At 35.5% G+C, this 124,972-nt stretch overlaps 4 protein-coding genes and 1 long non-coding RNA gene across 11 annotated transcripts in view; 2 read left to right on the forward strand and 3 right to left on the reverse strand.

The window, feature by feature from the left end:
- The window catches only part of sgk1 (serum/glucocorticoid regulated kinase 1), a 91,539-nt gene extending 74,619 nt beyond the window's left edge, over positions 1–16,920 (reverse strand). For 2 of the 4 annotated variants that reach the window (XM_087305230.1, XM_087305227.1), the window contains exons 1-3: positions 16,849–16,920; positions 4,130–4,404; positions 2,356–2,585 (exon numbers count right to left, since the gene is read on the reverse strand). The gene's annotated coding sequence lies outside the window, so the exon portion shown is untranslated. Of the gene's footprint in view, positions 1–2,355; positions 2,586–4,129; positions 4,405–4,916; positions 4,993–5,068; positions 5,111–7,849; positions 7,979–16,848 lie in introns of all 4 variants that reach the window. The other 2 variants (XM_087305229.1, XM_087305228.1) reach the window with 2 other exon arrangements.
- Positions 16,921–30,566: 13,646 nt separating this feature from the next.
- Positions 30,567–33,698, forward strand: LOC147838250 (uncharacterized). Its single transcript, XR_015523764.1, has 2 exons — positions 30,567–32,247; positions 32,305–33,698. It is a non-coding gene; the product is annotated as an uncharacterized LOC147838250 (long non-coding RNA).
- Positions 33,699–37,423: 3,725 nt separating this feature from the next.
- On the reverse strand, positions 37,424–47,833 carry aldh8a1 (aldehyde dehydrogenase 8 family, member A1). The gene is given in 8 exon segments (NM_001004540.1): positions 37,424–37,578; positions 37,581–37,976; positions 40,386–40,547; positions 42,591–42,847; positions 43,963–44,112; positions 44,213–44,368; positions 46,862–47,009; positions 47,620–47,833. Coding segments are annotated over 8 exon segments (1,461 nt in total). The 5' UTR covers positions 47,758–47,833; the 3' UTR covers positions 37,424–37,524.
- A 7,520-nt stretch (positions 47,834–55,353) lies between these two features.
- On the reverse strand, positions 55,354–98,371 carry hbs1l (HBS1-like translational GTPase). 3 transcript variants are annotated; one of them, NM_001308548.1, is given in 18 exon segments: positions 55,354–56,721; positions 56,813–56,957; positions 59,081–59,181; positions 59,307–59,415; positions 59,591–59,681; positions 62,190–62,294; positions 62,458–62,526; positions 64,479–64,596; positions 66,138–66,212; positions 66,350–66,496; positions 70,978–71,095; positions 71,193–71,358; positions 73,102–73,328; positions 75,213–75,321; positions 92,229–92,435; positions 97,138–97,278; positions 97,639–97,704; positions 98,206–98,371. In NM_001308548.1, coding segments are annotated over 18 exon segments (2,049 nt in total). In that variant the 5' UTR covers positions 98,249–98,371; the 3' UTR covers positions 55,354–56,709.
- A 5,188-nt stretch (positions 98,372–103,559) lies between these two features.
- myb (MYB proto-oncogene, transcription factor) lies at positions 103,560–118,181 on the forward strand. 2 transcript variants are annotated; one of them, NM_001309822.1, is given in 16 exon segments: positions 103,560–103,752; positions 105,607–105,724; positions 106,919–106,990; positions 107,639–107,731; positions 108,130–108,350; positions 108,726–108,942; positions 109,027–109,095; positions 109,810–109,914; positions 110,186–110,377; positions 110,751–110,903; positions 111,596–111,720; positions 112,032–112,143; positions 113,265–113,387; positions 113,616–113,699; positions 113,783–113,887; positions 116,848–118,181. In NM_001309822.1, coding segments are annotated over 16 exon segments (1,926 nt in total). In that variant the 5' UTR covers positions 103,560–103,729; the 3' UTR covers positions 116,962–118,181.
- The last annotated feature ends 6,791 nt before the right edge of the window (positions 118,182–124,972 follow it).

Raw genomic sequence — 124,972 nt, forward strand, 5'->3', positions numbered from 1 at the left:
ATGGTCATGTGACCTACCTGTGTCAGTATCGTCGCCTCACTTCTATTCATGAATTCTCTCACGGGGCATTATGGGATAGCGCAGCGAGCATGGGAAGCGCACTTCAGAATCTCGCCGGAAGTAGTAAGTCATCGGGGTACTACTGATTTTCGAATTCGATGAATTCGGACATAATGTACTACTCGGCTCGCATACTGATTTCTGCATACTATATAGTATGGAAGTATGCGGTTTCGGACACAGCCAGAATGTACCTAAGCTCAATTTAGAGCTTCACTGCAAAGGCTGTGAATACTTATGTGCATGTGATTTTTCAGATTTTTTATTTTTAATAAATTTGCAACTTTTTTTCACACTGTCATTAAAGGTTATTGTGTGTAAAATTTTGAGGAAATAAATTAATTGAATCCATTTTGTAATAAGGCTGTTACATAAAAAATGAATGCTTTCCGGATGCACTGTAGGTATATGATAAAGAATTATGATTCTGGATAAAATAGGAATTTGTTTTTGCACAATATAGAGTTCAGGATTCAAAGCCACTGGAAGAGCATGTACTGCAGAATTAGGAATACAAAATTTTTAGGATTCATTCATGCTTTTTCCATTGGCTTAGTCCCTTATTTATCAGGGGTCGCCACAGTGGATTGAACCGCCAACTATTCCGGCATATGTTTCAGCCACAACTCAGAACTGGAAAACTTCCATACTCTCTTGCATTCAGACACACACTCATACACTACGGCCAATTCAGTTCATCCAATTCACTTATAGTGTCTTTAGACTTTTGGGGAAACTGGAGCACCTGGAGGAAACCCACACGAACACGGGATGATTATGCAAACTAAATACAGAAATGCCAACTGGCTCAGCCAGGACTCAAATCATTGACCTTCTTGCTGTGAGGCAACAGTGCTAACCACTGAGCCACTGTGCCACCATTATTAGTGTTGAATTTTTATTTTTCAAATATTTATATAATGTAAAATACAATATGTAGCCAGGAAAAATTCACACAAATTCAGTTTTACCAGGATTTTTTCCGCGTAGATAATAATGAAATTGCCACCTCTATCAAATTTTGTTTCCGTCTCCAACTTTTGAGAAAAACCATGCAAGCAGACAGAGCTACTGATAGACCCAATGTGATTCTCAAAGTCATGTATTTAATTACATTTGATATCATTTAATGTCAAAATAAGATAATGTTGTACTTGATAACATTAGAAGAATAATGCAAAATGTATTTGTTTCAAGAAGCAAATATTTAGTAATCGGAATACCACCTCCCCCTCATTTTGAGCCAGAAAAAAACACAGATTTTCCTATAAGATATTTTATTTGTAGAAGATTATTATTTTTGTTTGGAGGCTTTTTTTTATTTTATTTTTTTAAAGTCGATATTATTAGCCCCTTTTATAAAAGATTTGTTTTGGCTACAGAACAAACGACTGCTGCCCAATGACTTGCCTAATTAACATACCCAGTTAACCTTACTAATTAATTAATTAATTAATTAATTAATAAAGCCTTTCAGTTGTAAATACTAGTACTTTTCAAAACAACTAGTAAAATATTATGTTTTGTCATCATGGCAAAGACAAAAGCAATAAGTAAATATAAATTAGTTATTAAAACTATTATGTTTAAAAATAGCAGAGCATATTTGATGCATAAGAAGTTAAATGCACACCTGTAAATCCATTACTTCTTTCCTAAAAGGAAACTTGCCTTTAACCTACTGTTTACTGCAATAATTATATTACAAGAAGTTATATTGTTAAATATTCAAATAAAAAAATGTTTTTTATGTTTTATTTATGTAATTTTCCAGCCAGGTTTTAGTGAACTTGCAATATTGTTAAAAACACAGAAGCTCTTTCAGTTTTTATATGTAAAAGTGCTTAAATACATGCAAGACCATTCAAATATTTTGCTCATCTCAAACTAACACAAACACCTGTGATCAGTTCATGATATCGGCCAGATCAGCGAGGACTGATCGAGTCATTAAATGTTATTATCGGCCGATATCGATCTACAGCTGATCGATCAGAGCATCTCTACCACCAACACAATATGAAAAACACTATATGCTTCAATAAAAATGCACAAGTCTGTACAGTATAGCATTAAAGAACACATTACACTAGTTTAAGACAGCAAGAAAAAGCTCTATTTTAGACACTGTTAAATATAAATCACCAAAATTTGATTCTGACATTGCATAATGCACCGCTGCGCAAAGGAATCTATGATAGTGTTTTGTTACTGGTTATGGTTATTGTGTTGAACTAATTACAATTACTTAGAAGCTTTTTTGCTGTTGTTGAATAATTTACATTGTGTACGTACCTCACAACAATAGTTTTGTCGCTCTTTTCATCAGACATGGATGTCAGCTGCGGTAGAGGTCCAGCAGGATGACTCATCGATTCCCTTCAGCATCAGTGAACATCCAGTACAGTTGACTTTTTATCCCATCCGGAGTTCCAGCTTCAGGCCGCACAGAGCTTCACCGGGACAGGATTTACAAAGCTATATAGGCCTAAGGTCCTTCTACTGCAAACCAGAAAAGACTTATTCTGCAGTAAGAAAACAGAGAAAATACAAAAGTAGTTGAAGTATTGAATTACAAGACAGGAACGTATATAATCAGATCATCCAAAATATACCATAACAATTACAATATTCTAGCTCATTATAATAGCTAAGCTATACCCCTCACTAGCCACTTTATTAGGCACACCTGTCCAACTGCCTGTTAACTCAAATTTCTAAGCCCATTACATGGCAGCAACTCAATGCATTTAGGCATGTAGACATGGTTAGGACGATCTGCTTCAGTTCAAACCAAGCATCAGAATGGGGACGAAAGGTGATTTAAGTGACTTTGAATGTGGCATGAAAATGGTCCCAAAAAAAATCCAGTGAGTGGTTGTTCTGTGGGCACAAATGCATTGTTGATGCCAGAGGAGAATGACCAGACTGGTTTGAGCTGATGGAAAGGCAACAGTACAAGCACAACACGTCTAACCTTGAGGCGGATGGGCTTCAGCAATAGAAAACCACACCGGGTGCCTCTCCTGTCAGCTAAAAACAGGAAACTGAGGCTACATTTAACATAGGCTCACCTAAATTGGAAAATAGAAGATTGGAAAAATGTTGCCTGGTCTGATGAGTCTCCATTTCTGCTACCACATTCGGATGGTCGGGTCAGAATTTGTAGTCAACAACAAAAGCATGAATCCATCCTGCCTTGTATCCGAAGTTTAGGCTGGTGGTGGTGTAATGGTGTGGGGGATATTTTCTTGGCACACTTTGGGCCCATTAGTACCAATTGAGGATCTTGTCAATGTCACAGCCTACCTGAGTATTGTTGCTGTCCATCCTTTTATGATCACAGTGCACCCATCTTCTGATGGCTACTTCCAGAAGGACAATGCGTCATGTCATAAAGTGCAAATCATCTCAGACTAGTTTCTTGAACATGACAATGAGTTCACTGTACTCAAATGGCCTCCACATTCCCCAGATCTCAACCCCATAGAACACCTTTGGGATGTGATTGAACTGGAGATTCGCATCATGGATGTGCAGCCAACAAATCTGCAGCAACTGTGTGATGCTATCATGTCAATATGGACCAAAATCTGAGGAGTGTTTCCAGTACTTTGTTGAATCTATGCCATAAAGGATTAAGGCTGTTCTGAAGACAAAACAGGGTCCAAGCTGGTACCAGTAAGGTGTACCTAATAAAGTGACCGGTGAGTGTAGATAGATAATGCCTCAGGAAATAATGATCTGACTGTTGTCAGCCAAGCTTTGTGTATGATTTGGAGGATCGTAAGTGTGTGTTTTAGAAGATGGAAAACTGTTTGTTGTCAATGGATGACTCAAGTGTGTTACTTGAATGGTTATTCATGTGCTAATGAAGAGTTTAGTCAAATTTCTCTCTCACTCACAAACACATGTATGAATGAAAGCTAATTAGTTAATTTCATCCTCTTGTTACAGCTATAAAAGGAAACATTTTTAATTCAGTGCTGTATCTATTTGTGTGTTGGCTGTTCAGTATTCAGAATGTTTTCACATTGAAGTCATTTGTATGCTCACTGTGTGTTTTTACCTCTTATGCAAGCGCTCCTCTGCTCATCCTGTGTGCTGATTGGCCAAAACTTTACGTCACGCTATATTGTAGAGCTCTCATCTGAGCACAGAAAGATACAGGCCACACGTGGAAACAATGGTATCCAGGCAACAATATCCCAGCAACAGCATCCACTTCTCATTGGGCAGAGTGAAACAGTCAAGTTTTCTGAAGTGGAGAAGTTTCCACACTCACAATCTATGTGGTGATTGTTTTGAGGTATTTAAGGAATAATTCAGGCAAAATTTAAAATTCTGAAATAAAGAAAAGTGATTATTCAATCAACCTGTTGTATTTAATCAAGGGAATACAAAAAAACATACTAAATTTTAATAATCTTTTTTTTTATATCATGTCTATTCAATAAAGCCACAATTAGCTTAATGTAATACATAAATTGCATCAAACATTACTGATTCATTACTTGCATCACTCGAGCTATACAAGCTGCAGAGGAGGTGAAAACATCAAAGAACAATGACTTAATTTCTCTCATGTAAAACTATTTTGTGGCTTTTAGCGGCTTGGAAAATAATGGCAGAGATTTATGGATCACTTTTATAGTGTAGTTTTGGAGCCTGACAGCTCACTACTCTTGTCTAGAACAACATTAGGTTTAATAAATAATGACATAACACTCTTTACATCCCATTTTCATTTCTTTCTGCATGTTTGATAAAGAAACAATAGATTAAAATGACATATTGGCAACCAGTAAGGCCAAAAAGAATATTACTATGGAAATCTCCCTGTACTATAAACTTACTCGATTTATAGGTCTGGTTTTCAACAGCAACTGCATAAATATGTGTTTAAGGTCTCTTGGTTCTTTGGATCGTTTTCTCATTGTCATCATTTTTTTGCAGGTTTGATAAAGAAACAGTGGGAAAATTACATTCTGGCAATCAGCATTGAGGCAAAAAGCTGATTTTCAACAGCAACTCTATAGGTCTCTTGGTACTTGGACAAAGAACAAATATGAATAAATTTTGATCTGATGTGAAACAACACCTATCTGCATAATATATTTTAACAAAGCAGCAAAAAATAGATCATATAAACTGATTTAGGGTCAGACAGATTTCAGAGTGACTTCAGACAAGTCATTCTGGCAAAAAGAAAATCTGAAAAACAAGATCAGAGGCAAGAATAAAATAAAGTTTTGCTTGTTTATTACATTTTAAGATGCAGTCATTGCTGGATGCAGCATCAACCCAATAGCATCAAACTCAATTTCTGGAAGGCCACAGCTCTGCAAAGTCTAGCTCCAACTAGCTCCAACTCACACCTGCTTAATAGTCTCTAGTAGTCTTAATCACCTTGATTAGTTGGATCAGCTGTGAAGCAAAACTGTACTGAGCTGCGGCCCTCCAGGAATCCAGTTTGAGACCTGTGATGTAAAGGGTCTCGAATCCCCCCTTTCAGTTCAAGTCAGCCTCAGGCCCTTTTTACACTAGTACGTTTTAGCTTTAAAATGGCAGTTTAGAACGTAAACAATCCACATCCACATTGGCATTTTACATAGCGTTTTTGAAAAGATCTCCATCAACACTACACCACTGAAAAGACACATCACGTGACCAAACACACACTCTGGCATGTGCTGCAGCGTATGTGCACATCAGAGCCCAGGCAGTCAGCAAGTGCCTTGAGCACAGCTCCCCAGGTGAGAACAACGCACGTCGGACTGTTCATGAAGGATTTACCGCTGGATGTCATCTCACTAAAGTTGAATTGAATTGAATATTTAATTCATCTTGTCTCTATCTAACAATGTCTCTATTTGGTCTTTGGCTGAGTGCAAAGATAAGTTAGGCTAATATATTAATTTATGTAACCTTTAAGCTTTGCCTATATTTCCTATATTGCATAAATTTATTGTATTATTGATTATTAAAATTGATATTCAGCAAAGGAGACAGGATATCTTTCATGTTTTTCATTGAAAATGAAAAGTGGCAGTTTTGCTATAGGCTCCACTTTGTTATAAATATGCATACAGTGAAGATGACGGTCATATAAATATGTAGCTACATGATGCCTTAACATTTTTGATGTCTGTTAACTTGTTAATATTAAAATGAAATAGGCAGTTCTTTATATCACGTTTTCTTTTTATTGTTAAGACAATGTAGCCAGGGAGATGTAAATGACTTTAGAAACTCCTTCTCGGGAGTTTGTTTTCTACATCAAACATACAAAGTCTTAACTTACAAGAAAAGGATGCAAGACTGAACTTTGTGTACTTAATATTGAGACAAAGCCCTAATCAGATCAGGTGAATGTTGGCAGCCAGGCCTGTTTTTAGTCTCTGTTTTCACCCATCCACACTAGCACGAAGCAACAGCGTTTTAAAATGAGAACGGCCTCTTCAGTGTTTTTACAACGCTCCGTTTCCGGGGTTCAAAAACTCCAGGGTAGTGTGGATGGAGGCAGGGTCGGAGTGGGACTCCTTTTCAGCCCTGGAGTTTAAAGCCTTAGACCGGCCCACCTCAGTTCACTACTGACTATATTAAAATAAGGTTATTTCCAATTCAGTTTTTAATGACTATCACTGCTTTTTTAAGGAAACAGTTGCTTTAGAACTTCAAATGTTTTGCAAAAATATGAGAAGATTAAAGGTTAGCCAAGTCTCCAACACAATTCTTTAAAACATTTTAATGTCCTTTCCTATATCTGAATATATACTGTGTGCAAAATTCTTTATGGATATCCAGTCATTTGTAACGGTGATCACAAAAAAAAAATTATATTTACACCTACATAAGTAACCCAAACAGTTTTATACACCTTAACACACACAAAAAATAAAAAATAAAAAAATAAAAAAATTATACAAGTAAGGTCAAACACGGGTCGGCGGCGTCGTAACGCAACATGCTGACCACTGGATTACAATGGCACCATTATGATGGTGCGTCTGGAATATTAATGATTTTATTAATGAAGTGAATCATCTAGTTTTCATTGAGCAAGTGTAATATTCATTAATATTAATAATTCAAATTCTTATTTTCACCAAGGCACGGCTGTTTGGGGTCGAATGACCTGCAGGCTGTATTTTGCTCATGGGGCAGCGAGAAAATGAAAAGAGCGGAGCTGTGGCAATATAATGAAGCTATGGTCAAATAAATAAATAAATAAATAAAGTGCAACTGCTGAAAGTGCAAGCAGCTAGGGACAACAGCCCTCGCGGCCAAAAAAACGGACCGACCCAACGGGAGTTCTCCCGGTTCTCTCGATTAGTCAATCTGGGCCTGGATGGAAGGCAAACCTGTAGCAAGAGTTATGTGTTTTAAAACTAAATCATATTAGTGTAAACGACGCCTTAGAATCTATTTTTTAAAATGTTATGGGCATGGAGTGCTGTGAGATATAGAGGACTGGGCATGGCCGGCAGAGCAGCTTAAATGTCTGTCTATATGGGCCTGTGATCGAAAAGCACATGATATCATGAATAATTAAGAAGCAGGCTCTTCTCATAGGATAAGAAAAGTCAGTCTATGAATAATAATTAGGAACCGATGCATCATCACTGGACAAGCAAACCTGGAGGATAAAATTAGCTGACTAAAGCTTAAAATTAAAATTGTTTTCCCCACAATTGATGCTCAACACACTTAAATCTGTTAAAATCTTTATACATTTTCAATTATCTCTTATCTTCATTGTTTAAAATTCAAAAAACAGACAAATTACCAACAAAAATCCCCAACAGATACATGCGTCTACTGCAAGAGATTTAGTTGTTACACCATCTTTTATTCCTCTCCTGTTTGTCTCTCTTTTATGGTTGCCTTCTTTTATTTTTAATCTGCAGAGTATCATCTGTAGGAACAAAAGTAAGCTAGTGAAATAAATAAAAATGACGGTAAGACATTTAAATTCCAATATCGCGTCCAGTACCAGACATTCAGGGCTTAATGCTGATCTGATCCTTAAAACACAGACAAATTACTGCCGTGAATCACTGCTGGTGGAGATCCTCATGTAACCTGTGTTTGGGGGGGAGGGATGCTGTGTTTGTTAAGGGGGCTGAAGAGACGGTAAGTCAGCCGGTTCCCTCAGCCTGAGGCCCAAGAGGCAGGAGGAAACAGGCTGTCCTCTCGCTCTCTATCAGCTAGGCTTACGTAAGACTGACAATCAGCATTTACTTTATCTCCTACTGGTGAGCGAATATCTTAATTCCGTCTTCTGCTGTAATTCCTTAAATTAGTCTATCAATTATTACTTTGCTTAACATTGAAATTCACTTTTTTAAAACTAATGGAGTCCATGATTTCTCTTCTTTACTTTCTATGGTGCAGTTTGCGGTGGATTCCTGTGGTGTATTTGATTACAGTGTCTGGTTTGGTCCACTTTGATGGTCACTGGCCTCTCAGACTGCATGTACACAAATCAAACCACTAGCAACGGGATCCTCACTCCGCAAGCACATTACACAACAGCAAGGTCAAAATATATGTGCATGTCAAGTCAACACTGGATTAGACAGCACTGGACATGATGAAACATCTTGTGCAACATCGTAACGATGTGTCTATTGTCCATGTGCATTTAATTTAGGGTTACAGTTACTTATTTGTATATATATTTTGCTATGTTTCTGCTTATCTTATTTTTTCTGGGGTTTTTCTTCGCCATACACTATTGTGGTCCTCTAGCTGGCTCAATTTAGGTTTGTAGGGCATCATTATATTGTAAAACTGCACTGGAGATATGTGTATAGTGACATACTCTGTACTCCATACTTAAAATGATTGACTTCTCTTGGACATTCAAGCTTTTCTTCCATTATAATATTGGTACCAACATGAACATTTATTATAAAGATATTAAAGAGGATGTTGCATGTTTCAACCCTTTAAAAAAAGTTCACAAAAACGCCACTAATGAAAATTTTAATAATCTAAGGAATCGTGCACTATAAACAAGCTTTTTTTTAAATGAAAAATTTTTAATGTCTTTCATTGACGTATTTAAGTTTCCATCCACCTATTTGGATAAGCACATAAGAATGGTTGATGGAAACGGCAAGATGCGCATAAATTGTGAAAATTCGCATAACTGAGTAGGATAAAATTTTTATTCTATAAGAAAAAATGAGCATAAACTACGATGGAAACACTTTTACCGAACAAATTTCAGTATGCGCATTAAAAAAGTCATAGGATTTTGTTATAAGAGATCAAATGGAGATAAAAATGTGTGTGAAAGGACAAACCAGCAGGCTAAGCACATCGTAAAACATCTGAAAGGCTGTTTTGGTCATTATAAAACACCGAAACTATTTCAGTATTAGTGTTGTTTGGAATTACTTCCAGAGCTGTCTCACGCCTTCAAATGCCACCTCGAGCTAATTATGTTTCAGCACAATAAATTAATAAATGTGCAAGTCATTTATTTAATAAAGAAAAAATTCATGCAGCTTCTCTTACCTATTCTGTTTTTATTTTTGATATTTGACACCGGTTAATCAGGAAATTACCCCTTTTCCGTTCTCTTTGACTCATTGGATAGAAACGCTGCTTTATTTGCATGTCTTTTATGTGATATCCCAGTTTTGCTTCTTTGGATGGAAACATGGCTAATGCCAATAAAGAATCATCCCAGCTGGCACAGGACGTAAACATGATGTCAGAATGATGTACTCTAATGTTTTGGGACATTGCATTTTATTTGGAAATGAAAATCAGGTTGACGCCAGAAATTAATGTAAGGCCGACACCAATGTCCAACGTCAGGTAGAGTTTACATTTTGGTTACGTTCCAAGGCAACAGAAAACCATAAAAATATCAATGATATATCAAAATAATAATGTTACAGCTTGAAGTTGTGTAGACGTTATCTATACGATGTCTATCAGACGTTGGATTTTAGTTTTAAAGCTGATGAATAAATATCAGTATTTTACATTAATATGATGTTGATTTAAGATGTTGATTTAACATTGGATTTTGGTCACTTTCCAACACAACCTAAAATCAACCAAATATCAACATCATTTCATGTCGTTAATGAACGTCAAAATAATATTGTTCTTAAATGCTGGCGACCTAAATCTAACCTAACATTAATGTCTTATGAGGTTGTGTGTCTGCTGGAATTATTTTTAAGAGGTTTCTGGAACAAATTAACTTTATGCCAATCAGACCTAAGAGTCTTATTCTATTGTTTATAAAGCAGTAACAAACCTCCTGAAAAGTTCATCCTGTACAGAAATATCTACTAAATACCTTCCACTTCCTTAACATTTCATTGTGAAATCACCAGTGTGTATTGTGACACTGTCGTTTATCACATCATTTCTACATTCTGTACATTCCTTCCTGACTCATGCACAGTGTGTTTGTTCTGCATCTGTGCAAAAGAATGACGGTGCTGATTTAAGCCATGGATTTCTTCATAACCTTAGTAAAAAAACACATTAGACTTGACTAAACTTTCAGAAAAAGGAGAAAACCTTTGAACAAGTCAATCTGAGTTAGAATGCTCACCTTAAAGTCTCTACATAGAGTTACTGAGCATGTTCACCATTATCGCCTGGGAAAAAGATAAAGTTATATGGACACAAACTGATCTTTTGTGACAATATTTGGGCATGTTATCATCACCAGCCATTTTACAGTTTATTATGAACACAGATACATTTAAAATTATATACAGATAAATTAATCTATTAAATCAACAAAGGTGAAGATCACAAACCACTGCTTTGACCAAGAAAAAGTTACTAATCAATTCAATATAAATAATACTTCAACCTAGAAACCTTGGAAACTGTTTGGACCGAATTGTGTACAGGTATAATGTGTCCACAGTCATATTGGGGTAATAAACACAATAAGTCTCTTTTTTAAAAAAGAGGTGAGCAGGACGTGAGAAAAGTAACTGAAATTAAAAGATCTGTTCAGCACTCTGTGATCATCAATCCTTATCAAATGTGATTAAGATTGAGTTTTACAAACATTTTTTTAAAACGGTGCATGTTTGTAATGAATTACAGACATTTTACCACCTCTACTTTATCATCACAGGTGCATGTCAGTACAATTTTAAAAGAAGATGCTTCAATCCCTGTTTGTGGACGTTAAATCAGGTTTATTTTGTACATTAACATAACGGATATCCACACAGCAGTGAATATTAACGTGTATACTGTCACATTTGCCATGCAAAAACAGTGCAAAGTTAAACGTGCATGCAATGTGTGTCTGTGTGTGCGTAAACATTGTAACGACATTGTGTGAGATTCATTGTTGCAGAAAAGCTTGGATTAAATAAATAAATATATTAAATACTCATTGGTTCAATAAGTTTTTACTGTAGTATTTCCACAAACATTACGTGAGATCTGCTTCCTTCATGTCTGTCACTGCTAATTATCTGACAAAGCTGAGGTGGAGATTGAATAAAAAATCTGATGGGTGTTTTGAGCTGAAACTTTACAGACACATTCTGGAGTCACAAAAGACTTATCTTAAATCTAGGTGCCCTTTAAATACTTTTATTTTAATCCTACTACAACAAAGTTATTATTTGTAAACTTTAAGGTACAACTGTACATTTTTACATGTGGTTATTTCAGATCTTGATAAATCATATCAACATATCACAAAAATAATCTTTGAATTAAGCAGTTACTTTCTTATTAGAGGAGAATCGAGGCCGTACAGTGAGATCATCGGTCTCATCATCTCCTGATTTCCTCAATCATTACAGCCATGAAGCTGATAGAATCCTTCCTCACACACACACACACATACAGTACACACACAGTCAGCAGTCAGTATGTCTCTACTCTTGGCTTCTTTCAAGCCATTCCAGGCCTACGGTGGCTTTAAAATAGCTCCACTCTATGGACAGGAAAAGGGGTGTGTTTGGACAGGAAGTAGCAGAGAAGAGCTGGAGACGGCCGTCTGCACAGCACAGCTAGAGGGTCAAGAGTCACACACAACTCACAATGCACAGCTCTGCAGGAAAAGGACATACAGTGCAGTCTAAAAGTCTGAGATGACCAGTGGTAATGCTGTGGTTCTTACTTTTTTTTCTTTCTTTGATTTCACATAAAACAGCACAATATCATAACTAGTAAAAATGCTTTAGGGTGGCACGGTGGCTCAGTGGAAGCACTGTCAACTCACAGCAAGGTCGCTGGTTCAAGCCCCAGCTGGGCCAGTTGGCATTTTTGTGTAGAGTTTACATGTTCTCCTAGTGTTCGCGTAAATTTCCCCTACAGTCCAAAGACATGCGATACAGGTGAATTGAATAAGTTAAATTGGACTTGGTGTATGTGTGTTTATGCTAGAGTATATGGGTGTTTCCCAGTGCTGAGTTGCAGCTGTAAAGGCATCCGCTGCATGAAATATATGCTGGATAAGTTGGCAGTTCGTTCTGCTGTGGTGACCCCTGATAAATAAAAATACTAAGTTGAATAAAAATATTATTGCGTTTAATAACATTGTTATTAGGTTTACATATACTAATATAAGCTTACAAGCTCTAAATAATGTTGTGATCGCTTTTAAAAATATATTTTACAAGTACAGGGTCAGAATAAGAATGTAGTGTCATTTTTATAGAAAATCTGTTTATATAATGGAACATTATCTATAATCGGACAATTAAATTTTTTTGAATTTTAAACAATAAAGCTGTCAATTCACTTGCACTTAATATTATTTCTATGTGTATTACCCCTTTTGGTAAAAAATTATAATAACTCCACACTATGAACCATTTATTAATCATTAGCAATTAGTAAATTCATTATTTGATAAGCATTAACACTACATTAACAAATGTTAGTAAGCAGTTTATAACTGCATACAAACGCTCTATTCTTGACTTATGAGCACACAGTTGGTCACAATTATTAGCCCCCCTGAATTATTTGCTCCTCTGTTAATTTTTCCCCCCAATTCCTGTTTAACAAAGAGAAGATTTTTTTCAACACATTTTTAATCATAATAGTTTTAATAACTTATTTCTAATAACTGAATTATTTTATCTTTGCCATGATGACAATAAATAAATATTGACTAGACATTTATTTTAAAGGCTTAACTAGGTTAATAAGGTTGACTAGGCAGGATGATAAGGTAATTAGGCAAGTTATTGTATAACGATGGTTTGTTCTGTAGACTACGGAAAAAATGTATAGCCTAAAGGGGCTAATCATTTTGTCCTTAAAATGACTTTAAAAAAAACAACTGCTTTTATCCTAGCTGAAATAAAACCAATAAGACTTTCTCCAGAAGAAAAAATATTATCTGACATACTGTGAAAATTTCCTTGCTCTGTTAAATATCACTCATTCATTCATTTTCTTTTCAGCTCAGTCCCTTTATTAATTAGGGGTCGCCACAGCGGAATGAACCGCCAACTTATCCAGCATATGTTTTACACACATTGGGTGCTCTTCCAGCTGCAACCCATTACTGGGAAACACCCATACATTCTCATTCACACGCAAATACTACAGACATTTTAGCTTACCCAATTCACCTGTATCACATGTCTTTGGACTTGTGGGGGGATCTAGAGCACCCGGAGCTGTTAAACATCATTTGGGAAATATTCAAAACAGAAAAAAAAATTCAATGGGTGCTAATAATTCTGACTTCAACTGAATATAATGTGCTTGATTTTATTTTTATACTTTTTAAATTATTGTTTGAATTAATAAATTAACTATTTCATCATTTACAAACCAGTTATTTGAGAGCAGTTGGTGGTTATTAAGGATTATTCAGAATGCAAAAGTAAATGATTAATAAACTATTCAAATGAACATTTATATATCTTATTATTCAAGCATATAGTATGTTAATAAATGCTTTATTAACTCAACTTCTCCCAATTGTGTGAACTAATCTAATAAGGACTGTTTATGCTTTATAAATCCCTTATAAATGACAATTGAAGGCTTAGTTATATTCTAAAAAGGAAAAAAATAAGCTACTTTATTAATTAATAAATTAAAAAATAAATCTTTGCAATCTTAACTGAAATAAAATTACTGTGCAGTTTAAACTTCGCTAAATAACATTGAAATGTTGTATAATAATATATCATTAAATTATTATATTGTTGTTGTTTTATCCAATTTTATGTTATATTTTGACACTCCTGTTATTCTGCAATATTCAAACTTTATTATTAATATTAAATTAACTTTAATATTAAATTATTTTTAGATAAGATTGCAAAGATGTATTGTTCATTTGATACTGAGCCTTAAATTGTCATTTATTAGGGGTTTATGAAGCATAAATAGCCCTCACTTTAGATTAGGTCACAAAACTGCATGAAGTTGAGTTAGTAAAGCATTTATTAACAGAAACAATTAATTATTAGTATATGCCTGAATAACAATATATTAATGTTTATTTGAATAATTTGTAAATCATTTACTTACTCAATCTGAATGTTCTTAAAACCCCCAACTACACTTAAATACAAAGGATTTGTAAAAAGTGAAATACGTAGTCATGAAAAAATAATCGGTTTAATCACAAAGTAAGAAAGTACAATTATTAAGCACATTTTAAATATGCCCATAAGAGCATTTTCATCTGCAGTTATAAAAAGCCTACTAACATCTAATAATGTAGAGTTTATGCTTATGTATTCACTACTTGCTAATGCTTACTAGATGATTCATAGTGTGTACTTATAAAGTGTTACAATCTTTGAAATTAACTAAATTAATTGGAGCATTCATCATACAGTATACACAAGCGTATACACATAATTTGTGTAAATGACAAAACACAACAACTCCAGCCTTAAGCAGTATCAACATCAGACTCTCACAAATGTGTCATCACTCTTTCCTGTCTTTTTCATTGGCAGATTGTTGTTATTTTTGGTGCCTCTTTAATGTTGGACAAAGGGAAAGTTTGACAGTGCAATCCTGGTGTCTTTTTTAGTTAAGAATACGCTGGGAATTATCCAGGAAACCGACTTCTGACAGCTGAATGTCTGTTGGCAGATTTATGAGGGCTCTAATGACCCCATATATGTGTAAGATCAGGCTTCTGTGCACGATGAGTCAAAGGCCATCGTGAGTCATTTAGCGGTGGGGTGATTTTTACAAAGAAATGTCCTGAAAGGTCATGGGTCACCCCTAAATCAAAAAGGACATATTGCGCATGAGGAAAATTACAACTATTTTAGGGTAGATTTTCTAGGCATTACTGTCATACCATTGTAGCACATTTACATGTAATTACTTTGCTTGCATGGGAAAATTTTTTATGTAGTTACGTGAACAACCCAGGTTCATTCTGAAAACGTACCTCTATATACAATTCTAGAGACTGCAAAATATGTTCTGGTGGGGGGTGGGGGGGGGGTGGTAAGGTTTTTTTTGTTTTTGTTTTTGCGAATCCACGAGAGGCTGCTGTGAACACTCTTTGAGATGTCAAATTTCTCTCGCGAGTGCCATTCAAGCCTGCTCTTCTCGCATAAATCCACCAGAGGCCGCTGTTGGCAGACTGTTTTACTGACAGATAGACTGACCCACCCTCCTCCTTCCCTAAACCCAACCAATTTTATTGATTGACCTGCCCACCCACTTCCCTAAACCCAACCAACAATTTTCATAAGCATCCCAGAAAAAGAAAAGCCCTTATCTGACTTTTACCACGTTTTACCACATTCCTGTCCTGTTATTTAATTGTTTATTTTCTTTTTTGGATTCTGTATTGGTCTTTTCCATACATACATCTGGCTACATAATTTGCAGTCTCCAGAAATGTATACAGGGCTACGATTTCAGAAAGAGCCTATGTTGTATTTCGACTAATGAGCAGTATTTCAGCTTCATCCGAGTCTGTCTCTGTGCTGTTTATCTGACGTATCGCATGATGAGTATCAGAAACGCTCATGGGAACGGTGGGCGGGGAGAAGCAGCTCATTTGCATTTAAAGCCACAGGCTACAAAAACAGCTACAATGTTCTCAGTCTACAAAATAGGCGGATTATGGAGACTATAATAAATTATCTGATAGGTATTTTGAGCTGACAATTTACACACATTCTGGGGACACCATAGGCTTATTTTACATCTTGTAAAAGGGGTAAATAGGTGTACTTTAAGCGGGATCATGTGATTGCATACGCGGTAGGAAAAGTAATCAGAAAAAATTGACCTGGAAAAATTATATCGATTATAGGTTCTGAATTAATCACCCAGCACTAAACAAGACAAAATACAGACACACAAAAAAACGATAATAATATAAATACTACAATAATGTGTAAACAATTTATTTAAATTATTTAAGCTTTTTTCAAAAATATTCAAATATTCAATGTAATGTCAATTATGTAACAAAGCTGGTGTCACAATGAAAAACCAATCCCAAAAATAGGTAGTTTTGTGCTTTTGTTTGTTGTAATGTGTTTTTCTACATAGAGGTGTTGTCACAATAAAAAACTAACCATAAAAATAGGTAGTTTTGCGCTTTTTCATGTTGAAATGTGTTTTTCTAGCAGAGCAATGACCTCATTAGCAAATAAAGCAACTGGCAGAATCTCGTTTTAAAACAACAAACCACACGTTTCTCTCCCTGCTCATTAAATGTGACTGGTCACCTATATTTGTAACCTCAATTGACCCTCAAAACATTTCACAAACATGTACTATCCATCAATAAAATGTGTAGGACAGGCACGTATTTTTACTCACGTGCTGGCATACCCAACAAAAACACAGCCTGGAAGGAGCCTGTCCTGTGTATATGGTCCGGTGACGTACGACAATACACGCACTGAAAATCAAGCAAACATAAGAAGGGAATTAATGATTAGTAGAGGATCAATGAAGAATTTGGGAAGTGATAAGGAGGTTACTTTCAAAACAACAGTAAAAAAAAACACTGCGTCATGCTGAGAGCAAGATAGATAGCATCACATAAAGCTATGTATACACTGACTGTGAGGAAAACTCTATCTAGGCTGGTGAGATAAACATTAGATGGTTGTATTGGGTGGCACTTGAGAGCTTTTGGGAGCTTGTGCCAGTCTAGATTGACGTTTGGCTGTAGGAGGCCCTCTGAGATGCCCACTTATGCCTGTGGGTCAGCTGACTAGGGTGGAACAAAGTGTCTTTTGTTCACTGGCATCTTTTGTACTAGAACCACCTCCGTTTACAGAGGAAACGAACGACAAAAGCAAACCCGTTTTATTATGTGGCACGCACAACACACACTTTTTTTTGGCTATGACCAGCAGTGATTGGTGATGGGCACACTTTGTACCCTGAGTAGTTTCCTGAGAGAAATCCTTTCCGGGGGCAATCTTTCTTTCTGTTTGTCTCCACTGCAAAATTTAATTGCTTGGCCTTCCTTATAAGCATGCAAAATAACTGCCTTAGAAAGTAAACATAATCATTTGGCTCATTTAAAATCGGACAAGAAAGCTCAATGAAAGCACTTCTACTCGACTAAGTTTACACATCTCAAAAAAAAAAAACTTGCTATGAAATGGCAAAGTTTAAGTTTACGACAATGATAGAATATGCACAGCTAGAGTTTTTCAGCCAATCAACTTCTGGTAAAAGCTTTGTGTGATTATTTTCATTTTCATAAGGTTCCTTTCACAGCATCGATGTTGTAATGTAATTCAAATATAATCAGTTAAGCATCTGTTTAGCTGTTAGAGCATAAAAATAGAATAAAGACGGTTTAAACGCAGGCGCCATTAGCAGCAGGCTAGTGCAAAAACTCCATTGAAACTACTGGAGTAAAATTGATTTCTATTAAAGACATGATGCGGAGAAATATAATTTAATGCAGTGCTTCTTGTTTGGTCTGATATCCCACTTTATATCGAATCTCAGCCAGGCAGTGCAGATCACTGTTTTTTTTTTAAGAAATCAGATCCTAAACGCATCGACTTTGTATAAGATGACAATTCACCGGAAGGCCTGGGGCTGGCTGACTGAAATTAAAAATCTGTGTGCATATAGCCCATTGACATCGACGATTGAAACATAATAGTTAACTAAAATAAACAGAAATAGACATAGACATTAAAAATTATATAGATATACATACATAAAAACATTGTAAGAGTCATAAAGGTTAAATGCAGATAGGGTCACTTACTAAATAAACTTAATTCTCACTAGTAGCTCTATAGGCAACTTTTTTTTTTTTTTTTTCTCTATAGGCAACTTTGTAGGGAAGTTAGTAAGCCATGTGACGTCAGTATTTAGAAGAGGTCATGGCCCATCGCTTGGTGTTTTTACCTGTCAAGCAGAAGAGAAGTAAATCCAACATCTGTTTTTTCGTATATTTATGCTTTTTTCCTTCTTTTATTGTCTTTCTTTCTGTTTCCAAACGGACGTTTAATTATTTAAGGAACTGCTGATATTTTCAACGCTAACTGGCTTGAATCCGCCTCAGCTACCGGTTGACCTTATATGGAGTTCCTGTTATGAACGACCTAAATGACTGACAGGCAAAATTTGTAAACAAAACAAATAGTTGCAAAACTTAGTCAAAGAGCACAGAATCATCATTCATCATTCTAAGCTCTTTGACTTAAAACGTGATCGCATTAAAAGCATGGTCGAATTATTAAAACTTATTTATTTATTTATTTATTATTATTATATAATCGTAATTCGATTAATTTTAAGTTGTTTTAAAAATTTAAATCACAGCTTTTTATTAAGCTGTTTTCTTTAATGAATCAAAGTGTAAATTAATCTTTCCATTTGTCTTTTTTAATCCTATTAAATAAACAGAAATTTGACACATTTTAAACAAATTTTTGACCATTTTGACTCATTTAAAAAGCCTAATTGAACTAAAAAGCCTAATTAAATAAATTGCAAATGTAAGGAGAATATTCTCAAAAATCATAATAATATTCTCTTTAAAACCTGATTTATGGTGCAATTAATGTGATTCAAACTAGAATAATTTCTAAAGTTTATTTAAAAATAGAAATTGTTTTCTTTCTTGGGGTGAAGTAAATTATGGAACAAATGTATCCTTCAGTTTGTCTTTTTTCATGAAACTTCATGAAGAATGCTAAAAACAAATCTAACCATTTTTATATAAAATACATGATTTGTATGTAAAATTAATGAAAAAATTCTCAATAATATTTTAATAATATTCTCTTTAAATCATGATTTACAGTTTAAATCAGAGATGTCCAAACTAGGGCCCACAGGCTAAAGTTGGCCGATGGTAACCTTTGATTTGGGGATGGTTTAGAGATTGTGAATTCAAGTTTAAAGTAACCCTTTGTTTGTTTGTTTGTTTGTTTGTTTGTTTGTTTGTTTGTTTGTTTTATTGTTAAAAGCTTACTGAAATTAAATGTTTCAATTAAATGGTATAAATGAATCAAATTTTGTTTAAATGTACATACTGTCACCTGACAGTCCAGAGACTTTGGTCAATCAAGTCAAAGGCAGATTCTGCTGGACTGTATTCAGCATTGAACTCCACTGTGTTATAAATGTGATTGTTTTTGTTTTTTGCAATAAGTTATCGTTTAAAACTTATACTGCATTAGTTAATACCATTTAAATTAATGTTTCCTTTTTTTCTGAAATATGAAACAGATTAGGAAATTACTCTGGCAACTTTAATGTATTATAGTTTGGTATATTTACCTTCAGCCCACGGCTCTCGATGATATTTGGTATTTGACCCTTCAAACGAAAAAGTTTTGGCACCCCTAGATTAAATAAATGTGATCCAACAGATTAATATTAAGTGAAAAAATTTGTGTTCAAATTAAAATCACATACTTCCAGCAATATTCTTCCTTGAGGTGAAGTAAATCAGGACACAAATTTATCCTTAATTTGCTTTTGTTTTTTCTCAATTTTTAAAATAAATACAAAATTGATGTTTTAACAAAAGTATACTTTAATAGTAGATTTTTTCCCCCCATTTTTGTCTGTGGCATTTGAAGACGCCTTTGATATCTTCCCTGCAGTGTATTGTGTCTGTGAGTGGGTGTGTTTGAGGGGACAATGCAGGCCGTGAAGAATCTAAGGAAATGCTGCCTTCTCTACACGCTTTGTTCAGGTCAGGAAATCAGCTGTTGCATGTTCACTGAATGCAATAATAATATAGACCCACATGGACTCTCATACACACACTCCTCATGCAGTCCCTCACAGAGACTGCCTGTCTGAGGCGGAAGGAGTATAATAGACTAAAAGAGACAGTAACACAAAGCATCCACACACACACACAGGGGAAACACAGCTGTAGTCTTCAGCGTCAAGACGTCTCCCTCGTGCCTTACGAACGACACACACCTAAACACACCCTTCCAGCAATGGAGTCAAGATGTCTGTCTTTACATCAAACACATCTGCAACACTAACATGCCTTCAGTCAATCAGTCAGAGTAAAACAATTTTTACATCAAGTAAAGGTATACAGACATCCTGGAGACTGAATTTCCAACCTTTGTGTTTGCATGTCAAATCACACACACATCTAGATGCAGAATGATGGATATTTCTGTGGATTTGTGTGTCATTCTGTCCCGGGGCAATACTAAGCTTCTCTGTGCAGATTAAATAATGGTAAGGTTCATGTGACGCTAAAGCAAGCATTATGCTTTGAAGAGATTTTGAATATCATCATGCACAAATATTTCTATAATGCATACATATTTTGGTTACTACTATAAACTTATATTTAAAAAAAAAAAGTTTAATGAAACAGAAATGTTTGAGAAAGTCTTTTAGAAAGAGAAAATACTGGTTAAACTTTATGATATGTTTTCAGATGTAAGGAATACAATGTCTAGGCTTTTGTTCTCGCAGAATAAATCCTGATGGACCTGGAGGACTTTATTCTGCAAAAACAACCACCTAGATGTGAATGTTATTCCACTTGTCACACAGCTACTACTTGCCACAAAAGTAAACAATAGGGTATATGCAGAAGGAGCCACAGCCATATCACCCTGCAGCCTAAGACCGGTTAATCACTGAAGCAAAGCAGGGCTGAGCCTGGTCTGTACCTAGATGAAAGACCACATGGGAAAACTAGATTACTGTAGGAAGTGGTGTTAGTGAGGCCAGCAGAGGGCGTCAACCTGTGGTCTGTGTGAGTGATAATGCCCCAATAAAAGTGAAGGGGACACTGCACTGTCAGTTGGTGCTGTCTTTTGGATGAGACATTAATCCGAGTTTTTGACTCTCTGTGGTCATTAAAAATCCCATGGCACTTCTCGTAAAGAGTAAGGGTATAACCCCGGTGTCCTTGCCAAAGTCCCTCAATCAGCCCTTATGATGATGGCCTCCCAATCATCCCCATGCATCCACCGAATTGGCTCTATCACTGTCTCTCCACTCCACCAATAGCTGGTGTGTGTTGAGCGCAATGGCGCAGTTGTCCTGTGGCTGCCGTCGCATCATCCAAGTGGATGCTGCACACTAGTGATGGTGTGGAAAGTGGAAAGAAGTGACAGGAAAGCATGTAAATATCTATATGAATGTTCTAGCTGACAGTCACGATGAATCTTAAATAAGAGCCTGTGTCATTAGTTTTTAGGTGTTGTCATCTGGGAATAACCTTGAAATGCTGTGTTTGACCAATCAGAATAAAGCACTCCAGAGAACCATCTAGAGGGCATCCACTGCGTAAAACATATGCTGGAATAGTTGGCAGTTCATTCTGCTGTGGTGAGCCCTGATAAATAAGGGCCTAAGCCGAATGAAAATGAATGAATGAATGAATGAACGAACGAACGAACGAACGAACGAATGAATGAATGAACGAACAATATATAGCCATCTAATAACCATATGCTATAATCCGATCATCTGTAAATGACAGTAATCATTAATAGCAGTGTTTACTAAACTGGAGATAATAAAATGTTCATAGTAATTAATATAATCCTAAATATGTAAAATTAAATCCATCTATCCATCCATCCGTCCGTCCGTATCTATCTATCTATCTATCTATCTATCTATCTATCTATCTATCTATCTATCTATCTATCTATCTATCTATCTATCTATCTATCTATCTATCTATCTATCTATCTATCTATCTATCTATCTATCTATCTATCTATCTATCTATCTATCTATCTATCCATCCATCCATCCATCCATCCATCCATCCATCCATCCACTTAAATCTCGTTTTTAAATCAGGATTTACATTTACTACAGATTTAACATTCTATTTACATTTCTATTTATATATAAATAAATGTATAAATTCATATATTTTATAAAAAATATAGATAAATATGCATTTAAAATATTTTTACTTGTTTTAAAATATTTTAATAAATACATTACTTAATTTTTATGTTTTTAAACAAATTAAAAGTTTACTCTTAAATGTTGTAAAAAATGAAAGTATTGTGATGAATAACAGAGGCAAATGAATTCAATTAAAACACACTGAAGAATGTAAAAAATTGCATTAACTTTCGTGTGTGTAACATTTTTAGTTTCTTCATTCAAATATCACAATGTTTTAAAGATCAAAGTGCACAACAATTAAAGTTATTGTCTCCAAAAAGACAGACTGGATTATGAACTGCCTGAAATGCAATTCCTGAACAAACCTACACATTTTCACAATGTCAGCATAATATGATCTTCATTGCCTGCCTGTAAACTGTGTCTACTTTGACCCTCAAACACTTTGTTTTCTGAGGCCAGAAGGATTTTGGTTAATACTTAAGAAATATTACGTTTTTTCTGTGCTGCAAATCAACTTTCATGCACTGTCAAACTGATTCCAGCTACTGTTTGTATCACTGCTTACAAGTGCTAAAGAAACCTCTGGAGCTAAAGAAACCTCTGGAGCTAAAACTAACATAAACTGGAAAAAAAAGCTTGATTGCTTGTTCAAACTACTTATTTAAAATGAGTCGAAACAACACAAATCTTTTTTTTTTTTTTGTGGGGACCGCTTAATTGTTTTATGTTCAATCTACTTAAATTTGTAAAAATTGTACTTTAATGATTTGATTAAATGATAATGATAATGTGATAATGTTTGTACAGTATTTATGACATACGACATTAAAAGTCCCCTGAAATTAAAATAACATTTTTTAGATATTAGTATTGTCAGTTTTTATAAACTAACATGACAAAATTCACGTTTAGAAGATAAAAAATGTATATAAGCATATAAAGCTTCTAGTTCACACGTCCGCCTAAATGGATTAACATTTATTTTTCACCTCATACTTCAATTTGTCATCAAATTTTGACCAATCAGATGCTTTCTAGTATCTAAAATGCCCCGCCCCCTCAAGACATTTTAATGAGCTTGAGCTCAAACACTCTCTCTAGTCTAGAGTGATCATAAAGCAAAACGCTATTGGTTGTTTTATAAAAAGGGGAGGAGATACACTGTCTCATTCTAACTTTGTGTTTCGGTTGAGATGACATCAAATATTAAATAAAAATGCACATTTCAAAGCACTTTGCAGGACCTTTAAGTGTCTGATCAATCACATCAGACTGGACCATGTGACAAATTAAACAAACCATTTTAGGCACTGTAGCTAATACTGCAATGATGTAAACCTACTGTAAAGTAAACCTTAAAAAACAGATCATATTAAAAATGTGCTAAAAAAAAAAAAAAAAAAAAAGCTCATATTGACTGACGATCCTTTTAAATATTGGGTTTGCCTCTATGGTCAATTTGGCCCAGATGAGAATGTAAATAAAAGTAATGACGCATTCAGTATCTAGGACAAGGTCAGCCAGTCACCTTTCTGCTAGCAGTGGGTGTGGGTGTGTGTGTGTGTGAGGGGAATGTTAAGAGAGGTGTGTCGCTGTCCACCAATTCAGAGAGAGGTCTTGCTGTCTGCCCGTATTCATCAAAGAAACCTAATGAAGTCTCCTTTTATTCAACGGTCAATCATCAATTCTGTGAATAGTCTTTGAAGGATCACAAATTCCCTAAATTGTCACGATAACTTCCCCCCATTAACAATGGGAATTACGCATGAGCCGTTATCATTTCATCATAATTGCCTGTATTGTTTACACTGCCAGACAAATGTCCATTCATCTGAAGTGTGTAAGTGAGTTTTGGAGTCACTCGAGTGCATTCAGGTGCTGACTAATTTTCTTTTCAGAGGGTTGTGCTGGTTCACTGTGATGCAGAACTTTCATAGATGGATTCTGATGTCATGTTGCATATGTTAAAACTGCATCTTTGTGTCATATGACTAAATGTGTGGGAGAATCTTGTGTGTGGGACACCTCTGGCTGATATATTTAATGATGAATGGAATGAAGCTTTAATCTAAATGATGAAGTTATGTGTTTTGGGGTTAGAGTTCAGTAAAATGCTATGAAATATTATTCGAGAAAAAGAATAGAAAATAAAAGTTAGGGTTAGGGTTAATAATTAAATTATTGCATATTATTTATTATTGCATGCTTATTGTACATTATTTTAAATCATCTTGAGGAAGTTTACGGCACCTCCATTTAATGATGCCTTTCCAGCTGCAACCCATCACTGGGAAACTATAGGTGAATTGAACAAGCTAAATTGGCTGGGAGTATGGGTGTTTCCCAGTGTTGGGTTTTGACTGGAAGGGCATCCTCTGTGTAAAATATATGATAAGTTGGCGGTTCATTCCGCTGTGGCAACCCCAGATTAATAAAGGGACTATTAAGCCAAAAAGAAAATGAATGCATGAAAGATCCAAATGAATACTTCGTCCCAAAATATTTGTACCACATTAAAATGGAAAAAACAAGTGTTCAATTGTTTCAATATCTAAATTACAAAACTGGCACACATTTGAGTCACCAATATTAAATTTTAACCTTAGAAATTCTTCATTCATTCATTCATTTTCTTGTCGGCTTAGTCCCTTTATTAATCTGGGGTCGCCACACCGGAATGAACCGCCAACTTATCCAGCAAGTTTTTACGCAGCGGATGTCCTTCCAGCCGCAACCCATTTCTGGGAAACATCCACACACGCATTCACACACACACTCGTACACTGCAGACAATTTAGTCTACACAATTCACCTGTACCGCATGTCTTTGGACTATGGGGGAAACCGGAGCACCTGGAGGAAACCCACGCGAAGGCAGGGAGAACATGCAAACTCCACACAGAAACGCCAACTGAGCAGAGGTTCGAACCAGCGACCTTCTTGCTGTGAGGCGACAGCACTACCTACTGCGCCACTGCCTCGCCCCCTTAGAAAATCTTTTGCCAGATAAATGTGATTCATAATTTTAAAGTGCACTTCTTTACATTTAGGATTAACAGGATATGAAATAAATCTTTTTCTAATATCATACACATTTTTCTTATAATAATAAGACAAAATATAAGCTCTCCTAACAAGTCCTGGAAGTTATTAGGGGTTATTACACTAATTCATTTGATTTACAAGAATCTTTTTTAAGGAAAGTGGTTCCAGACCATTTATACGGGCTGAATTTTAACAAACAAATAAAATTTAGTAATGTTCAACCTAATTTGTTCGTTTAAATTCAGCCTGTATAAATTGTTTGCAACCACTTTCCTAAAAAAACTAGTAAATCAAGACTTTTAAACTTTAAAGACTTATATATATACTGTTTATAGTAATCAATGTCAATAATAAAGTATATATATATATATGATATATATATATATATATATATATATATATATATATATATATATATATATATACCATATATATATATATATATATATACCATATAAAGAGTTAAGTCTCCCAAACTATAAATCTTTGAAAAAAAAAAAAAATCCTCTGCACTGAGACCAAGCAAAACACTTCTTAGGTATTTCTCTTAGCTTCCTTTGCTTCCATATCTCACTTCCTTATATCCACACATTCAGTACATATCTCTCAAACCTTATCAGATGCACGCAGAAGAAAGATTAGCATGATTTCATCCAATGAGTCTCTCTGTGTGTGTGTGTAGTGTGTGTAGTTTACATGGAGTGAGACCATCTGGTTAAATGGTAAAACACTAGTCAGCAGAAAGTGATCCAGCACTTGGATTCATTCGAGCATTGACACTGCAGTCCATGTCGCAAGACCCGCAGTCATGTAGAGGAGGACTGGGAACTATACGACTAAGGAGGATGAGTTCACTCTTATATAAACACATGCATAGAGGGCTTTGACACAGTATGGGGGAAAATCTCATTATTAAAGGTCATGTTTGCCCAGGATAAATCTACATGCATTCACAAACACATGCTTAAATACACCGCCATCAATGTTTGCCTTACTTGACCTAAATCTATCCATTTTAGGCCAGTTCCAATTGTGTCACTGACCTGAATTAGACATAATTTCTGTGTTAGTGGATGGGGTATGAGGTGGGGGTTGGAAAGTGAAGAGGTGGGGGGTGGGGGCTTGGGGGAGATTGGGGGCCCCAAATACTAACTTTAGGAACCCCAAAATGGTGTGGGCCCTTGGAATACAAATCACAGACTACCATGAATTCAGCTCAAAATCTTTGTTAGCATTCTATTGAAGAAGAAAAAAGTCAACAACATCTTGAACAGCCAAAGGATGAGTAAATTAATTATATATTTTCATGTTTTGCTACCGGGGAAAATCCAGTCAGTGTGCTTTTAAAGCATTTTCACAGAGAGAGAGTTTATTTGGCTAGCATGCTTTAAGCCAGGGGTGTCTAAACTCGATCCTGGAGGACCAGTGTCCTGCAAAGTTTACTTCCAACCCCAGTCAGACACACCTGAACCAGATAATCTCAGGTATACTAGACACTTCCAGGCAGGTGTGTTGAAGAAAGTCCACTGGCTCTCCAGGACTGAGTTTGGACACCTCTGCTTTAAACTTCTAATTCTGTGATGTGTACAATTTAGAGTGAAAAAATAGTATAAAATTTGTTTAAAAACAACAAAAAACACGTTTTTATAAGTAAAAAAAAGAAGAAGCTGTTTTTGTATGTTCGCATTTAATTAATGACCAGAGTGTTTACAATACAAAAGCAATCAAACTAAATTTTTTCGACTATCTCTGGAGGTGAAAGAAAGTGGACAACGCACAAATTTCTAACTAAAACTGAAAAAATTCAGATTAATTTACATCTATATTTAACGTCATCCACTTGCAATCGGATTAACAAAAGAAGATTTTATTTCATGTACAGTTGAAGTCAGCCCTGTTTATTTTTCCCCAATTTCTGTTTAACGGAGAGCTTTTGTTTTTCAACACATTTCTAAATATAATAGTTTTAATAACTCATTTCTATAAACTGATTTATTTTATCTTTTCCATGACAACAGTAAATAATATTTGACTAGATATTTTTCAAGACACTTTTATACAGCTTAGTGATATTAAAAGGCTTAACTAGGTTAATTAGGTTAACTAGGCTGGTTAGGGTAATTAGGCAAGTTATTGTATAATGATGGTTTATTCTGTAGACTACAGAAAAAATATATAGCTTAAAGGGGCTAATAATATTGACCTTAAAATTAAAAACTGCTTTTATACTAGTCTAAATAAAACAAATAAGACTTTCTCCAGAAGACAAAAATATTATTAGACATACTGTGAAAATTTCCTTGCTCTGTTAAACGTCATTTGGGAAATAATAAAAAAATAAAATAAATTCAAAGGGGAATAATAATTCTGACTTAAACTGTAAGGCCACATATGGTGAGAAATAACAATGGCATAAATTCAAATACGGTAATATGCAAAATTGTGCACTGTCACTGGCTACTTTGATCAACTGGGGGGATTTAGAGGTTTATGAATGGAACTGCGGAATTGTGTGGGACATTCCGTACAGACCTCATGACGAGCTTTGGAACAGTCAGTCCAGATGATTCCAGAGAGCTGGACAGTGAGAGTCTATATCCGTCAATGACTAAACGGCCAGTGTTTTTTGCTTGAAGAGGATCTCCTATGGAAACAGACAGGCTTCAAAAGCACCATGACATCATATCAAATCATCTACAAACAATTCAGCATTCTTTACAGGGAAGCATGAATATTTATTAACTAGACTGTAAAAAAAAAAAAAAAAAAAAAAACAGGTTTCACACTATTCCTTTATGTTGACCAAACACAAATCCATTAAGTTAACTTCATTTTTACAAATTTAAATGGATTGAACATAAAATAAATAATTTGTTGCCAAAAAACCTCAAGAATTGTGTTGAATTAAATTGGCAGCAACAGTCATGTTCGAGTTTAGAGTTATGACACTGTTTGGAAGTCCATTTCTGCCTGAGAATAAACAATACTTTAAAGGGTCGTGTTTATCATTGTGAATTGTCTGGCACATCCTTTTTAGTAGAATTTTATACAGAAGCCAAAGAGTTTCCAAATTTATCACAACAGTTTCAATTTGTTGGTTTAAATTGGACATGTTGTTTGGTTTGAAGGTTTTTTTTTTTTTTTTTTTGGAGACGGACAATGACCCTATGTCTATGTATTTTACAAGCAAAAATTATTTTACAAGTATATTTTTAAATAAATAGCAAAAAATAGTTGCAAATGTTAGGATATAAATAAATGGTGACAGTCAGGTTATTACAGTCACAGTTTTGAAATACAGGCAGTTGTAAGACACAAATTCGCATTCTTAGATAATTACAATTATGAGAAATAAAGTCAAGGCAATATTTTTAAACACTGCACGGATACATAAAAAGTAAAAATCATAAAAGAAAGATAAATTAATGGGAAATAAAGTAGCAAACCTTAAGAAAATTTAAATAGATTGAGCATAAAACAATTGTGTTGTTTGTACTCATATTAAACAATGAGCAGCAAAAGTCATGTTTGAGTGTACAGCTATGACACTGTTTGAAAGTCCATTTCTGCCTGAGAATAAACAATACTTTTAAAGGGTCGTGTTTATTATTGTGAACAGTCTGGCACATCCTCTTTAGTAGAATTTTATACAGAAGCCAAAGAGTTTCTAAATTTATCACAACAGATTTAAAATGTTGGTCCAAATTTGACATCTTGTTTTGTTTTTGAGACAGACAATGACCCCTCTGTCTATGTAATCCACAGACTAAGATAATTTTACAAGTCTATTTTTAAATGAATAGCAAAAATAGTCACAAATGTTGAGATATAAACAAATGGTGTCAGTCACATTATTACAGTCACAGTTTTGAAATACAGGCCTTATATGTAAAATAGAGGCCTATGCAATTGTAAGACAATCATAATCACAATTATAAGAAATAAAGTCAGTACAATATTTTAAAACACTGCACAGTTACATATAAAGTAAAAACCATGAAAGGAAGCCAAAATAATGGGAAATAAAGTAGCAAACCTTGAGATAAGGACAGAAATTCCTTATTCCTGTATCCTGCACTTGCTTATTCCTGTATCCTGCACTTGCTTATTCCTGTATCCTGCACTTGCTGCTATTGCACTGCTGGTTAGACCTAAACTGCATTTCGTTGCATTGTACTTGTACATGTGTAATGACAATAAAGTTGAATCTAATCTAAAAAAAAATGTGGGTTAAATATTCAGTGTAAGACATACAGGCATACAATATTATCAGATATAAATACACATTTAAAACTGAGTTACACAGAGATATATTTAAGTTAAAATAGACATTCTCAAAATCACATTGTGATATGAAATATGTTGTGATATGTCAAAAGTGTAAACACAGATAGGGTCAAAATTATGGGAGATGGAGTAGCAAATTTGAGTTGATGCAGGTGGACAATTATAGTCGCCCTGTTGTTGAAAGATGTTTTTAAAAGATTAAGATGCAAGATAATTTGAAAATAAAATAAAAGAAAACAGAAAACAAAACAAAGGCAAGCTCAAAAATAGGTGGAATAACAAACTCTGATGATATATAGTTGAAACTATTTGTTTACATACACTGTATAAAAAGGCACACAACCATTTTTAAAAAGTCAGATGTTATTGTAACTAAACTTTTTCTCTTTAAGCTAAGTTAGGATTATCAAATTGGCTTCTGTTATGCTTAATAGCAGAATAATGAGTGAGATGTTTTTTGAGAAACTGTTATAACTTTTTTTGAAAGTCAAGTTTACATACAATAAGACTATCATGCATCTAAAAAAGCTCAGATGATTTGTCAAGGTTTTGTAAGCTTCATATTGGCTAATTGACAACATTTGAGTAAAGTGCAGGCACAACTGTAGAATAGTATTGAAGGAAAACCTCAAACACACCGCTTCCTTGTGTGACAACATGGTGAAATTAACAACCCAGAATCAATAAAAAAGCCAGATTACATTTTTATAAATTACCCTGGGAAAATGACAAATTTTTGGAGACTGTGGTCTGATGGAACTAAGATTGAACTGTTTGGCCATAATGACCAGTGTTACATTTGGAGGACAAAAGGGAAAGCTTACAAGCCTAGGATCACCATCCCAACTGTGAAGTATGGGGGCGGCAGCATCATGTTGCGGAGCTGTTTAGCTGCAGGAGGGACTGGTCCACTTTACAGCATAGATGGCATCATGAAGAAAGAACATTACTGTATGTAGAAATACTGAAGCAACATCTCAAGACATCAGCCAGGAAATTAAAACTTGGCCACAAATGGCTCTTCTAAACAGACCATGACCCTAAGCATACTACCAATTTAGTTAAAATGTGGTTTAAGGACAACATAGTGAATGTTTTGGAGTGGCCGCCACAAAGCCCTGAGCTCAATCCTATAGAAAATTTGTGGGCCTAGTTGAAAATGCTTGACAAGACAACAAATCTGACTCAGTTACACCAATTCTGTCAGGAGGAATAGGCCAAAATTCCTTCAAACTATTGTGAGAAGTTTGTGGAAGGATACCCGAAACATTTGACCAAAGTTAAACAGTTTAAAAGCAAAGCTAAAAAAAATACCAAGAAAATGTATGTAAACTTTTAACTGTCAAGAGAATAAAAAAAAAAAATTCTCTCATTATTTTGGCATTTAGCAAATGTAAATCATTTAGGTAATCCTAACGGACCTAAAATAGTAAACGTTTAGTATGATTTACTATTAGACATTTTTTTAAAACGGTTATGTTCCTTTTTTAGTGCATGTAAACTTCTGGTTTCAACTGTAGATGAGTTACAGTGTATTCATAGTTTTGAAAAACAGTCACCATGTTAGACAAAGTAGCTATTGTCAGATATGAAGACACATTGTGACAACTACTGAACCTACACACACACAAGTAAGCATCTCTTTCGCTCTCTTCTGTTGGCATGAAGTGTGGACTGGGTGGTGCCACAGACACACACACACATATTACACACTTTTATTCTTTAGCAGGAAGTTTAACAAGCTACGTGATCTTCCTCTGTTTTCTTCCTGGGTCACGCACAAAAGAGACTAACTACGAAATGGGGAGAAAACGACAGAGCTTTTTACATTTCTCATCATGTTTCCTCCAGTTTATTTAACCTGATTACACTTGAGATTTTTCTCACAGCTCAGCAATATTCATTGGATCATTAGGTGGCCTCCACCCACCGACAGCCTCAGCGGAAAAAAAAAGCCCAGATGTGACCTACTGTTCTGTTCACTGCACATTTTTACACACGCTCATCTGGACATCATATACAGTATGAGACCCTGGACCACAAAACCAGTCGCACTGCAATATTTTTGGCAAAAGCATGGGGCAAATTGGTTGACTTTTTGTTTCTGCCAAAAATCACTCACTCACTTTCCATTGGTGTGATCCCTAATTTAACAGGGATCGCCACAGCAGAATGAACCACCGATTATTTCATATGCAAAAATAAATAAAAAATCACTAGAATATTAAGTAAAGATCATATTTAATATATTTAGTAAAATCCCTACTGTAAATATATCAACATGCATTGCTAAGCTTTTCATTTAGACAATGTTAGGGCAATGGTTTCAGTATTTAGATTTTTTTTTTTTTGAACCCTCAGATTCCAGATTTTCACATAGGGCAGTATTTGACCAAGACACAGCTATCATAACAAACCACACATCAATTCAAAGCATATTCTTTCAGCTTTTGTGAGATGCTTAAATCTCAGTTTTCCTGGTTTGTGGTCCTGGTTTACAACATTTCATGTTAAATAGACTTACGATATTACCTTTAACATTAAGTTTAGATATTTTGTCAGATTTAGAACAAATAAAATATTATTAAAACATATATATAGTATGGTTAGACATTCATTTATTCTCTTACACTGTCTGTTATTATTGGGACTTATATATTATCCTATAAATTCTTATGAACATAATATCTCTAAAGTTTATTTCCATATACTTACGTTTTTTTTAAGCACACCAGGTCAAACTGGCCATCTATTGCTTCCTATTATACAGGTGTAAATATGAGCAACATGAAGGCTAAATTCCCTTATTTAACTATTACAATGACCAAACCAAAACCCAAAAATATCTTTTAGATGTGCAAGAGGAGAGTGTTGAGTTCCACAAAACAGCAAGTTATAAGCAAATGGAGGTGTTATGAATCTACCTGGAAGAGGATGCATGTCTATATCATCTGCATCCATGATGTGTGTGTGTAGTTTGGTTACAAGGTACAGAACAGACAACATTTTTGGTGGCCTAAGAGTCTTGGACAGAACTACTTGTGTATTAGTGGTGTAGTCCTAAAAAAAAAAAAGACTATTACCAACCCTACCCAAATTTTAAAAGTTGGCAAATCATCAGCTATATGTGTATATATAAGTTACCAGTTATCATCAGTTACCTGTAACTATTGACTTCCACAGAAGAAAAACAAATACTATGCAAGCCAATGGTTACAGGTTTCCAGATTTTTTTTTAATTTTTTTTTTTTGTGTTCAACAGAAGAAAAAAAAAAGACAAACCGATTTAATTCAAAAAATGATGGCAATTTTCAGTTATCGGTAAACTATCTATTTAAAATGGAAACATATTTAAACAAATATGTTAATTTTAAAGCAAGAAGCTAATAGTCTAATCCTATTCAATGATTTATGCTTGGCTAATAGTGCCCCAGAATACTCGGAAATTGTCTGAGTATATTAAGCTGTGGTAAAACACAACTGTTTAACTCTAGGGGATTTGTAAAATAAAATAAAATTAAATAAAACAAACATTTGGTATACAGTTAAAGGGAATGTAAATAAATATAAATAAGTAAAGTTTAATCACCAAAACAAATGAGTATACTGAGGGTAAATGCAATTATTGATCCTCAGAAATCCTAATAACCAAACAGCTCGTGGAAAACAATATGTGCGTATAGCCCCGACTACACCACTGATGTGTATGTATGTATGTATGTATGTACATATGTTTTGTTTTTTTTACAGTTTTTATTTATTTATATATAAATATTTAGGTTTCTACGTGCATCTAGAGGCTTAAAAAAAGAAAAGAAAAGGAGAACAAACTCATTTCTTCAAGCAAAAGCCAGTCTTTAATGTGGACTCTCTTTGCACCAAGCACAACTTGAATGGTTTTGGGGAGACTGTCATGGAGTGTTCTAAAATAAAAAATGCTATATAATGCCAGACCTCTTTCAGCACTCCCCAGAGGTCACCTTTAGATTTGGTAATTTTTTTTTTAGGTGATCCTATATATCCTTTTTAATATTCAGATCTGGATTCTGGGGGCGCCATTTCACAACTACATGTGTTTTATTAGCATTTGTTTCGTCCAAGTATGATTTCACTGCATTAGATTTTGGATGATTATCATGCTAAAAATAAAACAATTAACAAAGAGATACTTTCAAAAAGTTATGGCATAACCTAAAAATGAAAACTCTGTCATTTACACAACCTGCAAATATTACTAACCCATTTGAGATTCTTTCCTCTGTTCAACATAAAAGAAGACATCTTAAAGTATGTTGGAAACTGCTACAATTGAACTTATTTTTCCTACTATGGATGCCAATGGTTATCGATGTCAGACATTCCTCAAAATATCTTTTTTTTTGTAAAGGTTTTTGTGTGTGCGTGAAATAACATGAGAGAGTAAACAGTGAGTCATTATGGTAAACACCAATGGCATTATATCCATTGTATGTTGCATCTTTTATATTAATAGCTAGTATCTTACTGTTAATAGTTAACTATTAATAATAGTTATTAATAATATTATATAAATTATTCTAATTTTATATAGAAAAACACTTAAGAAATAACACAATAGTTATGTTTATAATGCACATAATGTAATATTTAGAGTAAGAGCATATAAGGGTTTACAGTTATTATGGTGAGCACCCTAATGGTTTACGTGTTCGCGTGTGTGTGTGTGTGTGTAGGGTGGTACAGGGCACTGCCGGTGGTCAAGTCAAAATAAAAGCTGGCAGTGTGGGCTCTGCCCTTTGAGCACGATCACACAGAGACGTGACTGAACACATTCACAAGTTTCCTTCAGTTTTCACACACCCCTCATTAACAGAAAAACCTTTCAATACAGATGCAAGATCATATCACTGTTCAAGCGTTACACTCACTCCTGCTGTGCTTTCCGACCAACGTACACGTACAACGAAACCTTTTGAGTCTTTTCCAGACAACACATATCTGAAGTCAATCTATAACCAATTAAATACTTCAGAACAGAGCAAAAAAATTAATCCGAATGACCTAAAAAATCGCATTTGTACAGTTTATAGGTATGGTGAAAATTGACTAACCATTTACTAATCCTCAAAGTGTTTCTTATATTGAACACAAATAAAAATATTTTTTAAGAAAGTTGTAAACTGGCAGCCATTGTAATCAATAGTAGAAAAAATATGGAAATACAAAAACAATGGCGACAGATTTCTAACATGTCTTAAAAAATGCATTAGTGTTCAACAGGAGCAGGTTTGGAAGAAGTGAAGGATCAGTAATGGTGGCAATGTTGAGATTTTTTGCTGAACTATTTCTTTATGGCATGAGAGATGATGCCTTGTGTCCATCACTTCAGCTGCTGTTCTGAAGAACTGAAGATGTTTGGCTGAAATCAAACATGTATGCGAGTGTGTGTTGTGTTAGCGTGTCAGATCGCTTCCCACTCTCGGGAAAACTCACACTCGGATCATTCTCGAAAGCGGCACAGTAATACATGCCCACAGCTGTGTGGAGGTAACACACAACAGTCTGCCCAATAAATCTCCATCTCTGCACACATATGGTGCTCTAACAGAAGATAAATCACACAAATACTCTTTAAATAGTCAAATCTTTCCCCATGTGCTTAAAGGCACAGTTCACCCAAACATAAAAACTCTGTGATCATTTACAAAAACTTTGAGTTTGTTCTGTTGAACGCAAAAGAAGACAAGCCGGTAATCATTGGCATCCAGAGTAAGAAGAAACAAATACTATGGAAGTCAGTGGTTACTAGAGGTTGAAGTGACTAGTCAACTGGTCGACTTTAATGCTCTGCTGTGACACTTTTTGATTGACCTCGACTAGTCCCACTACACAGAACACATGGTTTGACCTGAACTACATGGCAGCTTAAAGGTGGTTCACTGCAACTTCCCCTTGGATAATTTAAAGTAATTTTTAGTGTTATATTACTTATGTTAGCAGCTGAGAATCACATGAACTTTAAATCGTCAAACAGATGCCAGTTGGGTGGCACCATGCAAATACCCCAGTGCAGATGATAGCAATCCAATTTACGCAACCCTGAAAAAGTAATGTGATTGGCTGTTGTCCTTTGCGAAGCTTAGATGCTGACATATTTTGTGAATGAACCACAGAGTCACCACAAAGTGCGCAGCAGTAGGAGGTATGACAAACTTCATAGCATGTGTACATATCATCCCAGAAGAATGTGTTGACAGTGCATTTGTTTTGCACAAACATAAGTAAGTGGTAACAGTGCATTGTTTATTTAATGAGCTGTCAAACAGCATGTGTATAGATTTCCTGCAAATAAATAGCAAATTGTGGCATGTTGCAAAACATTTGCATCTTGTGTTTTATTGATGACATCACTGGCGACTAGTCAAAGTCGACTCGACTTTGATAACATAAAAGCCGACCTCCAAAAATCTAAAGTCGTTCAACCCCTAGTGGTTACCAGTATCCAACATTCGTCAATTTTATTTTATTTTTTTATGAAACTCAAGGGTGCGAAATTGACAGAATTTTCTTGGGTGGGTAAACTATCCCTGGCTCAGTCCATGGTTCAAATTTAATTTCATGGAGAAACATTTGAGATGTTAAAGTGATGTGTGTGATTTGTGTGATTTATTTTATGTTAGAATATACTGATACAACTTGAGAGTACATAAATGGCAAGTAATTTTGTAGTTTTGGGTGAACTATCCTTTCAAGTTCTTTGTCAGAGATTAAGCTCATGATAAAAAGTTATAAAAACCATATAAAGAGATAAAAACCAAACAAAAAAGTTTTGTCACAATTCTTCACCAGAAAGCAAAGCTTAACTTGCATTAAAAAGTATTGAACTTCTGATTTATTTGATAATTCTGTGACTCTTTTCTGCACCAGACTCTATTTATGTGTAATAAATAATTACCTTAATAAAAAATATATTTCTGGCGACACGGTGGCTCAATGGTTAGCACTGTCGCCTCACAGTAAGAGGGTCCGCTGTGGCAACCCCTGATGAATTAAGAGACTAAGCCAAAGGAAAATGAATGAAGGAAAATTAATTAAATAAAATGTAAATATTTTACACATCTATAATTGTTAAACACTGATTTGTCAGTTTACTTGAATTTATTTGTGTTTTAAAAGTAATTAGTTTGTCGGTGCCAATGGCGTGCAACAACACATGCACTCTGGTGCTCACGGCGACCCGAGTACAATTCCCGCCTCAAACTCCTATGCCGATCCTCTCTCTGCTCTCCACACATTCCTGCTAATTCTCTCTACTGTCCTATACGATAAACGTAAAATCCTTGAAAAAAATATTAAAATAATCAGTTTTTTTCAATTTTAAAATTAGAATACATAGATTAAGTGAAACTCCAAAATAATAAAAAAAAATTGGAAATATCCAAGTCAGCAACCAATTTACAGATTTAACAAGAAAAAAAACCTTCCGAAAATCAAATTATCTGCTCTTTGCTTTTTAGATTCAATTCAATACAGTGCTATATTCTGATTGAAAATGCCCATTTGCATCTTTTTATTGCTCCTAAGGAAGTTTAATAAAACAACAAAAATTTAATTCTCAATCCTGTCTCTAAGCTACCCAAACTCAAAGAAAGCTAAATCCTTTAGTGTCCTAAAATGCACCACAGACCACGCAATTCATCAGCATTGAAATGACTCACCAAAAACACAATGAAGCACTTTCCTGATTTCCTCATAAACTTTATTCGCAATCATAACAACCCTGATTGCTTCCTCTATATAATTTCGAGTGACACATGACTCACTATCACCGCTTCATCCATGTCAGTGTTTGACGGTTACAGATTTAACCTCAGTGAAGAAGTGGTAGGAGTCTTTCCCCCCTCTCGACCAATCCCAGAGTGCTTCATGCCACCAAACGGCAGGTTTAAATCTCTGACCAGCCAGCAATTGGTCCACACTAACCCAGCCTGCAGTTTCCTAGCAACCCTGTGCACGCGCCCGACATCTCGGGACCAGACTGTGGCGGACAAACCATAGCGGACATTGTTTGCTCGTGATATCACTTCCTCTTCTTCATCGAAGGGCGTCACGCAGGTTACGGGACCGAAAATCTCTTCCTGCATCAGTGCGGAGGAATCTTTGACTCCGGAGATGATGGTGGGCAACATGAAGTAACCACCGATGTTTTGCTGTGGAAGGGCAAGTTTGTCCACACCTTCTCCACAATGCACCTGTGCACCCTCCGCAAGGGCCAACGTAATGTAACCTTTGACCTATAGGAGTAGACAAACACTTTAGATGCTTTAGAGATGCTTTTTTAAAACGGAAAATCTTGAAATCTTGTTGATTGGTTTCTTCATATACAGTTGAATTCAGAATTATTAGCCCCCCTGAATTATTAGCATCCCTGTTTATTTTTCTCAATTTTCTGTATAACAGAGAGTAGATTTTTTAAACACATTTCTAAATATAATAGTTTTAATAACTCATTTCTAATAACTGATTTATTTTATCTTTGTCATGATGACAGTAAACAATATTTAACTAGATATTTTTCAGGACTATTGTATACAACTTGAAGGGACATTTAAAGGCTTAACTAGGTTAATTAGGTTAACTAGGAAGGTTAGGGTAAATAGGCAAGTTATTGTATAACGATGGTTTGTTCTGTAGACTATCGAAAAAAAATAGAATAAAGGGGCTAATAATATTGACCTTAAAATGGTGTTTAAAAAATTAAAAAATTCTTTTATTCTAGTCAAAATAAAACAAATAATTTCTCCACAAGTAAAAAATATTATCAGACAAACTGAAAATTACTTTGCGGTTCAACATTGTTTGGGAAATATAAAAAAAAAAAGAGAGAGAGAGAAAAAAATTTCAAAGGGGGCTAATAATTCTGACTTCAACAGTACATCAGTCAAGAGTTTGGGATCTAGAAAATTTAATTGTTTAAAAAGGAATCCTATTCTGCTAACCATGGCTGAATTTATCTTATTTATTTATTATTTATTTGATAAAATAAAGTGGTATTATGAAATATTGTAATGTTTACTGATATATTGCATTTATTATGTATGGCTATGCACCCAAAGCACTTCACAATCATGAGGCGCGGTGGGTCTCTCCACACTTCCACCAGTGTACAGCATCCATGGGATGATGCGGTGGCAGCCACAGGACAACGGTGCCATGGGATGTTTTATGACCACAGCGAGTCAGGACCTCAGTTTAGTGTCTCATCCAAAAGACGGCATTCACTGACAGTGTATTGTCCCCTTCACTATACTGGGGCATTAGAAATCACACAGACCGCAGGTTGAGCGCCCCCTGCTGTCCTCATTAATACCACTTCCGGCAGCAGCCTAGTTTTTCCATGTGGGCTCCCATCTAGGTACTGAGCAGGCTCAGCCCTGCTTAGCTTCAGTGAGCAAACGGTCTTGGGTTGCAGGGTGATATGGCTGTGCAAATTGCCACAATTTAGAAAAAAAAATTTAGATTCAACTTTATTCTAGGTGCACTTAACTAATATGTACCTACACCTAAATTAATCATTTGGTACAATGTATTTGTTGTGTAAACACATTTTTACTTATGACTGATTAAATACATGCCTGTAATCTGTAATTAATTTCTTGCGATTACTTTTGTACTCAATCAATAATGGTTTTGTTGCTTGTTCAAACTATTTAATTAAAATGAAACAACATAATTCTTAATTGTTTTATGTTTAATCCAACTAAATTTTTTAAACCAATTAAGTTAACTTAATCGATTTGTTTTGGGACAACATGAAGGAATTGTGTGGACTCAGCATTTTTAAACCATCCCTTAAACCAACTCATACCACCAAAGCTGGCCCTAACCCTGATTGTATCCCACTTCAAGAGCACTAGAAGTGTTAAGCAATAGATTACGAACACAGTAAGTATGTTGTATTTATTTTTGTATGCACGTACATATTAGTAATGGCCAATTAATATAAAGTGGGACCTAATGTTCTCACAGAATGTAGTTTAAAATGTTATTTATTCCTGTATTTCAAGGCTGAATTTACTTTAGTGTCACAAGATCTTTCAGAAAACATCATCTACAGTTGTGTCATCCAATATGATCAATTATTATTCTAACTCCATCGTTAAAAATTTGTTTATAATTCTCAATGCTGAAAACAATTTTCCCTGCATCATAATTTCCTGAAAACTGTGATATATATTACTTTTTAGAATTATTTTATGAAAAGACCAACACTATTTATTTCCTTATATGTCTTACAATTTCCTATATTCTTCTATTTCCTAATTAAAAAAAGATTCTATAATATATTAAGCAACACAACAGAAATGTTTATGAAATAATAACAAAAGAGCAAGAGTTTCCTAAAGAGCAAAGCATCTTATTGGGATGATTTATGATTTATTATCATGTGACACTCAAGACTGGAGTAATGATAGACCTACTGAAAAATCAACTCAATTTAAACCAGAGGAATAATTCACATTTTAAACTACTTTCTATATGAAAACAGTTATTTTAAATTACAATAATATTACATATTTTATAATAATGTTCATATATATTATTTTTACTTATCCCAAACTTTTAACTGGTTGTGTAGATATCATATCATATACAGAAAGCATGTAGTATCAATAGGATTGCGTGTGTGATTATTACCGTACCTTCTGCAGATGTTCTTTGCTAATGAGTGCTCCATTGTCATTTGAGGGGTCTGAAGGAACCCCGGTTTTCCACCGACGAGTCGCCTCCACAAAACGAGTGAGGAATTCTGAGTAAATGCTCCGCTCCACAAAGATGCGGCTGGTACACAGGCAGATCTCACCCTGAGAGAGTGGAGAAGAACATGCAAATGAGATGTTGAGTAAATCTCACAACTATTATTGAGCTGTGTGAATTATGAGGATACAGTTTAAATATTAGCACAGTGATGATGATGTGTCTGTGTGAGTAATGTGAATGTAGGCCTGAGAGAGAAAGAGAGAGAGAGTTTTGGGAACATAGTGTACGTAGCTGGATTAACAAAATATGTATTTTGAGCACCACAGAGTGGCGAGAAAGGGAATTACATAAAGTCATCTCAATTAGTTTGAGACAAATAAAATGTGAAAAACTTATGACATAAACAGTAATGATCTTATCAACAATAAATTTCAGAATTGTATTGTTAACTTTATTTTACTCTTATTTAAATGTCCTTCTTGTGTTGATATGTACAGTATGTACACTGTAAAACCCAAAAAGTTAAGGTAACTCAAACCATTTGAGGAAACCGATTGCAACAAACCATTTAAGTTCAAAAATTAATCTTAATGAGTACTGTGAACTTACTCAATTTGAGTAAACGAAGCAACTTGAGCACAGTAAAACCCAATAAATGTAGAAACTCAAACCAACTGAGTACTGTAAAACCCAATAAGTTAAGGCAACTCAAACCACTTGAGGAAACCGATCATTACAAACCATTTGAGTTAAAAACTAATCTATATGAGTACTGTGAACTTCATTTAAGTTAAAGTAATAAGGCATTTAATTACTCATTAGCTTCAACACTGAGTTCAAAACTCTTTTCAAATGAGTAGAATTAACTTTTAGTCAATTTTCAAATAATTTTTAAAATAGGTATTAGTTTAATTCATGATAATAACATTAAACAGTCATAAGGCAAGATGAGAATTGTATTTTGAACTAGTGATGTAAATTAAAATAAAAAAAGAAATAAAGTTTGTATTTCACTCTTATAACTTTTTTACTTCTACGAAAATCTACCTTCTTTTATTACTTATGGGAGGTATTTAAAACTAAAATGTAAATAAATCAAAAGGACTACCATGTATTTTAGAAAATAAGTGACCTAATTATTTCATTTAATAGAAAAAAAAACAATAATTAAAAGAAGTATTCAACACTATTAAGGACATATTACCAGAATGTACATTATCTGTACCTGAAATAAAAACATAAATACAGTGAATAAAAATATTTAATCCCAAAAATGTCTAAAATTTGTTGTTTTTTAAAGGAATATATCACTCTTTTGGTTCTCAGATTTTGTTTCTTCATTAAAAAACACTTGTTATTGTCCTTGTCCTCAGCCCAACTAAACCAACAGCTTTAATAGTTTTGTTATATATATTAAAACTGTTTTTTAGAAAATACTTCAGAAATAGCAAGTTAAAGTTGTTATCATTCACATCAATTGATTTAAAACATGAAATTATAAATATGTTTTACAAATAAAAACTACAAATATATAATACAAATCAATTTACAATTGTCCTCATGTTTTAGTCAGTCCTGTCACTTTTGCATTAAATTTAACATCAAATGTGTGCAATACACGCTTAAGGCTATGACTCTGAAGTGAAATAATTTGATGGAGGAGAAGCTGACAGTGTTTACGGATGTGTTCTATCATTGAATTGTATGATGACAAGCTTAAGTCAGGCCCTGTCACATTTTTCATAAGTGAAAATGTACATTTCTGGTAGAATGTCATAAAAAATATACAAATAATGCTGGTCATACATTATACATCAGTGTCTATTGTATTTTAAAATATGGTAACACTTTACAATAAGGTTGTATTATATTAACACGCATAAATATGGATTTTAATAAATGTTAAAATAAGATCAATAAATAATGAATTAGTAAATGTTAAACTATGATTAATAAATACAGTACAAGTAATGTTCATTACTATTAAATGCTTTGACTTGCATTTACTAATAAAATCTTTTTCTCTAAAATCTCTTTGTAGAGTGTGACCTAAAATATACACACACAGAAAAAGGCAGTGCAAGTTGCATGATTGTGATTACCTAATGAAATCCTAACGTGATTGGTCAATCTGTGCATGAGCTCACCTGATTGGAGAAGCTGGAGCGTACAGTAGTGCTGATGCATTGCTCCATGTCTGCATCAGCAAATATAATTGCCGGGTTTTTCCCACCAAGTTCCAGTGAAAGCTTCTTACAGTGCGGTGCGCTGCGTTCAGTGATCAGTCTCGCTGTAGCCGTGCTACCCGTAAATGAGATCAAGGGTACATCAGGGTGAGAAACCAAAGCATCACCTGCACGAGGACCTGTCCCAAAGACGATGTTGACCACTCCAGGTGGAAAGCCTAGAAGGTGCCAACACATGTATTACATAGAGTAGAAACTCACGTAAAATGCATGCAGTAAAAGAAAGACAAATATGGTAATGTACACCAAGAAAGGATGACATACAATCCCTTTAACTAATATAAGCAGCCTTGGTAAACATGATCAGAGAAAGTTATGAAAAAAATATAATTTTGTTCAACCAATTGAACTTTCTCTCAAAATATTAACAAAAAAAAAAAAACTGACTCATAGTAACATGGGTGATGTGTGTTTTGGAGTAGTTTTGGAGAATCTCTGATACAGTACTCAACTAATAGCTGTGATTTTTGGAAACAAGAACACATGTCCTCTTCCAGGTTAATTAGCACCAGTTCACTAGAATTTCTTCATTATTACTCTTATGGTAAAAATGGGAATTGTCAGTGTTTTTGCTCTAATTATGTCAAATTTCATTTGACATCTGAAAATAAACAACCCGTTACCTCAAAATCACAGCTCTGTTCTTTGGTTTAACTTATTGTGGTGAATGACTGAGTAAATCTAAAATATAAATGTGAATATACTTATTTGAATACAGAGGTGCTAAATGCAATGATATTTGATTTTATAAAACTTCTGTGTTTGTAATTGTTTTAAAAGTTAAAGAGAACTAAATCATCACTGATAAACTGGTGCCAAATATTCAGTGGAGGTAATATTACTGAACCACTTTGATGACTGACTTGCTAGGGGATTTTAGAAGGACCAAAACAGCAATTCAGGTGCTGTGCAATGTGGTCGTCTGCTGGTTTGTCCATTCAAATCATACCTTGTGCCACCAGTTCAGAGTCATAAAGGTTTTTTTTTTAAATCATCTGATGTGTTAAAACAAAATAACATGAATTATTTGATGCACATGCTGGAATTTATTTAGTAAATTTAATCCAACTCAGTTTTTTGTTTTTATGTGCATCTTAGCATTTTCATTAGGTATTTATTTATGCATTTGGTCAAACTGCACTTGTAAATAGGTGTATTTGTAAGAGACGCAAAAGAATAAATAGTTGAACAATGTCAAATTTTTGCTGATTTTACCTACAAGATTTTACCTACAAGTATGCCGATATTAGCACACGATATTAGCATCACTCACCAGCTTCCTCTAACAGCTGACACATCATCCAGGCGGTAACTGAAGTCATTTCACTGGGTTTTGCCACAACAGTATTACCCGTAGCAACAGCCGGGGCGATTTTCCAGGTAAGGAGGTACAGTGGCAGATTCCATGGACTTATCAGACCAGCTATAGACAAGGAAACAATAACTTAACGTATATGAAGCATATGAAAATGGGTGATTTATAGTACAGAGTAATAATAGTGTATTAATAGACTGACACATACCCACTCCTACAGGACAGCGGATTGTATAATTGAGACAGCCCATGTGATCCATCTGACTGCAGTCATTAGTGTGATGCAGGACGGACGAGGCAAAAAAACGGAAGTTGTATGCTGATCGGGGAATGTCCACATTTCGGGCAAAAGTGATAGTCTTCCCTAAAAGAAAAAAAAAAGATAAAATTTCTTGCTTTAAGAGCCATAGAGGCACACATAATCAACCAATCACATGACGGCAATTCAATGCATTTATGCACGTACTTGTGTTCCAGATCAGTGTTTCTCAACCACCTTTCTGGTGGATCATCAATACTGCATGTTTTGATGTCTACTTTGTCCGTCATACCAATTACAGGTCTATCAGTCTGAGCTGATGATATGAATCAGGTGTGTTTAGTTAAGGAGACATGGAAAATATGTAGAGCTGCGATTCTCTAGGAATTTGGTTGAAAACCATTGACTAGACAACTGTGTAAGTTGAACATCGGAATGGGAAAGAAAGGTGATTTAAAGGATTAGTTCATAACTTTGTTTGCTTATGTCTCTGGCATTAGGTCATGGTGGCCATTTACTATATGAAATAACCTACGCTTGGACGTTGTGCTGCTAAATCTAATGGCGATATATCATAATGCCCGTAGCGAACTTGAGGAAGAGAAAACAGTAGTTTTATTCAAAAAAGTAGTTTTATTCATTTTTTTGGAACACAAATGTTTTCTTGGCACTTCATGTGATTCAAGTTAAACCAATAAAGTCACATTAAATATTTTGACAATGGTTTTGACAATGTTCTTTTCTGGACTTTAAATTTCTCGAGACCATTGTTGTCTAAAGAGGTGTCAGAGAGGTCTCTGGTTGCATCAAAAATATCTTAGTTTGTGTTCTGAAGACAAACAAAAGCGACTCAACCTACATGAGGGTAAGTAATTAATAACAAATATACATTTTTGTATGAACTAATTCTTTGCGAATTTGGATGTGGTGAGGTTGGTTTTGCCACAGGCTGCTCTGAGCATTTCAAAAACTTTCATGAATGACCATCTTTAGGGTTTATAAAAACGGTATGAGAAAGAAAATATTCAGCAAGTGACAGTTCTGTCACCAATTTTGGACAACAGAAGACTGGAAAATGGTCATTGATTTCTGCTGGGACATTTGGATGATAGGGTCAATAAAATTGACAAAAAAATAAACAGCATTACAGCAGGGATCAGTCCTGTCTTTTCGCAACAGTCCCACAGTAGTGGACAAAGTGATTAAAACAGCTGACAGATCTGGAAATGTTGACCTTTCTTCCCTTCAAAACAGGATTTTATTTCCTCATTTTCATGAAACATGCAGATGGCTGCTGCGATAAATATTAACTGATGTTTTTATCCACTTTTAACTTTAATACTTGGCATTGTATGTCCATCTTTTGCAGCAGTTACAGCAGCACATCTCTCTGGCATAGTGTCAATATATTTACTGAGAACTTTAACACTAATGTTATCCCATGCCTTCTGCAATTGAAGCCTTTTCTTTCCTGTACAGGAACATAGTTTGTTTCACATTATCAGTGAAATAAGTCTAGCTTGTTTTTAGAATGAAAATAACTGAAACCTCATAAATAATATGGCCAGTTTTCTAATAATTTTGGCAACCATTATAATCCATATACAGTAAAGTCTAATATTATTCATACCCCTGGTTAATTCTGACTTAAAGTTACTTTTATACAACCAGAAAGTAGCTTTTTGACCAAAATGACAAAGGCTTATGCCAAAAGGTTTTAAGACGATGTAAAGGAGGCATTTATCAGCTTTTATTTACATTTGAACAAAAAAAATCAGAATTTGCCAGGGGTATGAATAATTTCAGGCTTGACTGTATATACACACGGAAACATACAGTTGAAGTCAGAATTATTAGCCCCCTTCAATTTTTTTTCTTCTTTTTTTTTTATATTTTCCGAATGGTGTTTAACAGAGCAAGGAAATTTTCACAGTATTTCTGATAATATTTTTTCTTCTGGAAAAAGTTGTGTTTGTTTTATTTCAGTTAGAATAAAAGCAGTTTTAATTTTTTTAAACACTATTTTAGGGACAGAATTATTAGTCTCTTTAAGCTATATTTTTTCTCGATAGTCTACAGAACAACCCATGGTTATACAATAACTTGCCTAATTACCCTAACTTGCCTAGTTACCTTAATTAACCTAAGTAAGCCTTTAAATGTCACTTTAAGCTGTATAGAAGTGTCTTGAAAAATATCTAGTCAAATATTATTTACTGTCATCATGGTAAGGAGAAAATAAATCCATTATTAGAGATAAGTTATTAAAACTATTATGTTAAGAAATGTGTTTAAAAATCTTCTCTCTGTTAAACAGAATTTGAGGAAAAAATAAACAAGCGGTCTAATAATTCAGGGGGGGCTAATAATTCTGACTTTAACTGTACATACATGCATAAAATTAATTATATAAAATAAACATCAGACATCTGCTCTCAGTATATCCTACTGAAAAAAGCATTTAAAAAGTGAAGACTACATTGCTGAATCGCTTAAATTCTGTCTACCTTTGGTCTATTGTGCAGCCGTGAGTCCTTATATAGTATGACTCATTTAGTGTACCCTGTACAATAGTACCGCATTACAGTGCATTTTTACCCTGGTCTTTAGACTCGGCCTGAACAAACTCCTCCAGTCGAGCCTCTATCAGGTCTGCCAGTTTATTCAGCACTTTGGATCTATCAGCTGGGCTTTTAGCCGACCAATCCGGAAAGGCCTCTTTAGCTGCCCTCACTGCAGCATTCACCTATGAGCATTGAGAAAATATTTAACTCACTTATAAAGTTCAACAAATAAGAGATGATGCATTAGTTTGTAGAGGAAATTATTTATCTTAGAGTGTGAAATGTTAGTAAATTCCGTCATTGTGAGCATTATTAAATATATTAAAGATGAAAGGAAAACAATTAAAAATAGGAAACACAATACAGCCCAAATAAGTGGATTTCAAACACACTCTCTATTCTGCTCCACTGACCCAGACAAGTTCTTTTGGCATGAGCTTTAGCTTGTTTAATAATTAAACTCTGGACCTTGAGCATCTGCCCACCTGATTGTTTCCCTTTTTTATGACCAACGTGTTTACAGGGAGAAATATACGAGACCAAAGGTACTTCATCAAGTGTCTTTACTCCGAACATACCTGGAATTTGTGTCTTAAGCCAAACAATGGCGTGACTGGTTACATATTCATTAAATGGGAGACTGCAATGATTCTCTACACTAGAAACAGGTGAAAATGTTCAACTAATTTCAATAGAATCTCTATGGTGAAAGCGAGAGTACTTGATCATGCACAACTGACATCATTGAGGATCAACTTAAACATAAAAGAGAATAATACAAAATAAACTCACCTCTTCAGCTCCACTGTCTGGAACTTTGCAATAAACTTCTCCTGTTGACGGGTCGAAAGAGTCGATCAGCTTGGAACATGGCACAAACTTCCCACCGATGTAGTTTTCCAGCACTAGATATTTCATGTCTTTTGACATCGCGAAAAATATTAGATAAAAAAAATCAAGTTTGGCAAACAAAAGGAGGATCTGAAAGTTTTGCGCTGCACTCAGCACGGTGTTGCATATGAGCTTTCGCCAGACTCTTTTGCAATATGTTTACTCAACTAAATGATAGGTTGTAAAAGAAAACTAAACGGCTTCTCCAGCAGATACGCCACTCATTAATTAGAGCATGAGTTGGATATTAAAAGACCTTAACTTGCTGATGGTGGTGAGATAATATTCACAATTCTGTGAAAACAGAATGTTAGCCTCGAGTTAAATATTTAATCCTGACAATGACGACTGTTTAATGCTTTTAAAATGAACTCTACAAAATAATAACTTGACTGTTGGATACATTTTAATAAAATGGCAAAAAATAAAATAAACTACCAGCCAAACGTTTAAAACATTATATTTCTAAAGATTTGAAGTAAGTTTATTCTGTTCACGAACATACACTGCAAAGAAATCGTGGTTGCCTTAAAATTTTAAGCTGAATTAAATTAAGCTTATGAGTTTATTGAACTTATTTTATGTTAAACTAACTTAAAACAGCTTGAGCAACGTGAAAAATTAAGTTAGAACGTGATTAACTTTAATAAGCTACAATGACCTAAAAACATATGCTGTCAGGACCAATTGATCATATCATTTTTACAGCGTAGTTTTAATTTGATCAAACATACAGTAAAGAGTACACACACACACACACACACACACACACTTTACTGCTTATTCAAACTACTACTAAAATAATTTGAAACTAGAACCTAAAGTTTATTGATAAACTTTGATGTTGGCTTGAGAAAGCCAAAGTGATTGCGCTAGGACTAGGAATGGCAGTTGGCAGGAAGCACGGTGGCGGTTGCTAAGTGGTTGCTAAGCAGTTGCTAAAACAATTATGGCATTGTTAGCTGGTTGCTAAGCAGTTGCTAAATGGCAATGCTCGTGTACATTTTTGATCAAATGCTAATACTTAGTAGGCATTTCTAGCATATGTTATTGCATTTAGATAATCATTCATAGCATGTAGCTAATCATTATTAGCACTTGGCTTCCATTATCATTGTTACCATGCATAGTACACAGGAAGTCCCATTTGCTAGCATGAGTCAAACAAGCCAATGCCCAGGTCCCTACGATGTTCTGATGCAGAGATATTGTTTTTTTTTAAATGGTTGCTAGGTTATACTGTTTTATTGCTATGGGGACATTTGACAGGTTAGTGATGATACATCAAAGCTTCTGGGCAATATGAGTGATCTTAATCAACCACGATGTTTCTATGACAGTCTTTATGAGTGTCAAAAACTGGACTTGAACATTATGGATTCCTGGTGTTGGGTTGCGGCTGGAAGGGCATTCGCTGTGTAAAACAAATGCTGGATAAGTTGGCGGTTCATTTCGTTGTGGCGAACCCTGATCATTAAGAGACTAAGGGAATAAATATTATGTAAAAATGGCTTGCCGTATTTTTTTGAAAATACAATGCTTAATAAGTGTGAAAGTGATACATGCAAAAATGGCTTGCCATATCAGTAAAAAATATGGAGTTTAAGTCAAAAATGGCTTGCCATATTATAAGGAAAATAATGCTTAAAAATTATTTATTGGAAAACTGTAAGTCTGATAAACCTTAAATATAGCAACAAAATCTAACGCATCTAAATACAGCTTTTGGCCAAAATTGGGGCTTGTATAATTTTTTTATATGCCCGGATTATAAAAAATTAATATTTCACATTTTTTATTGAAAAAACAATAAGTCTTATAGGCATGAGGAGATATAGCAACAATCTTGAATGTAGAAAGCACATTTTGACCACATTTGGACCTTGTGGCATGAACGGCCTAGGAGGAGATACGTTTGTTTTCAAGGACAGATTAGCATAACAGTATGTTGGCTTTCTCAAGCCAACAAAATGAGGCATTTCTGGAGATTTTTTTCGGAAAACTTACTTGTTTTAAAGCTACATTAAGGTAATGGATTTGTGTTTGGACAACCTGAAATAATTGAAATAAATATATAAAATGATAAATTAAAAAAACCTGCATTTTTTTTTACAGTGCAATGTTATTGACGTGAAATTGCTTTAAAATATAGGAAGGTTTTGATTATATCTAAAGGAATTTAGTTACATGTATTTATTCATTCATTCATTCATTTATTCATTCATTCATTTTCTTTTCGGCTTAGTCCCTTTATTAATCAGGGGTCACCACAGCAGAATGAACCGCCAACTTATCCAGCATATGTTTTACGCAGCAGATGCCCTTCCAGCTGCAACCCATCCCTGGGAAACACCAACACATTCTCATTCACACTCATACACTCCGAACAATTTAGCCTACCCAATTCACCTGTACCCCATGTCTTTGGACTTGTGGGGGAAATCGGAGCACCTGAAAAAAACCCATGCCTACGCAGAGAAAACATGCAAACTCCACACAGAAATGCCATGTGACACAGCTGAGGCTCGAACCAGCTACCTTCTTGCTTATCATAAATACCCACATGTATTTATGATAAGCTGAAATGTATATTTGGAGAGCTGGAGTGGGAGTTTTTATTCTCTGGTGTAACCAGAAAAACACCCATTGCTTGTAATTTATATTGGGGAACACGTTTATGAGGAAGAACGTTTTGGAAAGATGTCAGTGAGGAGAGAGAGCAGTGTCTCCGTTCTAACAGGAATACAAACAACCTCGAATGCGGAGGATGAGGCAGAAACAGTCAGGCAGCCAACAAGCCAAACAGGGTACAGAAATGTGTCAAGAGAGGAAAGTTGCAGAAATATACACACACAGCAGCGCATATCTACAAGTCAGAAACGTGACTGCTATGAATGTCTTTTTATACATTTGAATCTTTAAAGTATCTGGTTAACAGGTCAAAGAAGTTTGTGAATACTGCAGTGTTGGGACTAATTCAAACTGGCAACAATTAACCAGTAAACAGCTCTGCTGCTTAAAAAAAAAGAAAAGAAATGAAATCGTATATCAAACTACAATTTTGTCCACTTGAAAATCGTCATTTCGAGCAGCATTGAAACTATAATGATCATTGACGTTGCTTACTTCAAGTAATGTTGATCCAACATCCACATGCCCTTCAAAACTAAGATAAAACCAAAGCAATGGTTTACTTACCCAAAGTTGACCATTGACCATCTAAATGAGGTTATAGAATCTACACATTTTCAACATGAATTTAATCTATTAGGTTTGCAGTTTCTAATGCCAGGTTAAGACTACCTTGTATTTTTTGCCTGTTATGACAGTGTCAGTTATTTTAGTGTTATTTTGACTAATAAATTTGTCTGATGTTACAGATAAAAAAAAAAAAACAGGTCAGATTACTTGCTGTTTTCCCTGAATTAAAAAAATAATAATAATTTTAAATATGCACAACAAGGATTGTATGGTCTATCAATTCTTCAAAGACAGGTAAAACTTAATGTTTGAAAGTTTTGTACGAAAGAAGTTGTAAACAATGGACTGAAAAAAAAATTAGATGCTAATATTTCTATCTGGACACTGTGAAAGTTTCCAGAGCCAGCATCAGTTGTCATCCACTGACACAAAATATAAAAAAAAATTATAAATTTTTGCATCGTTAGTGACTATTCTCATTTACGAATATCTCTGACATTCTTTTACGAAGCAAAATCAGTGTTGCTACTTAAAAATGATACATACATATAGATACATATCCATAAAGTTGAAGTAAGAATTATTAGCCTCCCTGAATTATTAGCCCCGTTTATTTATTTCCACAATTTCTGTTTAAATTTACATTTACATTTAGTCATTTAGCAGACACTTTTATCCAAAGCGACTTACAAATGAGGACAAGGAAGCAATTTACACAACTATAAGAGCAACAATGAATAAGTGCTGTAGGCAAGTTTCAGGTATGTTAAGTCTAAGAAGGAAAGTATTAGTAATTTTTTTTTTTTTTTTTTAATTTTTAGTACAGTTAGTGGTATATCCAGAGAGGCAATTGCAGATTAGGAAGTGAAGTGGAGAGTAAATAGTTGAGTTTTTAGTCGTTTCTTGAAAACAGCGAGTGACTCTGCCATTCTGATGCAGTTAGGGAGTTCATTCCACCAACTGGGCAGATTGAACGCGAGCGTTCGGGAAAGTGATTTCTCCCCTCTTTGGGATGGAACCACGAGGCGACGTTCATTCACAGAACGAAAGTTTCTGGAGGGCACATAGATCTGCAAAAGTGAGAGCAGGTAAGAAGGGGCACAGCCTGAAATCGCTTTGTAAGCAAACATCAGAGCTTTGAATTTGATGCGAGCAGCAACTGGCAGCCAGTGCAAACGGATGAGTAGCGGAGTGACATGTGCTCTTTTAGGTTCATTAAAGACCACTCGTGCTGCTGCACTCTGGAGCAGCTGAAGAGGCTTGATAGAGTTAGCTGGAAGCCCCACTAGCAAAGAGTTGCAGTAGTCCAATTTGGAGAGAACAAGAGCTTGAACAAGGAGTTGAGCTGCATGTTCAGATAAGAAGGGTCGGATCTTTCTAATGTTATAGAGTAACAGAGTTTAACAGATAGAAAAACTTTTTCAACACATTTCTAAACATAATAGTTTTAATAACTCATTTCTAGAAACTGATTTATTTTATCTTTTCCATGATGACAGTAAATAATATTTTACTAGATATTTTTCAAGACACTTCTATACAGCTTAAAGTGACACTTAAAGGCTTAACTAGTTAATTAGGTTAACTAGGCAGGTGAGGGTAATTAGGCAAACTATTGTATAAAGATAGTTTGTTCTGTAGAGTATTAAAATATTTATATAGCTTAAAGGGGCTATTAAAAAAAAAAATAAGAACTGGTTTTATTCTAGCTGTAATAAAATGAATAATACTTTCTCCAGAAGAAAAAATATTATCAGACATACTGTGAAAATATCCTTGCTCTGTTAAACATCATTTGGGAAATAATTAAAAAAGAAAAAAAAATTAAAGGGAGGCTAATAATTCTGACTTCAACTGTGTGTGTGTGTGTGTGTGTGTGTGTGTGTGTCTATATATGTATGTATTTTGGTGATATTTAAAATATTTCCATATGCAGTAAACAAGAACAGCAGACATTATGTTGCCTTGGTTAAAATTATGAGTTTACAATTTAAGAATTTTTTTTGGTCACTTATAATAGTGACGAGGTCTCCAACAGAGTCTAAGAACTTGTGAGAAACGCAAACAAAATCAAAAAGACTAAATAACACCAATATGGCTGGTGGGAGTCTGCCATCTTGCTTTACAGAAGATGGCACTACTGGCATGAAATCCAATCACACCTAATTTCACACTCACTTTATCTCATATGCAACACTGCTGGCCTCTGTTTTCATTTCTTGAAATAAACCTTCTTTATTGAGCGAGACCAATAAAATAGTCTCTTTGAATATTTGAAGTAATAAATGAGATATTTTACCGAGCCAGAACAGGGATCTTCAAAAATAATGCAGAGAATAATACAAATTTGAAGTACAAGGACAAAAGACTTAACAGAAGAGCAAAATGCATCCCAGAGTAGCTTAATTACAAAGTGATTTTCTAATTTGATATTGCTTCAATTTTTCATGAATGAATCATCAAAGTTTTATGAGGAGGAGCAGAAAGACTCCAGACTTTGTTCATTTCAAATCAAAAGACCAACCCATGGAGGAAAGTGGGTGGATGGTGAAAATCTAATTTCTCATAAAAAAAAAAGAAAAAATATGCAAACCACCGCATGTAGAGAAAAATACCATCCATGAGGACAATTATCAAGCAGGAAAAAGACAACTCATACTGTGAAAATACCATTGTAGGCAGCGATGCAGAAAATGACAGGAAGAAAAAGATCCTAGACAATCTCTTTGGATGATTTAAACAAAAGATCAGAGACAGCAGTGAGCTGAAAGAAGAACAAAGGCAGCATTAAAGAGTTGTAATTGTCAGAAATGTTCTTTGCGGGTAATTCAGAAAGCTCTCTGAAGCTTTTTAACCCTTGAGACTGATTACCACAGTGCACTAGTAATAGGTCTAACTCTGCAGCACAAATACTTTATTTGCCATGCTCAATTGAGAACAAGTATTTTATCTTGATTGAACCTAGGCCTGTTGCAATAATCAATATATCGACTTATCGTTTTATCCTTGAAGATAACCTCAATATTTTTTGCCGTAGCATTATATATTTACAAATTCACAAACAACGTTAAAGCCATTTCACTATGACATTGTGTCTCTAAGTGTATGATTGCACATTACTTAATAGGACATTTAATAGTGTATATTATAGAACATTTACCTTTTACAGCAAATTAAAGAATCTAAATAATCTGAAGAATAATAAGTATTTTAGAGTGTTGGCTATTTTTAAGTGTATGGCTATTTGTATTATTATGATGTGATATAATCATTATATAATCAGTGGCATAAATTGATCTCAAAATGACATTAATATCACTTATCGCAACAAATTCTGTGACAACATGTGGCACAACAAAAATGCTGTATCGTGACAGGCCTAATTAAACCACTTCAATAACCAAAGAGCTATAAAATGTCACATTACCATATCATGCATGAGGTTGAAGTTAAATATTTACCATCAATTTACTTTTCTTCTACTGAAAACATGCTATTGTTTTTCAGTGCATTCCTCTACTAGCAAGAGGGTGAACTGATTAAAGCAAGCTTGGCCAAATCAATGTGTCATCATCTTCCTTTGTGAGTCTTTATCTGTTCTGAACAAGCTGCATTTATGAAATCTTTTGATTATCAGGCTGTGAAGAGGAAAATTACAGAGCTGCATTTTCACAAACGAAACATATTGGAGGCATTTCAGCACATATAATTAGGGGTTGTAATATGATTTCTAAAACAAGTGGAAAATTACTTGGTTTCCCCCAGTCGCATATTACACTGAATAGCTCGAGTTTGAATAGTTTTCATAAAACATCAGTGGAATGGATGGTATTCAGCATCAGGACAAAAGGAAATTGCATTTTTTTTATCTGACAGAGTTAACAATTTACTTTAAATTCTGAATTTATTTTTAGAAAAACTGTTGTCCTAAAATTATTAAGCAAATGAACTATGTGCTTAACTATAAAAAATAAGGTCAAGTTAACCTAACTGTTTCAGATTACAACAGGTTTAATCACTTTTTTAAAGTTAACTTGTTGATTTTAAGGCAATTGGTTTACACTTGAAAAAAAAAAGAAAAAGTAAAATAATTAGATTTTTGGGTGTGTTCCCTTTCTTTGTTTTAAGTGATATTTGTGTACAATATCAGGGCTTGACAATAAGTTCACCTTGAACACCCAGGGCCAGCGTGCAAGGCACTTAGAAGAGTAAACTGGATTGTTAGTGCTGCCTTGTCACTAAAGTTTAATTTGGCTGCAACTGTTTGTCCATTGCATGCAAATAGGGTGAAAAAAAAACATTTAAGTTAAAAAACTAATCTATACGAGTACTGTGAACTTACTACATTCAAGTAATGAGGTATTTAATTAACTCATTACCTTCAACACTGAGTTCAAAACTCTTTTCAAATGAGTAGAATTAACTTACAGTTAATTTTGAGTTAACTGCACTCATTTTATTTCATTTGATAAAGTTGAATGTTGAGTTTAACAGTGCATAGAAAATGCTTTTGTTAGAGTCTAACAATAAACACTCTCCGAAAAGGCAAAATAAATATAAAAAAAAATCAATAAATAATAGGTATTTGTTTATTGGCCCAACAACACACAGAATGATGTTTTCCACAGTGATCAATATTTATTTGTTATTTTTCGCATGATGTAGCGTTCCCCGGATCAGACATCTTCAGCTTCGACACACCCAAACAAAACTCTTAAATTAAAACCCCTTAATAATCAAGTCAAAACAGATGAGTCGTGTCCATCAGGTCCTTAAAGTGACTACTGTTTGACTACAGACACACAGATGAGTTTCTCCCGCATACACGGCATATCCAATTGTTCCCTGGTTTTCAATCCTCCTGTTTTCCCCTGACGCATTAATGATCAAGAAAACACAAAGTAGCAGCAAACTGAAGGGAAGGTTTCATTCACACTGTCCTGTTCCATTTCTGCTAATTAACCTTGAAACCTCTTATTTGGAGGAAGAATAAATATAAATGGCAATTATGTGCTGCTATATTATAGCCAAAAATCCAAATAAAATATCAAGTAATAAAATTAAAAGAGTTCCATTTCTGATGCAAATCAACAAAAGGAAGCAACCTAATGTAAATTAAAGGTAAACATTGTGGTTTTATATGTTGTTAAATGGGTTTGAATGTAAATAATTCCGAATTTTGGGATTAATTACTATAGTTGTTATTGCAAAGATGAGGAGGAAGACAAAGAGCATTCTCTCCCTTACACTTATCAAAAGATATTTTCTTTTTCATTTTTTTTAGTCTTGTTTGCCAGTACAAACATCTAAACATACTTAAATCAAGATATATTTATTGAGAGTAATGTTTATTTTTTTAAAACGTAACAAAATAAAATTACTTTAAGCTTCAAAAACAAAGGAAATATTAACGTGGGGTTGATCAGAAAAATCCCTTGTTTATTATTTAGATTTTAGTGGCAGATGTTTTTAACAAACAAAATTGTGACAGATCTTTCAGAACTTTAATAATTTGCCTCTCAAACAACTGCATAATGATTTAAGAATGCTTTTTTTATTTGTACTGAAAACAAGACAAAAATGACTACAAGAAAACAAACACCAACATTCACTCTCCCCTCCCGAGGCCTGTGAAATGTAACGTGAGCTGAGGCTAGATTCACTGTTAGCTTGCCTGCTGGGCATCTTTGTGTATTCACTTCATGTTTGTGTACGTTCTGAGGGAGAAATTGCACTTCAGTCTGATGGTTTCTGTCAGTACAATCTGAAGGATCCAGTTCCAACAGGCTCTTACTCTTTGATCTAGAACAATACAAACATTGGCATTAACAAGCATCACATCTTACGATGTACAATCAAGTATGCTTTTAACAATTTGGTGTTTTAGTTTTACCTCTGTGACCACTCCTGCAGCGATGGTGGAGCCCACGTATCTCAGCATGAACCGCCCCAGTTCTTTATAGTCCTTATAAAGCTCCATAGCCACAGGTCTCTGTGTCTGAATCTCCACCACTGCATTCTGTCCTTTACTCAAACACCTGCACGACAGTTAAAGGGTTAGTTCATTCATTCATTTTCTTTTCAGCTTAGTCCCTTTATTAATCAAGGTGTGCCACAGCGGAATGATCAACCAACTCATCCAGCATATGTTTTACACAGCGGATGCCCTTCCAGCTGCAACCCATCACTGGGAAACACCCGTACACTTTCATTCACACACATACACTAGGGACAGCTTCCCCAATTCACCTATAGTGCATGTCTTTGGACTGTGGGGAAAACCCACGCAAACATGGGGCTCGAAGCAGCAACCTTCTTGCTGTGAGGCCACCCACTGCACCACCGTGATGCCAGTTAAAGGGTTAGTTCATTCAAAAATGTTAATTATTCCATAATTTTTTTTGGTGCATTAGTGCCACCAGCAGGACAATACTGTATATAGTCTGACTCTCTTCAAGGTGCTTCAGCATTCATTTTAACTGTGCATACATTTCACACTCAAGAGACAGAAAAGTGCAGTCCTGATGTTGCTAATGAACCAAAAACTGCACCTCAAAAGATAAAGGTTACACAAGATGAACCTATCTGCTTTCAACTGATAACAGGAAGGTTCATAGAAAGTAAACTAGAAACATGCATTTTGTTTGAAGAAATTAAATCATGGTAGGGCTGTAACGAATTAAGGTTGACACAAAGTTCGAAACATACGTGACCTGAGCATTAACATTTTTTATTTTTTTTTGTAGGTTGTTCCAACATTTATAACTATGGCAGAGCGATCGCCCCCAGCGTCATTCAAATTACGTGTATGAAAACAATGGCATCCCTGTAAAATATAATGATGACTGAAAAAGTTGTGGTGGGACCTACCTAAATGCTTTCTTAGGTTATTAATTAAAGGTGTTTTCTGTCACTTCTTTAGCCTGCATAAATGCATTCAGTTTAAGCTGCACTATTAAATTTAAAAGATCGTGATCTCAAGTCAAATCCAACGTGAATGATAAATGATCTAATGCGAACAGTGAGATTTGTGATCCATTACACCACTAAATCATGGGATACATTTTAAAAAGATAAGCCGTAAATAATATAACTGTAATTTGTAATTAGGGAACCTTTTTCACAAGACTGTTATGACACATTTAACCGTCATTAGCATCTAAAATCCTCTAAAGTTTTAATATTTAATTAAAAAGAAAAGTATGTAGATTTATATGTATTATATCATCTTTGAATCAAATTACAGAAAACAAATTACCACTTGTGTGAGGCGTTTGTTATGCAAAGTGAATGGGGCAGGAGAGTAAATTTGACATTATAGGTCTCACCGATTTTATTTCCATTTTCTGAAAGTCTTGATAACACCATTGTTGAGTTTTTATTTTGTTATTTCAGCAAATAGGATTGTAAAAAAATATATGTTTGCTGTACTCTCCCATTCAATGCACCTTAAGTTTACCCAACTATGACAAATTCTGCTACTGAGAAACCCGGAAATGTGAAAAGGGTCCATTGTTAAACTTCCTTACTATACCCATGCAGAATAATTGCATTGTGAATATGATGTATGAGCAGCTTGCACAAGTGCTCTGAAGTTGCTGCACTACCTGATTTGTCCAAAATTTGTCTGATGTGTTTTTTTGTTTTTGTTTTGAAACGTTTTACATTTTCATTGTTATGTAACGTGGAAGTGTAAATGCGATTTTAAAGGTACTGCAGAAAAAAGGTATTTCAACAAACAATGGCTTAAATGTATGTGGTTATCACACGAAAGCCCCCTTTGATAGAAAGCTTGTTGATTGTGAAGACTGAAGGTGCTGGGAGTAAATACCCAGCAATCTCACCACCCTCAATCCCATGGTTGAGGTGATTCCCTTGAGCAAAGCACAGAATCCTCAACTACTTCCCAGGCGTGTGTGTTCAAATTCTGAGTATAGTTAACCATTCTTGGCCACAAGTCACAACTTTCTGCTGCAAAAGGCATGCATGGAAAAACCAAGCGGCATGATACAAAAAAAATACATATGTAGCGTTGGCTTCTCCACAATATGATATACATATGCACAATATCATTTTTCTGCACTGTTAAAAACCCTTTAAAAAGAAACTGTTCCTTAAAATCATGTAACATTTTAGATTCTAGAATCATCCGTCCACTTACTTTGGTTTTTTCTTGAGAACTTCTCCACTGCTCTTGTGTAATACACTGACTAACTTCCTAATGGTGGCCGGTTCACTTACAGTCTGATAATGCAACAGGACCTGCCAATCAGACACACACACACCAAATACACAAAATATTAGCAAACACACTTGCACAAGAACCCACAAGTAACATGCAACGATATTTATATCTAAAAAGCCTGAGAGATGAAATGTTTTCTCACGGGGAAGCCCTGAGTGATGGGAAGTTCAATATTAAAGAGGAGGATTCTTGCTCTGAATCGCGTGCAGGCTCTAATGGGCTCTTTGGGATCACAGAATACACATCCAACACTAGAGAAAGAAGCAAGAAAACATACATGATTACACAGAATCAACCGTGTCCGTAGAAAGTTTTTAATCATGTATTACGCAACATTACATAATCAAAACATTATATAACCAAACTGCTATAATATACGTTAAGGAAGGGATTGCTTTCGACGCTAGTGTTTCTACACACACTCACTTTATTTTGATGATGTCCATGCCTGTTACAGTCAGACTGACATGATCACCAGCCGCTGCCCAGTCTAATGCTTCATCATGAAGACTGATCCCTAGATAGAATTACAATCCATTAAGATTGCATTAATAAAAAAATAACCAAAAATGAGTGTAGCACCACTCTAGCCTTTAGCGTTACAAAATCCATCATAAATCATATTTATATTTTTTTTATCTGGTGCTCAATAAACACTTATTTAAATTTTGCATTAAGGTTTCATTAACTAATGTGAAGTATTTACTAACATGAACTAACACTGAACAACACAGAGCATTTATTAATCAACAATGCATTATTAATTCCAAATGCACACTTCTTAACATGAGTTCTAACAAACAGCTTAACAAAAACAGCTTTATTTTCATTAACTAACATCAACAAAGATGAATGTAAGAATTGTAATGTATTGCATATTGTTTGTTTAATTGCACAAACAAAAACACCTTAATAAGCTTATTATAAAGTGTTACCAGTTTGTTATTCTGGTTTTAGGATTACAAGAGAATCTAGTTGAAATTAATATGTTAAATTCTGAAATTTAATACGTATCGGTTTAAGTATTTTTTTTAAAGTATTGATTATTCATGATTAACTACACAGTATATTTCCTCAATTTCCAGAACAACAAAACTAAGCAATATAAAAACTACTGCGATGACTTTTTATTTAGTCCTAAAGTTTATAAAGACTGTGTCATAACGTTAGTTTTGCAATCTTAGTAGGAGAGAAATAAAAAGAAAAAAGCGAGTAACAAAATTTGTTAAAAGATTCAGTCATTATTGCGAATCTGTCTCAACTAGATTTCAGTAACTAATAACTCTTTTTTACAATAATTTTTTTATGATGATATTTGATTGATATTTTTTCCCCCAATTTCTGTTTAATGGAGAGATTTTTTTCAACACATTTCTAAACATAATAGTTTTAATAAATCATTTCTAATAACTGATTAATTTTATCTTTGCCATGATGACAGTAAATAATATTTTACTAGATATTTTTCAAGAAACTTCTATACAGCTTAAAGTGACATTTAAAGGCTTAACAAAGTTAATCAGGTTAACTAGGCAGGTTAGGGTAATTAGGCAAGTTATTGAATAATGGTGGTTTGTTCTGTAGACTATTGAGAAAAAAAATATAGCCTAAAGGGGCTAATAATTTTGTTCCAAAAATGTTTTAAAAAAATAAAAAACAGCTTTTATTCTAGCAAAAACAAAACTAATAAGACTTTCTCCAGAAGAAAAAATATTATCAGACATACTGTAAAAATTTCCGTGCTTTAAGCATCATTTGGGAAATATTTAAAAAAGAAAAAAAAATTTAAAGAGGGGCTAATAATTCTGACTTCAACTGTATAATGTGTGTGAGTTTAACTATTACACCATTACAAATATTAATATAAAAAGCATTCATTTAATTCACGTTAAATTATAAAAATAAAATTGTAAAATATATATAAATATTTTAATACAAATCTTATTTTTGAATATTTATTTTATAGCACATATTTTACTAACATATATTAATTAACATATATATTAATTATTACAATCAGTTACCCATGTGCCATGTGTTACTATATTGTTCCACAGAGATGTTTAATAATATGTATCTGTTTTCAATTAGCAAAAATCAGTGTGCTAAATTAAAAAAAAATTATTTTTATTAAGTTATTCAGTGCATTAAACAGATAAACATGTACACTGGCCATATACACTCACCGGCCACTTCCAACTGCTCGTTAATGCAAATTTTTAATCAGTCAATCACATGGCAGCAAATGATTTTGAATGTAGCATGATTGTTGTTGCCAGACGGGCTGGTCTGAGTTTTTCAGAAACTGCTGATCTACTGGGATTTTCAAGCACAACCATCTCTAGGGTTTACAGAAAATCATCTAAAAAAGAGAAAATATTCAATAAGCTGCAGTTCTGTGGGAGCAAATGCCTTGTTGATGCCAGAGGTCAGAGAAGAATGGCCAGACTGGTTCCAGCTGATAGACAGCCAACAGTAACTCAAATAACCACTTTGAGTCAACGCCATAGCCAGTGAATATTGTTGCTGACCATGTCCATCCCTTTATGACCACAGTATGTACCCATCTTACCATCATCTCAGACTGGTTTCTTGAACATGACAAGGAGTTTACTGTACTCAAATGGCCTCCTCAATCACCAGATAGTAATCCAATAGAGCACCTTAGGGACATGGTGGAATGGGAAATTCACCGCATGAATGTGCAGCCGACAAATCTGCACGAACTGTGTGATGCTATCATGCCAATATGGACCAAAATCTCTACGGAATAATTTCAGAAACCTTGTTGAATCTATGCCACAAAGGATAAAGGCAGTTCTGAGGGTAAAAAGGAATCCAACCCAGTTCCAGTAAGGTGCACCTAATAAAGTGGCCGGTGAGTGTATATTTTGCATGCTCTATGATTAACATCCATTTCTTCTTTCACACGACTGGTCTTTCACGAAAGCACCAGAGGAGGGCGCTGCTGCCTAACACCCTAAAGCAATGCATGTTTCTAGAAAGTGGAAGCTTCTGTGTTTACCTTTAACAGTGCAGGTCTCATTAGGCGGCATGACAAGCACTTTATCTCCAGTCTGAATGTAGCCAGCCTCAATCTTTCCAGTCACACAGAACCCAGAGCCCTGATCTGAAAACAGTGAGATTCTTCAGCTCATCGCCATCAAAAAAACTGACTACAATGAATGAATAAAGGCAGAGTTTTGTTTAATTTTTGGCTTACATTAAAAAAAGCAATATATGGATAAAGCACAACTTCACTTGTGGGTGTTTTTGTTAGTTTCCATGCTGACCTTTAAAGACGTCTGACACACAGAGCCTGAAGGGCTTCTCCACTGACCGCTGGGGAGGTTTAAAAGCATCTAAAAGCAGAAAGAGAGAACAGATAAGGAAAGACACAGGTTCTCTGTTTCCTCAACGAGTTCTTGATGAGTCAGAGTAAAACTGCTTACGATTCTCACAGCTCAGTCACCATTTACATATAGATCATAGCATCATGACACAAGAGCTTCTGTGAAAATCATAACCGCTACACTCTTGCAAACTTACTTAACATCATTACAGACGCATTCAAGCTTATCAATGCACCACATCAAATTTTTAATGCAACGTCCAAAAAAAAGCGTCTTAAATAAAGATCATTTATTTGCAAGCCTGGTGATGGAGAAACACACTAGGGCAGAAATAACTCATTCACATCTATATCTGTTCAAAATCGAAAGAACCGCACCTTCTGCAGACCATATGATCATTATCAACTCTGTCACACTCTGTTTTCCTCGCTACAACAAATGAATTTTTATCTATCAGTTTAATTAATTAATACGGTTTATTTCAGACTTTATTATATATTTTATTTCCAATAAATTTTAAAACAAAAAATTCACAATATTTAATTTTTTATATTGTTTTTAAATAGTTTTATTTTAATTCAGTTTTCACAGTGTCCTTAATACACCTGCTCCATGTACTGGCTGCACCTTACAGTACATGTACTAAACGTTTACTTGCTAAGCTTTAAAAAGTGATGACATCGGTTAAGCTTAGGTTTAGGGACAGTACCTTGCTATAACCTCATCTTCGTAATCACTGTCATAAGTACAAAATATGTACATGAGAAATACGGCAGGAAATAAACACCATATAGTGAGTAATTGAAGAGTTTAGATGCAAAAACCTCTAAATGCCGTCTGAAATTTCCTCTAAAATGAGTATTTTTATCAGTCTCCTGTGTGTATGTTCAGTAATATAATTTTTACAGCAAAGAATAATTCCTTTTCCTGGTCTTTAAAGTAAAATATCTCAACATAAACAAAGGAGGCTGAGAAAAACGTTCATAGTCGATGGAAATTTCAGACGGCACTTAGAGGTTTTTGCATCTGAACTCTTCAATTGTAGTTTAGTAACATTCCTCAGTACGTAAACATATAGTTGTTTTAACATTTTACATAATGGAGCTGTTGAATGCTTGATTCTAATTCGCTGATGAGAAATTTCTAAGATGTGCAATTACTTTCAGATAAATGCACAGCTGAGGTAGTTCCAGGCATATCTTGGCTCACAGTTTCATATCAATATAATGAACATTTTCAGTTACTTTACAGTCTACAACAGTCAAAAAAATAAAAATGAAACAAAAATGGGGGGGTTAAGTGTAACGGAGGCCAGCTAATGAAGTGCTGTGCAGATAAACGCTAGCGGTCATGGTCTTCAGCTTCCTTGTTAGAGCATCCGACTCCCATACAAAAGAGCCAACGATTCGATCCCATCTCGGAGCGGGTTGGGTAATGTAGAAATGACAGGGGTTACACAAGTCTAGTATTACACACAGGAGATGTTTGAGAGACTAAAATAACGAATGTCTGAATATACAAAATTTAAACAACGTCTTTAGGTGAGGTAACTCTAGGATAAGCAGAATAACTGACTACAGCCATTTGTTTATTTAAAAAAATAAATGCACATCCGAGGCATCACCATTTCAGGTGTGCATTTCACATTATTTTTGAATAATTCAAATAGCTTAGTTGTTCCTTACTACATTATGCTTTTGAATATACTCTACAGCAGTATTTCTCAACCACGTTCCTGAAGGACCACAAACAGTGCATGTTTTTGTTGCCTCCATTGTCTGTTACACCTATTACAGGTCTTTTAGTTTCTGCTAATGAGCTGATGATCTGAATCAGGTGTTTTTGATTAAGGAGACAAGGAAAATGTGCAGAGCTGGTGGTTGTCCAGGAACGTGGTTGAGAAACACTGCTCTAAAGCTCACACATAGCATTATATTAAATACAGAAATGTTCACACACACCTATTTGTTCCACCAGGCATGGTCCAGTGTACCAGGCTGTAAGGTCTGCTACTTTACTCTTAGTGGTTAGATTCTCTCCTGATAGGCCGCTAGTTGGGACGTAAAACACATCAGAATCCTGCAAAGACAAGCACATTTGTATCACATGACCAGCAATGATCATTTTTCTACCAGCATGTATTGTTGACTAATCAAATCAAATCAAACAGCCGTGAAATGTTACTTCCCATTCCCAAACCACTTACAAGCAATGTTTTTACTGGTCACTAAATGGAAATAGAGGCGTCATGGTGGCGCAGTGGGTAGCATGATAGCCTCACAGCAAGAAGGTCACTGGTCTAAGTCCCAGTTGGCATTTCTGAGTGGAGTTTGCATGTTCTCCCCGTGTCCGTGTGGGTTAGCTACGGGTGCTAACCAAAGACATGCGCTGTAGGTGAATTAAATAGGCTGAATAGGCCATAGTGTATGTGTTTGAATGCGAGAGTGTATGGGTGTTTGCTGCGCAAAACGTATGCTGGATAGTTTGGCGGTTCATTCCGCTGTGGCGACCCCTAATTAATAAAGGGACTAAGCCAAAAAGAAAACGAATGAATAAAAGAATGATTAGAAATTCTGGATACATCCGATTAAACCTCTTGCTGGTGCATGAGATGTGACATTAAAAACACGCCAATCATAAAACCAAGGACAAAAACCAAGCCAAAACATTTAATGCAGAGCCATGAAATGTAACAAAGCCACAGTGTTAGCTGAAATATTAGACAAGGCAAATTTGCACGAGATTTTCCAATGTTGTCATAGTAGAGCTACATTTACATTTAAATTGTTATAACAATTCCTTATGTGGGCAAGAAACAGCACTCATGATATTTCTGAAACCAGACATTCTAGAAACTAGTTGAGCAAAGGTGAAACTAGTCAAAAATTGGAGGCCAAATGTCAGTTTCTCTTCCGCAGCTCAGCTTTAATTGCAATGTAGGAGTCTTCTTTTTGGTGCCTTTAATAGTTAAGAGTAGTTGTACAGCAACAGAAATTAAGATGTTTTGCAAAAGATTCAAATAGCTTTTTTGTACTTGGACACTGAAATGTGACAATAGGATTTTGAACTTATGTCTAATGATGTGAATAAATCTTCTGAAACCATATGTCAGTGTTGTGTGATGAACAAATCATTTTTATATTTTTAACCATTACTTGCTGAAAAAGTATTGGCAAAAGCTCTTAAATATCTTTAGTTGTTGATTTGACACAAATGTCAAAATATGAGGGAAAAACAACTGCAAAGTATGTTAATGTGCTCCAACGACATGAGGCTTAAAAAATAATCACATTTAAAGAGAAAAATATCAATTTCAATGTGCAATTGCATTAGAAAGATTTAGAAAACCTGAACAAAAATCGGCTCATAAAGCCAGTATTGTGCTAGATTCAAGCATGCAAAACCTTTTTTTTAGGCTTGAATTGCAAAAACTGAATCCAGAACTGTTTCTGGATGCGTCAAAGATCAGATAAACCATCACGCTATCCAGAATCAACACCAGTCAGACAACAACAGACTACATGTACACTAAGCTCTTAAAGGGAAAATTCCCCAAAGAACAAAACATACTGTGAAAAAAAAAAACATGCAAAGTCATCTTTGTGCACAGACTGCATTACCTTAAAACCAGCCTGCTTCAGAAAGTGGCCGAGCTTGGAGATGATTTCCTGGAACCTCTCTTGCTGCCAGTTCACCTGCAAACACACATGAAATAAAGTGATGAGAGCAAGTGCTGGGAGAGGAATTGAAGCAGAGTTCTCAGACGTAAATAAAATCATGATTGACACTGGTGTGGTTACAGTACGCTGTTGTGGCCATGAGGCTTTCCCACCTGGTCCATCTTGTTGACAGCAACAGCAAGCTGAGTGACTCCGAGGGATCGAACCAGCAGAGCGTGTTCGCGGGTCTGCCCTCCTGCCTCAAACCCGGCCTCAAACTCCCCACGGCTGGCATCTACCACCAACACTGCCACATCTGCCTGCAAAAGAAACACACGACCTCAAATAACCTGCGACCAGCATCAGCCATTAATGAGGCCTGATAAAGACAGAAACACAAAGCATTTTACTTTTGAATAATAATGTATGAACAAACAGAATGTATATTTTTAACTTAAATTAAGCTTTGTATTAATTATATACAGAGGTCACTTTATTAGGTACACCTTACTAGTACCGTATTGGACCCCCTTTTGCATTCAGAACTGCCTTAATCATTCGTGACATTGATTCAACAAGGTACTGGAAATATTCCTCTGAGATTTTGGTCCATATTGACATGATGGCATCACGCAGTTTCTGCAGATTTGTTGGCTGCACATCCATGTTCGAGAAACCAGTCTGATGATGATTTGCGCTTTATGACATGCCACATTATCCTGCTGGAAGCAGCCATCAAAAGATGGGTACACTGTGGTCATAAAGGGATGGACATGGTCAGCAACAATACTCAGGTAGGCTGTGGCATAGACACGATGCTCAATTGTTACTAACGGGCCCAAAGTGTGCCAAGAAAATATCCCCCACACCATTACACCACCATTACCAGCCTGAACTGTTGATACAAAGCAGGATGGATTCATGCTTTCATGTTGTTGATGCCAAATTCTGACCCTACCATTCGAATGTTGCAGCAGAAATCTTAACCCATCCGTCCAGGCAACCTTTCTCCAATCTTTAATTGTCCAATTTTGGTGAGCCTGTGCGAATTGTAGCCTCAGTTTCCTGTCCTAGCTGACAGGAGTGGCACTCTGTGTGGTCTTCTGCTGCTGTAGCCCATCTCTGCCTCAAGGTTGAATGTGTGGTGTGTTCAGAGATGCTCTTCTGCTTTCCTCAGTTTTAACAAGTGTTTATTTGAGTTACTGTTGCCTTTCTGTCAGCTTGAACCATTCTCCTTTGAACTGTGGCATCAACACGGCATTTGCGCCCAAAGAACTGCGGCTCACTGGATATTTTCTCTTTTTCGGACCGTTCTCTGTAAACCTTAGAGATGGTTGTGCGTGAAAATCTCAGTAGATCAGCAGTTTCAAAAATACTCAGATCAGCCTGTCTGGCAGCAACAACCATGCCATGTTCAAAATCACTTAAATTGTCTTTCTTCCCCATTCTGATGCTCAGTTTGAACTGCAGCACATCGTCTTGACCATGTCCACATGCCTAAATGCATTGTAGTTGCTGTCATGTGATTGGCTGATTAGAAACTTTCGTTAACAAGCAGTTGGACAAGTGTGCCTAATAAAGTAGCCAGTGAGTGTATGTACAGTAAACAGATGCATTTCCATGTAAAGAACACTAGAAAAATGTAGGGTTCCACACAATCAATTTGTGTTGGGACAACATGCAAGAATTTAGTAAACAAGTTTAAAAATTTTAATGGATTAAGCATAAAACAATTAAGTTGTCCCCTAAAAAAGCATTTGGATTGTTCACAATGTTCGTAACCCAACTAAAGCTGCACTAAATGGTCTGTAAATATAGCCAAACACCATTTTAGATGCAACTTCTGGAAAAAAATAAAAGCTTGACTGCTGTACCCTTAAAACGAGTGGAATTGTAATGTTGTTATAATGTAATGTCGTTATAATAGAAGTCAATGGGGCAATGCCATGGAAATAATGAACGTTGTAAATTTGCCCAGTATCCATGCATCAAAATATTTAATTCCAATTATATATATATAAATTATGCATTTGTATTTTCAGATAAATTATTGTCACTTTAATAATAATAAGTATACATATATAGAGAGATGTTTCCTTTCAGTGAGATCACAAAACTGATTCCTTATTCTGTATTGTTTCGTCATATTAATTCCAACTTCCGACATCATACAGTAATTGTCTAGACCCTATAGACACCCACCTGCAATACACACACACACCCACTTACTTGCCCCCAAAAGGGGACAAGTAGACTTTCTCAGTAGACTGACGGAGGAAGTGAGTAAATCTGGACTGCTCAATGTGACTAATTTCATTCACTGAATTTGTAAGTATCAGCTAAATCCAAACATACATACTCATACACAGAGTACTAGTGGTGGTGGCACCCAAATCCACAAACAACAAGTTTCATTGAGAGTTTACTGCGCACAAATTATGCTCAGTCATCGACTATCCTCTCGTCAACTTGCATGCACATTAAAAAAAACTAATAGGTAAATGAGAAACGACTTGAAAGAGAACTTTCATTTGTTAGCTTTCCGATCACTCTAAACCTGTATGATATGTTTAAATATATATATATGGAGAAATTCCAATCAAAGACCCTAGATTTTTATATAATTACAACAAATGGAAACCAAAGATGTTTTTATGTTTCACAAAAACACACCAAAGCATCATACAAGTGATTCATAGACTTGTGCGCAGTATTACAATTCTACCGAAGTCATATGAGAACTTCGTGTTAAAAAACTTTCATCATTACTTGACGGTAATTCTCCCCTACTGTGGGCTGTTAACCACTATAGTAACAGCATTGAAAACTGGATCAGTCCAATTTGTGAATGATTAATTCAGACCATTTTCTAATTCAGATCCTCAGCTTCATTAAAAGACTCAACGCAGAATGATTAATTCATGAATCAGACAGTGCTACCCTCTCATGAACATGGCAAGAAGTGCAAGGACAAATGTGAAGGATTTTATTAAACTACATTTTTTTGTTGGAAAGTCTGTCTGATCCACACAATAAGCAAGAGAAACCGTTAGAGAGAAGTTATTTCACTTTTATAGGCCTTATGACAATGTTTACACCAGGTATTAACCCTTGTGCATAGTTCAAATTTACTACCCTTTCATTATGTTCAAGGCTGTTTTTGTCCCATTGACTTCCATTATAGCCACATTTTTTTAATGCAAAGCCATGGCACCAAATAATCATGCATCATTGATTGTTGGTATTTCCCCTGTTGGAAAGAGGTAAGATTCTACTGTTGTAATGTCATTATAATGCAATATCAATAAAATGGAATTAATCGGGTAAAAACAGCAACGAGCATAATAAATAGGGAGTAAAATTGCCCAGACTGGATTGTTGAGTTTAAAACTTTCAAAGCATTTTTTTTTTTAAATGAGTCAAAATCAAGAAGCAACCTTACGATCTCCCTCGTAAAGCCAATTTGGAAGTAACTGAAACTGCAATTCATCGACTTTCCTTCGGGGACTGGCTCCAGGAAGTCCAGATATTCACTGACTGCTATGCTAAATTGGCAAATTTTACAGCTGATAAAAACATGTTTACAGTCTGGTAAAAAAAAGATGGTTTTGGTGCATATAGCTAATATAACCCTTCATGACAACTGTGAGGGAAGTGATTTTTTTTTTAGAACTCATCTGTTTTGGTTTTATAAGTTATATTAAGACTGCATAATTAAGGGCGTGGCCACTTGAGTGACAGCTAGGTCTCGCTGGTCGCCATCCAACACCTCAGCTGATTCCGACTGATTAGCCGCTGAACTTGGCATATATATCATATTTTTTTGTTTTGTTTTATGTGGCTTTACACAGTCAATTGCCTTTTAGAGTTATTTTCAACAATTATCAGATAATACGGCATGCTGTGTGCACTTAATTGTGCCCACAAACCATTCAAGTGGCCTCCCTTACCCAGGTGAGTGAAATTATAATATACTTAAATACTAACAATTATATCCTTTTACATTTATAAATATTATATATACATATCATCCGTTTTATTTAAGATCATTTATCATTTATAATTTTTTTAGAGCTGTAAAGCACTCCAGAATCTGACAGATTGATTAGCTGTAGGATATAGAACAGTCATCTGAAACACTGTCGTACAGTGTTATGCCTGGATTTCATAAATAGCCTTGCATTTACAAACACAGACTATATTTGAAGTATTTGGGAAAATACTCCTATGGAAAAACGTAATAAAAACAATGCTTAGTGGCTCAATATATTACAACAGTGTGTTTAATTCACTTTATTGATATAGTATACAACCAAGTACACGTGGTCAGAACACAAACGAGTCGCAGGTAATTAAGTATTAAGCGTTTCTCCTAAAGTAGAACCTGTCTAAGCAAAATGCTAGCAGGCTTCTGGAGCTCCATTGATGCTCCGCCTCTTTGCCCTTTTTTGACAGTTGGCCACACCTACTTATAGCTTCATTTGCTCTTTTCAGAAACCTATGAGTGACGTCACGGATACAACATCATATCTTTTACAGTCTATGGTCAAAATTAGATTTTTCACCAAAAATCTTTCCATTTGCTAAAACAGAGAAAGTTGTGGCCAAACTAAGCCTTAAAATGACCCCAGAGTGGATGAAAACATCCAAACAGCACACAAGAGATAAGATGCGTTTTTGCCAATCCAATCACAAGTCAATTATGCTAAATATTAGTCCAAGAATGCATTTTAAATGGTAATGACCAGGAAAAAATAAGACTTGAGATAACCTGAAGGTGAGAAACTTTACGTGAAAGTACCTGTGCTGCCCCCGTGATCATGTTCGGGATGAAGTCTTTGTGTCCTGGTGCGTCCATCAGAGTAACAACCTTTGAGTCAGTCTCAAACTTAGTCATGCCCACATCCATGGTCACTCCTCTGTAAAAGATAACCAATGATGTTCAGTAACGCATGCTATTATAGATTGCTTTTACGCACATTTATTGGCATCTGAATGTGTTTGTAATCGACCAACCTGTCCCTTTCCTCTCCTGTCTCATCCAGTACCCATGCATAGGCGAATGAGGCTTTGCCAGCTTTTTTGGCCTCCTGTTCATACTTATGCATGGTTCTCTTGTTAACGTTCCCCAGCAGATATAACAGATGACCCATGAGAGTGCTCTTGCCAGCATCTACATGTCCTACAAACACACAAAGCCCACATTTTCATTCATTGTATATACAGTTTTGTTAACCAATGAAGTGACATTCAAACATACTTCAAGGGTGCATTGAATCAAAATGTTTAACTGTTCTCTGAAAGCTACATAGTAGGTATGTGGCTTGGGTAAATTAACAAAATTCTCTAGAAACAGTTGTATATAATCCTTTATAACTATGGGAATTACAACTAGAATGAAAAGCTCAGTTTTGACCATATTTGGAATGATCATTAATATTAATTACTGTAGCTCTGTTCCGACACCGTTTATTTCTGTCTCTTGCTCACACACACAAAAACACACATTGGGATGTACTCTGAAAAATAACATATAAAATAATAATACTTGATTTGTTATCACATAATTTTAATTGAGTAGATGGCTTTTAAAATAGTTTAAATAGTAGTAGTAGATAGGTCACTCACTCCTTCTAGCTAAAATAAACCTATATATTTGCCACTAGAGAAACCTAATAGAGTTGTGTATGAAATATTGGCTACAATTATATATATATAATTATATATATAACTACAATTATGTATATAACTTACAATTATATCTGACTAAAAGGCCTGACAGAGATGTAATTGGTTACATTTTGAAGCCTTAATGTATATGAAAACACAGATAAGATTTATTATTAACCACTCCATAAACCAGGCATGTACAAACTCGGCCCTGGAGGGCCGGTGTCCTGCAGTTTAGTTCCAACCCCAATCAGACACACCTGAGCTAGCTAATCAAGCACTTACTAGGCTTTCTAGAGACATCCTTGCAGGTGTGTTGAGGCAAGTTGGAGCTAAAATCTGCAGGATATCGGCCTTCCAGGACCGAGTTTGGACACCTCTGGCATAAACAGATGACGTTTAATAAAGTGTACTGATGTCCTTTCACTCAAGAAAACACACAGTAAGAATTGAGTGGCATAACACAATGCATAAGCATGCATTCAACACTAACATTTAGCAGTTTGCATGTGTTTGTCGCTTCATTACAAACATAAGCAGCAAATTTCACAACATACAGGTTAATCTGACAAATGCCATAGTTAAACAGACCTTTTGTCTCTTCGGGGTGGTACTGAATACGTTTAAAATCTATATATCCTGCATTTTGCATTCTGACATGCTGTGAACAGATCCGATGCTCTATGGTCAAGCTTGTCTGCTTGCTTTCAAGAATGGCTCCTTTACTGTCTTAATAAATGGCTTAACGACTGGTCCGTTTTCAAAATAAGAGTCATAAGATACATTGTCAGTAGCCAATCAAACACAGTTTAAGGCGCACATTTTAATGATGCTGTATTTTGTTTTGATAAGCCTGTTTTCAATGGATTTTTTCCAAAGATGTACATGAAACGAAAAAACAATGATGTTTGAGGTTGACAGAATGACATTTCCATGTACTGAACTCTTTCTATTCAGCTATGCCTATCCAGATTTTCATTATATGGCACCTTTAAGTATAGCTTAAGGCTAACAAAGCAGTAAAGAAACATCATTTGATTGCAGATATATAAATGTTTGCACAAGCTCTGCAACACTCCAGTCAGGTCAACTTTATTTAAATAGCACTTTTCAATAGACTGTGTAAAAGCAAACAGCTTTATGGTACTAGAAGTGTCACTGTGTCTAGAAATGTCAATGTGTTTAGCAATTACAAACATGCAAAATGAGTACACCAAATGAGTGAATAAAAAAAAATGCTGATATGATAGCATACCTATGACCACCAGGTTGAGTAATGGTTTTCCTCCTTGTCTCTTCTCCAGTTCAGCACGGATGTTGAGCTGCTGTTTGCTTTTTCCGGATGGTCGAGTTGGGGTCGGAGCAGCAGAATCTTCAGTCACAGTCGACTGTTTGGATGGAGTTTCTGGGGTTGGTACAGCAGTGGCCTCTGGACTCGGCCCTCTGCGAAGCGAAGGAGCCACTCCGCCATTTTCCTCTGCACTATAAAAACGGACAAAAGCATATTATAATTTCTAACACAGCCTTATTCTTTTTCTTAAAGCAAATTAAAAACATGCCACAGTAAATCCAAGAAGGCTATAATAGATCATTAATTTAATATATCATACCGTGTTATGGAAAAGGGTTAAACCTTCCCAATCTATGTTGTTGTAAATAGGTAACCTACAGTTCAAATGGGTTGATAAGATTAAACGCACAAATAAAATTAAACTATAGAAGTAATTTATGCTAACCAAAAGCATATAATATAAATATAAATTAATAAATAGATAAATAAATAATCCATGTGTGACAATATAAACATCTTCATTGCAGCTTTTGGTCAAATTAATGAATCACATATCAATATACGTACAAGCTTCTTCCAAACTACACAACAAAAATCTTCCTGACCTCAAATATAAGTCATTTTGTAGATTGAACAATTTCAGCGATTTTTTTTCAGCGAACAATTTTTAGGGCATTAAAATTATTATTTTAAAACAAAAAATGCCACCTTTTACCTTCTAATTTCATTTGATTGTGTGTAAACTTATTGTTGTGAGTCCTCTGATAGTTTAACCTATTAAATGGAAGTACAGTGGCTGCTCCACCTGCAGAAGCCCCTACACCCTTCTTTCTGAGTTCATCGGGTGTGGTCTGTGTCTGGAGGAGTGGGAGTGATAGGCTGTGGCTTTGTGTTTGCGAGTTTGAGATTAATCTACATGCACCAGCCATCTCTGTGGTTTACTGCTGTCCCAGAATGCAATGCAGGTAGATAAGAGTTGGACTGGATTGAATTCAGCACCATTAATGATTGTAACTGAAAGAGCTATAAATTAAAGGAAGAGTTCGCCCAAAATGAAAACAGCATCATCTTTTGCTCACCCTCCACTTTGTACATATATGAGTGGCAAGCAAGTAGTTGATGGTAACTATGGAAGCTGATGAATATAAAGAACTGTTTGATCACCAACATTTTACGAAGAAAAACAACCACACTGGTTTAGGTGAGTAAATAAAAATTGAGTCAATTTTTGAGTGAACGGTCACTTTAAACAGTTCAGACAGAATATTTTGGTCTGCAAATACTTCAAAAAAGCATGTTAACAAATGAAACTAATCTCAATTGTACTACAAGAAACAATGAAACCATGTAATTAACTTATTTGTCAACTTATCCAATTTCTAATATAAATTAAATCTAAAATATACACTCACTGGCTACTTTATAAGGTACCCATCTTCTGATGGCTACTTTCAGCAGGATAACGCGCCATGTCAAAGGGTGAATCATCTCAGAATGTTTTTTTAAACATGACAATGTATTCATTGTACTCAAATGCCCTACCCAGTCACCAGATCTCAATCCAAAAGAGCACCCTTAGGATGTTGTGGAACAGAAAATCGCATCATGGATGTGCAGCTGACAAATCTGCAGCAGCTGCGTGATGCTATCATGTCAATATAGACCAAAATCTTTATGGAATATTTACAGTACCGTGTATTCCACGAAGGATTAAGGCAGTTCTGACGGCTAAGGGGGGTCCAACTAGATACTAGTAAGGTGTACCTAATAAAGTGGCCGGTTAGTGTATGTTATGATGTTCCAGAACATCACCTATTATAAAATGTCACCAGCATTCAGCCTGAGCTGGAATGACAAATCACAAATAACGTGACTTATCGCATCTGATTAGGACAGTGAGTTACAGTGCACTCATTAAAAGGGACAGTCCCTGCAGAGCGAGCTGTGGTTAAATGCTTTGTGTAAGGCTGAAAGGTCACAGTTCACTGAGCGCCCCTTATAAGGTTTGAACCTAGGATGTTTGGGTTACGTGTACCAAGATTTAAACCACTTCCATGTTACCTCAATTGACTTACCTTCGGACATCAAAGCCCATTGTCTGCTTTTTACCCGACACAGTCATTCGGGCAACCTTTGGGACGACCTCCGATTCAACGCGACTCTCTGGAGCCTCCCGTACTTTAGCTGGACCAAAAAAACAACAACAACATGCATACACAAAATTTGCAATTTAGATTATATTTACCGATGCTTAGCTCAGCTTTCATGTTAAAAGACACCCACGAAACCATTTATTTCATACTAAACAGGCCTTTAGGCATGGAAAACACATTACAGTGTACATTTTTTGAAAGTCTAGTTTCCTGTTTGGTACAGTAAAAAGGGTTACTCATTTTCAGATGTGCAGATGTGTGTGTCAGCTAGCGCGGAGCCCTGTTTTCTCGCTATCTTAGTAAAAAAATAGCATGAGTCAACTCCTCCGTGCTGCACCAAAACAGGCAATCGATAGCCAGAGAGGGGGAAGGGAGGAATGAAAATGAGGATGAGAGAAAGCATTTTTCTGTCCCTGTAAGGTAAATGGCTGCAGCATGAGCACCGTGTCTCGTCATAGCAGAAGAGCCGTTTCAGTGTTAACGGCCACAGCCAGTCATCTCGTTCTGATCTGCGAATGCTCAAGCCAGGAAAGGGTTAACTCCGGCACGTCATTCTCACTCCCACACTGACTGTGCACTTCCAGCACACAAAGGGTTAACGAGTTAAAATAATGCAGCACCAAAAAGATGAGTCGATAGAGGGAGATCTGCGTTGAACAATTTTAGGGGAAACATGCATGGGGACACAAAAACATTGAGATTTGCAAGACATCTGACTCACGAAAATGTTTTTGTTTTTACAATATCGTAAACATAAGAATGCATTGTTATAAAAAACCACCACTGATTATTCTATAAAAATAAACACAACACAAGTGCCTAGATGTATAAGAGTTGGAATGGCCTTATTGCAAAGACCCTTTAAGAACACAGAGCTCAAGATGACAATAAAACACACACACACAGAGACACCTGTTAAAGGGACAGGAAGTGCTGGGGAATGTAGATAGTGATTCACCTGCTCGCGCACACACACTTTGAGCCACACCCACAAAATATCTACCATCTGAACACACACACAGTAACACTTCACACACAAACCACACCCACACAACATATCTTTACAGACTCAGACGGCAGAATGATCTGTGCTGCCAAACTTACAATAGCACAAATAAAGTTGATTTCAAAAGAAAAACAACCAGAGAAACACAACAACATTGAGTAAAAGTGGCTAACAGACATTTCATATGTATAAAGTTACGTAAGAGCCCACTTCAGTGACATTTATGATAGTTGTATGTTTGAGCAAAAATCTAATTTTTGTTTTATTCTGTAAACTAAAGATGATTTTTAGCAAATTTAAAACATAAGTATTGTTATTTAGGAGTCCATTGTGAAAGTGCATAAAAAACACTGTCAGCACCTCACTATCAAAAAATTAAGGAAAAAAAAAAATGTTTTTTTTTTTTTTTTTTTTTAGACATTTGGGTCAATACATTTGCCCTTATGGGGAACAAAAAATGCCACATTTTCAGACATATTTATATTCATTTTTAGACAACACAATACACATGTTTTAAACTTAGAATTAAAAAAATAAAAATAAATTCGCTATTTAGTGAAATTTTCAATCACAAAATTTACAAAAAAAAAACAAAACAAATGAAAGTGTATCATTCTGACCAAATGTCATTTTTAAAAAGTGTTTAGATTAAAATGTTTCAATTTGAAACTACAAATATATACACTGTTATAGTACCTAGTACCTAATTTTATAGTAGATACAAAAGATATATATATATTTTTTTTATTTTGACTAAAAGCAGGGATTAATATGCTGATATACACTCACCAGACACTTTATTAGGTACACCTTACTAGTACCGGGTTGGACCCCCTCTTTCCTAAAGAACAGCCCTAATCCTTTGTGGCATAGATTTAACAAGGTACTGTAAATACTCCTTAGAGATTTTGGTCCATATTGACATGATAGCATCACACAGTTGCTGTAGATTTGTCAGCTGCACATCCATGATGTGAATCTCCTGTTCTACCACATCCCAAAGGTGCTTTATTGGATTGAGAGATCTGGTGACTGTGGAGGCCATTTGAGTACAGTGAACTCATTGTCATGTTCAAAAAACCAGTCAGATGATGATTCAGGATTTATGACATGTCGCGTTATCCTGCTGAAAGTAGCCATCAGAAGATGGGTACACTGTGGTCATAAAGGGATGGACACGATCACAACAATACTCAGGTAGGCTGTGGCGATGACGCAATGCCCAATTGGAACTATGGGGCCCAAAGCATGCCAAGAAAATATCCCCCACACCATTACACCACCACCACCAGCCTGAACAACTGATACAAGGCAGGATGGAACCATGCTTTTATGATGTTGACGCCAAACTCCTATCCGACCATCTGAATGTGGCAGCAGAAATGGAGACTCATCCAACCAGGCAACCTTTCTCCAATATTCTATTGTCCAATTTTGGTGAGCCTGTGTGAATTTTAGCCTCAGTTTCCTGTTCTTAGCTGACAGGAGTGGCACCCGGTGTGGTCTTCTACTGCTGTAGCCCATCTGCCTCAAGGTATGCCATGTTGTGTATTCAGAGATGCTCTTCTGCATACCTCGGTTGTAACGAGTGGTTATTTGAGTTACTGTTGCCTTTCGATCAGCTCAAACTAGTCTGACCATTCTCCGGAGCAGTCTGAGCATTTGCGCCCACAGAACTGCCGCTCACTGGATATTTTCTCTTTTTTTGGCCCATTCTCTGTTAACCCCTGGAGATGGCTGTGTGTGAAAATCTCAGTAGATCAGAAGTTTCTGAAATACTCAGACCAGCCCGTCTGGCACCAACAACCATGCCACATTCAAAATCACTTAAATCACCTTTCTTCCCCATTCTGATGCTCAGTTTGAACTGTAGCAGATTGTCTTGACCATGTCTACATGCATAAATGCATTGTAGTTGCTGCCATGTGATTGGCTGATTAGAAATGTGCGCTAAAAAAACTGTTGGACAGGTGTACCTAATGAAAAGGCCGATGAGTGTGGATCAATAAAATATCTAAACTTTTTTAACATTTAGCATACAAAAATCTACCATTTAAATGTAACCCTGCTGTATTCCCCTTCACAGAGTGGTTTATTCTCTATGTGTATATTTGTGCATTCACCATCTTTTTTGTATATTTCAATATTATATTAGCTTTAATTTCTATGTTAGTTTTGTGCTTGGCGGAATGACTAACGTTAGCTATCATGTCAATAAAGCACTGTTGACTCTGACTCTGTGCCGGCTGTTGTTCAAAAGAGGATTACTCAACTATGATGACAATAAAAACAGGTAGAAAAATACTGTGCAGGTAGCAGAAAAAAAGACAGGGACACACACACACACACACACACACCCTTCAGGATATGTAAATGCGCTCTTCCTAGAAAAACGGATCCAGGCCAATTCAAACAACAGTGAGACATGATCCTACCAGGTTATCTACCATCTCTTTTACTCACTGCCAGTGACTGTAGACACTCCCCTCACTCTGTCTGTCTCTCTACCCCTCGCAGGCTTTTTAAAACGCATTGCACCATAAAAATACTGGGTTCCACACAATCGACAAGCAGAAGGAATTAAGTTAACTTACTGTATTAGTTTTTACAGTGGATGGGACATAATACAATTAAGTTGTCCCCCAAAAACTCAAGAATTTTGTTGTTTCAGCTTAATTTAAGTAGTTCAACAAACAACAAATGACCTTTTTTTAGTGTGCAAGTTCCTGGCACCAAAAAAAACCCTCAAAAAGTCAAGAGCAAACAAATAAAATGGAAATATATATATATATATATATATATATATATATATATATATATATATATATATATATATATATATATATATATATATATTTTTTTTTTTTTTAAATAATTAAATGAAATTACATAAATATATAAATTAAAAACAACAATAAAAACAATACAAGTGCTGAATATGCTTTAGCTCCAGTAGGGTGCAGTAGTGTAACAAGTCCTGTAAACGAAAGGAAAGAAAACAAAAGAGACTTGTGAAAAACCAAAGGAGGAACAGTCTTCTTTCCAAAACACTGACAACCTACATTATCTTCTCTCCAGCTTATCTTCAATCCCCTTCTTTTCCATATCAGTTAATTTTATAAAGGTTGAGTGTAGCACTGCTGTCCCATAACTACTATGGGTAATCCCCACACACTCACCTCACTACTGCTATTCAGATATCCTCAATTGACAGTGACATCGCATGCACGATTACAGGTTTTCTCACATATGGCCTTGCAAATAAAGTACACACCTGCTGGAAACAATACAGCAGCATGACAGACGCTCTCAGAAGCAACACACACTGGTTGCATTTAACCTCTTTCACAGACAGGGGAAGGGCAAAGGGCTGACAAAGAAGTTGGCATGAGTGGAACATTCTTCTCAATGCATGCATCTTACAAGTATTAATTACAAGTAGTTTTTAAAGGAACACTACACCCTTTTTAAGGAAAAAAAATGTTTATTTTACAAGTCACCTAGAGGTAAACAATTGAGTACCATTTTCTAATTCATTTAGCTGATCTTCGGGTCTGACGGAAGCACTTTTATTTTAGCTTAGAACAGATCACTAATTTGGATTAGACCAATATTAAGGGCTTATCACTATTGTAGTTACATCATATACTAAAAGCAAGAGAAAATGAAGAGTTCTTGGTCAATATGGCTAGGTAGGTACTATACTTTTATGGTGTACTCACACTGGGCATGGTTGTTTTGAACCGTGCCCAGGCACAATTGTCCCTCCTCACTCACATTGCATTTTTTGCCTTCTGAGCCCGAGCACGCTTATGTCATTGAAGATGCAACTGTTCAGTTTAACAGGAGAGAGGCGCTCTCACTCCGTACAACAGAGATTGCTTTAGGGTGCTTTCACATCTGTGGTTCGGTTCATTTGGTCCGGAACCAGGGTAAAAAAAATGATACACTGTAGCATTTTTCTGCCCTTTTGGGTCCTTATAACACCACACTGATTGCTTTGGTCGGAACCAGTTGAAAAGAACCAAAATGCAGTCATGTGACAAAATCCACATCACTCACTGGCCAGATGTTATTAAACGTGTTTACTAAATTGCTTTTAACAGGTCAGAATTAACGTGCAAGGAAAATGTCAATAAAACTCCTGCAAGTAAACAAACCGGCAGACACAAAATGTCGCTTTTTACTATGGAGGAACGACTGCACTGGCTGATTGCATCCCTGCTCATAGTATACTATAGTTTGTATTCATCACTTTGGACAAACTATACATTTCAAGTATGTAGTGTGGCTGTGGCTGGAAAACAATGTTTTATTGCATTGAAATCGGCGAAGAAGCACTTCAGGAGGAGGCGTGAATTTATTTAGCTAAACTGCGACATGGTCAGCTTCCGGAAATATCAACAACAATTCATCAGGTAATGTTTTCCATTCTATCTCTCTCACTCTGTTTAAAACTGTTGTTAAAGCACTGTCGTCAAATATTCTTCCTCCTCACCCCATAATATAGGACAATATCTGTGCGTGTCTCATCGCAGTGATTCAAGCCAATATGATCGATTAATCATGGAAAATGTATCTCCTCGTTCTCTTCATCATCTGGTATCTGACAACATTCTGCACCAAAGGGTGCTTGCGGTGATTCCGGTGGACATTATTCCTAGACAGCAGAGTACAAACTAGCATTCAAATCATCCTCCATTTTGTTAGCAACATCCATATCCCAAGGATATAAATTGGAAAGGAGGAAATCAAACATCACCTTACTTTTTTCCCTCATTTCCAGTGTTCCAAGTGTACATCACGATAGCAGAAAAAAATGACAAAATTAATTTGTTTCTTTTGACTTTAAGAAAACCTAGCAACACTTTTAGAGTGGATTGAAGTGGAGTGGACAACTGTGAAGCAAAAATAAAAATCTCTAATAATGAAAGCTCCTGACAATCAATGCAAACCCCCTCAAAATAGACAAAAAATGCACAGCAAGCCATCAGATTAAGAGCTGCGACCATCTACAGTAGCATTCCAGTCACATATTTTGAAACTGAGTATTGTCTATGACTATGATAATGTAATTTTAATGATATGCAAGCTGACAGAGCATGTCAATGACTATATTACCATGTAATTCAAAATATGAAAGAAAAAAAGACATTTTTATGGGTTTTTGTTTCTTTATAATTTATAAAATAGTGCAAAACTGCAGTTATTATGTATTGTGATATTACAATTGGCTGACTTGCGTCACTTCAGAGTTTCTGTTGACGAAAGCCCCCATTTTTGCATCTTGGGGCAAAACTGTGGTAGTTTCTTCCTGAATTAATCTTTTTTTAAACAAATAATTTGAGTCAATATTTTAATGACGCATTCATAAAGAAAGCCTTAAGGGGTGTCAGAACTCATTTCCTGGAGGGCCGCAGGCCTGCAGAGTTTAGTTCAAACCGTGCTTCAACACACTTCCCTGTGGGTTTCAAATAAGCCTGACATACTCAATTAGTTTGATCAAGTGTGCAACGGTAGAGAGTTGTTGACCACCAAAATCTGAGTTTGATACATGTGCTTTACACAAATCAGTCAATTTAAACAAATCATATGAATGATTCAATGAATCACTCATTTACAGGCGGTGCATCACAAAGTAGTTACGATATTTGAACTTACATGAATCTATTTAGTATTCTATATAACATTAATAAGGAATTGTACCACATCTACCGTAGCATACCATCATCAGTTATGTTGCTTTACATTTATTCATAAAACTTCTCCAACAGCCTAATTCCACATGCACGTCAGTATAAAGGACAAATCCGTAGGCTACTCGGGTACTTTTTATCAACTGTTTTTCAAATACTATGAATTCATACTACTATAATGTTTTACACAGTATGTTGCAAGTAAATGTTATTTCAAATGCAACAAATGTAGACCCAAACAGAACCAGCACATGCAGAAACCTGCAGATTTCTAAGCCAATCGTTCAATCTATTTATTTACGGTGTTAATGACTTTTGTATATTATACAGTATTTAACTGTAATATAAACTGTATTTTAGTGTAGGAAAGTATGTTACTGTGTTTTTAAGTTGCATTGTAAAAAACACAGTATACTGCTATGCAATACTGTAAATACACATACAGTAAGATAAATGTTGCTGTAAATGTAAATACAGTATGTTTGCCGTAATTGGTTTACAGTAAGATACTGGTGAACTGCTGCCAGTAAGTAACTGTAGATTCTACAGGAAATTGTTAACAGTGCACTAACATGAATGCATGTAAATTTATATTTATTTGATTTTTAATATAATTTCAGTAATATTAATGAATATGCAAATGATTATGTACAATATTATGTACAATACAATTTGTAAAGTCTTCTTTTAGTGGGTGTTTTATATGAGGGAACTGCTGTAGCTTCCCGAACAAGTGATTGTTATTAAATTTTCATTGTATTTTTTTAATCTATGTTATTTTTTATGTTAGGTTTTTAGCTTCTACACTTAATTTATGTGGAAAAACATTCCACATAAAATTACAATTCGTTTTAAATCAAATTATATACAGAAATAGCAAAAAAAAAAAAAAAAAATGCAGATTCTGTCTGGCCCGGCTTGACTTGCTGCTCCCAAATGCTCTTTTTATGTTATACATTATTTATTGATCCATGACAGAGATTTTTAGCATGCTAGATGTTATTATTATTTTAATTTTAGTTATTGTAGATACGCGAGTAATCCAAAAAGTTTATAAATAAATAAATAAATAAAACTACCACCACCAAGAGTTAGTGTCATCAAAACTCAAGCTTTTGGCCTCAAATCAAGTTGTGTTACAGCAAATGGCCAAAATACAGGTACATCAGATGTGAACACTCTTTATCGATTACACAAAAAGAAATTCAAAAATGGGCCTTGCATATATCGAACTACTTAAACAGGTTTGTTCTCCATTTTCAACTAATGACTTTCTTCAAGCAGCTCATTTGATTACAAATATATTTATATGTCTTGAAATCATCTGGTAAAGTTACAATATTAAAAGAGCCACCATTCTGTATTGTCTTGAATTCTCTGCTTGTATTTCCTTTCAGTTTTATTTTCTCATACACCAACTTTGCTAAATTAAAGGAAAGCACCACTTTGTTGGGAATTCACAAGTCAATTTACAAGCCACATACATTTTACCATTTTATAATAAATTCAGCCGATCTCCAGGTCTGGCTGGAGAAATTTCCAGTTTAACTCAACACAACTCATCGAATTGGATCAGACCACTGGCATCTTGCTCAAAAAAAAAAAAAGTTTGACCATTTTCCCCATTTAAGGTTTGTCTTCTTTAGTTACATTGTGTACAAAGACCGGTGAAAAATTTAAAGTTCCTATTTTTAATAAAAATGGAATTATGGTGCAACTTTCTCTTTGCCATCTGACAACCTAAAGTCAACTATCCCCTTTCTTCTTGTTCTGCCTTATTTTTACCACCCACACAGGAAAGAGTGACTGGTTTTCAGCTGGCCCTGATACTACATACTTTCTTCTTTTTTGCACTGTGTGGCTTCTGCAGAAATGGTAGGAATTATAAAAGGAACTGTAAAAGTACAAATCAACTGTTTATAGGTGAATTGTAAAATTAATCTGCTTCTAAAAAAGATAGTGGAGTGTTCCTTTAAATAAACTGAACATCCCATTAGAGATTTTAAATATTAAACAATGAACCAAAAGACCCCAACTGGGTCCCATTAGTGCGGACCAAAACTCAGGCCCCGTTTACACTAATGCGTTTTAGTTTGAGAACGCATAAGTTTTGCTACGGTTACGCCAACCGTCCACACTACGCCGGAGTTCTCGAGCGCCGAAAACGGAGCGTTTTGAAAACGCTGGAGAGGCCGTTTTCATTCTGAAACGCTGCTGCTCCGTCTCAGCGTGGATGATGGAAAACGGAGACATCTGAAAACGGAGGCGGGGCTGCAGACATTCGCCTCTCTGATTGGGGCTTTTCCTGAATATTAAGTAGCCCACACACAGTTCAGTCCTGCATTCTCTCCGTGCAAGTTCAGACTTCGTAAGTTTGATCAAGGCTGCAGTCTCTTCTTCTCAGTTTGATATGGAAAAGCAGACTATACCGAGGACACGGGTAAATATTCAAAGGGAACAGTGTACTTTAGAACTTCATTCACATCACCCTGGCTACGTTGTTTCACTTTCTCAACAATAAAATGTAAACATGATTTAAGGAAATGCCTATTTTCATTTTAATATTAGCAACTTAGACAGAAGAAATGTTGAGGTGTCGTGCTGCATGAGCGTCATCTTCACTGTGTGGATATTTATAACAAAACGGAGCCGATAACAACTGTCTCCTTTCAATTTCAGTGTAAATACGAAACACACCCTCTCTTTTGCTGAATATCAGTTTTAATAATCGATAATGGCCATTATAAAAGTATAACATACAATAAGTTTATACATTATAGGAAATAAAGGCAAGCGATCAGTCAATATACAGAATGTAGGCTACGTGGTTACATTATTCATTAACTTATCTTTGCGCTTAGCCAAAACACGTTACCTGAGAACAAGTAATAGATTCCAATGACCAAAGTCAGGGAATATGTCGTTAGATAAAGACAATAAGATGAATGAAATATCCCGTTTAATATATATAGTGAGATTAGATCCAGCGGGAGATGCTTGATGAGTAGTCCGACTAGCACAGCTCTCATCTGGGTAGATGGGCTGCAGCGCTTGCCCGAGAGTGTCTGTGTGGTCACGTGATGTGCATTTTCAGCGTTTTGGTGTGGACGGAGAGCAGTTCAGAAACTCTGGGTAAAACACGAGTGTGGACGGTGATCATTTTCATTCTAAAACGCCGTTTTAAAACTAAAACGCACTAGTGTAAACGGGGCCTCAGTGACAGCTCTGAGGGTTGTTGCAAGAATTTTGCTTGATTTTTTGCTACGCGTTTAAAATAGAACCCATTATCTAGTAAAAATACACTTTTTTTTTTTTTTCAAAGAAAATCCAGCCATCACTTTGTGATTTTCAAAACCCTTGTCCTGACTTCGCCAGTCTATCGTACTGAATTATCTATTTTAACATCCGTAAGGTAAAGAAAACCACAAGCGTAAACATTCAGAAAAGTAACACTACACTTCTCTGCTACAAGCCACAACATTTAAAGGTAACGTTTATCTCAGTAGCACAAGTGGTTTAGGACAACGTATATGTAAATAATTTATTCTTAGGGTTAGATGCTTGTTCAATTCCATAAAATGATGCTTAACTTAGCCAACACTATTAAAAACCTAATCAGACAATCAAACTGTAATTAAAAGCACACAGACTACAGTAATGCAGTCAGTGCTTTAGTTTAAACAGGTAGAAAAATATTCGAGCACTACTGAGTATTCTGAGTGCAAAAAATGAGAAAAGGCCTGACAAAAAAAGGCTTCATATGATTTAATTGGTGCTGTTGAATAGGGTCAGTAATCTTTCTCTTTCTCGCTCTGACCAATCTATGTAGTGCTGCACGTCTCGCAGCACAGGCAAAATGACATATCACCATATCTGCAAAAGCCACAAAGTGCAAAAAAGAAGAAAACGAGTAGTATCCGGGCCAGCTGTAAACCAGTCACTCTTTCCTGTGTAGGCGGCAAAAATAAGGCAGCAAAGAGAAGAGAGGGGAAAAAAAGGGATAGATGACTCGAGGTGGTCAGATGGCAAAGAGGAAGAATTCACACCAAAAAAAACTAAGTGTGAAAGGTGCACCATGCTTTTCAAAAGCAGGACTTCACCCACGCTTGCCTCGGCAAACACAGAGTTAACAAGAACAGATGTGAGAACGACAGACACTAAGTGTGTGTACTCAAAGCATCCTAACAGTAAAACGAGACTTTTGCATTTTCTGAAGAAAACTGTGGACGTTTGCATGTGCAAAATTTTGTTGCCAAGGCATTCAAAATGTTTCCCCTGGAACTTCTGTGCTTTTTGTAAGAATAAAAATGTGTTGCCAATAAACAAGATATTCTTGTCAGTGGGTATGGCACAGGTCTTTCCTTCAATGTAAGTCCATAGTATTTTCAATTAGTTGATTTCTTCGACAATGTAAAAATACATCTTAGAAACTTTAGATGATAATATCTTTAGAAAGATTTCTGAACATGAGGGCTAAGTATGACAATTTTCATTCGAAGATGATGTTTAAAGTGATAGTTCACCCAAAGTGAAAATTCTCACTATTTGCTCACCCGCAAGTGGGTTCTTTCTTTTGTTGAGCACAAAAGAAAATATTTGAAGAAAGCTAAAAACCTGCAAGCATAACTTCCATAGTATTTGTTTTTCCTAGTAGAGAAGTCAATGGTTACAGGTTTTCAGCTCTCTTCCGAATATCCTCTATTGTGTTCAACAGAAAAAAAGAAACTCGGAATGGTTTGGAACAAGTGGAGGGTTAGGAAACGGTGACAATTTGCATTTTTCACAATTTCAACCAAAAGAAAATATACGCAATAAGACATTAATTTGCACAACAACATTTAAAACCAACTGTGAGCCAGAAAACTAGTCATTTGAGTTTCAAAGAATAAGTATTTAAAATAAATTTCCTTATCGTCTCAAGTTCAAAAGCTCAAAAATGTAATTTTGTGAAGAATGTGACATCACACACAATTACTTGACAAACATTATCAAGTAGGGGAGAGCGGGGACGAAAGTAACAAAGCCCTGACAACATTTGCTTTCCAGGCTATAGCACATTCTGCATGAAACCCGTAATGGAGCTGGCAAACATCAGCTGATTTCGGGGCCGTGTCCAGCAGTAAGGTTGGAATTTCAGTTTTTAAGAGCAGAAAGTAAATTATTGTAGAGGTTCTTTTTTCCTTATTACTAGTTGTGTTTCTCTTTTCATGCATCATACAAATGATCAATCTACAGGTTATTTAGTGCAGTAAAACATCCTTAAAGAGGCAGTAGGTGATCTTCCACAATGCTAACAGCTTAGCATAAATCTCTGAATCACAGTCCCTCCCCTGCCGGCGGTTGGCGGAGCTGCGTTCAAACGGCTGCGCAGTTGTTCAAATCTGCATTTGCAGACAGACAGATTGGGCAACTTATCGGAATAATGAGGGATGTTGGTCCGACTCTATTTAATTGGATGAACTATTTTTTGTTTTATGCCTTACCCAAAATATATAAATACATATAAATACATTTAGATAATTTACTTTAATTATTACTATTAGACTGTGACAAGACTTTCAACCAGCACAACAAAAAATGCTTCTGAAGACAACCGCCTACTGCACCTTTAAGTTTGCAATCCCTGAGGTTTTCAGTTTAAAAGTAATCATGAAATTAACCAATTTAGTGTGATACAAAAAGTTTACTATACTCCAGTTAGATTGCACTCTTTTAAAAGCGCCAACCCAGAGCTTTGTCCAAGATGAAAAGCAGATAGAGGGACTCTCCTACAAATGTTGTGGTTTGCCCTGACTAAAAAGAATATTGGAAGAGGTTTTAGAGGTTATTGCCAAAGTTATAGGTACTAATTTGCCTACAGAGCCTAGACTTCCCTCTTAGGAGATAGTACACTACTTGATTTACAAAGCATTAATCTGAGATTTGTCAGACTAGTCCTGCTCGCAGCCATAAAACGTATAACTTTGAGGTGTTAAAATTCTAAACCAACTTCTATTTCCATGTGGATTAAAGATGTGTTATCTACTATGCTTGTGATAAAAAATTTTCATTTGAAAAAGTGGCAAGATTTGTTGTCAAATACTGGGGCAGCTTCATTTCTTACTTGGCTATAACAGGGCAAAATGCTTAGAACATGACTTTATGTTTTCTTGCTTAATTTTATTTATGGTTTATTTGTGGCAGTACGGGTTGGAGGATTGGGCCATGTATAGGGCAGCATGTGTGGGGATAAACCATATTTAGATTATTCTGTACTTTGTTGTGCTTTGTGTTTGACTTGGAAAAATCTAATAAACAATGTTCAAAAATAAATAATAAATAAAAAATTGGCAAAAGTTCCTGTGGGGACGAAAGTAACACTTATTTGCTAACAGCCATAATATATTTGTCACTTCTAAATTAGAGTTAGCAGTGTTTTAATTCAGATGTTTTATAAAATTAATGCATATCGCCAATAATAATAAAACATTCAACAATTTGTAAAAAATTAACATTTTGCATTGTCAAATTGCTTTTAAAACATTAGATGGAAGTGAAATTTAAAATGAAAATGCTTTAATTTTTTTTGCAAAATTAAGAACAAAATGTCTTTGCAAAGTCACAGTCAGATATATTTAAACAAGATTAAGCCAGTAAATCTAGCAAATATTGTTGTGTTACTTTAGACCCACCTGTGTGTTAGTTTTTTATGTTTAAAAGTAAAATAAATTTTAAAGTTGTTAAACATTTGTTCAAAATTTCAGCAGATATTGACAGACCACACTTATGAGTTAGTAACCACAGCGAAAATATATTTCTGTAGAAAACATTATATTTTAAAAATAGATTTTTATGAAAAATGGTACTTTCGTCACCGCTCTCCCCTACATACCCCTTACTACCAGTTTCATTACAAAGTGACATCAACTACTGGCCTGACATGCATAATACAGCATTTTTAGTTATTTTTCTTGGATCTTGACAATGTTGTCATCTTTACACAAAATGAAAAGTTAACACATTTTAGTTTTAAGTAAATTGTTGCCTTGTAAAACTTATCCTAAAACTTATTCTAAATCTTTAATGCTCAATTAAATTTTGGTAGTAGCTTGTTAAATAGTTTGTGTGTTAATTAACTGTCATCATTGATACTTACACTAGTAATGCGATGTGCATTTAAATTAAGAGTTTGTGTGTGTGTGTGTGTGTGTGTGTGTGTGTGTGTGTGTGTGTGCGTGAAGACCATCTTCAGATCTGTGCATCCTCTCCCAAGGTGGCTGGTCTACCACAATGAAAGCAAAGCATCTGTCAAACAATCTCTTCCAATATGATCTGGGTGTGTTAACACCTTCATGTGGCCACAAAGACTCTCTGTTTTGCATATACATGCGCGCACACACAGACGCACACATAAGTGATAAACACCAAAAGCTAACACACCCTTTAAGGTGAGCAAACAACAAGTTCCCCTCCACCCCCACATACTCGCACTCCTCAACATCAGTATCAAAAATGAAACAGGGAAATCTTTATTTCAGAATATTTATACAAAACTTTAGGTCTATATATGTACATCAGTGCTATAAAACAACTTAAAACTGCACAGCAAGCGGGTATGAAATACTGATTATAATAACTAAAATGCACTTTTACAGTGTCAAAAACATAATAGAAAAAACTCCAGGTGTCCCCCCAAACCCAAAATGTCTTCCCTCTTTCTGTGTTTGCGGTAAACCAGCGCCGTACCTCATTTCAAATGGCAGCAACACAGCTGTAGAGAGAATCTGCTGTTTTTTTCCCCCCTTTTGCACTCTGCGTGCTCCTACTGTGCATTTTCTTTCCATTATGTCGACAGACTAAAACCTCATCAATAATTCATGAAAATCTACACTGTCAAGTACAAAAATATATGTTTAGTTAAATGAACTATTATTTAAAAAATCTGAAATTATTTGAGTCACAATTAAAAACATCAAAGGCATAATACAAATTGGCTGAGGGTTGAGCTGATATTTTAGACAAAAAATAAGTGTTAATACTTCCAGTGTAATGATTAGCTGTAAATAAATATAAAAAGAAGAAATACAAAAGTATAAAGAATAAATGGCTAGCTAAATAAATCGGCAGTCGAAGTGCTTTAAATAATAACACTGCTCATATGCACAAAAACCTGACCTATGATTAATGTTTATATGCCAATGTTCATAATCTATTTAACGCATTCTATAACACTATTACTGATCGTTCAGTCTGCCAGCCTCTAGATACAGCTCTGCTCTTTTTGGATTTATTATCATAAGTGACGCATGAAAAGACGTTTAAAATGTCCTGAAGAAAATAATAAAAATTCAGTCTCGAGTAAAAGCTTTTCTCTGATTGGCTTTGACGATGTCATCCGGAGAGGGTGTGTTGAAAGAAAATGGCTCGATGTGATGGAGAGGTGCACACTGCACCCGTTCTTTCACTCTCTCCATCTGCCTGCTGTATAAGAAAGCGCTGTGTGTAACTCTACCTCGCCGACTCTTACTGCATCTCACAGGCACGCACATCGCCAATGCAAAGATCGATGGTTTAGCAAACACACGCTTTTTCAGACTAGCCGTTTCTTCTGTAAAATTCAAAAGAGCTGGAGAACGACTGACGGGAGATGTTTTGGACATCAGCGTGCTAAGATCAACGCTCCGATTTAAGCTTAGTGGATGAGGTTTAGGTACAGCTGGCTTTCTTAATGCATTAATAGAGCCATTTTCATTCTTTAATGCTGGGAGTTGTGGCCCAAGTGACGCCTGATGTTGGGACATGAGGTCAGACAAAGATGGAGCCTCTGATAACCTAGGAGGAATATTCAAGGCAGGTTTCTGAGAGTGCGCATTGTTCTGTGTACCAGTTACATGGAAACTGTTTGTGCTTATATTGAGTCCTGGCAAACTGTCATAGAGTTTGGGACTGCTGTCCTGGTGCTCCTGAATCAGTTCAGCCAATGAAAGGCTTGCAGAGCTTTTTCCCTGCACTGGTACTCCCAGCGGTCCACTTCCTCGCATGACAGAGCTCAAACTTCCTATAGACACAGGAAGAGGGGCGGACCGCTGGGAATCCTGCAGTGCTAGATTACTGAGAGAGCAGGTAAGCAGACATGAGGAAGGTGTTGCACCCAGACCAGCTGGGACAGAGGATCCTAAAGAGAGAGTCGCAGCAGAGCCAACAGACAAAGGTGGGACATTGGGACCCTGAAGTGTAGAAAGTGGGCCAGACGGACCATTAAAAGAGCCAAGAGGACTGGTTGTGAGGGGAATTGTGTAATCCGTTGAGAGACCAGTGGAGGGAACTAGAGGAGGAACAGTTGAATGCTTGTGCTCATGCTGAGCTATTAGATGAGCAAGTGAACTCTGTCCAGTAGTTGACTGCCCATTGCCCAAATTGTGACTTGAAACTCCTTTTAAATGGTCTTTTGCCAAACTTCCAAAACCAGGGGGAGGATTTTGAGCTTTAGGTTTGGTCATGTTTGGCTCGGGCACTGCTAACAGATCACTGAGGTTGTATGATGGATTTTGTTTTAGGGGTTTGCATGAATGTGCACTGGATACAGTCTTATTACTGTTGTGTAAGAGAGGAAATAAGGCTCCTTACCTTGCGAGGGCCAATCGTAGTCAGAGAGTGCAACCAAGATGATGAGGAGGGCGATCAAAGTTCATTGGTTAGCAGAGACCACAGAGAGAGCAAGAAAAAAGGCAATACGTTATACACTGGAAGTTAGGGACTAGTAATTCACGCACACACACAAATATTGAAGAGAGAGAAAGGCTAGAGATTTAGTATCTCAGTTTTATTTTTTATAAAGATTTAAATTTGTGAGAAAAATTCTTCTCTGAAATCACAAATACCGCAAAACAAACTTATATATTAGTTGTAGTACCTTTATAATTGTTCATGTTTTAGTATCTATTTGTTTTTAGCTAAACTTATTCTATAACTAAAAAACCCAGTTTTGGAAAAACCCTGGAGTTTGCCATATTCCCCTGAGACGTAATGCCAACTATGTTTTTTTTTTTTTCTTTCAACGTGGTCATCTTGAAGTGGCTTTCATTTTCATTTTGGATTAAATATACGTAAGAGGGCAGATTTTTACATGGAAGTGACACAGATGTGTTTAGAACAGCTAATGGCTATTAGGGTGTGTAGGGTTTTTTCTTCTTTTTGGTGGTGTGTGCTGGTATTAAAAGGAAGGGTGTGGGTGTGTGTGTGTGTGTGTGTGTGTACCTTTCTGTGGTGCAGCTGTGGTGTTAGGCTCCAGCTGTGGGTTGGTTCTGGCAGGAGGGGCTTGTGTATTGGTGTTCTCGCTCAGAATGAAATCAAGGGCTCGGTGAGGATCACAGTCATATTTAAGAGCTGCCTGAGTCAATGTGGAGTCTGGAATTGAGTCTCCCAGTACGGTCCTCATCTGATCCAAACAGGAATACAACCGGCCTGTTGTTAAAAAATATAAATTAAAGACATCTAATCCCAGTGGATTATGTTAGGATTTCTCTTAACTGATTCAGGATTTTGGACAATTATTGAGGACTACATGAACAATGGCATTAGTGCAAATACTGCTGTCAGTATTGTTTATGCTAATTAAAAGTCTTATTGAGAAACTACACTTTAAAAAAATCTAAGGTTAGCAACACTGGAAGAAATATATCATACCTTTAAACAGAAAGCATGCATTATATTGATCAAAAGTGAAATATTCATAATGTTTTCCTTAAAAATGCAGCTTTTTTCCATCTGCGCACCAAATAATCATGTCAAAATACCAAGTAGATAAACTGAAATAATATTTAACAATACTGTTCATAATGGAACATAAATGTCTCTATCTTGGTATACTGCTGCCAAAAACACTATAGAAGGGTAATGTAGATATTCATAAAATTTTATATTTTACTACCAACAAATTACAAAACTACCAATTGATACGTTAGTCCATCAAAGCCTCTGGTTTCTCAGTAACACAACAGCACAATTACTCAATGAGCAAATGGACAAACACTTCATAAATAAATTAATTCAATAGCAAAATATTTTGCACCAAACAATAGCCGTAACTAATAACAAAAAGATACTTATAAATTGCTTAATAACAGGAAACTCAAACACATCAGAAAATATGAATGTCTTTTTAATAAAAATAAACATTACATTAACTAACTTCTAAAAATCGTAATAGTAAATCGTAAAACTGAGTCTGATGCGTATTAATTAATCCATTACCAAAAAACGCAAAACATCTCAGAGACAGTTTAAGCAGTGACACTTTGTTCTCCTCTTTTATCTGCAAAGCATAGGCTGCATATTGTGTTCATGCAATACTGCATAGAGAGGAAGGAGAGTTCAGCTCATTATCCAATAGCTGCACTGGATTTTTTTTTGTAAGCATCAGTGGTTGCCGCTTTCACTTTAATTATTCTTTGAACATTATTATTGGACCTAACATTAACAGTGTGTGCATGATCATCAGTTCCTTGTCATTTCACCAGCTTTCTTTTGCTTGCAGTTATTTTTGTTAGCATGGTTTAATAATCATTCTTTACACTAACATTATTTAATAGGAGATTGACTCTTTATTTATCTACAGTTACCTGATGATCTGGGACATTTAGAATGGACAAACTACTGTGTATATCTTTAGATAAATGAGAATTGGTCAATTGTTTTTTTAGAATATTTTTGTTGAACAAAAAGTGTATGTGTACAGCTATATTTAACTTGTTCTGACATTTTTTTTAATTAGTGACAAGGAATAAATTTGTTTAGTGTGGCCAGAGAAAAAAATGGAAATGGAGCCCTAAAAAAAGCGGGGAGGCATGTGAACATAACCCATAACATAAATCAAGTAATTTTAGCATGCCAATGTCAAATAACTGCATAAATATATTTACCCAACAACGAAAACTACTAGCCACAGTAGCTGGTGATCAAAAAGGTTAACGTCAAGCCCTGTATACAAGTATAACTTTTTCGCCAGTCACCCCTCTAAAATCATCTTATACATTGAAAAAAGCTGTTGCAAACAATTTATATGGACTGAACTTAATCAAACAAATTAAATATAGTAGTGTTCAACTTCTATTTTATTCGGGACTTATTTGGGACTTCTGTCCCGAATAAGATGTTTGCAAACATTTAAAAAAAAAGTTAGTAAATCCAATTAATCATCTTTGAATCTTTTTTTTCTCAGTGTAGGGGTAATTCAGGAAAAATTGCTGTTACTTATACGCTCGTATGTCATCCAAGACGTAGGTGACTTTTCTGCAAAGGAAGTTAAAAGATTTTTAGCTGAAAATGTGGTTAGGGATTCATATAATTCATGTCAACAGTTAACATCCTTCCGAGAGTAAGAAAAACACACAGGAAAAACAAAATTAACACCTAGTGATTTCAACAATTCTCTGTAATCTCATATAGCAAAATGAAACAACTAAATCTTACTAACAATAACATTACCTTCAAATATATATATATGGATAATGCCATACAAACGAGAAAGATTATGTTTGTGTGTGCATCAGACGACTGACTATTCACCACTATGATCTGATAGATACTTTTAGGAATGCGTAATAAATAAAAAAGATCAAAATATTGTAAATGTGCATATCGTGATGGTTTGTGATTCATTAAAAAAATTATCTTGGTGTTCCTGCCAGTAGCAAACCCTCAGAAATACTTTTCAACATATCACACAATGCAGTTACATGTCAATGCGCATCTCGGAAAAAAAAGCAGAGCGGACATGCTGGTTTTCCTGTGCAAAAATCTGTAACGGCTGTAGTATGGATGCTAAAACATGACCAAGCATTTATGCCATTTTAAGAAAACAATTAGACAGCAAGGAAGTAATTGCAATCTGTCTTAGGTGCTTTTATTTTCTTGATTGTTCTTAATTCTTTCAGTGGAGCAAATTTGTGGTGATACTTTTTGTAGGGCTGTCATGACATCCTTTTTTTTTGTATGATATAAAGCACCAAATTATATTGGGATAAACAATATTATTGTCATTTAACAGCATTTTATGCCACTCATTACAAAATGCAAGAATGACAGTATAAAGAATTTCTAGTTTTTCACGATTTGTTTTTTGATTTCTTGCGATTAAAATGATTTTGTGGTGGTAATTCCCAAAAATTTGAGGACTACATAATATTACCATATTAGGTAGCATACTATGTTAGGTGTGTAATCTGACACAATGACAAAAATAATACAAATAAAGCTTCTTTTTTTTGGTCTCTTGTCAAGACGAGATTAAAAAAGGTAGGGATTAAGCCAAAGGAAGGTTGTATAACTCTTATTTTTATCCACAAACTTCTCTCTCTCAGATTTCACTACCTGGAGCATCTGACATCATGTACTTTACACATAAGAAATGTGTTAAGGCTTCCCCTACACCTAAAACACTGATTGTCGCAAAACTCTTTAATGGCAGGGAAGAGTTTTCTCTCGTTAACTGCATGGAAAAAGTTTAACAAAATCGTTTATCGATTCGATGAACATCATACCAGCCATACATGTAAAGCACAAATAATGTCTTTTAATTCGGTCACGTCAAGCGGCCGTCACCTGTGAACCAATCTCCATCATTATAAGCTAAGCTGCTTGCTTTTTTTGTCTGTTGCATTTTTGCAGTCTGATGCGCGGCAAATGCACAAAACTCCCAAATTGCGCCACAGGATGTCTAATCGTTCCTTTGCATTGGCTTCACATATAAATTGGCTTTATCTGCTTACTGCAAAGACTGCAAAACAATACCCCACCTCCCCCTTCTATGTAATGTAATGTGATGAAGTGATTGTGAGGGTGCAGGTGAGATGTCATTTTTCAAGAGACACTTAAATACATGATGTTGCATGCGCAGCGCACGTGATGTAAAACAATTAATTGCAGACTGAAATAAATATAATGTGATTATATGGTTTGGAATATGATGTTTTATGAGATTATTTCCATTTTTTGCAACTATTTTGTGTTTAAGAATTTTGCAGAATCGCAAAAATTTGCGACCTTTTGTTGATTTTGCATTGGATATAGTGATCAGAATCACGAAAAACTAGAGGGTCTGAATATAATCACAATGCTAGTACATTCAAAGAACACATTTTATTCTTAAGAATATTTAATTTAATTATAGTCATTTTACCAATTTAGGCAATATAATCAGAGTTTGAAAACGCTTATCCCAAACAAATAGTAAATGTTAACAAAAAAGTACAAGGTAAAAAGTAACAGAGGATGCGATAGCTGCTACCATACTAATGCTGATACCTCCAATAGATATAGAGATGTTGCACAATCAGCTAAAATGTTGCTAGAATTGGTTTTAATATATATATATATATATATATATATATATATATATATATATATATATATATATATATATATATATATATATATATAAAGGACTGAGGTCATGTCCATGTGTTGTGCGCTAAATCGATATATTGATTATCCGCTGGTCAAGTCATGATGTATCAGTGACGTATGAAATACTGTTTCAAGGTCCAAGCCGCTACTTATTTGAATTGAGAAAATATTAGTTTATGACCACTTTTAGTCCTACACATCGGTCTCTGAACTTGCTTCATCAAAAATACCAATATTTTAACAATTTTTAAAAATGTATCACCTTCTGGCAAAAGGATATTAGGCATGCCATGGATAGATACATTCATATAAAGTATTTATGGAAATTTTTGAAAGTATTACAATCGCTTTGTAAACATTTATTATTACCATTTGATGAGTCTTCCCATACAGTTTGATAGCACTTGGACCCGGAAGCCACTTTGCATGCCTCACACTTAACAAGTGGATAGTGACAGGCCTACTTATTTAATCTATATTTGTTTGTTTACATTGTTACAATTTCTATTTGGTTTTATGCAACGGTAAAACATGGCTGTTCACTTTCAGAAGTTGTAGTGATGTTTTCTTTTTCTAGAAATAATACAAATACATTTTTTTATGTTTAGACTTCCATTGACACAGAATCATAGTTTACATCTTTCATAAAGTTCTATACAATTTAAATATTACCTACATCTTGGATGACCTGAGGATGAGATAATTAATGGCGAATGTTTATTTATGGGTAAACTCTCCATTTAATTTCTTCACCATGTACCTTGTTGTAGTGAATCTAGTGTGCTTGTCATGGTGGGAGAGGTTGGCATCTCCTCTTCTTCCTCTTCATACTCTGCCTCCTCCACAGTCTCCACATGCCGAGCTTGCCTCGAATCTTGACGCGAATAGATAAACTGTGCGGCTACAGAAAAATGACCCGTAAACATCTCAGTAACAGACAATGCTAACCTTAACACTTACATAGTGTAGAAATTGATAAATTAAAGAATATGAATGTAAGATTTTTAAAGTCATTACAAACGACGTATATAAATCAAATATTTTATCAATATAATATAGTATAGTATAAAGCATATAGCATATAAAATAGCATAGCTCAAAATCATACGAAAAGTATCATCTAAAGGGAATCAATATCTAATAAATCTGCAAATACTATTTCACAATTTGGCATTTATGAGTGATTTGAACGGCCAGGTATCTTCTAATAAGAAATTAGAAGTTTTTTTTTTACACAAGCAACTTATATGAAAACACAAACCAGTGGCTGGAGAGATGCAATAGTCATCTTCCACTGACTGTCCATACATGTCATCATCTTCAAAGTCTATGAAAGTGAGAGAAACAGACAAAACTCCAAATGCGTCAACCAACACAAGTGCATTGATGTGACCAGAAAAAGCTTTGCTTAGTCAGCCACACCATCTGAATCAATACAAAAGCACTTAATAACAAAAAAGTAAGTCAAAACACTCATTCTGGGCACAAATAGCATGAATCTTAACAAGAAAAACAAACCAGCTGTTACTTTACTTTCCTATTAGCTGAGCATCTGATCTGTGATAACCAAATAATACAGAAATACAAATGTAAGATGGTATTGAAACTACTGTCCATTTTTATTATCAATAAATACTATTATTCAGCGTTTAAACGCACAAAACTTGTGGCCAGGTAAACAGAGCAGCTGTTACCATCTGTAATAGTGACACGACAGCAGTCTATCATGATCTGCAGCGATGATCTATGTATAAATAAACCAGCTAACTAGCAAACACACAGGCCCATTTACAGAAAAGCGAATACATATAGCATTTGCCGTCGATACCTTCGTCGTAGTTATAACCTCGGACATTCCTGTGGCGGGACATTTTTTGTTCGACGGCTTTCTTTCACGTAAACAAAGTACGCGAGGCTGGAAATTAATTGTCAGTGTAAAGTTTAGACATGCGTCTTACTCCACAGCCGCCATGTTTGACGGCCATCACAGGAGTGACACGCATGCGCAGTAAGAAGACACTGGGACAAAAACAAAAAAACAAATGTAGAGTTCTGAAAAGATGCTAAAACAATCCAAAGTAACGTTAGATATTAATTCATATTCGTTATTAAACATTTTAGTATCTACATTTTACCAAAATGTTAGCTATTAGCTAGTATTTATACGGATGAGAAAATAGTATGTAATACTATTTAGTAATAGGAATAGTATAACAGTCTGTTTTGTGAAGAAGAAACCCAGCAAGCATTTTTGTTTTTAAAAGATGTCTAATAGGCGTCTAAACATAGTCGTCTCGGCTAAAACAAGGCTAAATTTGGGCTGTTAGTTAAAATCGGCCACTAGGCCAACACTTTCAAATAAACAGAAATGAATGACTACACATATATTCTATCTAATCTGTCTATTTGACAACTAGTCTAGTTTTGGGCTATTCTTAGATGTGTAGATTTTCACTGACAGCCCAAGTTTAGCATTGAGGTAAAGTTAGTCTTATATTCACACATTCGTTCAGTGGCAACTTGTGAAATGCTCCCTATATTGTTTAACATGGTTCTTTGAATATTAGGTCTGAAATCACATGTAAATATATTTAAAACAACATTAACACCATTTATTTGACTGTAAACAATGTTGTACTTTGATTGTCATTGGATGATATTATGATTTCACTATTAAAAATTGGCAAAGAATATTTTGTAAAAGTTTTATTAAGGAAAAAGTCAGAATTTACGAATATTAAACCAACTTTACCTCAATAACTTCAGCCTTGTTTTAGCCAAGCTGTCTACGTTTAGATGTCTATTAGACGTCTATTAAACTCAAAATTGTTTGCAGGAAAGAAAGTTTTGTAAGAAAATAATTAAAATATTGCGAATATTATTAACAAGTATGACATAAAACATATGACATAATGCAAAAAAAGTGTTAAGTACATTTATGACGAATTACAGTTGCATGACAGTTGGGGAACCACTGACAATGGGTTTTCCAAGTACAGGTAGCCTAAACACTGTACATATATTGTCATGTGTTTAATTGGTCTTTTGACCTCCATCTGCCTAAGTGGAGAAAAAGAAAATCCCCTGTAAGATTTATCTCTCCTTGGAACACAAGACTCTACAGCTGCAAAGCCTACTTCTGGAAACCACCTTCAATCTCTCACCTCCTCTCTGCTGTATCAGATTTTTAGAAGGATCTTGATCTTTCAGTTTTAATAATTCACGATGACCTAAAGTTATGGAGAAAAATGAAGTTAGTTCCCCAGTCGCATTTTCTGAATGACACTTTCAAGCTGCTGCATGAAACTTCAGAAGATATTTGGTACATGCTGCATTAGATTATCTACATGTTAGGAATGCCAAAGGTAATGAATGTAATTATTTTGTTTCACAGCATACAGATAGCTAGAATCCCCACAGTCACTAATCTGATACTGTTTGTGCTAAATTCATTCACATCTGCATGACATTTAACTTTGACATGTCTAAATTTAACTTAAAACAAACACATTCAGCACTACAGACATACAGATGCTTCATTGCTTCATGCTTACTTTGAGTGACCCAGATATATCAAGTCTACAGAGTGGGTTGTGATGACATGGGTGGGAGGGGTTCTTTCCATGTGCAGAAAAAGCAACTTTATATCTTTATTTTAAAAGATCGTGATTTTGTATCTTATTCATATGAAAACAACTTTTAGAGGGAGAAAAACTATTTAAATTGCACTTCTTTAAAAAGGCAAAATTACAAGAAGTTAGAATTACGAGAAGGCTAAAATCAGTTGTGAAACATGAAATCACATTTCTAAGATAAAATCTGAATGTTTAGATATCTTTAAGTTGTGAAAGGAAGTCAGTATTGTGAGATAAAAATTCACAAATAACCTTCATGACTTCAGAATTGTGATATATAAACCCAAATGTGAGTTAGTTCAGATTTTTTTCTCACATGCAAGTGGGATGTAAACAGATTTCATGAAATGCATGCATGAAAAAAACACCAATGTGCCAAACAACCAAATAGTTTCATACTGTGATGATAGCGCTTGAGCATTACATGGGTAGAGGATTCTTTCCATGTGCAAAAAAGCAAGTCTCATAATTTTTTATTTTTAACTACTTCACAATGTATTAGTGATTTAATTTGGACATAATGTGATTTCTATGACAATATGTTGCCTTTGGGAAACAAACAAACAATAAAAACATGATGGTTCACTACTAACCCAACCCCTGAGCCTATATAAACCAACGCATCAAGCCACTATGTTTGATGTAATTTAACATTTCTGATAGGTAATATAATTATGAGGTAGCATCCAGATATAAATAAACATTTGATTGACCCATGATTCACCTTCAGTGTGGTATGTGTGTGCGGTGGGGGATGTTTCATTCATGCCACTTTCTAAAATGTGTTACCCACAGTATGTGTCGGCGGCAGTATCATGTCAGGAAAAACAGATATAACATTTATTATTTTAATTAGGCCTTAAACAGAGGTCAGTCTCTGTCTCACACATCAATGCATGTCTCTGTGTGGTATTTGTTTCCAGACTGACTCACAAATATTTTGAGGTCACAACTATGATGCAATGGAAAACTGTGCACTTTTACATTGCTGCACACATGCATCTGCATTGAGTGATTCTCCTTGTGCAATTGATGTTTACTCAAACACTATTTGAGGCAACAGGGTTAAAACAGTTGTCATCCATCAATTATTCATCAAAATTAGTTTGAACAACTAATACTGAACAACAGTCATGTCATAGGGACTTTCCATTTGAGCAAGTCTTCAATAATTCTGTATTTCAGCTATACTTCAGTTGTAATTTGCTAATCGTCTGATTGGTCAACTGTCACATTCTTCAGTCAATTATTCATTCAATAATTTTCTTCAGCTTAGACCCTTTATTCATCATGGGTCGTCACTGCGGAATGAACCGCCAACTTATCCAGCATATGTTTTACACAGCGGGTGCCCTTCCAGCTGCAACCCAGTACTGGAAAATACCCATACACTCTCACATTCATTCACACACCCACACACACACACACACACACACTCATACACTATGGCCAATTTAGTTTAATCAATTCACCTATAGCGCATGTCTTTGGACTGTAGGGGAAACCAGAGCACCCAGGAGAAACCCACGCGAACATGAAGAGAACATGCAAACTCCACACAGAAATGGCAACTGACGCAGCCGTTGCTCGAACCAGCAACTTTCCTGCTGTGAGCAACTTTTTTATTTACTTTTTTATTATCTGTGCAATGTAATTCATATGTTAATGTGGATTTATGTTGTCATAAAACAGAAAATTGTTATAATGTGTGTTGAGATATGACTAAGTCATAAATCATTATCTGTTGCATAGACAAGTGTACTTGGGAAAGAAAATGGCGACTAAGTGTTTTCTTTTTTTAATGAAGCACCCCCAGTGATAACCCCTCCTTGTTCTGCAATGGATGGATGAGCGCGCCAGCTAGCGCGCAGACACAACAGATGCGCGTTCACGAGCTGCGAGCTCTGCTGAGCACGTGCATGAGCGTCAGTGGTCAGAAACAATGGCTCACGCTGACCGAAATGATAAGTGACGGTCACAACATGTCAGCCAAGTGAGTGCAATCGGCAGACAACCTATAAAACAAATTATATAGACCACAGCCAGCATGGGTGTGTTGTGACAGAGAAAGTTTGCTGGTTACTTTTGGTTATTCTGCAATTACGTATACTATCACATGGCAACAGGTTGGACATGTCGGAGAAGAACTTAAACAAGCTGCTCTACTTTTCCGTCCAGACCTGACCGTGAAATTCAGTAACAAAATGTGCTTTACATTCTGTATTGTGTAACACTGTTCCTCGACGCAAAGTGAAATTCATAAGCAACCAAGTGGAACATTTCTGGAAAAGGAAAAGCGAAACTGTTGCAACCCAATGAATGCGAGAATTCTGGAAAACGTAGTTTATTAAAATGATTCACAGGAAATTAACGATGACACAGGGTTTTCAGCGTAACTGTCTCTCCATAAAGGAAAACGTGCATTTAGGAATGGGGAACTTTAAAAACTGCCCCAATCGAAATAATGTTTTTGAAAAGTTTATCTGTACGGCTCAGCGGTTGTTTTGCGTTTGAATAGCTTCGCAGAAGAAAGAAAATTCTGCACAGATATTTAAGCGCAACACTACTGGATTCACATTTCGATACACGGATAGCAGTTCGAACCTCTGACAAATGACTCTTATGATCCGGTTCTTTTATGGAATCAAATACACACAGCCTTCAGCCGCGTCACTGTGTCGACCAACTCGAGCAAATGACTCTTATGAGCTGATTCTTGTTAGTGACACAGCGAATCAATTATTACCTTATGTCCTACTTAAAAAGAAACCAAAACATCCCATAATACTTTCCGTATGTCCCATTGATGTGTACAACACTTGAAGTTTGGTTCTCTTGCTTGGAAGTAGACAAAGGCCAAACATTTCTGTATTAGCTGGTTATTTCAGCGCATTAGTAGTAGCTTATTTATAAATATGATGTGTTAAAGTTGTGTAATCAGTTTTGTTATAAATAGTGGTATTTTGAAAAATATGTCTAGGCTACATCTACCACGTTGTTTTATATGTTTGAAGTTTGTAATTACTGATTTGCATTTCTTTTATTAAAAAGCCACGAAAATGTAACATTTAGATTAATTTATTACACATTTAGTTGATTATTTAAAACGAATAATAATTGTTATTAATTTTAACAAACATAATTTAAACCGTTTTAAATATTATTTTAAAATCTAACTGAATTTGTTAAAGGGAGTCGCGACTGGAACCACAAGCCAGTTTTTCTCACCATCCCTCATTAGAGTACAGCAGCTTCAGTACCGCAGAAACAGCGATAAACTCGAGAGAGGATGCCCGGACCCCCTCACGCTCTGTTTCTCCTTGTTTGCCAAACTTTCACTCCCACTCAGAGTCCACATTGTCCTCCAAGAAACGCGCTGCCACCCCTCCCTGCCTTTTTACCTCCAAAAACACAATATAATTGTTCCAAAAGCACAACAGTGGACGATTAGCGCGGACCTCTTGCTCAAAAGGCGCTCTTCTCAGTGAATAGTCGAGCGGATGGTGCGCATGCGCAAGACCCGAGGCGCCAAATTTAGCGGGAGGGAGAAAGACAGCCCAGCTTTGTCTGATGGATCTGTTTACAATATCGCACACTCCACTAGAGAGCTTAATATCAGCACTTCCTCCTCGAAGAGGAGCTGACAGCACTCCACCTTAGCACACTTGAGCCGAGCGCACTCACCATCACATCTCTACCTTCCTCTCGAACAGCGGGATGGCGAGGCGGCACAGACACAGGTGAGTTTTAAAACTTATGCATTATGATGAAAACTTTCGCGCATGTATTTCCTTATACTGTGAGAATGCGCTCCACAGCCACATGGAGGTATATATATGTACACACGTATAAACGGCTTGTCCTAAGAACATTGTATTTCAGAAAAGGCATGCTCAAAATGAGAGCTTTGTTGCATTTTTATAATCGCACGCATCTTAGTCTGCGAGGACTGGCATTTGTTGTGGCCGCGCGCGCTGAACAGGTGGATGGCATGTGCGCTCTCCGCTCGCGCCCGCGCGCGGTGGTCTCGCGCTCGCGTTCATTTACATTTTCATTCATTCACCTGCGCGTGCGAGTCCGCTGGACAGGTTAAGGTTTGATTCGGTACTTCCCCAAAAAGAAGAACACTCATTTAGATTCAGAAGCAACAGAGGAGAGCCGCAATGTCAGCGGCTGTGTAGCGTAGTTGAAAAATAGCGGGCGATTGCCAAAAACATCTCGGTGTGTTCGCGTACTATTTCTACTAACTGAGTTTTACTCTTTTTTTGGAAATGGCTCTGAATTATATCGTTTGGATTAATTTTGAGATTACACGTGAGCCGGATGGATTATAATCACTGAGTTTTCTAAATCCGCTTTACATTTGTCGGTTGTAATAACTAGCGTGGTATTATAGTCTTAAAGGGATAGTTCGACCCTACATGAAATGCTGTCATCGTTCACACACCCTCATGCTGATCTTAAACTGGTGTAACTTTAGCGTCGAACAAAATTAAATAAATGAAAATGAGGCAGAATGCGAGTGAGGGTCTGACAGTCTCGGGAGCCATTCACTTTCACTGCATCTTGTTTCTATTCAAGTAAATGGAGACTGCGGCTGTCATTCTGCCTGTTTCCTTTTGATGAAATATTACGATAAAAGATGAAACAAAACTATAAGTTCAGCAGGTTAATTTTGTCTTTTTAAGTTTACTTCAAATTTTGGAGCGTTTACAGTTAGCTAAATTCACTTTAATGTATATTAAGTTCACACAACGGGTTAAAAGTGAGAGTATTTCGTTGTATTTGTCACTTAAGCTAATAATAAACTACTCAAAAATTCCTCTGAATTAGTTTTCAGCCACAGTGAGACTATTTTGACAGGTATTTAAAGTCACAGTACAGTTACTCAGCGCACACTAAAGATGAAACCATATATTTGACTACATATTTGCTTGGACTAGGTGCGTTCTGAGTTTTACATTTCAGTGTAAACACTTGTAATCAATGCAGCGAGCTATCATCCTTATCTTTTGTTTTGAGTACTCGCATTAAGGATAAACATGAGATTTAAAAGTACATACACATACACCTGTGGCACAAAGGCAAGGGGAACATTGTTCTCCACGTCTGCTTGTGCTCAACCCTGATTGGCCCAGAGCCGGCCAGGTGAGATGGTTTTGACAGTACCTGTGCAGGTCTAAACACGCTTCTATCATGAAACAGTGCCAGTCCACGCACACGCTTGCTGTTTCTGTGGAAACCAAAAACACCAGAACAGGTTTCTGAGCGTGTCCCCCCTGCACCCTAACCTGCCGGCTGTACTGGTTCATCCACTCCAGTTTTGTGTTGACTGTGTTATCGCTTAATTTTTCTATAACGCGTGATAGATGTATGGAGGTGAAAGGGTGCTATTTGTGTATGTCACCAACACCAACACACATCTGGTTCATGAAGATTCCTCCCCACTCCTCTTATTAGTGCTGCCTCTATTATTTATTCTATATTTACCCTTTGTTTGCTGTTTTATTATCCCCCCCCCCCCCACACCACTCACCCTCTCTTTGATACCTTACTCTCTTTATCTCACAGTTGATCATTTCTCTCCCCCTCAGTGTTTACAGTAGCGACGAAGATGATGATGATGTGGAGATTTATGATCATGACTATGATGGTCCTCATGCCAAGACAGGAAAACGCCACCTCGGCAAGACACGCTGGACCCGTGAGGAGGTACAGAAAACTGCTCTTTGCCTTTGTTTAAGTGTTATTTTTGTGCTGTTGTAGTAGTTTAACACTTTGATCTATATTTAATTACAGATATATAATAGCATCTATATTATAAAGATATAGTAACAATGATCTATATTTGCTAACAGCATTTTGACCAATTGCAAATATAAGTAAATTATATATACTTACACACAATATTATTTTTGTAATATTATTAATTTTCGCAATATTATTAATAAATCTTATGATACTATACCAGCTATAGTATCATGATACCAAGTTGTATTGCAATACTGTAAACTCAGATTATAAAGAAAATTTGTCAGAAATACTGTATTTTATGTTATAATAGGCCTATTTGAATTTAATTCATAACTCCCTTATTTTTACATCTAAATGTTATATATAATACAAAAAAAAATCTGTAATCTATATTTGAATTATTAGCCCCCCTGTTTATTTTTTCCCAATTTCTGTTTCAAGGAGATTTTTCCAACACATTTCTAAACGTAATAGTTTTAATAACTCATCTCTAATAACTGATTTATATTATCTTTGCCATGATGCCAGTAAATAATATTTTACTAGATATTTTTCAAGACACTTCTATACAGCTTCAAGTGACATTTAAAGGCTTAACTAGGTTAATTAGGTTAACTAGGCAGGATAAGGTAATTAGGCAAGTTATTGTATAATGATGGTTTGTTCTGTAGACTATCGCAAAAAAAATGGCTTAAAGTGGCTAATAATAATAATTTTGACCTTAAAATAGTTTTAAAAAAAGAAAATTATAGTTAAAAAAAACAAATAAGACTTTCTCCAGAAGAAAATATTATCAGACATACTTTAAAATTTTCCTTGCTCTGTTAAACATAATTTGGTAAATATTTAAAAATATATAAATAAATTAAATATATAATACCACATGTATTAATATTCAGTTTAATAATTGTTAGTGTATTTGCTCTATTTTTGCATTGCTTTGACTTTCAAATGTTTAGGAATAGTTTTTAGGTTGTTTTTGTTTCATACTGTATCTTGTGCATTCCTTAACAAATAAATCACTCTGTTTTTACCTGTAGTTAAACTGCTAACTCCTTTGTGAGGTGTTAATTTAAAGGAACACTGACTATGTATTATTTGTTTAATAATTATGCACCCAAGTCTTGACTGTTGAATGCCTACTATTTACAGGATGAAAAGTTAAAGAGGCTGGTAGAGCATCATGGTTCTGAAGACTGGAAAGTCATCGCCAGCTTTCTACCGGTGAGTATGTGTGTTTGTGTCTATGATTTTGGGATAAAGTGTGTGTGTGTGTGTGTGTACGAATGTGGCTTGTGTATTTAGGCTTTAGGGGGTTAGATTAGGTTATGTGATTAGGTGTGGTGTTTTATAGATGAGAATTTGCATGTGAATAGCCAAAGGATCAGGTACTGCAGAAGTGTGTGCACGTTTTGGAGGATTTTGCATAATTGGGTATTCCTCATTGGTTGGCCTAGTTTGGAACAGAGTCAGATGGGGGGTTAAGGGGGGGGGGAATGGCAAGGTTTCAGAATCCACTGTGCACCTGCATACACACACGGATGTACAAAAAACACACACATACAAATGTGCACTGCAAGGTAGAAACATATGCATACAGTTTCACAGGCACAAACACAACTCGCATACACTCTAGACAGTGATCGCTGCGTGGCAATTTCAACACATGAACAAGAATCAGAAACTAAAGCTGTTTCATTTCTGATTCACTCTCTCTGTGGGGTTTCCGAAACACCTGGCATCCCATGCACAGAACATTGTACTCTTATTAAACACAACAATTTACTTTAATTCAAGTCACACGCCACATTGACAACCCAACTTTAGTTTCCATTCTCTGTTTATCTAACTGTTCTTGTGTATGTTTCACAGAATCGAACAGATGTTCAATGCCAGCATCGTTGGCAGAAAGTCCTCAACCCTGAACTCATTAAAGGACCATGGACTAAAGAAGAAGACCAACGGGTGAGAATGAAATCCAGCACAAAATAACCATACCACAACCAAAATGTTACCTCAGATAACCAAAATAAGCCACAGGATTGCATTACACAAACCAACAAATTCACATGCAACCAAAAGAAGCTGAGGGGGAAAATAAAGATCCATTGTGCGGGTGTTGTGTTGTAATGATTAACTGGGGAGACCAGGTGTTTCTCCATTTTATCGTCATTTTTACGACCCAGCAGAAGTCATTAGCAGGTGTATTTAGCAGATATTCAGCATAATACCACTATCTGTATCTGTGTGCAATCCTAAAACACTTATGCAATGTTAGTTCCCTTTCTCTCTGGGCTGGTTCTGGCCTCCTCCTCTAATTCTTTCCACTTCTAATGCATGCTTTTCTGGCCTAATGGTTTCAGGTGATTGAGTTGGTGCAGAAGTACGGCCCCAAACGTTGGTCAGTAATCGCAAAGCATTTAAAGGGGCGAATCGGAAAGCAGTGTAGAGAGCGCTGGCACAACCATCTAAACCCTGAGGTGAAGAAGACGTCCTGGACTGAGGAAGAAGATCAAATCATTTACCAGGCGCATGAGAAACTTGGAAACCGATGGGCCGAGATTGCCAAGTTACTTCCGGGAAGGTAAATGAATGCTGCTAAAAGGGATAGTTCACCCAAAAATGAACTATTTTCTCATCCTTCACTCTTTCCACACCTATTTGAGTTTCTTTATTCTGTTAGACACAAAGGAAGATACTTTGAAGAATGCTAAAACCTGTAACCATTGATTTCCATAGTAAGTTTTTTCTACTATGGAAGTCAATGGTTACAGGTTTCCAGCTCTCCTTGGAGTAACTTCTATTATGTTCAACAGAAAGTTTTAAAAGTTTGGAAGAACTTGAGGGTGAGTAAATAGTGAGTAAATAAAAAAAAATCTGTAAACGATCCCTTTAATTACTCTTATTGTATATGTTTATATGTGATGATGACAATCTCTTATCGTCCTCTCATCAACAGAACCGATAATGCCATCAAGAATCACTGGAACTCCACTATGCGGCGGAAAGTGGAGCAAGAAGGTTATTTGCAGCACGCTGCTAAAGTCAGCCCAACTCCGCTAAACAACAGCTACTCTAAACCTCACCTCCTGAACTACAATCACACACCAAGCAACACATCCATGCCTGCCTCCTCCATGAGCAATCAGTATCCATACTACACTGAATCATCACGGGTAGGTAGCCTATGTTTACCTATTAAAACAACACCATTGTTAGTCAGCTTATATGAATACTGTTTTTCTTTTTCTCATGTTCAGGTGCCATTTCCACTTGCTCTCCAGTTAAACATCTTGAACTTTCCACAACATGGCACTGCTGCTATCCAGGTAACCAATGATCAGATTTGTTTTGTAGTTTAATTTAGCAGGAATGCATTAAAGCAGTTGTTTTCAGATAAATGCTGTTTTAAGATACTTCACAAAATGTTCAAGCAACACAACTGTTTTCATTTCAGTGTTGATAAAGAAATATTTTATGATGAATTCTGAAAGATCACATGACACTGAAGCTTGGAGTCATTTCGAATTCCGTTTACCATTTTATACCTTCTTATTATCCTTTCTGATCAAATAAATGCATCTTTATTAGTACAAATAAACGTAAAACAGATTATTTAAATTCCTCTTGTATTGTCATTTTTGATCAAATAAATTCATCCTCACTGAGGATAAGATACTTCTTTCCAAAATATAAAACATTCATACAGGATATATACAACAAATCCATTATACTGATTCAGGTTATTCAGGAAACTAGCTATACCAGTCTACACTATCTGTTTTAGAGTGTGAATCCTTCAAAAATATGTTATTTTATTGTCCTTTTTGATCAAATAAAGTTTTTCTTATTAACATGAGAGTTCTGTTAAAATACATGCCATAAAAAACTCATGCAGTACATATGCAACACATTTATTAAACAGATATTTTTTATGTGAATCCCTCAAAAAATACACGCTTTCATGTCATTTTTCCCATTTATAATCACAATTTGAGCTTAATAAACAAACACTGAATTTACTTTGCTCTCATCTCACATAGAGACACTACAGCGACGAGGACCCCGAAAAAGAAAAGAGGGTGAAAGAAATCGAGATGCTGTTGATGTCAACAGAAAACGAGCTGAAGGGACAACAGGCACTACCAGTAAGTGTGTCTCTCTGTGCGTGTGTGTGTGTGTTTAATTGGAGGAAGCATCTGGGGGTCTATTTCACATGCTTCAACTGCTTGGCTAAATGATGCAATTGCACCTTATCACACCACAAGCTCTGTTTAACTCCTTGTGCAACTGAGAACCCCCTCCCAACCCTTCACATCATTCAACTCGACAAGTTCCCTTTCTCTCTGACCGCTTTTCCTGCATGCATTCCTCTCTTTCTTTCGCTTAATTTTGCTCTTTTTTTGTTCCCCCACCCAGATCTCCATGAACGGCTACGGTGGCTGGAACAGAGGCTCTTTGGCGGACAGTTCGGTTGGCATTGTTGTTTCAGTCCCGGCTCCATCCCTAGAGCAAGGATGCCTTCCTGAAGAAAGCGCACATGGCAACACAAACAGCCCAAATAACGACTCCAGCTCCACTTTACCAGAGTTTATCGATGCTATTGATTCGGTAAGTTCATCTAAAATGAACAGTGACCATGTATTCATCAGCTAGCATCTAGCGTTAAAGGGATAGTTCACTCAAAAACTAAAAATTCTGTCATCATTTACTCACCTTTCACTTGAGTTTCTTTCTCCTATTAAACAAAAGAGAAGGTATTTTGAAGAAAGTTGAAAACTTGTAACCTTTGACTTCCATAGTATTTGATTTCCAACATACTACTCAATGGTTACAGGTTTTCAGCTCATCTTCTTTAGTGTTCAGCAGAAGAAAGAAACTCCTAAGTGTTTTGAAACCACACGAAAGGCGTGTAAACACTGAGCATTTATCCATTTTTGGTGAACTATCTCTTTGGGTGAAGTATCCTCCTTCATTTTCATAGGCCCCATCAGTCTGGGCCAACAAACACCCTAAAACGGAGTGCCAAACCGGTCAGGGTTCGCCTGCAAACAACGGCAACAGAAGTGCCCCCACTTTTCTTTGCTCAACGCCCAAATATTCATCCGTCAGACACCTGCCTTTTTCTCCCACTCAGGTAGTCTGAAAACCGCATTGAGTCACCCAAATGACTCTGAATTAATCTGTTCACTCTAATACGAATCAGTGTGCATTAGTCAACATGCGTAGGATTCATCAAAAGGTTGCGTTGACATACTAAATCGCATTTATAGCCAACATGAACGCTTTTAACATATTAAATGTATCACCTCAGCTATTAGTGCTACACTTTTATGATGCTTTAACACTTTTATCTCTTTGGTATGACTGTATTGATTTTGCTCTGTTGTTTTCAGTACATCAGTCAAACACTAAAGATAGTGTTTGACTTGAATATTAGATACTAATATACTCTATATACTACTAAGATATACTATATCTTGCACGAAGGACCGCTGTGTTGCTTTCTTAAATGAAATGAATGTCTAATGAGCACTGGGTGATTGGTGTATGATTCTCAGCATGCGATTACACTTTTCATTTCCTCTTATAGCTGTTATTGTTGCACTTAGTTATAATGTTCTTCATTACATGCTGGTATGCTCTAATCATACAATAGCTTAACTTGCTTTTAACCTAGTCTAATAGTATCAAAACTGTTTACTGACACTTATGTGTGAATTTATGCTGATTCTGACCTCATTTGCAGGTCCTCCTACACCTCTGAATGTTAATTATGTGGTTTACAGTTTAATATCTGATTGTTTTCTTCCTTTCTTCTGTTTGCAGTTCTTTAATGCTTCAGTGAGTCCCGATTCAGACAGTCAAAATATACCAGTCACGCCATCGCCGGTCTGCTCCCAGAAAGCACTGCAGCAAGACCTTGCTCTTCGACCTCAGAAGGAAAATGAGCTGTAAGTGCCCTTTTTGATATCATTTATAATTAGGATCTCCTATAGAGATGGAATTACTGAGGTTATAGATCAGGGGTGTTCAAACTCAGTCCTGGGGGGCCGGTGTCTTGCATATTTTAGTTCCAACCTCATTTAAACACATCTGAACCAGCCTATCAAGTTCTTTCTAGGTATACTAGAAAATTCCAGGCAGGTGTGTTGAAGAAAGTTGGAGTTAAACTATGCAGGAAACTGGCCCTTTAGACCCCTCTGTTAAAGATGATGGTAATGAGACAGTGGTTAAGTGATAATGTATATATGGCCATTTTTAGGTTCCGAACTCCCAACCTGAGGCGTTCGATCATGGAGTGTTCTCCTCGCACACCCACTCCATTCAAATCCACACTGACAATGCAGGACAGCAAATACGGACCACTGAAGAGGGTAAGACTTTTTTTTTTTTTTTTGAGAACACAAATAAATACACAGTATATACACATAATTTTACAATAGGATAAAATAAATTTTTACATAACAATTACATAAAATATCTATATTTTAAATATAACCATTAAAATTGAATAAATTATTATTATAAATAGCATGAAATAAACTAACTTGCAAGATTATTGTCGTTACTATTATTAGTTCCGTTATTACCAGGGGTCGCCACAGCAGAATGAACCACCAACTTATCTAGCATATGCTTTACATAGCGGATGCCCTTCCAGCCGCAAACCGACACAGAGAAACACCCATACACTTTTGCATTCACACACATACACTACAGCCAGTTTAACTTATTCAATTCACCTATACCACGTCTTTGGACTGTGGGGGAAACCGAAGCACCCAGAGGAAAAATATACATAAAAAATCTAAATGAATTTACATTGTAAAGAAAACTCCATAGAAATAATGGAAAATGTCGTGGTAAAATATTACCAGTGTATTTCCATCTGAATAATTTAAAATACAGTTTAAATAACACAAATATGTAACACGAATCAAATATCCCGGGACTGTTTGCATAAAAAAACTGTCTTAAATATTATTCAAATGTTATTAAATTATTTTCAAAGAACATGATTTAAAATTATTTGATATATTATTATCATTGTCATTTAAATATAAAAAAAATAAAAATAAAAATAAAATACGTGTGTGTGTGTATATATATATATATATATATATATATATATATATATATATATATATATATATATATATATATATATATATATATATATATGATAACAAAATCTATACAAATCTATACAATAAAGGCAATGTACTTGCAGAAAACACCAACAATGACTAAACAAGCAGACATTTCAACAGGATATACAATATGAAACTGTAGAACACTATAAAATATTATTAATAACTTTGGGATTTCCAAAAGCAATCACTAGATGAGGTAATCTAAATGTTATACTAGGTGAAATGAAATATCCAATATCATACAACAAATGAACCCTCTAATAACAGAAACCATTTTGCTTATGCCACATTATGCTTAACTACATTGACATGTTTTATTCAAGTCTGTATTCTGGTTGCAGGTCCACAGTCCTTCGCTGGACTCTGGAGTGGTCGGCACGATTAAACAAGAGCCCCAGGAGTGTGAGATCAGTGTTGGAGGGGTGCATCTAGACCAGCCCCCTCTGAAAAAGATCAAACAGGAGGTGAGTTCAGCTGAATGCAGGCCCCTTCATTTGAATTTGATATTCAAATAGCACAAATGTAAAAACGCCTTGTCTGTACGTTGCGATTTGAATTTGTCAGTAATATCAGCATGCAGTCAAACTCCATCAGAGTGAGGCTGTGAATTGTGAGATTGTAAAAGTACTGTAAATTATGCCCGGTATAGTCAAAGATCTGTTGTAATAATTGTCAATCTTTTGGATTTGTAGGTGGAGTCAGTGTGTCTTCAGTGGGAGGGGCAAGATCTCCACACTCAGCTGTTCCCTTCTAATGGCCCCGCCCACGACATGCCTGTGAGTATCTTCGTTACGCTTTTATACGACGAATGCTACAGTTGTCAGCATTATTTTGATGTTTGACGGTTGTGTTTTTATAGGATCTGCTGACTAGCTCTGTGCTGATGCTTCCCAACACAGAGAAGACTGAGGACGGACACAAAGCTGCCCAGTTGCCCCGCAGACCCATAGGAAGTCCTTTGCAGGTATAATATTTACATATTCACTCCTGTGTTGCTATGTGAAAAGTTTTCAGAACTTATGTTTTAGTAAATTCATTTCAATTCAGCTTTATTTGTATAGCGCTTTTACAATGTAGATTGTGTCAAAGCAGCTTCACATAAAAGATCATAGTAAAATGAAATAGTGTAGTTCAGTTTTTAAAGATTAAGTTCAGTTCAGTTTAGCTCAGTTTATTGTGGTTTAATAAGTACATTTCGATTACCTTTCTAATACAACAAAATACAAATACAAAAAAAAAATAGGAGCTTTTTTTTTTAAATGCTTTTAAAAAGTATTTAAAAAATCAGACATCGCATAAGGATGTATTGTATTAAACATTACAGCTAATTTGGCCTTTCAAGTTAGATGGGTGCTGGATGAGGTCATCTGAATTAAAAAATAGGGGAAATTATTGTTTACAACTAAAGTTTCGATATCCAGGGTGTCCACGGGGTCTTTAAAAGTATTAAAAGTTGATAAATCAGTCATGAAAAAATTAAGGCTGTTAAAAAGTATTACAAAGTCTTAATCGAGTTTTTACGAGGTCTTAAATTTTGTTTAAGCATTGTCCAAAGTGTTTGACTCCAAAAAAGCATAAATATATTTATTTTCCTCCTAATATTAACAATAACATCCTCAATCCATGCAATTGGTTTGGGCCAAGCTCCTCCATCCGAGTGATGTCGCGTAATTTGCGACAAACGTGGGAAGGGGATGTGACGCTCTCTGCATGTAACAAAACCATAAACCGAAACAGACAGAAAAATGTGAAAATGTAAGTTTGCATTCTCCTGGTTGAAGAAAGACGAGTATAAACAGTGGCTAAAGCCTGTCGCTGAAAACAAGCTTTGTTTCTTCCGAGTTCTGTGGCATGGTTGTGATCCATTGATTTATTTAACTACAACTGTTTATTAAGAGCTGTTTATTAAGTTAAAGGTTTTATACTGATTAAAACTTGAAGTGGCGATGAGGTCTTAAAATATTATGAGTAGGTCTTTAAAAAGTCTTAAAAAGGTACTGAAATTACCTTTAGGATTCCTGCATATACTCTAATATAAAGCCTTAGCACATAACCAGTATGCTACCGATACACATTCTGATTGCCTGGTTTAAAATGTTTCATTCAGAATTATATTTTGGTTCCAAGAGTAAACACCAGTGTTAGTAAATAATGCACACACCCCTGTTACGTTTGGCTATCAGAAAGTATCGCATTGAAATTTTTAATGCAATGATTTGAGCTATATGTAGAATACTAGCGACACCGGTGGTCATTAAGTGAATTGCATCCAACAACCTGTTGCCCATGCTTACACTAGTGTACAAGCAACGTACTGACAAAAATTGGGATTACATTTGCAAAATGTACAAACTTAGAGTGATGTTTCCATGAATGTATGTTGCACTTTTAGATTAATGGATGCTGCATGCTTTTCCTCTTAACATTGAATTAAAGGCCACAAAAAAAAAAAAACTAATTTAAAAATGCAGGATCTGATCATAGCAACATGGATATGTTTCCACAAGCTCAGCCATGCACCCTTATGGATAAAAAGCTATTGCACTGTACAGATCTGGCTATGTGAAAGTAAACTTTTCTTTGCATTGACATAGCAGTACAGAATAGCTGTTTCGACATTATACTGAACATTTATTATTAGAACATTTATTATTGATTGATTTATTTTATTTGACAGTTTGAACAAAAATATACCAACAAGTCCAGTTAGACTAATTCATACATATTTTAAAAACTGTCAAGGATAAAATACACAAAAAAAGCCACAGACTTATTTCCATTGTGGTCCTCGATGATCTTAAAAACTGAACAAGCGAATTATAAATGCAAATATTAACATTATATTAACTTTAACCTTCATTTTTTTTAATTGCTCTTCTAAAAACACTCTCAAATTGAATCTCTTTTAAACTCATAGGCAATACATTAAAGAATTTCTACCGGTTTCACTCTAATCTAATCTACAAGGATAAACATGCCTGCTACTGGCTTTTGTAGAATGAAATAAACTAAAATATAATAATCAAGAAAATATTTGGGTACCATTTTCTTTATAATCCTAAACACCATCACTAATATTTACCCTTTTTAAAAAAAAAATACTTTTACTATAATGCTCATTATGTAAATGTGTCAGTGGAGGTACTTTTATAACAATTCTACACAACGTATTTTGTTTTTTGTTATTATTTTGTTCTGTTAACACTAGTGCATTTAGTTTAGTCATGATTGCGGCTAGCATCTAGACTACTCGGACATCTTCAATTTATAAAAATGGAGCATTTTAAAAACACTAAAGACCCAGTTTTAGTTTGGAAATGCTTTTTATGTTTGTTTTAGTATAGCTTGAAATAGAGATTTTCTTAAATGGAGGCATGGCTATCTACGATCACTGTCTGATTGGTCTTCTAAACTATTGCATATCCATTCGTCAAGCCACTACCATATGATTTTTACACAACCAGTAGACTTCAAGTATGAATGCGGTCAAAATATGTGTATGCCCAGAAAGTGCGAATAGTCAGATATCATACATTTTACACCGTATAATGGAGTGATGGAGTTTGTTTTGCCTAAATGAGGAGTGTTTTCATTCTAAAATACGGTTTCATAACAAAAACAGTTTGTTTGGGGCTGTTGTGAAAAGTAGCTAATACTTGAAAATGCATATTTGTAGTGTCTTTAATGAATTATTATTACTTGCGTAGTTTGTATGTACAACTATATAGTAGCATTTGGTAGTAGCACATATTTGGCTTTATGACTCCAGGTGCTGAATTGCACCATAAACTTGTAAAAGTAATGATTTATTAGACACACAAGCGTAGGCTATGCAAAACCTGACCAATCACCTTCATCTCTGAGTTTGATGTACTTCTCTCCATCCTCACTTCCCCTCTCTCTCTCTTCTTTCGTCCATCACAGCAGTTGAACACATGGGAACAGGTGCTTTGTGGGAAGACGGAAGAGCAGACGATTCCCTCTGAAGCCACGCACAAATACCTCAGCAATTATTCTTCGCGAGCTCTGGTCATATGAACGAGAGACATAATGAGACAAAAGTAGAAAGGGAAGGAGGAGGGAGAGTGAAAGAAGACAATCATTCTGAAAAGAAGTAAAAAGAGGAACAGTCCCTACACTCGTGGTACATTATTTGGGAGAGGCTGTAAGCCATTTTTGTTTGTAGACTGCACAGTCGATGTTTGGTCGCCAATGTTTAAGCTGTGCCATCATTCAAGGAACCAAAGACATTGTGTTTTTTATATACATATATATATATATGTTTTGTTTTGTTATTTCTACATTTCTGATTGGAATTTAATAATATTGTATTATATATGTTGTATTATACATGGGAAATAATTGTTTATGTGGGTTCTAATTTTATGGATTTTAATATAAGGAACAATTTGCAGTAATTTATTATTATTTTGTATTAAGAATAATAATTAACTAACTATGACGGGCGCCTTTGCCAGTGTTTGCCCCCAGTATTGCTCACTTTTTTATTCGCTAAATGTGTGTTAATTGTAAGGAGCGCATGTCCTCCTAGCATTATCCGAGTCTTACACCCAAAACCAGACAAAGAGTTGTTCTGGGTGACCAACAAAACTGCCCTTGTATGTATTTCAGACTTATAGCACTGCTGTGTATTTCTGGCTAAAGCAAACTGTGCCCGATGCCTACAAAATTAGGCCAGTTTGTGAATTCAACTCAAAATTTGAAGTCATATATCTAGTGTACTCTGCCAGTTTAGTAGTGTTGCCATTTCAAAAGCGTTCAAGATGGAAACCACAACGTTCATTTTTGTATTAGCACTATTTCAGGTTTTAGATCAACTCTTGCAGGAATTTCAACAGAACAAAGTGTTTGTTTGTTTTTGTATTTGCTTCAAAGGTTTACCGAACATTTTCAAATCAAGGTCCAAAGTTGCCTTCGAGATGATATACAACATTTCTTTATGTTTTCATAAACACTTTTTTGTATGACGATTTGTAATCAAATTTACCTTGGTATTTCTAGTTTTTAAACACTGAAATGATTGTTGCTTTTATACGTAGTTGGCTTGTTTTTTGATATTACAATCAGCCTTTTTTGATACTAAGATCCAATCAAAAGCATTGAGGAATAACTTTTTGTTATTCGCTGCCTTTTTGTATTAGCTTCAAGTACAAACACTTTTTATACACTGATTTTGAACTTTTCATACGTTTTTTATACAAACTGCCTTGTAAATAAAGTGTGTTTTTGAGAAAAAATATCTCTGGATTAATGGTTTCTTTTCCACTTTGCATCTCCTAAAATCTATTTACTTTCACAGATGTTCATAAGACCAAAATTAAACTACTTATTGAAATATAGTCGAAAAGACAAACTTAAATGTCTCAAGAACTTTGCATAAAAACATCATACTTGCAAGGAACTTAGTATCCAAATCCATTTTGAGTTTATGTTAATCTTTATGTAAATATCAGTAACCTATTGTACATCTAAAATAAAATAAATAATATTTTAATCACTTATTTGTTATAAAATGTAAGTTAGAATAAAAGTATTAATAAAATTATAACAAAATCCAAAACCCCATTATATACATAGTTGTGCTCCCATTAATCTTTGTTTTATATTAATTTAGGGTCAAAATAAAAGTTTTTTGACATAATATAGGTGTTTTATATATTGTATATTTATTATGTATATGTGATAGGCACACACGCATAGAAACAAAACTATACAAAACAATTGAGTAACATAGATATTTATTCATTCTTTTTTTTCGGCTTAGTCCCTTTATTATTCAGGGGTCAGCACAGCAGAATGAACTGCCAACTTATCCAGCATATGTTTTACGCAGCGAATGCCCTTCCAGCCGCAACCCATTTCCGGGAAACATCCATACACTCATACACTTATATAGACAATTTAGCCTACCCAATTCACCTCTACCGCATGTCTTTGGACTGTGGGGGAAAACGTAGCACCCGGAGGAAACCCACACGAACGCAGGGAGAACATGGAAACTCCACCTCCAGAAAGGCCAACTGACCCACCCGAGGCTCGAACCAGCGACCTTCTTGCTGTGAGGCGTCAGCACCAGGTAGTGCTGTCGCCTCACAGCAAGAAGGTTGCTGGTTCGAGCCTTGGCTGGGTCAGTTGGCATTTCTGTGTGGAGTTTCATGTTTTCCCCTTGTTCGCGTGGTTTTCCTCAAGGTGCTCCAGTTTTCCCCACAGTATATTATATCTACATGTAAATAAACATTTTCTCAAAAATTTGCATGCATATTTGTATTTATACATATGCATATGTAATTTTGATTATACTTTATTGTCATTACACATGTACAAGTACAAGGCAATGAAATGCAGTTCAGGTCTAACCAGGAGTGCAATAGCAGCTAGGGCAGGATATAGGTATAAGTTAGAAAATAGCAATTCTAGAAAAACTCCGGGTAATATTTACAGATGGATGTACTATGAACATTATATACAGGTTGTATTAAATATGAACAGAGACTTATGTCAAAACCAACTTTTATTTTGGATGCAATGAATCGCAATACATTTTATCCCAGCGTTAAATATGTAATTATTTTTTTAAAAATCCAGTAATGTGGTTTCTAAAAAATGTTAACTTGCCCTCTCAAACCATAAAGCCTTAAAAATTCTTATTTCTGGGCAAATTCAAAGAGTCCTGGAATTAAATGTTGATTGATTACAAAAATATATCACTATAAAACCCAAAAGTTAACTTTATCAAATGAAATGAGTGCAGTTACCTCAAAATTTACTGGAAGTTAATTCTTTTCATTTAAAACAAGTTTTGAACTGTTCAAGGTAATGAGTTAATTAAATACCTCATTACTGCAACTTAAATAGAGTAAGTTCACAGTACTTAAGGGTTTGAGTTGCCTTAACTTGTTGAAGCTGCTGTGGTGGTAATGGAGGAGTGGAGAGTATGAGACTGATTCCTGTAAGACCCCAGTGACAGACGAGTCTTCGCATTGATCCTGAAGGGCCAGCCTGTACATCAGCCGGTGGCCTCTCCCACCTGCAGCTTCTCTACGATTGACTTCCAGCGTTCTCCAGCCTCCGGCGCCTAGACTGCAGCTCTGCACAAGACATTTGGCTAAAGGAGAAATGGTCAAGCCCAACTGAGCCTGGTTTCTCTTGAGGTTTTGTCCTTCACTTTCGTTAATTGGTGAAGTTTGTTTCTTGCTGCTGTCAACACTGGCTTGCGTGGTTTTAGGACTTGTGGAGCTGCACATCAATGGATTTGTTCTTCAGTGTTTGTACAGCAGTGAAAATTAAATCACACTGAACTGAACTAAACTGAACTTCAACACTGAAAACTGGACTGACACAGTTTCAAGCTTCTCTAATCTTCTATGTTAAGCTGCTTTGACACAAACTAAATTGTGAAAGCACAAGGGAAATAAAGATGAATTAAATTGAATATTGGGTTTTACAGAACTCAGTTTGTTTGAGTTCTCTTCATTTATTGGGTTTTACTTTGCTTCTTTTACTCAAATGGATTAAGTTCACAGTACTCATTAGGATTAGCTTTTGAACTTAAATGGTTTGTTGCAATCGGTTTCCTCAAATGGTTTGTGTTACCTTAACTTTTTGGGTTTTACAGTGTATCAATATAATTTTACTTTAGATGAACAAACTAATACTGTTTTCTGCAGATGTGAAATGAAAATTACTTTTCAGTTATAATTAAGTTGCTATTTCAAAGACCATTAGCAGATGTTTGCTCTTGTTTTAACCCTAAAAATAATTCAGTTTTTATTTTTGTATACAAGACTTGTAAACAAGACCTTTACAATTATGTCTCCCATATAAATGTATCTTGACTTAGGAATAAAGAGATGTTTGCACTGGAAAACAAGATGAAGGGCCCTATAATACACCTGGCGCAAGGCGCGACGCAACTGTTGTTGACTTATTACAGCTTGGCAAAGAGTCGTTTTGACGTTTTGTGCCACGTTGTTTAAATAGCAAATGCATTTGCGTTCATATGTGTGCCCATAGGCGTTCTGGTCTAAAAAGGGAGGCGTGTTGAGATGTATTGCTGTTCGTTGCTATTTTGAGAAACTATAATAGATTTTTCAATAGACCAGAATAAAGGCGGTCTATTGTCCAGCGCAGAGCGCGTTAGTTGTGCGCCTCGCTTACACACTGCTTAATACACACAAGATGTAGAGCAATACACAAAAGACACAAAAAATCTTTACATATGACAAAGAATTAAAATATTAAGGATATATATATATAGGATATAGTAAGGATATATATAGGATATAAATATCAAGGACTAAAATATTACAAAACATTATTTTCTAGCCTACATAAATATAAAAACCACTGCCTTCACGCCGCCTTCATCTTGTGGGGCATTTTCAGTTGATTTATAACAATTTGCTGTTGTATAATGTTATCATTATTAGCAGTTTTATTTATTATATGCATATTTATATTTGTTTTATTAAAGCAAGCTTAAGTTTGTCCACCTGCATGTTTTAGACCATATGGGGTATAGCATGTGTATTTAGATTTAACTCCGTTTTTTGACCACACTTCATTATTATTGTTCAGTTTTTCATTTGCTGGAAATTAGAACTGAATTTAGAAATAGTTTTGAAACAAATATTTGCGCTTAACAAATTAAATTAATTATTTACAGGCTAATGGATGTCTGTGCGTACAAGGTTTCCCTATCCACGAGAGTGAAAGTGAAAGTAGATCATGAGAAAGCCTCATCTCTCATTCCTGCGCTGTAGATGCTCTGTTTAACTGTTTTCTTACTAGTGAAATGCTCAGTTTTTCCACTTAAGTTTTCATGTAAATAGCAAATGCGCTTATGGCGCGTCACAACTGACTCTTAAAGGGAATGGTAGATGAGACTCTAATTGGTTTATTCTCAAAACACACCTATAACTCATTAAGAAAATAAGCTCAACCCTTTTAGATCATGCGCCATGGCGCAAAGTGGATTTTTCCGTCCTTATATTAGCAAAAGTGGATTCTGACACGCCCTGAATGCGTTTCCGCCCTACGCTTTGCACTTTGCTCGTGAACCGTCAAAATGGAGCCCGAAAATATGGTGAATAAAACCCAAACTAAATTTTTTACCAAAACTGCTGGATAACTAAAATAATTACTAAAACTGCTGGAGAAAACAATGACATTTCCCATAATCATTTGGTTTTAAACAGCACTAAATTTACCACCAGAAATAATGGACCTAAATGGAATAACAGAAATAATGGAGCTAAAAACCTAAATTTACCTACAGAAACCCTGAGCAATGCAGCTGATTATAACAGAATGATAACAAAATGCTCGTGTTCTCAGGAAAAGGCCTTAAAGAAACAATTCATCCCAAAAATGTAAACTCTGTCATCATTTACTCACACTTATCACAAACCTGTTTCAGCTTCTTTTTTCTGTTGAACACAAAAGAAGATATTATGAGGAAAGCTAGAAACCTGTAATCATTGACTTCAATATTTTTGGTTTTTCCTACACTGTAAAATTGCTGGGTTCTGCACAATTTCTTCATGTTGTTCCAACTAGAATAGAGTGAACTTGATTGTTTTTACAAATTTAAGTGGATTAAACATAAAACAATAAAAAAAAAAACTCTTCATCTTTCTTCAAAATATCATCTTTTGTGTTCAACAAAAGAAAGAAACTCAAACCAGCTTGGAATCACTTGAGGGTGAGTAAATAGCCAGTGCATTTTCAGATTTGACTGAACTATCCTTTTTATTTCCAAGATGAATTCTTCATCATTTTATGTTTATCTGTGGTTTAAAATATTCTCTTTAAGTGTCCAAACACTGACTACGTTTACATGGACATCCGTAATCCAATTATTTGCTTTATTCTGAATAAGACAATAATATGATTAAGGTGTTTACATGAGTTGCTTTTTAAATTTTCCTTTTATGATCCAGTTTAACATGTCATAGAAAATAATTCGATTATAATTTGCCATTGCATCACTGCGCTATCCACATTTTCTCCGGAGTTTCATGAAATTCGGGTGTTTCCTTTTTAATTTGTTGACTTTAACTGCAGTTTGGCCAGTGTTGACAAGTTTTCAAAAAAGCGACTAGCGATAAATCTAGTGATTTTTTTTGGGTGTTACTGGAGATTTTTATAGACTCTCATGTGTCCATACTGTACTGTTCCTACTCTTCTCCATAAGCTGGGGTGATGTCATCAGCCCCTCCCCCACCTCAGAGCACTGACAGGCTGCCCAGTACTAGTACAGCAGCAGACTCTCCCACCTGCAGCCTGAGAGCAGATCACTCCTCTACGTACCAACGGCAAATGATGTAGCACCACGAGTGTGAGGTATTTCCCTTGTACAGTCAAACCGATCTGCTTCTCCTTAGTTTTATGTTTAACAATTTCATTTGACCTTGTTCATAATCACAGATATTTTAGTTTTATTACGTCTGAGAGATTACTGCAAATTCACTACACATTTATATTGATATACTGTATTCAAAGAACAATAAATTTAGGTAAATTGACTTACATAAAGCCTAGTGCAAATATAAACATCCCTTAATTAACCATAGGCTGTTAAACAGAAGCAGTTGAACGTGATGACGTCAGTAATATGCAAATCGACATGTGACATAATCTTGTGACATTTAGCAACTTTTTGGGTAGAGCTTAGCCAGGGGCGTTGCTAGACATAAATCTCTACTGGGGCATTTATATATATATATATATATATATATATATATATATTAAACTGAAGAACAACATAGAGACACAACTGGAGTGATATGCTAAGATTATTTAGGAAATCTTTTGCATGAATATTAATTTCATTTGATTTAATTTCCACTGACAATTCTAAAGAATACAAAAAAAAAAAAGATGTTTAATAGTATTATCTGTTGTCTTAGTGCTTAAGATTACCATCATATTATTTAAACTTTGGTTTTGCTGACTTGCAAAACTCACTGCTTGCAGTCACCTCTGCATTGAAGGCCGGTCGGTTTCACAACACATGAGTGGCATGTGAGCAGCAAGTACTTTTTTGGCGTGCATGTTAACATTTGGGACTTGCACCGTGAGAAAAGCAATGCGTCAAACAGGGTCCAGCAGGAGCGGTGTATGAGGCACCCACGTCCGGGTATAGTTTTCTGCGCACATGCAGAGATGCATCAGTTTACTTTTTGATTAAACTACATTACTTTTAACAGCGGTAGTTCGGTTGCACATAGTGAATAACGTCTTTATTCCAGGATTATCACTCTTAATAAATACACCTTGCATATGAAGTAAATCTCAAAGCATTTACCGGGTCACTGGCGATTTTAACTAGGGCACGTGCCCCAGTAAATTAGGTCTAGCGACGCCCCTGATCTTAACTCCTTTTCATTGAAAACAGTTGGCAACACTGAGTTTGGCACTTTCACTTTCATTCAGGAACATTTCATGCATGCCCCCTGTGAGATGTTGGATGCAAGTATGAACTGCTGGAAGAGTGTAGTTTAATGGAATTTGATACCGCACACCGTACGGGTAAAAAAAAACCTTCGCATTTGGCGATGCAGGTGTCTGTGGTCCTTCACTCACTCTGTAGGTGCAGAGAATAGTGTCAAACACCCATGTTTGTATGGAATATCCTGTCACAAAATCCTACATGGCAGTAATAGTTTGATTGTGGTGTTTACATGTCTGTGCTGCACTTCAATAATACTCCACGTCTTAATTCCATTTCTGTTTAGTTCGATTATGACCTTAATCGGATTAATCAAACATCTCTGTTTACATGGTAAACTCTTTATCAGAGTATTGTCTTAATCCTATTAAAGTCAGTCAATTGGTGTCCATGTAAATGTACTCACTGTAAATTTTGCTCTTAATCCTTTTGTAAAAGACAACACCACACTCACATATAAAAGCAGCCATTTTCCACTGAACCATTGCAACAAGTGCAAAACTCAGTATTCACTCACACTTAGATAACTACAACCATATAGTATTCAAATGTCTCTCTAGCTTGTAGGTTACAGCA

This window comes from Danio rerio, chromosome 23 (assembly GCF_052040795.2).
Source record: "Danio rerio strain M-AB ecotype USA chromosome 23, GRCz13ab, whole genome shotgun sequence".
NCBI classification, from domain to species: domain Eukaryota; kingdom Metazoa; phylum Chordata; class Actinopteri; order Cypriniformes; family Danionidae; genus Danio; species Danio rerio.

Coding starts and splice junctions, on each gene's coding strand:
- hbs1l (XM_087305233.1), bottom strand. CDS start 98,248: ATGTCCCGCCACAGGAATGTCCGAGGTTATAACTACGACGAAG. Junction 97,705..98,205: donor AGGTTATAACTACGACGAAG/GTATCGACGGCA, acceptor TCACTTTCATAG/ACTTTGAAGATGATGACATG. Junction 92,436..97,137: donor ACTAGATTCACTACAACAAG/GTACATGGTGAA, acceptor TTTTAACAACAG/GCCGGTTGTATTCCTGTTTG.